Source organism: Venturia canescens, chromosome 5 (assembly GCF_019457755.1).
Source record: "Venturia canescens isolate UGA chromosome 5, ASM1945775v1, whole genome shotgun sequence".
Classification (NCBI taxonomy): domain Eukaryota; kingdom Metazoa; phylum Arthropoda; class Insecta; order Hymenoptera; family Ichneumonidae; genus Venturia; species Venturia canescens.
In genome coordinates, this window is record NC_057425.1 from 2,925,918 (window position 1) to 3,044,148 (window position 118,231).

At 45.1% G+C, this 118,231-nt stretch overlaps 1 protein-coding gene across 2 annotated transcripts; it reads right to left on the reverse strand.

Annotated features, from left to right (window-relative positions):
• Positions 1 to 8,080: 8,080 nt before the first annotated feature.
• Positions 8,081 to 102,974, reverse strand: LOC122411684 (uncharacterized). 2 transcript variants are annotated; one of them, XM_043420678.1, is made up of 5 exons: positions 102,869 to 102,968; positions 102,683 to 102,799; positions 77,442 to 77,535; positions 45,436 to 45,548; positions 8,081 to 8,802 (listed from the first exon to the last, which is right to left on the reverse strand). In XM_043420678.1, the coding sequence occupies exons 1-4, from the start codon at positions 102,935 to 102,937 to the stop codon at positions 45,532 to 45,534; spliced, it is 297 nt and encodes a 98-aa protein (XP_043276613.1). In that variant the 5' UTR covers positions 102,938 to 102,968; the 3' UTR covers positions 8,081 to 8,802; positions 45,436 to 45,531. The 2 variants fall into 2 exon arrangements, 1 of the variants encoding a protein (XP_043276613.1); XR_006261193.1 differs by lacking the exons at positions 8,081 to 8,802; positions 45,436 to 45,548; positions 77,442 to 77,535 and adding an exon at positions 102,189 to 102,553 and having other exon boundaries at positions 102,869 to 102,974.
• Between the last annotated feature and the right edge of the window lie 15,257 nt (positions 102,975 to 118,231).

Consider the following 118,231-nt stretch of genomic DNA (forward strand, 5'->3'; position numbering starts at 1 on the left):
AGGGTCTAAAGTTTGCCTGTTGACCGAGATCAAAGCGAAGGACCGTTCGTGCGGCTCCAGCCCTCGGTTACGAAATATCTCCACTTCTCGTGAATGCATGTCTAGCTGCCGTGCTGCGGCTCTTGTAGAGCCAGTTGCTGTTACCAGTCTCACTGATGTGTTGTGCTCACCATGGGCGAACCCTTCCTCTTTGCTGTCTAACGCAATAACGAAGACGTTTGTTAAACAGTAATGACATTCTTCCACGTCTTCGCGTTTACTCTATCGGAGGAGTGTGCCGCATTTCTTCGTCGCCTTTCGAATCGATTCCTGATGCCACCGTTTGATTTGTGTCATCGTTGTTACAACGCTGCGTTGGGTTTCTTTGTCAAATCTTCCTTCTCCTTGCCTACGAAACGGAAGTTTTTGCTCTCGTCGTTATTCCGAGTCTGATATCTTGACATTCACGCAACCTGTCACTCCTCTTTCGCCATTGCCACGCGGCGGAATCACTTCGCGAATGCCAGATGCCGTATCACGCATTTTCTCTACCACGCTGACTGCCGTGCCTCCCATCCCTGATTTTCCATGCGTGTATGCAACTGCATGAACGCGACGGAGAGAACAACATCTCAGGGTTTCCGCAAGCCGGCGAAGTGACGCACCTCCGCACTGGCATCGTAACAGGCAAAGGTGCTGGAGGTGAGAGGAACTACTGAGGAGACGAATGTCGGGCGTGTCGAGTCGTTGGTAGCAAAGTGGCTGTTCTTACACAAATAAAACAGCACTTAGTACGAGTACTTACCTCTCTCTGCGACAACACAGACAATGGGAATATGACATCTGTTCGTACTGAGGAAAAGACAGAGAGAGAGAGAGAGAGAGAAAGAAAGAGGCTCCTACGAGAAGAGGGAACTTGCGTTCCTTCTGCTGTTGCTGCTTCACTATCACTGTTCCTACCTCTTCGAATCCTGGCTTTACCCAAGAGAACCTAACGCGTCTTTTATCTTTCTCCATGGTTTGCTCTCAAACATCGTGACAAAGGTAACGCTATGTTAGAGAGATGCCGAGAACACTGTACGTATGCAAATTCCACCGAGTATGCCCTCGTTGTTTCTTGAAGAACGTGTGTGAACTAAAGGCGACGCCCGAGAGTAAGAGCACCAGCCCAGCTTCCGTTTCACGCACGACTCCCAACCGATGTATCTGTACCAACATATGTTCCAGAGTCGGGAACGAGATTCCAAGATTTTCGGAAGGATAAACAGCGGCCAAAGCATTACCCAAGCCGAATAAGTGCAGGCAAAGTGTCAATAAACAACGGCGTTATCGAGGCACTTGGAGTTCCTGATTCAGTATGAAATAAAAGTTTATTTGGACTCTGATTATGACAGTTAGTTTCCTAATCCCATCAAACAACCATCAACGAGAGACAAAAAACTGATTGGACATTGACAGCAATGAATAATAATTTCACAGAATAATTCATTCGAATATCTCCCGCTCGTTACAATCCGTAAAAGTTATTTTCAGCCGGATGAAGCTCCGAGTGAAAAAAATGGAGTTCTGACACGTGGAGAAAAAAAGATGGAAACGTCCAATCGAGCAGCGCGAACTTGTACTGCAAATTTAATGAAATCGAACCCACGTCGAAATAAAAGTTAGGAGAGCGCGGGTGAGAACGAAAAACGAGCGAAAAGAAAGATCCAAGGGAATGAGAGCTGAGAGAAGGATACTGGATGATCGCCGAGGGCGGACGTATCATCCCGGTGTTGTACACAAGTGCTCGGTCCACCTCTAATATACAAATACACATTTCTCCGTATACATACATTCAAACTACATACAAGTTCATCATATAGAATGCTCGGGAATATAGTAATACGTACGAGCGCGTAACGCGATATGAGATGCACGAGTTCGGACGTTTTGGCATCCTGACAAGCAGACAATCAACTCATCGAGGCGTGTGGATGCATTTTTATTATATATTATAGACTGCCCGATTCCCCTTCCTTCTTCCATATCGTACGTCACTCACTATGTCAGTCGCTAACGTACCGTCTCGAACGTATTTTACGTACCGGGTGATCAAAGTAAGAACGCTTATTTCGATACATTTCTCAATAACATCAGCACTTGATCCGAAAGTTACCCTGAATCTGATGCTGCGTGCCTTCGATGTTACTTTCGAAGTCCTCCAGAAGTCACTCACTCCTAATTCCACTTATAACCGGACTCTGATGCAGCACAGATTCACTGCAGCCAATTCTAACTCTGTGGAAGTTGATCATGAGACATACTCGCCCCTTTTGGCCTACTAGAATTTTTCAAAGGCAACCACGATCCCAACATCTTCTACAGGGTTCAAGAAATCTAACGCAATCCGATGAAACTATCAATGCCACGTCTCTTTTCAATATCGTATCAAGTCAATGAACATATAATGACGTACCAATGAACCCACCCGTTAGAAATTCTAAATAGAAGTATCGGCTGCATCTCCTTATATCAGCCGTACACATAATTACCATCAGATAGAGTCCGTTGTCCGTAGGGGAATCTGATTTTATCCTTGTTCATGTTCCAGTCCCGTCAAACTTTGCTATACGTACTATGTGGCGGTAGGACGGACCGCGAGCTCTTTCTCTCTCTCTCTCTCTCTCTCTATGTATATATGTATATGTAATAAAGTCCACGGGGCCTGCGGCGTGTGCGCTGCTGAGGCCCCTCGATTCCTCTCCGTCGGTCAACCAATCACGAGCCCTTGGCCGAGGTGATCTGCTCCGCCGACCGGATAAAACTTCAAAAAGGAAAAAGGACCACCGCAATAACGCTTAGAAGAGGCCACGCAGCGGGGATACATCTGTACACCGATGAGAGTCGAGCTCTTCGTGACGGAGCTCTCATCCCGTTTCGATGGCCGATCGGTAACAATTCGATTCACCGTGCAACGAAATTTCTCAATCTCCTGTCTTTATAATTTGTAATCTTCGATCTGTTTTAGATTTTGACGTATTCACTAATGTATTTTTATTTAATAAAAACAAACTTTCGATTCAAAAGTGACGCTTTATTTTCGATTTTTAATGTTAAAACCAACTGTTTGGAGTAATCTTGGATTCACGTCCGGCAAATTCGAGCGTTCGCACCATTCAAATGAAGTGAAACATAAAAAATTTGTCATCCAAAAATATTTGCATGAGAAAACAGGGGGAAGTTACGGAAATGGAAGCTACCCTTTGATCGACTTTGTAAATTATAATCTGCTATTTCATGAAAATCACACGTCAATATTTCAACCAAGCGACCTCAATCGTGGCACATTGTCGTTGACACATGGTTTAGGAAGAATTTCAAAACAGAAATTTGAATCCGAAGAACTCATAAATTTGTGTGCAGAGTTAATGATTGGAAGCCAAGGATGACAAAAACTTTTAAAAATAAAATTCAGTCACAGTTAAAATTGACCGAAGCGTGACTATCGAGTCGATACATCGACGAAAATTTTTCAACGGCCGAAGGGCGTTATGTATAACGATTTCATCGAATGTCGTCAGCACCTGCCGAAAAAGCAGATTCACAAAGAAGAGAGAGAGAAAAAACGCCACATATAATCGCACCTGCTTCCGCCAGTGTATAAGAAAATCCCCGGAGGCTCTCAGGACGTTTGCCATACCCCACAACAATGGCGAAGCAATTTTTTTCATTTTTAACCCCGACAGTTGGCGAATTTCGATTACAACAATAGCATTCTTATCTCCTGTAGCAAGCGCCGTGGCGAATCTTTAATTACTTTCGGAATCCTTGTACGACTCAAATGTGGCTACGAAATTTTTGGCAAGTCCGATTTCTCTCACCCTTCACTATCTCTCACATCTCATTCGAAGTATAATAACTTCCTTTCTCCAACGTGTCAGAAAACATGGTGTAACGTGTGACATATTTGCAGTTGTGAATAAAAGTGCTCACGTCTTAAAGATATTGATATTGAGAACTATTTTTTCTCCGTGATCGATGGAAAATATTTTGGCCCATCAGCCATGAAATTTCGAAAGGAAAAAAGAGTTCGTTCCCAAAACCCAATGCAATGATAGCACTGGTAATTACAGAGCTGCAATTTGGCCACCAGCGACCACTGATCGCTGCTTCACGTACAGTAAACGTCAAAACATTCGAATTCATAATGGATCTGCGCGTCGTTCGGCGTTTACTCCCACTCGCAGACACTAATTTTTTCATTCTTGTATGCGGTGGGTAGGAACACCTCTTATCGCCCAAGGTGCTTGCAGGCCTTAATGGACCTGCATTTTCAGGCTGACTTGCGCGTATAATTATCAAACCTGGAGGCTCTGCGTACAGTTTCAAAAGTTGAGTGATTTTTATTAATTGTTGCGATTCCGACTCCGCCATTTGGAGGATAAAAATAAAAAAGAATGAAGTTCCAGCTGTAAAGCATCATTCAAACTTACTTGGCGATTAATCATTGGCAAACGCACCCAGGGTATTTTGCTGGAAGTTAAAATCTCGAATAAAAAGTAGACTTCATCGAGTCCGCTTGACTAGTTTTTTGTCGAATTATTGTTCGTGGATTCGCTGTCACTTTGATGGGTGAGCGAATGCGCGTGACACGCAGGTACAGCCTGCTGACAAGCTGCTAGCACAACCACTCATCCAAAATGTCTTCACACGGTGCGTGATGCTCCTTCGCGTTATTCTCCCGAAAAGAACTTTTTGACACAACAAGAAAACGTCACGCATATGACCTTTTGTCACGAAATTTCGTCGCGATCTTCACATCACCAATGGATTTCTAGTTTTTTACTCCCACGCACATTTCACTCCCATTCCTCTACCTTTCGAACTCCGAACCCATCGAACCCGTTTTTTTACCTTCTTTGTACCTTCTTCCCGCACACAACCACCACGGGAGATAAGCATCTTACGAGATCACGAATCCAGCCTGGCGGACTGGAGGGGGATCAAGGAAAATTATGTCGAACCGTTCAAGTGGAAAAATCTTTTGTCAACGCTCGATACACTTGACCGGTTTTTGTAGGTCCGGTGCCACGATGGGTTTGCAGCTTGGTGTTTACAGTTTCGATACTTTTCATCACACTTTCAGATGTAAAAAATAATAAAAAAAAAAAATGAAAGTGTTGCTGGTACGCGATATGACCAGCTTCTAAAAGTGGGAAAAATTGCGCTACGAAATTAACTGTTTAAGAAAAAGAAAAAAACTCACTCGCAGTTTCTGGAGCTCCACATTTTGAAAGTTAGAGCGACTGCTTTGGCTTGGAGCAAGTTTTTTTCGAAATTTGAGTATCACTTAATGAAATGAATTTAAAAATTTGACATCGTTACGGCATTCTCAGGCAGGTTCAGTCGACCCATAATTTCGAGATAACTGGGATCCATCACAAAACGTTTTTCAATTCCACGAAGTTAATCACCTGTCAACTCTTGTGGCAAACGAGTTTCGATAAAAGGCGAGTCCCATTGTATCATTTCTCGTCCGCACCCACGGCCTGTTATTGGTCCCTTTGTGAATGGCTTATATTTATTCATTAACAATTACCGTACAGTTCGAGGTTCGAGATATCGAGACCGAGGGCTCCTGGTCTTTTTTCACGTCTTACTGCGCATACGAATTGATCGAAGATAACTAAACAAAAAGAGAGTGTTATGCACGATGGTTTCGTCGTTGGATCAACTGCCACCAGGTAAAAGTTCGTATGCGTAAGAATTCTTCGAACCATTATTACAAATCTTTAATCTTTCGGTCCTTCCTGTTATACGAAGAAAATAAAAGCACTTGAATTGGTCCATGCGCAAGATGATACAGCGAGTGTAAGAAGATTCGAAATCGTCCATTTGAATGGAATCCGTGAATAATCGAAAATCATTTCCCATTTAAATTTAAACTCGAAACAATTCGATTGAATCGCTAATCGAGCTGGACGATTCCGACTCCAGTTCACCGGAACCCTTTTAAAATTCTCCAAGAGAAGACCGACTCCATAACCATTTGTCAGGTTCAAAAAAAATTATGAAAAAACCAAAGATTCCACAAGCGGAATCACCGAATACGGAGTGATTCGAAAGGAGCATTTCTTTGGGGAGATCGGCAAGGTCGAGGGTTAAGAAGCCACCGTTGGGTTGAGTCCAAATACACGAAGACGATGTAGTTGAATCCCTCGGTAAGCCATCCGTGAAAGGACACACGAGATGACGGAAGGAGACCTCTATAAAAATAATCTCCCCGCAGAGTGCCGATCCCCGATAGATACTCCCCCGGGGTTCTCCGGTTTTCGTCTTCGACGTCCTCGTGCTCTTTGGATCTCGACTGTATATAAGAGTCTTTGCTCTCTCGCGCGCCGGGAGTCCATCCTCTATTCATCTTCGCTCTCTTTTTCTCCCTTTTGTTCTGGCGACTTTTTTCCTCAATCTAAGCATCCCGAGTGCAGAGATAGACGCAGCGAGATGTGTGCGCACGTGTGGATGCCGGTGCGGCATTGTGTCACTCGTGAGAAGTCCTCGCACGACAGTTGATACTTTGATATAGAAAACGTACGTATGTTATAGTATTCTGGCAGTGCGAACAGCGCCTAAGCGTTAACGTTTTACTCCATGAAGTGTATAACGTCTCGACGAGCTTGCCAACTGGGTCACTTATCTACTACACTCCATATTATATTGTAGTCTCTGCCATTATAGTAGCACCGACATGTATCTGATTCACAGTTAACTAAACTTTGAATTCCGTACCCAAAGTACGAAAATGACCCTTGTCGTATCGCTTAGGTTGCAATGCTGTGGTGTGATATCAGATACTGGAATATTGCTGGTAGATTCTCGCCTATTGAGACGCCCGATAATCGCGTGGCTTTGCGATCGAACAAGGTGAAATGGGAAAAGTTTAATGAGCGGTTGGGGCTCTGGTATCCTTCGAGTCGTTCTTTTGATTCAGATTCGGTTAAAAGACGTCGTCGTTTGCGTGGTGTAGTGTGGAGCTCATAACTTCCGTGTCACGTTCGTACGAACGTTTCCTCACACGAGCGTCGCCGGATAGATTGATCGATTATGGTGAATTAAGTGGCACACGAGACACAAGGCTTCATCGATATGGCGCCAAAGATGTTAAGTCTCTAGGGTCATTGATCGGGCGAGTGGGATTCTCGTCAAGATCGATCGATCAATAATCTTTCATTAACGTCTGACCGATTGAGTATGACGACGGCGACAATGATGAACTCCCCTCGAAATGAGAACTCGATCCGTCCATCTCGAGGGAGCAGGCATCTTCAGTGGTTATATTGTCATCCTGATACTCTTCGCTCTCGCGTATATAAGCTGGGTGTTTACGCGTACAAAGCGAAAAGGAAACTTCAAGATTGTGTTGGGATTCGAAGGAGGGAGGGGGAGAGAGAAAAAGAGGGGGAAGAGGCGCGATGCACGATTTCTTGCCGTGCCCGTAGTTCCAGTTTAACCGGTAACTCAGCAAGACCGTGCTGAGTAATCAAACAATTACCGTGGTGTTCTACGTTGTGGCATCGTACCATGCAGCCTCCAAATCCATGTGCACAGCTACACGTTCCCAGTAGGGTTGAGGGACTGTGTGTGGAAGAGAGACAAGGTGGAGGCGCCGGGGAGGGCACCGATGCTCCTAGCAGAATCAAGGATTCGAAGCTCCGACGAAGCGCTCAAGAGACCCAAGCGATTTCACCGAAATAACGCTTACCAGTCGATATTATCACCCGCAGTCTCAAGTTCGGAAGCTTGCCAGCCTCGACCAATCTCCCTACCAAACGCTACCTAATTGACTGTTAAATTATCACGGAACTCCCGGATAGAAGTTACTTTGTACGTTTCGCTTCTTCGCTCCTGAACTCCCACAGATTTCGTCGTTCCTTCTGTAGCCGCCTGCTACGGTTTCTTTCAAACGGCACACAATCAATTGGCACTTACGGGATTGGAAGAGAGGAAACGATGAAAATTTTTCCTGTATTTTTTCAAACTCAATCGAACCTAACTTTTAAGGTCTTTTCTTCTCAGTAATTAATCGCTACTCTTAATATATCAACTTATTATTCGAGTCGCATGATTTCTTAATGAAACAATATTTTCGTCGCGTTAACCGTTGAAGTGCCTCTTACCGGCGAGGCTCAGTCTTCCGCACCGATTGAGCTCCGCATCCCTTCGTTAGGGACGATAATTTTGTAGCTTTTATGAGGATACAAAGTAAAGTGTCTATCAACGGGACGCGGAGAATGCACGTAAAATAAATGAGCCGTATATTCGTATGCGTTGGTGCAAGCGTGCAAAAGCAGATTTGACCACCAGTTTGGGAAGTCGCCTGCATGCTCTCAGCCTCTTTTCAATTCTCTTTTTCTTCTTCATTCTCTCAAAGAAGCGTTGGCATACGAGAGTGTCCATGAAGGCATAGCAATGGCCGCTAATCCTGGGTCAGATACCGGCGATGCTTCAGTGACGACCTTTACGAGCCATAAAAGTACTAAAAGGGTGACAACGAAAGTATTCGCGCGAAATTGAAAAGCTGCACGATATGAATATTCATGTGCTTGGACCCACTCGTACTACATTTTCCTGTTGCTCATCTCTTTCTTACACACGCTCTTCGTTCACACTTTAATATCACATTTTATAGCTGAGGACGGCCCTTCTGATAGATGCGCTCGGATGAAAAGCTTCGTTGCAAAATACCACATGAATCGTTGTCGGTCCTCATTATCATCAGCATAGCTTCGATCGTAACCATCAACGTTTTCCTTCTCTCGGTCACCATCGAAAGCATTTCGATTCCTGAAAACGATATAACGTACTTTGTCAATTGATGATAATTCCAAAAGAAAATTTCACAAATTATGACTCATCATTGAGCATTGATAATTTCTCCTCGACGATACTTGCGCTCGATCATTATTTTTAGGTCACTGGAAACAGAAGTTTCGTTGGACATGAAATATTCGTATCGCAACTTTGTCAAGTCGCTGCTCTGTCTCCAGATCATTCCAATGGAAGTGAATTACTTGGAACGAATTATTTGAAGTGGGTGCGAGCATCGGTTGGCTTCTTGTCGATAAAATATGGAGGGAATAAAAATGAGCATTTATTGGAAGAGCGTGCTCGTTCAGTATCCGGGAACGATTTCAATATAATTATAAATTACAATCGAGAACTGCGGTTGCGCATCGGGAATGGACTCCAACGCAATTTACGACGGAGCCAGAGTCTTTAGTCTTCGAATTTAAGAGCATTCGAACGTGCTGTCTCCCGAACGTTCGCGATAATTATCATAAATTATTAATAACTACCTAAAAGGACATGGGAAAGCGAGAAAGATGGAGAGACAGAGAGAGAGAGAGAGCATCACGTTCCGAGATTTTCTACAAAGAAAGGGAAGGAAAAGAACTGAGCATCGAGGTCTTTTCTTCTTTCTTTTCACGTTTTTATGTGCCCGTTAGATTTTACGATCGAACCAAAAAATAGCCGAACGATTATGGGTATATACAGGGGGTCTCAAGTTTATATCTCACTTACGCTTCTTTTTTTCTTTCTCACTCGATATCTTCCTCCTGCAACGTTCGTACATTATTTACACCAGCAGAAGCGCAGCGATCGCATGTACGCTTCTTCTAGCCATCCGGTATAAAAGCAACAATTCAAGTTCCATCGTGGCAAAGTTGAAACAGACAAAACGAAGCTCGAGAGTAATAGAAATTGAAAAAGCGTGGGCGATTCCTCGGTCAAGTGAAATGCTATAAAAGGAAAATGGCGGAGCTTGTCACATTCATTCTCCAAGAATTTTTTTAATACCCTCGCCTTTTTCTTCTTCCCTGATCACATTACATTCTTCGCATCTGAAAGATATTGACACGAACCTCAGCGAGAATTTACATCGGGAATTGGACGAAAAACTCAAAAATCACGTCACAGCAAAGTGTCAGCTCCCCCACATTTTTCACTCCAGCCATTCAACGTCTCATCGACTTCCAAGCATTTTTTTAACTCCCACGAAAGATCCACGAGCTACGTGCTCCATTCGCTCGGTATATTCAATTAATCAAATAATTAATTCCTACCGCGTAGACGGCACAGCCCTGAAATGAGGAGAACAATAATTGTCAATCACAGAGCCAAACACGCGTCCCTCTCGACTCGAAGGATTTCGATTTCGATAGTTTCGCGTACGAATGTATCAAACGGTGATATACAGTCATAGAGTTGTTTGTATAGATATATACACGGAATATCCCTATAATAGCTACAATGCCAGGGGCGATACGTCGTCTCGTTGATGTCAAGGAATCTCGAAGCAATGCGGCTGTCGTTGTGCTGCCGGGCGTGAGTTTCTGTTCGACGAGAAAGCCGGGGAGGGAAGTTCTCGATTCTCTCATCGTTACGATTATCGAGAAAATGTCGAGAGACTATTCAGGCTGGAAGCGTCGGATTCTCAATCTGTGAAGGTTGCCGATGCTTCGCACGGGCGAGAGAGAAAATGATGGGATTTCGAAGCTGTTCAGTTCATACACATGTATATGTAGGTAAACATACTTCATCGCGGATGGATGCTGAGAGTTGTGCTGTCCTTGGAGGCGGTTCGACCTGGTTGTCAGTTAGACAGGATCGACTCTGAAAATGCGCACACCCATGGACCAATACTATTTGCCGCGTGTGCAAACGAATACATAATCTCGCCCACGTTCGCTACTTCGATCGACGAACGTTCCGCATACATTGAATTGCCTCGCGTCTTATATTTTGTATCAAGCAGATTCATTCCTAGCTGTCTGTCCCTTCTCGAAGCGTTTCAACCGAGTCCCAGCACAACTCGCACGTTGCCGCGGAGTGAAACGCAGCGGCGTTAATTATTACCACCCGCTGAGTAACGAGCACGGAGGGATAAATAAGAAAATCAACCTCGGCGTGTGGTAACTCTCCTCCTTGATCGTCGTCTCCATTTCCGAGCTAACGAAAATGACGTTTCTCCTCATCTTCATCATCCCCAAATATCCCAACATCTCTGTTTATTTTTCCCTCACAGTATTCGACAAATTGCTTGACGATCCTCCCCACAATCAGGCCTACATTTATGTACACTGTACAAATGATGTCTCGCGAGGCTGAGACCATGCCAATAGTCACTGAATCTTTCTTCGATCCTATTGAAACTGGCGAGTCTCAAAAGACATTCCCATCCACTTGCTTACCGACAGACCACGAAAAAGAGAAAGAAACCGCGAACGCTACACTTTCAACTCGACCCTGCGTTCATTTTTTTCCCTCGATCAATTTCAATGTGACGATAAAAACGAGCATCAACGACAAGAAAGAAGCGAAAGTCTCGTTTGCCCTCAATCAGTGATTTTCATTTCCTGAGAATTACTGAGCGCCTCAGAAAAGCGATATTTGATGCAACGAAACTCGCGTGACGTTTCGAAACATTTGCTTTCCACGTGAGCGTTAATTCTAATGGAAAAAATTAGTATTCGTATCGAAGGAAGAGAATTCCAGGGATAAAACAATATTTTACAACTGTTCGGGTGATTCGAGGGACCGACAATAGAAAAGTGTGCCGTGTACATGGACATTAACGTGTGTACACTCGGTATAGGACACGGAGAATATAAACGACGAGACCGCGATACCTCAACGAGGGACTAAGATGGCGCGCGCGGCTTGTGGCCCCGAAACCACGAGACCACGAAGTAAACTGGCCTGGACATATTATATAATACGCTTGTAGTACAACTATAGCAGCAGCCGCAAAGATTCGATCTACTTAGTTATTCATCTCTCGTGTTTATTCCGGCGAAACCCGTCCAAATACAGCACGTCGAAATGATGTTACGCGCTCTCGGTATCCCCCGCTCATCGCGTTCCTCTTTTTATCTCGCTCACTCTCAGTTTCTTTCTCACTTTTATAACTATTTCTCGTTCTACCATACCCCGAAACAATAAATGTCTTCGAACGCTCCGTGGACGGTGTGAAGTGGGAGACAAAAGATCGTATCGCCACCGTGATTGAGAGCGTCGCTTCGCCGCCTTTTTGGTAGCAAGAATTCGCCGCTCGCGTTCTCAGAAGTCACCGATTAATTGTCACATGCGAAGGTAATTGTCACCGACCGCTTTAAATTTTATAGAATTTTTATTACGGTGAAAGTAATAATGCGATTTTCACGTGGAACCGTTGAAGCTGAACTGTGACCTCGTTGCGGGCCCAAATATGGAGTACAATTATCGAAAGCCTTGCTAATATCTGACTATCGGTCCGCTGATCTGGAGCACGGAATGAGATCTTTTCGGGCTTTCGCTCCAAAGCAGGTCTCCGGGTCGTCGATTTGTCCACTGACGTCCAAGTGGACCAGCCGATCGTCCAAATTTTAACGAATTTTCTTGGAAATTCCTGAAATAAGGGAGAAAGTCGACTGGAGGCTTTTTGGAGCAAAACTCGCATAAATTTGCGAGCAGGAGATTTTTCGATTTGATAATCCGAATGAAATTGTGTATTCCCATCATTACAGAAATAGTAGAATGAAAAATATGAGTTTTGATTTCCGGTGGAGCTATCAAACTCCTTCGAGGCTACGTCAGTCTGCACTGCTCCATAGAGAGTTCAAAATTTATGCTTTACCTCAATTCGAATTCAATTTGCCCTCATGATTTCTCCAGCTTCGATGAATAAAACGAGCAACACGGTGACCGATAATACGAGTATCGAGCTCAAGATTTATTCCAACCAATAGCAGAGGATTGTGCAGGTAAAAGAGGCTTGCCAGGGTGCGTGGGACTACAAATCTTTGAATAATTCAGTGGGGCAGAAAGCCATTGGATCTCTTGAGGGTTTACCGTATTAAAATTCTCCGGGAGCGGATGATATCGGCGGGCAGAAAACACCAGGACGTTCGACGTGTTCGCGAGATATCGCGTAAGAAAGAAATTCCTGGGATGCAGGTGCGGAGGAACATTGAAAAATCGAAACTGCGAGATCGAGACTATCGGAAAAGCAAATACAGGGTCACGACGTGCTGTAAAGTAAACTCCTGATTCGAATACGCTGGTTAAATTCTCTCGACCAACCGGGCAAAGATGTTGCGAAAGCGCGCTCTCGTATCGTTTCGGGAAATGTTTGTCCGCGAGAATAGCATAACCTGCGAAACGAGAAATCGACGATTTGCATATTTATGGTGCAGCCGAGGCGGAGCCTTCGAGGCCGGAGATCGAGCAGGATAGATCCGCGGAGCTAGGGAAAACGTCGTGACGCTTGATCAGCTCCGGCAAACATTTTTAGCGTAAAAAATCTGACGAGCGTATTCCCCTCGCCGCTTTTAAATTCTGCAGACTACTGTTTTTCCTTTGTTACAAAATACCATTGGACTTTCTAGAAAAAAAAAAGGAATCGAAAGAAAAATTCGACGAAAGAACGAAATTGGACCAGATGCAAAGAAAGTAAAAAAAATTAATGACATTCATTTTGCAGTTCAATTGCAGAAAAAAAACCGTCAAATCCACACGTTTGGCTTCGAATACGAAGGAAGATTAAAAATCAACTTGGGTTTTTAGTCACAGCTTGCCCGTTCTAGCACCTTTCAAACTGTTAAAAGTCTTACAGGTAAAGAATGAGCTTTCAAGGCATCTCCACTCTTAGCCCCAACACGTAATACGGGCGGATCCCTCATCAGCATCATCCTCGAAACAGCTTCGAAAGTATGCTGTGTAAGTTGGTGCATAAGATGCTACTCATTTCGGCACAAGACAGCGCGATCGTTGTTGTGCTCTTCTTTGGGCATGACGAGCAAGTAGCGTTTCGGTATCGCGTGTCAGTAAGGTTCATGGCGGTTTTCTCTTGACGCTACTTAACAAACTTAGCGAGTGCACGACGCCAGCGAGCTATACGAGAACAGAGTGTCGAGTACACCGCGGAGAAGGAACCCTGCGATCTTCACCCCTGTGGCATCGGGAAACCGTGTGTCCCTTCTTCTCCAATGCCCTGCACCATCGCGACTCATACTCTGTGGCGAAGTATATACACCCGCATACAGGAAGACGAGTGCAAGAGCCACGTTGAAATTCTTAACGCTGTTAAGATATGTTAATTTTGTTTACCTATAAGCTATTAAAGGGGTTCTAACGTGCTTAGGAGCTAAACCAGTTTAGTTTTCACTGGATGTGTTCCACGATGCTGGATAAATCCTCTGCGCGGATACGACCAAGTGTGGGTGCTTTTGCGAGTCGTGGTAGAAAACAGAGTATCTAAAGGAACACGCGGTACGTTCAACGATCGCAAACAAGGAGGCTTGCCGTTGCGGAGAAGCCAAAAAGACTTTATAGTAACGGGCTCTATCATCATACACGAGGTTTTCTAGGTTAAAGTCAATAAAAACTTAATCTTTTCGCTCTTCAATTTTTCCGACGAACAACGTTTGTTGCATGGTCACGATATTCCTCGCACGAGTTGGCATTCTGTCTTGTGTCGCCCATTCTGACATGTGAAATCTAGGAAAAATTAGGGAAAGCATTTTTTTGTGAAAATTGTCATTGGTTTAGCGTCGGGGTAGTTCGCCACAATGATGAGTCGAAGCAAATCATAAATTCAGTGGCTTCCAACACTGTATAATTCACTGTAGAACAACCCTTCGTTTCCATTCTCCTCGAATTCTCGTGTCTGCCGTTGAGCATTGACTTTTTGTCGATCCTTCGCGTCTTTAGATTAGTAAAAAAAATGAAAGAACTTTATTCGAATAATTTTTCTCATACCCATACAATCTGGTGTCCAGTTAGATGATAAGCTCCGTCGCAAAGCCTGATTGCTTCGCTCATCGATTGTGCACAAAACTCACTGTACATTATAATCACATCCCCGTTCCTTTCCTCGAATCGAATATCTACACGACACGAGGAGAGGAAAGAACGATACGGTCTGAAAAGGGTTGGGAAATCGGTAGAGAAGGTCCCTGGCCCCAGCTTCCCGAAGGGAACACCCTCGTGTTGTGGAAGAGCTTCTCCTTCCAGGGCATCTTATCGCTGCGTCGAGTCTGCAAACACACTTGGAGCGAATGCACGTGAATGAGACGGCTTTGCTGCTGTTTGGTTGGGGGTTATCGAAATCCGCGAGGACTATATCGCCTCTTCGTCATCTTGTAATCTCTCATTCTCTCGTTTTCGTCCCCTTTCTCCAGCCCTCAGTCTTATGGCTCCTCACACTTGTTGTACACGCTTTTGACTCTCATCCCAGAGGACTCTGGCAACGAGGATAAAAAATTCTTTAAAAAAACGTCAATTCGTAAAGTGGAGACAACTTTAAGGCTGCCGATGCCTCACTCCCTTTTTCCAGTGCACTTTGCCATCGAATTAACTTTTTCAATAAAGTCTCCTTAAAAATAACACGACTCTGGATTCCTTCGCAACAATTCGATGCTTGCGCAAGTGAGAAGCTCATCGGGAGTCAACGACAGAAATTCGTTCCTAACAATAATTATAAGCAATGTAAAGCCGAGCCAGTGAATCCCACGATTCTCGAAGCCACATCTCCAAGAGTGCTCCTCTCTATCACCGATCTCCTCGTTGAGAACAATTTAAAGTGTTTGCCATCACTAATAACCCAGCGAGCAAACGCAGCATTATTAACAGGTTCGCAAACATCTCTTGTATTAGTGATCCTGACGATCAAGCCCATCCACTCAGCTCCATACCTATCTCCGTTCCCGCACCCCATACATACATAAATGCTACACAAGCATCATTGTATATCACGCATATCAGGGGGGCCAAACATACTCTTTGCAACCACGTGCGCGCAACGTTTACCTCTCGGCACCATCAGCCCCTGAGCCCATCTCTCCCACCGCCAATTCTATACAGATATTTGCCGTGTCTACAAGACTCCAAATTATCTCTGGCGATTTGTAGATTAAGGATTTTCACGTTGGAAGAGCTAACCGAAAATTCTGTGTGTTGGGATTGCGCGTTTTTTCTTTCGCGAATCATCATGTGGGGGGCTGAAGCACGAGTGATTTGCAGCTTCCACCGAACGCGAAGGATCGTATCAACTATCGTGAATCAGAGTACTGAAAAAAATCGATCCCGAAGCTGAGGAGCTCGAAAACCAAATATAAACATCAAAGAAATCAAAGCAACGAATAGACGCCAAAACGAACAAAATTTCGAGGTTATATTTAATGATCCCACGGATAGAGATCGATGATGTACGGTGTCGTAATTCAGAGCGTATAGATAAGCTCGGTATAGATAAGCGAGACATTTTTGCCAAATATTCGATAAGTTATGAAAATAATGAGAGGTAAATTCACCAAACGATGGGTACAATGTAAGAAAGTGTTTGAACTGCATTTAGGTTCTGGAAATTCATCGGCATGCGTACATCAGCCGTGTGTGGTAAATTCGTTAGTATATGAAGGCAAAGTCGCTATGAATAAATTCCTGGCTTTTCCGAAGTGGAGAAGAATACTAGAAGGAATGGTAATGGCGTGAAGAGACGGGAGAGAGGGAGAGAGCAAGAGAATGCACGGAACGGAATAGTAATGAGAAGTGCAAGAAGTCCAAGAGGTGATGAGGGAATTTGAGACAAAGTCGGCGAGTATAGAGCATACATATTTATGTCTATGTATTTTATACTTGAAATTATATACACACAGTTGGTATGTGTCTGAGCACTACACAAACCGAATATTTATATACCTGGGAAACATGACGATTGCACGTATGTCTAGCTATGTACTCGGGCACTGCTGCTGGCATCACAAGGAATATAATTTCAGGATTAATCGAGCGCGTTTGAAATATCAAGGCAAATGCGCCTCGTCTCTTTCTCTTTCCCAATTCCACTCTCGCCCTCTTTCCTCCTCTGTCGTTCGTGCCTCTGGTGTCGCGTGAAAAGCAAAATCGACGGTGTTTCTATAAATTTGCAAGACGAGAGACACCGTCTTCCTCTAGTTTCTGTCTTTGTCCCCATATCTGTGTCTACCAGCTCTCACATCACTTTCTCTCTTCGCGTTTCTCTCTCTCTCTTTCTCGTGCTTTTTTTCATATTCCTCCCTCCCTTTCTCTCATTTTCATCGCTGGTTCAAAACGGCCGAACGACACAGAGGATTGGCAACCTGACAAAGACCGGCAATGGCAATTTGTTCCGAGTCGAACGCATTACATTAATATTCTGGCAACGCTCGACCAAACATTCTCTTCTGGCTTTCGCGGTCTTCTTGATATTTTGTGCTTGTAGTACAGACGCGCGCGCCAGAGCGACTCTTCTCCTTCCCGACGATTCTCGCGATTTTCGAAGCATCCTTTTCTCTATTTATTCTTTAAATATGTATTATGCCTTCTTCTGTATGGGGCTATTCCCAGATTATTCATCTGCATGCTTGATCCCGTCTTCGCGTTCTTCATACCGTTGTCACCGTACGTCTTTGTCTCTGTAAATCTTTCCTGGAATGTGTCAATGCGAAGCCTCATAATAGATGAACGTCATGCTTGTGAAAGCATCAGCCGTTCTTCATGACGAAAATCGTGAAGTTTTTGAAGATCTCGAGCCAACTGCGTGTTCGATCGAATCCTCATAAAACACGATATTCCTTCGAATCGTTTTCGAGTCGTGTTTTATTGCTACAATTCAGACCTACGTGGCAGATAAATGGCGGAAAAAAATTCTCGTATTAGTACAGCAGGAGCCTTGGCTTTCTTGAGAATGAAAGAGAATCGCTGGCGATGAAATACTCAACGACAGTAAATGCTGAAGCACATTCACGGTTGGGTCGTTAACGCAGTCGCTTTCATGCTCACAACAAAGCATAAATATAACTGATTCCCCTAAGGTTTGCCCCTTTGTGTATCGTCTCAGAGGATATTGTAATGTATGTATGTATTTATAATAGTCGGATGTATAGCGAGAGCGAACGAGCCCGGTGATCCACTATCACGATATCAGCGTGGGAGGGCACCAAGAGTGCAGTTTTGTAGTCTGCGGCTGGTCCACGATTCGCTACGGCCGCCGACGAGCCGCGATATGTGCACAAAAACTTGAAAGACCAACGGATGAGACTAAATAAAATGTGCGTTTTAAATCTCACGTGTGTACTATGTGCGAGTTTGCTTTTTCAGAAAACTCTCCAACGACTTCCACCATCAGCGTCTACCCTCGAGTGTCATTTTCGTTTAAATGCATCTGCATAATAATGACAATAACAACTGCCAATGCTTCCAAAGATAACAACAATGGACTGGAGGAATGAATCGTCACTGTCAGTTAAAAAGTCGTTGATCCTCTCACTCGAAACGATCGAAAAATGAATAAATAGAAATTAATCTCGATAGTAAGAACAAACGATGAAAAAATAGCCCAAATTACGTATCACTCGAAAAAAAAAAAAAAAAAAAAAAACGTAAAAACTCCACGAATTCTCATCCAGAAATAAAGTTCCAGGGAAAGACAAATTCGGTGTACGTTTTGAATACGAAAGTTGAAATAAAAAATTCATGGATGACCCTCCGACGATACTATTTCGTGATTATTTCGTATAGTATTTCGGATGGGATGATGAGTCACGAGAAGAACCAGAGGTGAGAACGCTACAGTGGAAATAAGGTTGAAACACCAGTGAGAATTGAAGAGTGAAATGACACGCTTTTTCGTAGATTAAAATTGATAGAAAATCGTGTAGAGCATACGAAATTCTGTGGTTCTTGGGTCACGTATATATTCATTCGTCTTGTTTTTGGCGGATTCTCCTCGAGAGTCGATGCCAGAAATAATATTGGTCAGCAAAGACGATGTACCGTTGTGGGCCTTAGATCGTCGTGTGGCAAAGTAAAATCACGTTTGCCGTCTACGGGGGTGGCACGTATATACATGTATACACGCCGTGTACGTGCTATGCGACATCATCGGCTAACGAACTATATTCGTCCACCGACTCCGTCATCGTGTATGCCCTACGCGCTCTCTCTCTCTCTCTCTCTCTCTTTCTGTCTTTTCATCTGCATTTTCTCTCATCTCTCATCGCCCGAGTGTACTCTTCTCTTCGGCATTCCTCGCCTTTTAAATTTAGTCTTTCTTACCATATCATATACACCGAGCTATTGCAATATTAGCGACCAGCTCGAAGATCGCATTAAACTCGTGCATCGAAATCTCGTACTATTTCAGCGGGAGCTCGAATTCTCCTATTATCATTTGTCATGGGGGATCCAAAATCAGACACAAACGATGAATTCGCCGAGTTTCTTATTTCTACATCTAATTCTTTTGAATATTTCACCTTATTGTGTCAAGCTTCATTCATTTTTTCTATTTATTCTTGTTCTAATGAGACTATTCCACCGTCACCGGTCGAGGAATTTGCTTTAAATCTGTTCTTCGATCTCTGCTTGTCTTTGATAATTTTATTATAAATTGTCGTAATTTCTAACTCTTCAATTCAATTTACCGGTCTCGGTTCGTGTCATAAAAAATGAAGACATGCATGTTTTGTAGTATTCGATTATCGATCGAGACACCGTCCTATTTGGAATCTGTTAAAATATGCAAAAAAACAAAATAAACGTCTTAATCCAGAGTCTCCAAAGACGAAAATATTCCAAAACGAAGTTGCACTTGCCGCTTCGTCATGCACCGCGCGGCGTTTCTCTGGAACGTAACTTTTCACTTAACGGGAAAGCCCAAACGGAATTCCATACGAAAATCTTCGAGCAAACTTCAGCATCGACTCCTTATGCCAGCACCAAAATATAATTCAAGTTCGATGCACCGAAGGTAAAAAAATAATAATTATGCGGAAAGATGTAAATGAGCATGAAAATATGAAAAGATTTATTAATACCGAGAGGAGAGGAGTATCAAGTATTTGTTATCCCTGACGATCGAGCACGGGTCTGTTGGATACTCGAGACAAATGCGGCCCCCCGCGCCAGGGGGTGCAGAGAGGGGTGCTGTTGGTTGCATATACGGGGGTCGGTGATAAACAGTGTCGCTCATTCACAATGGGCAGCGAACAAGCATTAAAGCGGACTAATATGAAGTGTATTAATGCGAGCCGCATTGTCTAGCTCATGCGTACACGGCTACTGTCGTTGGAGTCCGGACTTTATCCCGCCGTGGGGGGCCCCCCACGCTCTCACTGCTGTGTGTGTTCCTGCATGTGTATGACCAGAGAGCACGCATTTTCCTCTTTGCTTTCTCATCCTACGCTCCGTACGCGCTCTGCCGATATTCTTCTCCATTTTTCAACATTAGTAACGTTTTTTTACATTTGTTCGTACAACGCATACGAGAGTAACATAAAATGCTTAAATTTATCACTGGCGGAGACATTAATGAGACTTTTGCTTACGTTCGAACAAGGCATTGTCAGGGTAAAAGCATGAGTCACTTGACTAGATATCGCCGAGCGAAGAACGCCGACAATTCGATTCCGAAAAGTTTCTCTAATTCGGTCAAATTCTCGAATCGATCACCGCATCGACTCGGATGAAATTCTTGCGAGAAGTTTCCTTCACGGAAAAACAGAGATCCGACGAAGGAAACGTTAAAACTCGAGAAAAATTGCGTAAGAAAAGCACCGACGCGGACGAGAAAAGAGAAAGAAAGGTCGCCGAGATTTATGCCGAAGGCTTTTGTGCTGCTCGAATTCGTGCAAAGTTTTGCGTTTTTTATTCTGCTCGTTCTTCCGCAACGATGATGCACCCTCTATTCATACTCATGTCGACGTACTAACGTATACGTTTTATTATATATTTGTGTACGCGAGAGCGAGAGCGAGCGAGCGAGCGCGGGAGGGAGGGAGAAAAAGCCCAATCGGCCAGGAACACAGAGCCTCGGCAAGCCACGGGAAAAGGATGTGGGCTCTAGTTCTGCCCACTGGTCTAAATTATGGGGTTTTCTGTCGAGCTCCGCGACGCATAATTGATTGCCCGTGTTATGTTAAACATCCCGTGGTCCTCCATATAGTCCAAGAGGACTCTCACCCACACGCGGATGTTTGGAGGGCGCAGAAGAGTTTCGAGGTGTAGGTGGAGGACTCCCACCTCTCTCTCCTCTCTTTTCCTCTGCGTTTCTCCGACTCCCTCTTCGCTCTCGACTCCCGGCTATACGTACTCGCAAAATTTATTTAGTATCTCGGACAGTGGAGAGCCCGGATTTTGAATAATTTCGTACGGGTACAACGCTCGCTGTAACACCCGCGACTGCTTCCGAGTTTCGGCCACTCGCGCGTACGTGAGTTTTCTCGAATTTACGCAGCGGCCAAGAGCCTGCGAAATATTCAATGGGAATAACATCGCTGCTTAGGTATACTCAGGATGAAAAATTACTTGAAAACATCGACATACCTCCCGACATTGGTACGGCTGCTGTTGAGACAAAACTTTCGAGGGGTTCCACGTGACAATGAGAATCGATCGAAATAATTCACTCAAAGTTGTTCCGAAACTCACTACCACAGCTGGACTCGTTCGAACACTCTTTCTCCAACAGATTCGTAAAACGAACTCCGAAAGAGGACGGATTGCAGAAAGTCCGAGCGAGCGGTTCAATGAAAATGAATAAAAATTTTAAATAAAAATGGCCCAACGAGAGGCAAATGAAAGGAGAGGCCGGCCGATCGGATAAGTTTCACGATACGCGGCGCGAGGTCCGCTGTGGGCTTTGCCAGTAGGAGAAAGGATAGGAGAGAGGAAAAAGACATATTAGAGACATCATAATGCCAGAGCGAAGCTGTGTTTCAATTTATAACAGGGATGATATCGCGCTCTTGAGCGTCTCGCTCTCGAGAAGTGGCATTGTGTTCTTCGTGCTCTTTTCGTATATGCACATCCGCGGCGTGCGGTATTCGTTTCTGACGTTGCACCGACTTCTCTATAGCGGTGGCAGACACTCCGACAGACGGCGCACGTATGCGCAGCGATCTCCGCAGCTACACCAGGAATCGACTGTTCCACAAGAGAGAAGCACCATCTAAAAGTATACACAAAGATATTTCGAGAGTTGCAGCGAGAGCAAAAGGTCTGAATGGCTATCGATTTCTATCGTTGAACCGTCCCGCTCGAGTCCTTATGCTTTTCAGAGTTCAAGATTTATATATATTCACGTGTTCCCGTGTACGAATGCTCTATACGCGTATAAAGACACGTGTATACCTTGCTGCATCCTGGGTGGGGTCCATCTCATCGTTGCTTCTCGGTGGCCCCACCGTTCAGGATATCCTTTTGATATCCTGTTAACTAATGCCCCCTATTCGTTACGATGCACGCCCTGAGATACATATAATTCTCGTGTAACGGATATATACATATCTCGTGGGCAGAGAGAATGGGAGGGATCCTGATAAGGGAAGCATTAAAAAATGAAGCAACAAAAAAACAATGAAAGCGCGAGCTGCTTTCCGCTGGGTTCTGACTCTTCTATCTGCAACGAAACTATAAATATTCTTATAGCAATCTTCTCGGATGGAGAAAACAACATTTTTTTTTGTACTCAAGCACTCAGTGGTGGGAAAAACTGAAGGAAAATATTGTCGATGAGTTTACCGGGACGAGGGAGCTCGAATTTCACTTCGTAAGTAGCATTTTGACGTTTATTCCTGCAAATTGTTATTTCGAAACGAATTTCAAGCATCAAGTTTTATTGCCAAGAGTTTTTCGTTCAAGTGTAATGCGCATCTCGGCTTTTTCGCGGAGTAATGCGCGTCATGCGAAGAATGCGTAATTACTCTCCAGAAGCTGAACGCGACATAGCGCGGCTGAGAAGAGTCCGCGTGTGGATCCGTGTTGTACGAGCGGCCTCAGGTTCGTGCGTGAGCACCGCACGAGCTCAAAAAGCCGGCGGGGTGGGGGGACGAGCCAAAGCGTGGTCATCTCGCGATTCTCGTTTTTTCTTTTCGTATGTGACTCCGCAAAGTCTCGGCCACAGAGATCGCGGCCGTTTTACCTTGACTCGAGTTTGTTCTTCGCTCGTCGCCGGAGAGATAGTGGAGAGACGAGAGCGCGTGCTGTATCCACTATGTCACATGGTTATGATGTTCCGCTGCTGCTGTTACTGCTGCTGCTGCTGCTGCTGGTTCTCGGCAATCGCGGGATCTTTCTCGTCAAAGGAGTCATCACCGACGAGGAAAAGAAAGAGACGTATAACGCACACACAAATATATATGTGGATAGGCTCGTTTCCATGTGTATAGAAAATACACGATGACCCTAACCTCCGAGAGCCATGAATGACGACGACGACTCTGAGAATATAATTCTCTGATGCTACTATACTCATCCCGCGAAATCCCAGCGGTAAAGGGGTTAAGAAGGCTTCGGCCGGGGTGGAGGAGCGGACGAGCGGAGGCGGGAGGGCGAGGGACATCAAGGATATTCTCACGAAAGGTATATATTTGCTGGCTGTGCCCCTGCTCCTTCGTGCACGGGGCAAATTTAATTCGAGTTCCCACGGATCGCGATCTAAAGTGCTCAAGAAAAAGGAAGAGTGAGGGAGAGAGCAAGTGCTACGGGGAAGGGAGAAAGAGGAGTGGAGATAGATAAGGGAAAAGAGGAGAGATCGGAGTTTCGAGGAAATCGACTTTCCGACATCGTCCAAACTTCGAATATCGTGTCATCGTCAAATGTTTTATTGCCGCAATGCACTTGCTCGCTGCTTCTACTCTCGTGCGATGCGGGCCGAAAGGGTAAAGATGAAATACGAAGAATTAAGCTGTTCGTTTGAAGGAGTGAACGAGCGGCATTTCTGGAGTCGATCAGGGCTGGAAACTTCAAAGGGATCGTACCAAAGCCACATTTGGACAGGCCTGGACAAACATATACCACCGAGAAAGAGCGAAGTGAAAAATATAAATATAAAAAGGCAAAATAAGACATAAATCGAGGGCCGAGTTCTCACGCATGAGCGACGAATATTTGCGCTATTCGCAGTATAATTTCACGGGGATAATATAAAATGAAATTAGCCGAAAGATTCGTATCTCGCGTGAAGAACGAACGACGTAACACGTCGATGACGTCTCTTAGTCTACGATATCGCGGAACGAGAGGTCGCAATATCTTTTTTTTCGACGAAAAAAATAGTCATCAGGTGTACATCAAAGAAAGGAAAAAAGATCGTGACAGCCAGGTCGGATTACGAATAAATAAACACACGTTCGTAACTCTCGGTCTAGCACAAGCACAGTCTCTGCGCGTGTGAGCTTCTGGCTCCTTGCGATTATGTGCTCGTTGAACTCGCTCGCGCGCTAACAAGCCCCATTGCCACTTTATTATCGCGAGGTAGGATCGCTCAGGGATAGTAACAAATCACCTGAAACTGGTTATCCGCTTGCGGGACCCCGGCCTGTGTCATACCTGATCTTTCTGATGTTCATGCATCTACGAACCCTCGCACTGACTCACCGATCCTATATTTTGAACTCGTATAAATTACTGACCGTACTTTGCCGATATTTCAGCGTAGAGCTCATCCGGTGATAAGAAACTTTGAAAAAACAATCGAAAAACTCATTATAAATAAATCAAGAAAGTCGAGAAAGTGAAAAATGCAAAGTTCACTTCGACGTTTACGCCTCGAGAAGCGTGCGAATGGAGAAAGCGGAAATTTCGACAATTTCTTTCGGATTTTAATTGCTCCGGAATCGTTTCTGAATAATTTCCAATCTTCTTCATCTTTGTCGACCACGGAAGAGAAAAATCTTTGCTGTAACATCGGAAGAGCAGGCCTGCATGGAAATCCCGGTCGTCGAGGATCACTAAATCTTTCGTTTATGACAAGAACAGATGTCTACAAAGCTTTGTTCGGGGCTCTAGTTTGCGCGGGGGCGCCATATAAGCCGAAGCGCTTCGTTGCGGACTTTTGAAGCGCGCGGGCTCTCTGTACTCGCGCGGTATTCCGATGCGCATCGAGAGTTCTCTGGTCTCGAGTGCAGCATGTTGTGGCTCTCGAAAAAAAAGTTATTCATGTGTATTTATTCTCGAATACATACACGCCGACGAGCCTCTCCCTCTCCCTGATGCACTCGCGAGAGCTCCTCGTCGTACATGCAACAGGAAAAGTGCAGCGAGACTCACCCGACGAATCCCTCGCTCTCTTCTTCTCCCTCGCTGCTAATATCCGTACGGTACCTCCGTATAATAATAGCACATATCTAAATACGATATAATACGATATCCGAAGATGGCCAAGACATTGAACATTGTACTACAGAAATATATCTGGGCAGGATATTCCTGGGAGGATAAACAGTCGAGTCCTCTCCCAATACACGAACCGGTGTCAAGGTATTTTCTAGTTCCATGTAGACAATCTTAGCACATGGAGACACGGGACATTTCGAGTCGAATCGTACGATTTGTTCACAGGGAGAATCGGAATCACTTAAAATAGGAGAGTGCAGAAAAAGTGGCTTGATGCAGGTGCAAAAAAGTGGTTGGTTCAAAAAAATTTTGTGTTGCATCACCAAGTTGTGGCGAATAAAAAAAGTTGTGATTTTCCAAGGGCCTGCTGGTCACGAAGAAAATGATTTTGAGAATAAAAACAATTTTAGCGTTTCAAGTTTTACGAAAGATTGTCTCAAACTCCAAGATCCAAGTGAAGATCGAGGTCCAAGACAAAAGTAACTCATTGACTTGGCTCTGCTGTACATTTGACGTGAAAGCGGAGAGAGTCGCGTTTGATGTTTATTCCATTGGCGAGGAATGCCAGGTATTTATATTTACTATTCAGTTGAGAATTATTATAAGAACAAACGTACACGATAAAACTCTGATCCAACCTTCCTCGAAGCCCCTCGTTTGTATATTAAGAAAATGCCGCGAGACGATAGTATATCTGTATCAATTGTATGCATAATACGAATCGCTGCAGACACTGGTCGCATTCTGCTGCGGTAGCAAAATCAGCATCAGCAATAGTCGAGTTATGTGTCAGGTTTAGCTGTAGTACATTATGCCTATGGTAGATCCGAGGGATATAAAGCTTCTGTGTGTGTATGTACAGAGTAATTCTTCGGTATTGTTTCGCTTGATATATTGTGTACACATTATCAATAAATTTGTACACACAAGCCCAAACGAAACGTATGTTTCTCTGAGTGAATAAAAAAGATTGGCTTACGCAGTGTTTTCTACAGATATTTATCTCGATCGTATAATTCAGTGGTCAGCGCTTCCGCAGCATCCTCTTAAGGACGATCCATAATGACTGTCTTTGAAACGCCAGCTTTTTGTCCGTAACTGACGCTCAAATTCCCAATTATTTGTAAAACATACATAATGACAGACAAACTTTAATTGATCGAAGCGACCAGCTTCAATCTGAAGTTTCGAATAATCCTTCCGACCCAAATGAAAGTGCCCTAAAATTTTCGACCAAAGTACGATGATTTCAAAACCAGAAAATTCGGCTTCATCGACGAAATTTCTCAACATCGATCCAATTACTCGAAATAATTATTGATCCGAATAAAAATTGAAAAACATAATAAACTTATGAGAATAATAAGTTGGTATAAAATTCACTCGTTTGCGGAGACTAACGTGCAAGCTCATCTCATTGTATCAACGCTCATTGTCAGTGGTAGAGTCGAATATTGAACCGAGTGCGGGTTCGAGAACAAGAGGTAGGATATATATGGCGTAACCCCCATTAAACTCCGATACCTTTTATGCTATCTTCATTTAAATACGATTATGGATAACGTGACAAAGAGATGAGAAAAGGAAAGAGAGAAAGGGGAGAAGGGGATAGAAAGGGAGAGGGGTGGGGGGGGGGGAATAAAGAAAAGTGAGACGAAGCATTCACGTGTACCTATATCGATTTTATATTCAAATAGCACCGCCGGGTCTTTTGTTCTACCGGGACAATTTTTCGAATGGCGAATAATCGCTGGTGCTCTTCGTAAAGTTTAAGCCCTTCGTTCGTACTGCATTTACAAAGTCCCGTCGCGTTACAATGCTGCCTCATATATCTGCAATATTATATTCACGATGAGATTTAATATTCCTCGTGAGTTAAAGCAGTCATCTCGAAAAGCTACTTAAAAATTATACCTATCAAAACACTTTTAGTAAAAAACGTTTTTCGACTAGGATAAAAAAACTGGTGAATAGGCCGAATGATTATTGGAACTGGAAATTTTCGTGGCACCGTTTGACCGAAGCTCGCTCTGTTCATCGACTGAAATTTCCAGTAAGAATTCACAAGAAATTGATCGTCAATCGTTTTAGAATATAAAAAAAAAAAATGATAATTTTCATTTTTTTCAACAAAAACCTTACGTTCCCAGAACCGTCGATCAATCACGTCGGATCTCAGCGTGCAACCGTTCGTACGAGCCTACAAAAAACTGAAAACTATTCTGGAAGGAAAAATCTCCATCGAGCAATCTATAGATCGATAAGAAGCCGAGAATCGATGCAATAAATAACGAAATTCATGGGCAGGTATCTCGCCCCGAATATCTATCGATAGATGTGAATAATTCGCGAGATTTCATCGATTCGATATTCATACGCTTTATACAGGGTCTGCATACATGTAGATCGAGAATATGGTAGCTTTTGTTCGTGTACGACAATGGCCTCGTTCCTGTGCACGCTCCTGCGAGGACTCCTTATACGCTAGCGACAAGAAATATGTTTTATTTTTTCTTTCTTTACTTTTTCCATACACCATCGTTCGGATCCCCTTTTTAGATGCGTGCTGGTGCGCATCTTCCGACGGGGTGAACCGCGAGCGGACGATATAGAAGGAAAAATATGCGAGATCGATTCAGCAATTGTCGAAGATTAGATAACCCATCTGGGATGCGTAAGGGGCCCTCGCGAACGCTCGCACGAGGATATACAGTGAAAGAAAAAAAAACCAAGGAAAAAACGTAAGAGAAGAAGCACTAACGTCGTATGCGCTGCACACCGAATGCATCGGGTCCTCCATTGCAATGCAGTGAGTAAGATACGCGATCGGTGACATTTCTATACCAAATATATCGCACAAAGAGAACCGCCCGGCGCTCTGTCATATTAAATATTATTTATGAGCTCGAGCCCGTATGAAAATACACCGCGCTGTATTCCTCCGGCTCCAATATTATCACATGCTAAATAATCCAACGTGTGTACACGCATTTTTACAAACTCGCACAGCTCGCCCCGTAAGTCGCGCCCACACTGCGGATGATTGATCTTCAAATACCGAAACGAAAAACCCTCAACGACGAGGCTTTTCCACCGATCCACGCGGCTATCGGATGATAATAGATTCCTCAAAGCCAGTCTGCTTCCTTGACTAGATTCTGAGGCAAGAAGAACTGCGGCTCGGAGCAATCGATGAGGTCAAACAGGAAACTTCAGGCTGACCGAACAGTTGTTAATCAAATCAAAAATCAAGTCCTTTGGAACTTGCTTTTCTGCTTTGTTGGATTTTATTGCACTTCGATACACACGTAAACTCACTGAATTCGCACTTTTGTGCCAAATGAGGGGGTGATCCAATGCGAGTCCACAACTCGAGCTCCCCCAATCAGAAAGCAATATCGATGCCCATTGTCTCCCGGTGCCTATAAATATCGTAAATATTCGATGAAGAATATTCTTCCTCTGGTTTATCACATAAGCATGCGTGTGCATGTTGGACAAATCCGATTCTTTGCAGTAGACAATATTTTGTCGAGTGAGCAAAAGGTCCAAAGAGCCCATCGGCCTGCTCCCCCCTCGCCGCTGTTCCTCCGGAGTCTCATTCTTTGCTCCTTCGATTACGTTTTTTTCTTCATACATTATACATGCGAATTATTGTTCCGGCCCATTTGGCATCGAGATGCAGCGAGTTATTTATTACGAGTCGATGGTTTTCTCGTCTCAATATTGTTGAATATTCACTTGTCCTCGTAATTGATTACGACAGATAAGGAAAACATTTGTGTTTAAAGACTTTTCAATTATTCAGGTCTTTTAATGAAAATTTGTACCGAAAGTTGTCTATCAAAATGAAGTCTCTTGGTTGAGTAATGCTTCCTTTTTGGAATTCATGTGAGTGAAAAAACTGACGACAGGATCGTGAAGATGGAATATCAATGGTAAATCGAAAAGTTCACGTCAAAATGGAGAACCCAAAACGTGAGTTATTGAATAAAAATTGTAAGAGTATTTAGGGAACGACAAAGAGGCCAAGTTCTGAGTAAGAGCGAAATTGGAAATGATTTTTTGTACGACACCCTTAATATAAACGCGAGGTACCAGAAATATAATTTGCCAGCGTGTATATATAAGCTTGTGGCAACGTCACGCGTCATATAGTCGACAATTGCAGCGTGGAAAGATTTATTGAAGTTCGGGCAAGCAGGTTATGTTTATTTCGATGTGGGTTCTCTCCCGCTTGGTGGATGGAAAAGGCCGCAAGAGTGGCGCATTCAAACGATAAATGAATAGGACGCAGTGTTGGCCGTGTGATTGATGAACTATCCGATGCTGACTAGCTCGATAAATTTCTCTATATGACTTTATACTTAACGGGATGACGATGACCTCTCCATTATTTTTCCAAAGAGACAAAAACACGAAACGTAATTAACAGCTTCTCAGGGACCTCGATGTCTTCGAGGGAATAACAATTTCGCTCACGTCGAAAATATTGGGGCAATACTCCCAAGCGGAGTTTCCACTGGAAGTAGAAGATCGCACATGCTCCGCCATCTCTCGGAGAATCCGGCAAACTTCCAACCAACTCCCATGTCTCCGTATTCCCCTTGCAGTTTCTAATCAAATTGTTTTTTCAGTCAATCTCAGGCATTATCACGACTTTCCTTTCCGTTCTGAAAAGTTTTTCAAACTAATGAACTTTTTCATTCTTCTCGATTGCTCTGAAGCGATAAAAAATGTGGAAATTGCTTGACTTCCCTCTAGAATTGCTCAAAACGAATGATTACAGTTTTCGATGGGAGCGAATATTCTTGAAAATCATTAGATATAATCTTTTATTACGTGTTTGCGTTTACACACGAAAGTAAAGGGAAAACAGCAAAATAAGATTCGTGAAAAACTGTCGGGAGAATTCTAAGCGATTGGCTGTAAAAAATGTTGTGGTTTTATCGCAGAGGAGCAAAGTTTTCCCTGTTTTCGTTTATTTAGCGAGCCACCGTGTGCGTTGCAGCCGAGCAGATCTTATCGAAAACTATTTGCCGATATTCGCACAGACAGGGTGGTTTCTTTCCTGGAGGGTTGCGAAGCTGAACGAACGACAAGAGAGGAGCGGGGAAGAAAAAGGATTTTCCACATGGACGAGAGAGCAGGAAAGCTCTTCTCGCAGCGAGACGCTCCGCCGTCGCTTCGTCCTATCTCATCGATATTAGCATAGAAGAGCAATTTGCAAAATCGTTGAGATCCGAGCAAGTGCACGTTCGGGTCCAATAAAGGAGTATCGCCGATGGAATGACGCGGACACTAAATGACGCGAGTGTAAATCTTCTCGATACTCTCGCTCTCTTTTCCGACATTTTCCCACTCCTTGAATTCCGATACAACGTTATCTCATTTGATGGCGAAGATAGAGCCGCGGAACCAACGAATTGACAGACGCATTGACATTATCGCACGCTCGTAACGATGTCAAGCTCATCCCCAAGCCGAAATTTCATGGACGCAGTTCGGACACGGGCGAATACCTTCGTCCGTATAATCCAAAAGCCAAAATAAGAGAGACAGATATTTTGGCTGAAATATACTTTGAATTTACGAATGGCGTTTAGCATGCAAACAAAAGGGCGCAATCCGCGCCACTTTGCACCTTCAATGGACTCGGATAATGGCTTTTTGTTTCCGAGCTTTTGACGTAAGCTCGATAAACTATAAAAGCAGAGAGGCAGAGCGGAGCGAAGGACAGGAATATTCAGAACGGACAAATATATAGAGAAATAAAGGAAAGAAAAAATGAGGAGTGCGAGCAGGCGGAGGAGAAGTAGCCGCATCGTGAGGTATTAAGTGGAGGATTTAAAGAGGATTGTCGATCCATTCGTGAGCTATGCCGCACTCAGTGAATGCGAGATAAAACCGTACGCTCAAGTTTACCTTTCCTGTATCCAAAAAACATCGTGCGCAGCAGACAGATGGAGTTAAAAAAAGAAGGAAATGTTGTTGAACGAGTGAGCTACAGGAATAAGTAGAAGTACGATCGTTTCATAGTTTTCTCTCTTCTCTCTGCAGATTTTAATTATTTACTCAGAGGAGATCAATGATTGGCAAATTATCAGTTTTACTGACCTGGCTTCCTGCCTCAGAGATCGAGTTCAGCATCACTTTGACAATCCAGCAGAGCGGATCAATTCATTTTCCTGTTTTTTTCTTGTAGACGAAAAGTATTACATTAAAAATGAATCGATACGAGGGATTCATTCGCTCTGGTATAAAATTCAAACGAAATGTTGCTTCTCTTCTAATTACACCGAACTTGATCCGCAGACTTTAACACCCGGTGAAGCATTCTCGGCCAACGAGGGGGTCTGACTCTCCGAGCTTCTAATAGAGCGTCTGGGCAAACAGACGCAGGGTTTACATTCATAAGGTAAAATATCGGCTTTTTTACTACGCTCTCGACTGTAACGCATGGAAATCCAAAGTAAACGTTCTTGCTTCGATAATTATGGAGATTTTCTTCCATATTGCCTTCTTTTTTTCAAATACGTTTCGTACGCTCATTAAATCGGATCATCGTACTTTTTTGAAGAAAATCGGTTTTGATCGTCTCTGTCGTTGTTTTTTCTAATGATCGAGTTTCTTCTTCTTTTTGTCGAAAACGGTGGCTCGCTCATCGCGAAGTGTTCACTAAAAAAAAAAAATAGCAAATGGCTAATCTATTTGTTTGCGTCAATCTGTGCAAGCAGAAGAAGCGTTCGGGGCCTTTGTGCGCGAAAAGTATATTAGTAAGTGTCGCCATTAGAAGATGTATGGCTCGGGATATGAGGCCTGGCAATAAGTATTTTGCGAAGGAAATAAATGTAACTTGGCGAGTCGAAGGGGGACGCGTAGCGTGAAATTCAACGAAGAAAAAAGATCGAGCGAAGAATACGAAAAGTCTTTAATCTCCCGGTCTATAAACCGTCGGCGTGATTCTCCAGAAGCGAATACCCGTCATCCCTATCGGTGCGGGTGTGTGAGACGGAGAACGAGCGCGATGGAGGAATCGAGGAAGGAGCAGGAAAGAGGAGGAGGGAATACAGAGAGGATTTCGCGGAGAGTTCGGCAGTAGAGGAATTGCCATACACTCGCTGCATTTCGAAGGCACATATCGAAGCCAGTAAGAAAATCGGCTTACCGGACGAAAAAATATACTGATATTTATGAGGGTCGCGACATCGGGGCTAATCTTCGGGAGATAATAATTTATCGAGCAATGCGCGCAGTTATTTCGCGCTTCTATACCAAAACTCGCATGAGACGAAAATAAGGGAAAGAGTATTTTGACTGAGCTCCATATTCCGACCGCACTAAAAGACTCCTTTTATTTTTATTCCTCTTTCTCTCGTCTCCTCTTATATCCCTACTCCCTAATTTCCAATCCGCACCCATCTTTAACTCGCGTATTCCCATTAGATTCGAAGGTGTTCACTTTGAAAAGTCGTTTTTTGTGCTGGTGCTTGTCATCATCGAGCGGGGAATCCGAGCAGAAATTTTGTGGTAATAAGTGCAAAAAATGTGGACTGATCTTCGTTGATCCGTGGATAAATTAATTGGCAGTTCACGAATCGGAACTTTCCTTGTGGCTGCGATTCTCCAAAAACGTGATTGTCATTCTTGCATCGTCGAATATCAAATCCGAATGATGTGAATTTTAAAAAATGCGATGAAAAATAAATGTGGACGGTGGTACCTGCTCACCGTGAGTTTTTCCCTCGAGCACTTCGTCTCGTTATGAGGAATCCCCCGGGGACCGGTTTCAGGTTTCTACGATCAAAATATTTTGGCGACTTTGCATACGTTTATCGTAGCACGCGGTGTCTCTCATACGTGTGCAACTACTATTCGCTCTCCGCATTCTCATCTCACTTCTCACCCTGGTTTATACGGGGGTGAAGTGTAACGAGAACTCTGTGCGCGTAAAGTTCCCCATGAGAACTCGTGTACACAGACAGGCCAAGTCTCACTCTTGGTCTCTAGCCACGACGAGTATAACGTGAGATACACACTGCACATTGAAGAATACACGTGGGACAGACGGAACGAAAGAGAGAGATACTGAGAAAGAGAGAGAGAGAGAGAGGAAAAAGAGAGAAGGAGAACAGTGGTAAGAACGCGGGGTGTGTACTGGATCGAGAAACGCGAACCGAATAATAATGCGATCTGAACATCCCGGTGATACATCGGTCGACGTCTTTCTACCAGTTATTTACGACATTTCCTTAATCCAAAGCTCGAAGCTCCGATGCAACCTCTCGCTTTCTCTGTATTACGTTTAGTGCCGGAGAAGTATCTCAAATCCGCCATATATGAAATTGCTTTTCGCGATCGAAATAATTATAGAAAAATATCACGAATGAGAATAAATCAGACGAATTCGTAATGAGCAAAAGTCCCGGGTGGATTCATTTTGATTGATTGGATGGAAAAATTGGCGGGAATTTGAGTGTGGCACACGGTTTCCGGACCAAAGATTGGAGAGGCAGCGTCGGTACGAGGTCGAAAAACAGAAATGACTTTCAGTGAATGTCCGGCACTTCGGGTTCTCTCAAAATGTTGTTTCCTAAAAAATAATGGAAGGGAGGCTCTCTCGGCGATATCGAGCAATTCACCGTGAATTCCTTAAAAGGACTCGGTTTTCTCAAACTTTTCGAGCGTCGGATCACGCTTGTGATATTTTTTGCAAATCTTTCTCTATTTATCACGAGAAAGCCGTGGGTGGCTCCAATTCCTCTTTTCGCTGCGTCCAAAAACGTGCCGGAACCAGGAGCACGCGAAACATCTTTTCTCCACGATCCTACATCGCCCGGCTCACAACCTGTTTTTCATATTCCCCGTCACTATTTTCGTCGCACGAGACACTAGAGATTTGCCGAATTGAAGGCACGTACGTGCACTATTTTCTCGAGAACAGCCTATACTTTCGTGATTACTATTTTAACCATGAGAACACGGCGAAAAATAGTTGTGCATCAAATTACAATAAATAAAGCCTCGCTTCGAGTCAGAATCCCACTTTTCAAAGTATTACTAGTCAAACCTTCATTTCCAAACTTTGAAGTTCATGTTGATAAAAAAAAAGTTTCGGAATAAAAATTCCACGAAATCGAGCCGCTGACGCAACCACCAATTTGATCTCACGCACCTTGTCATTGGCTCGTCCATTCTCTTCAATATTCATACGTTTATTTCGTTCAATTTCTCATTATTATTCCCTTTTCCACGGAGGTCTCATCGCTTTGTTCTTCAACCGACTGGTCGTTTCTGAGCTAAGCCTACACCGAGGTATAACACGTCGTTTAGTTGGCCGTGTATCGAGCTCGTGAAGCTACGTGTGCACGAGTTACATATAGAAATACAGTGGGGAAACTGAATTTGTAACACTCGAAGGATCGCGTGTCTCGGAAGATAGCGGGGTCGTTTGTAAAATGTAAAATTCGTAATGCATCGCCGCAAAAGTGGAATACACTGCTACACGTGGAAAGGAGAGGGAGGAGATGCGAGACGGAGGGGGACAAGAAAAGTATAAAAAGAGGTGTGCATGGGGGTAACCGAAGAGGGTAGAGGCGGTTATAGCGAGCGAGGATGGATGAGTGGGGTGGAAAACGAAGGTAGCTCAGGGGTGCATAAGGAGACCGAAAAGCAGCAGCAAACAGAGCACCGAGCCGGAGGAGGAGGTGAAGCAAAAGAAGGAGAAATATAAGAATAAGAAGTTGGGGGCAGAACCGTGTACGTTTATGTGTCTCATTTATCAGCACAGATATTATTATGGCTATGAGAGCGTGGCCGAGGCACTCGTGTTTCGTACCGTAGTCGCTAGGAGCTTTACATACGGTACGAACCATTTGTACCACATACAGCGAATGCAATATAATATAAGAACGTAATAATGCGAGAATAGCCATGTACAGCCTCGTCCAAAACTTCATGTTATTAATGGGTGGATTCGAGAAAGTTTTTGGTCAAATGTACTGATCGGTTGCTTTCATGGATTTTTCGATGGCTCTGTTTACGAGCAAACATTGGAGAGCTCCATTCCAGATCGTTGAATTTGTGATTGAATGTTAATTTTCGATCTTCGAGGTTATTTCGTTTTGTAATTTGAAGGAGCGTGATGAGCCGATTTTTTTTAAATTTCTCAACGATGCAACAGTTGGAATGGGTCTTGATCACGATCTTTTCTGTATCACGATGTATATGTAACAGGATTTACAAAAAGGAGGGAAGAGGTTGAGTGTACGTTTACTCGAACACGGTGCAGTAAGAGGTCGTGTCGTCGAGCGTTTTCTCGCTGTACAAATCAACGGAATACGAGCATAAAGAATGATCGGCTGTCGAAGAATTTGCATCGAGCCATTAAACAAACGCTCGCTGGAAAGCTCGTGAAAAATAAAGTGCGGGAAAGGGGATACCGAGATGACCGTGACTTTGGAACGAACGAGAACGATTAAGAAACGTGTATTGAAAGGGAGCGAATGTTTCGTATCCAATAATTCGGAAGTGTCGCGAATTGCGTTAAACGACTGCAAGACTCGAGGAGACAATTTTCCTCGTTCAGTTATTGATGCCTCCAAGAATAACTCTATCCCAACATACATTCTCCCCGAAGTATGCCAATAAAATGTAGAGAAGAAAAAACGACATTTAATACCCTTCCATTTGGTGATCTCGGTGAACTTGGGCATAGTGGAACGAAACTCGCCCTTGTTATTCCTTGGGAAGGACACGCGCCAGAGCTCCGCAGCACGGGGAGGAAGAGGCTATGAAGAGAGAAAAAAGGCCGGTATCAGGCGGCAAGCTATGTAAGCTTTGCTCGCCCATTCCGTATTGTCCCCACGCGACCACGAACTCTCGGGTTGCCGCGATTGTCCTGTCGCTTCTTCCCCATCTTTATCTGGCTCTCTCTCTCTCTCTCTTTCTCCTTTTATTGTATGCTACTGTCTCTCGGTCCCATCCGGAAAAGCCTTTCAATAAAACGTACGCGAGTGGACATTTGATAGCGACGAGAGAAAGGAAGAGAAAGAGAGAGAGAGAGAGAAGAGCGCGGTCAAGCCACGCAACGTTCCACCATCTTTTTCTCCGGGGTATATTTTCTCGAGGAAAAACGTATCCATGGCTTTTTCCGTCTCCATCCCCGGGCCATCCTTTTCCCATATCCTCAAGGAAAAACGAGAGCGTGGACACGAAACCCGGCCGCTATTTATGTCCATGTGGACTCGTCTCCCTCTGATACGCGAGTGTATACACACAAGCAAAAAAATCTATCCAGCGTTTGACCGCGTATACATACAGGCTCTAATAGACAAAGATAAAAAGCTACGGAGACGGAAAGAAACGAACTGCTCGCAAAAAAGGGTAGTCCCAGCTGGGTTGTGAAACGTTAATACATTTACAACTCGCGAGGACCGCGCTCATCATGACGGGGCTTTCCTCGGCAGTGACTTTCTTCAATTCTCCTCCAAAGCCTTTGGAATTTACCTCGGTTCCGTCTCCCACGAGGTTACGTACCACGGCAGCGATTGGATAAAACAAAATAATCCGACATTCGAATCGACTCGAAGCAGACTCCGTTTCCCCTTTCTCACTTTCCCACGTAGCCGAATCTTTAACGTTTCCCAACATTTTTCCTCCCGATCAATCATCGCAACAGCACCGTGTGTTGCTTCCACGTCCAAAGCAGATTACTCATCGCACATTCCCGCTCAACTTGTGATGCGAGATTTTTCTTTTTCCTCAAGGAGAGCACAAGTTTTACGATCTCCACGTACATAACTCGATCAGAAACGAGAACGTTTTTACCTCACAGCGAAAGTGTATGAGGTGAATATCGCTGGGTTATCCAATCCTATATCAGACTGCTCCCCGGAACATCTACGAGGTTGAATCTGCCGCACTGGCGCTCTCTCGCACTCCCGCTTTTCCTATATCCCGTATCACGTCTCTCACAAATATATATGCGAATATCCCACGTATGCTATATACATATAAGTAGAAGAAAGATGGCTCGGGTCGTCCGTCCCCAGCGGCTAACCCCCTGATATATCGTTTACGTGTCTCGGCGTGCATACGTCGTTTGGGACACATGCCGCCCACCACCTCCCTCCATCCTCGCCTTCTCTGCCTCCTTAACCAGCCCTTTCTACCTGCATCTATATACCTATGTGATCACGGGAGTTTGCCTCTTCGGTACGGGTGCGACTGCCCACCGATCTCGACGAGCAGCCCCCTCGCCTTTTTTCCTCAGTTCCTGCGCTCTACGCCGAGCCTCGACGCTCGAGATCTCGTCAAAGACCTCGCGGAGATCCTGGCTGCAGTTTTTTCCGCATTCCCAGAATGACGGAGCCAGCAGAAAATCGCCATGTTCTGGATCCCTTTTGCTCGCAATTTGTCGTCTTCCAACTTTCGTCGACTTCGACTTCGATCGACTTCGAGTTTCATAGCTTTTGTCCAGGTAGGAAGACAGACGGGGTGGAAGCCTCCTCGGGGGTCCGAGCCAATTCGTTGCGTCGTAAATGTATCAGCGATTTCCAGGGACGGACTTTCGCTGTTGGTTTTTGATTCTTGGGCGCAGCTCAAGACGAATCTTGAAAGATTATTCGGCTATCGCGGTTGGATGCTCTCAAAAGTTTATTTTCTTTTAGGTAGAAATATCGAAACGTGCACTCCGCTTCGATACGTAGAAGTATATCGAAGTACGCGCCATAGTTGGCAAGATTGTTGAGCACTCGAAGCGCAAATGGCACAGGCATCTCTCCGGGTCTCTTTTGCTCTCGGTATATGTACGAGTCGCTCAGTGCGATCGCAGTCTCTCCACACAGGGCTAAGCCATAATCTGAAATATATTGGTGCCCGGTGTTTGTCCACATCTCGTTGACCGGCATTATAAATCGGCGAAGCGTAGGCATTCGTTCGAGAACATTAGTCAAAGAGTCGAGCTAACATCGTGTGGACGATAATGCGTCTGATATCGCGGCTTCGCGCTCTCAGCCGTCCTTCCTCCGAGTGTACGTTCGCGTATACGTGCGAACTCGTTGCGGAGTATTCCTGTGTGTGAGAAGAACACAGGAATCCATGGAAGTAATCACGAGGATTGGCGCCCCTGCTATTAGCAGTTTTCAAATGACTCAAAAAATTTCGATAATTTTCGCTGATTTTGAATGTTCCATGATCTCTCGACACTTATCAGTAATGAACTATCGCGCCTTCATCGAAAAGCCTCGCCCACGAGATTCTCTGAAAAATAAGCCTACTAATGATGCAAATGACGGAGAGCGTGACACCATGAAAAATAGGCCCCTCGTCCCAAGGCGAAGGGAACACGACAAAGTTCTGCGAGAAAGTGCATTATGGCTGTACGCGCGAGAGTGTCGGAAAGTTAAGCATCAAAGAGAGGAGAGGGTTACCAATAGGATACAGATAGTCGGAACGAGTATGGGGCCCTGTCGTCCATGCTTACACCATCCCCGACCTTTTACACCTTCCTTTCCTTTTCCACGCGGTTGCTCAACGCTGTGGCGTCTCTTTCTCCACTCCCTTCCCCTTCTGCCTCATGGTATATAGTAATGCACTTATAAATCAGGTTCAGCCGAGGACCACCATAAAGCATTGCTATGTTTCGATGTCCGTAGGCATTCCTGGGCGGGTTTCGCGAGTCGTTTGATTCACGCTCGTTCGCTTTCGCTCAGGCACCTCTTTCAAGGCTTCCTTTTCTTCTTCTCCTTCTTCTTCTTCTTCTTCTTCTTGGCTACATCGTAGCTCAGGCATACTGTACACCAGGTTACAAGGTGTTCCTATGTCACGTGTATGAGTCCCTGGGCGTCTGTGTGAATATCCGAGTCCGATATATAGGTTTATGTGGATTTGTATCTATAGGTATTGCGACCGGGCGTGAGAGAACTTGTCGCCGACGATAATAGTTTATTTGTCGAGCCGCCCGGTGTGCGGCGCTCCGTCCAACAGAGTGAGAACGAAAGCGCCGAGATATGTTCCGGTTTTCTCTCGTAGCCCGTTTCTCGCACCGTGAGGATTGTTTATTATGCGAATTGAACGAGCCGAAGGCGATAAAGATCCCGTCTTTTCTTCTTCCTTTCAGCCCCTCCGCCCTTAACTCGCTCTGGCACTCTTCCACACACGTTCTTTCCCCGATTCCTTCGTCCTTGCATCCGCATATATACATTCACTCGTCTCTTTATCCATGTGCGTGTGCATCCGCGTGAAAAATTTGCCAGTCGTATCGTCGCCACAGGATGTGCCAGAGTGATCGATTATTTCTTCAGCTCATACTTTTTTTCTATATAGATTTATTCAAGATTCCATCGAAGTGGTAGAAAAATTGACAGATTTCTATCGCTGCGATCCTTTCGATTGATGACGACTGTGCCGCGCTCTCCTGCAGATGATTGGCGACGGGAGCAACGATAAGCAGGCTTTGCACTGAAAAAGTTTAGATTTTTCATTCGATGAAATTAAATTTTATTGAAAATCGAAATTGTGATTTTTTCGTTGTTCTATTGGCAATTGGAAGAAACTAATGCACATTTGGCTGGTTCATGTCGAGCTTGACCCTCGCGCTGGTTAGAACGTTTCGTTATTAAAGTCTCAAGTGTTTCTTTCGTCTCTTTTGGACCGGCTTGATCATTCGCATTGTTTTATTTACGCGGTTACTCGCATGGCGACGTCCGAGCCGGTATCTTAATTTCTGACCCTTCGATGACAAACGCCTCGTCCACTGGAACGATTTTTTCTCGCACTGGGTACACGAGTCCGAGCGTAGCCGTGTTCGGAGGCGAAGAGTTAACCTGGAGCGGAGAAACGACACTGTCCGACTTATTCCCGCGTGGTTAAAAGTAACGAGCAACCCTCGGAACGTTTGTTCGGAGCGCGCGAAACCACGTGCTCGTCGATTAATCGCGCTTTGTTTGATTAAGCGCGAGAAACTCGCCTCGTGTTTCTCTCTCTGCTGGCAGTTTGTTTGCAGTTATTGCTCAATATGTACGTTTCACGGGGAGATGCCGAAATGCAGAAACGAGACTCGAGCAGTGCAGTAAACCTCGATGTTTCCACGCGCGAGTGTACCACAGCTGATTGAATATGCGCTTAAAATCATTACGATTTTATCGATTCTCATTAAATACTAAAATTCAAACATATTTTACCTGCTATCGGATCATTGACTAATTAACGTACGAGGGGAAAGCCAATTACCGGAAAGGCCTTGACTCCGCGTGCTTTCTGCACGAGCTGTGAAACGATTTGTCAAGCGAGCCTCCTTTTGCACCTACGGATACATAATTAATGCGAGGCTAATGAGTAATGACGTCGATAGCGTTGTCGACCGGTTCTTTGCGCACGCACACGCGCTCCTGCATCCGTCAAAAATGTGTGTGGCTTCGGATACTCCGGTGAGAGGCTCGCATTCTTCGGAAAACCAAACTCCCCCTATATTGGCTCGCATTTGTCAACACTCCGACTCGATGACAGTCACAAGACACTTTATCGGTACATAAGTAATAGGTTACAATATATTCCGGCATCGCGGCTTATCGGCTCCATTAAAGGCTACATATCCGCCGTTCCTGTAACACACTTTGGATTTCTTTCTTTCCTTTTTTTTATCTCTCCCACTAACCGATACCCGGAACTTTAATCCTGCAGAGGAGGAACACGAACGAGATGATGGAGCAGTTGCATTAATGGGAATTTATAAAATTAGAATTGCAAATCGCGATCGCGTCATTTTTAATCTGACAAATATGTTGAAAAAGTGAATTTTCAATGGCAGAAATCAACGAAAATTCTATAATCAGGGAAAATTGAAAAAAGTTTTGGCAGTTATCGAGATTCAATATTGTGAAAACGAAACAGAGGATTTTGACTAGATCGATGACGGTAGAAAGAGTTTTAATGGGACGTGCACCGGAAATGGGAGAAGAGGAAGAAGGAGAAATGTTGGAAGAAATATTGCTCGTACGGGGATAAATCATAGGAGCGAGCGAGCCGCGAACGTCGTATTAATTGATATTTACTATCGGTTCGCGGTCTAATTACAACTAATAGAGGACTTTTTGTCGGCGTGGTTTTGTGCCGTTGCTCCGGAGTCGCGGATGAGTATTGTGGTCGAAGCAAAGTAGTGTTTTGCGTGCGTAGTCAAATGTTTTGTACTGACAAACGCGGCGGTATCTTTTGCGGTGCCGGACACACAGGCTCGTACTTGCTGCTGGGAAATGACGTTAACCGCGTCCCTACAATACTCATTATTAATTTTATTTGCTTCAATGCACTTGCGGCCGAAGCGTGTATAATCTCCAACGTTGCAGACAGATTTGTCACTCCGTAGCATCGAGTACGCAGTTTCCTGGGTATGGATAAAGAAAATATCGGTCGATTCGGCAGTGTGCTCGGCTTGAAGAGCCAACCGCGAGAATTCCGTCGATGGCGAATCCATCGATTCATGCGATCTGACAAATAGAGCCTCACCTCGCACTCTCGTGTTCCCTTCGAAGGAGGCTTTATTGCCCTTCTATTAGTTTACTTTTATCTCGCATTTCGTCGCTCGTCTGCCCACTCGAAAGCGCGATAACTCGGCGCCGTGTTGCTGCGACTCAATCCCGCAACTTCTTTCGTATAAATCTTGTAAGCTGCATAAATCAACGTGTGTGCGCGACTGAGCTCAAGCAGCGTGATACACCGATGGAGAGGAATCTTCCGATACACGTACACGAGGAGGGCGCTCGAGGAAGGGGAGCACCGAGACGAGGAACCCTTCGATTCTCCGGGACTTCAGCCGAGCAACTCTGCACCAAACAAACTGCAAAAATAAGACACACGAGTCCCACTTATGGGGTCCCCTCGCGTTAGCTCGTCTTGTACTTTTTTCCTACCTCCCTCTCTCTCCCTCTTGTTGGTGCTTGGCGCGAAAAACCCTTCGGCAATGTGTCACGCACCGCGTGCTTCGCCAAGTCTCCGAACGACATCCTTGTCGTTCTCACTCTCCAACTTCTTATCGACCAAAGTACCATGCAGCAGTCAACATTCGACAAGTTTGCTTTTCATTTCCTCAGGAGACCAGGTTGTTCCAGAGGAGAATCAAAAACATCTAGGAACATCTATGGAACTTTTAAGGTTCGGCGAATTTGAAAATTTGACGGTAAACAACTCTGCTGCAAAACTACGGCAAAGTTTTCTCAGCTGCGGCAAAATGGATCGAATATTCGGGTGCCCGTTGTCACGAACTGCGAGAAACATGCAGTTGCTCTAAAAGTTGCGACGTCTACCAAGAAACGAAGACTCGATAACAAAAGTGATTTCATTAACGAAAATGATAAATCTGCCAAAGTCTCGACACGTTTGGCCACAACTGCGCGCAGTTCCAATAATACTGCGCGTCACGAGCGTCGTCATCATTTATTTACGATGATCCGTGGGTCTTATAAAGATTGAATGAAAAATAAATGAATGATATAAAGCTCAGAAGAGATTTCTCGTAATATGTCAAAGCACAGTGGCTCGTGGAATGATGCACGATATAAGCCTCCTCTTTTGCTTCTAATCCCCGTAGATCTCTCGCGAGCAGGAGCAGATGAACGAGATTCGATCGAGGACACTTAGAGGAGGAAGCATAAGGAAGAGGTGATAGATGCGAGTTCGAACGATACCGCGATCGTGAGAGGGAAAGAAAAAATCAAGTATTTGTGTGGCGAGAGCTGCGTGTGTCCGTTTCATACGAGCAGAAACACTCATGGGCTAAAATAGTGGAAGAAGAAGGGTCCTTGGCGGAGTCTATCGTTCTCTTTATTTCTTCCTTCGTGTTTTTCTCGCGAGAAGAGAGGACTTTTCTGTATAGAGTAGCGTCGCTTTTCTCGTTCTCTCCTCGATGTTATTTACGACTTCTGATTTATCGGATGAAAGGAAAAGGCAGCTTAGCCTGGCCGCTCAATCCCAAAGTGCGAGTACACAGGGACGACGATACAACGGGGATCGAGAGAGAATCTCCTCTCCCAAAAACGAGACTCGACGATCCCCTTCCCCTCTGTCTCTTTTCTCGTTCTCTCATGCTCTTTCGTCGAACCACCCTCTATTTGGAAAAACGAACTCAACTCATAGATCCTCCTATAACGCAAAGCACGTATTATTTTTTCCCCCCCGAGTTTCGACACCACATCGGAGCTGTATTGCTTCCGGTTTTTCCAGAAATTTCACTCCCTGCGAGTGATCCATTTGAAGTGAAAAAATATTTTTGTTAAAAGCGAAAATGTTGAATTTGATGATCGTCGCGGCGTCGTGGAGCAAAAGTGTATCGAGATCAACTAAATTTACTGGTTTTTAAAATTTTTTTTATTTTTTTTTTTTTTTTATTTCGAGACCTTTCAATCAAGAAAATTCAGCCAAAGGTCAGACCTCGCTCATTTATTTCTCGTGCACAATCCTTGCCCAAGGGCGAAGAAGCCTCGATGCGAACCGCGAGCTCTTTTATAGGGCTACGAAAAAGTGCACACTCCTCGATAACGCTGCCTTTGACGGCACGTCGTTCTCGGAGCGTTAAAATTATTTTGTAACCGCAGGTAGTGATATATGATCGAAAATTGAAGGAAAAAAGGAGGCAAGAAAGACACGGAGGACGAGGAAGCGAGCGAGACACAGTATGAAGTATGATGTTGGCCGTGAACGAATGGAAGAAAAAGACGAATCGTGAAAAAAAGGACCTTCGGTACGCTCGTAAAGCTTTCTGTTTGTGGTTGCCGCACACGCTTCGACTTCTATCCAGCCCTTAACCGCGGAGTCTCGAGGGCTGACGCGCCTCGAGCCCTTTTCATTCACATCGCGCACGACACCGTCGCTGTATATTTATTTTGCAACTCTTCCTCGCTAATGTACTCCGCGAAATCGCCTCCGGTGTACATTTGCTTTTGCGCCTCAAAGAACGAGAGACTTACTCGCGGAAGAACACCCTCCGATGCTCGATGGACAAACTTGATTCTTGAATCGCTTAACGTTACGTTTGACGTTTTTAACAGGAAGTACGAACAGGCTCCGGCAAACGGTATTCAACATTGAAATCAACCGCGAGAACACTCTTCCGGGGCTTTTACAGCTCCTTGCGGTGTTCCCGGAACGCATTGTTTGATTTAAAATCATGTTTTCATGACTGAGAAACTACTTTGTTGTCATGATTCCTGTTATCTTATTGGAGTTACGTAACAAATTTGGTTCTTCATTAATTATTTCGAAATTTTCAATTGAAAATTGATTTGCGAAAACTTTTTGCTTTACTTTTTTGTCTGTGAATGTAAGAAAAGGGCAGAAAAAAGTGGCGGAGAAATGGAAAAATAATGGGCTAAACCATGTGGAATACTCAAGTTGATTTTAATGAAAATAATATCGCAGAAATGAGGGAGTTTCTCTGGGCTCGTTATCGGTCTCGACGTTTTGTCACGTATGGTCTTACTTGATTTTATAATGAAAATGTAGGCGACCCCATCGCGCCGTCCTATCGTACATCCTCGCCGGAAAGCTATGAAGAAGTGAAAGGGGCAAAGAAGGCTAACACGAGGGGCTGGAAAATTCCACGGAGAAATTCTAATTCAATTGACCTTCTCGCATAATCGCGGAAACTAGATAATAATTATCGTGAATCTTGGAGCACGCTCAAGAGTACGAAAGATCACGAACCGGAGGATTCTGATATCGTTCCTAACCCCAAATTCGGGGTAGAAAAGCGTTTCGACTCCTCTCTCTCTCTCTCTCTCTCTTTCACCCTTTTTCCGCGTACTCCAAATTTATTTATTTCTAAGGGTTCAAATTGCTTAAGTCTTGCCGTACATGCTTGAAAATAATTGCCGGCACGTAGCAGCGTAATGTAAATGATAAGAGAAATGATTCTTAGTGGATTACGAATGAAAGATCGTGGAGTTAAACGATGAAAAGACGTCAGCAAGTTAAATGGAATCAATTTTCCGCATATTTTTACTCGAAAAAACTAATCCAAGTTCCAACATTTCCCAATATTTTACATTTCAGTAACCGAAACGTGCAAAAAACATCGTCTCACTCACCAACTATAACTAAACAAACAAACAAAAAATATGAAGTAATTCATTGATAGAACTATGTAGTTACATAAACCAAATCGAATTTACCAGTCCTTTTTTTCACTGTATAAACACAAGCGGTATGAATTACCAGACAAGCATGTTTTACGTAACAGCGATGAAAGGAAAAGAAAACACTCGGTAGCTTTGAAGCCAAGGAAAGATAGAGACGAGGCATACTCACAGCTAGCGCTAACGTTTTTCCATACCGGGTGTCCCAATTCTGTTCATCCAATCCGTAGGCCCCACAACTATTGGCCATAAAAAAGTGTTCCTATTTTCAAGATCCGGAGAGCACTGTAATCAAACGACGAATATTTATGTGACCGAGTTGAATTACAAAAATAAGTTTTCACAGTCGAGTATTGGAAAATGACGAAAGATTCATCGTAAAGAAAAATATCTGAGAATTCTCATCACACTGTCAATCGAAAATGAAAAAAAAAAATTGTTCTTCACATAAAAACATCGTTTTTGTTGTTTTTCGTTTCTTTATCGTCGACAGTAACCGTGCACAAAAATATAAATCGTGCCACCCTGTAGGCGTACGTGTATAAGACAAGAATAGGGTGAGTAGCAAGGGCGATTGTACAGCTAGCAGTTACGAGTGGTGCGTTCAATTAACGGTGACCGCGCGGTCGACTTCTCTTCTTCTCTGCGTCTTCTGTATGGTCGGTATAGCGAGGCGCCGGGTACAATACAGCGCTTGTTGGCCAGCGGCAACGTACGAGGGTGATATGCTGAGGGGGATGGTAGTTAATGCTACAGGCATACCTACTTACTACCTAGGCAGTTTCTTTTTACTGCCGAACCACGAAACACACGAGGATTCAGCTCCGGGCAGCAGTTTCCCGCTAATTGGTATCGAACTATTATTCCCCATCATTAACGTTACCGATATAAAACAAGAGCGTTTCAACCCAATCTCGAAAAGAAGCTGGACGATACAGAAATACCGCAATTCCATCAGCATGATTTTTCTCGATTCTCGCTGAAACTGCTACCCTCAAAAATTCTAACGTCGGTCGACGAAAACCCACGGGGTCATTGATCGGCGAGGGAGATCAAGTTTATTGGGTCTTCTCGAACAATTTTATCTTCCGGAAGCAACATTCGCCAGGGATTCATCGAGAGAAATAAAAACGATGGCCCACGGCGCAGGAAACGGTGCTACCAGCGACGAGAACTGATTCACACCGATCTCGAAGTGGATGAATAAAGTCAGGGGTCCGTTCTACTCTATCATGTGTTGCCTGATACTTTAGAGCGTACATATATCACTATACATCATAGAGAAACGTGTATTCGGAGAGTTTGGCTGTGGAAAGAATAAGAGGATGCTCGTGCACGAGCCCCGAGAATATACGGGAGAAAAATGCGAAAATTATTGATATTGCTCGGGTCACATATCATTGTCTCGAGATATAGACGTCGCTCCACCCTCGTGCACCTCCTTTTCTCTCGGTCTCCGGCTCTCACTCCGTTACTCTCTCGCGGTCGCGATATCGTTGCTCTTTCTTTCGCACTTCGACCTCGCGCCCCCATCGCCCACGGAATAAGGCACCTCGGGCATCGGCTCCGACCCGAATACACGTATGAACGGTTTACATACACGCACACACGTACGTGCGAAAAAATGTATACACGCTCGCACATAGCGACGCGAAGAAGGGCTCACGGGTGCCGACGGGCCTGATATATTCTCGCAATATTTTTCGATCATCGCGTGCCGCGGAGATTTATACGGTAGGAGGAAGGAAGCGCAGTTCACGAGAAGAAGTAGAAGAATACGAGGAAGATGAAAGCCGTTCCGGGGGCCAAACCGCACCACCTGATCGCGAGTTCCTCTCCGTACATACATTTCTCGAATGCTACACTTTCTCAATATCACTTCATACTTTTTCTCCCACTGTTTCGGGGTGCTTCCGAAAAATAGGGTTCTTCAGGCCCCCCAAATGTACTGCTGCCCTCGTCCAGTCCGATTACTCAAAACACCTGGAAATTTCCGAAAGCATCGATTCAGTGAGGAAGTTCCAATCTTTGTGGAAGATTTACAAAGTCCCTTGTCCAGGCTCCTCATACTAAAAAGTACATCGCGAAGCTCATTTGAAACGAGCTGATCCAAAAAAATGGGTGTTCTAACCTCATTGGACGATGATAAACAGCCGAAAGCTTAAAAATCATGAATTCCAGTAATATTATTGCACGTGTGGAGAGATTCGAATTCTTAATATTGTTGTATCGACGCGTTTATAAGCTCTGCATCGACTGGTCGACAATCGGGACAGGCTGGCACAGCGATAACGAATCCAGGGGCTGTACCATATACGTATCCCTGCTCAAGCTAATTGCCCGTTGGGGAGAAAAGATTGTGCGTTGAATCGTGGACGAAACTGACCAGCGGCAATAGAGAATGACCATGCGATGTTGGCGGAGCACGTGTATAGTTGGGTTCGTGTGCTATTCCCACGCGACGATTAGTTCGAGATATTTGTACGAGATCCATCGAACGAGAACTACTACAGAAGCCCGGAGGGTAACTGCCAATGAAACAACCACCCCCCGTCGTTTCACTATTCCCTCGATTTATTTACTATAGCTATGGACATTATGGCGTATAGCTTTTGGTACCGGCCTTTACGGATGTTCCTATCCATTCCACACACTAACATCGTTCGATTAACCGTATGCTCTCGTACGATATACTTTGGGCTCGTTTCATTTGATCGTTACCCAGCAACTCCCCGACTCGATGTCATTCAAAAGCTCTTTCCGAGGCTCCTCGATTTCTTCTCCGCAATCATTTTTTCCATCCTCGTATCGACATGAGGAAACTTTCGGAGTGAGGGTGCTGCGCTGAAACAATTTTGGCTGAGCTCGTTACGAAGATGAAACAATTTTCATTTCGAATTAGCCATTCAATAGAAAACGATAAAACACACTTTTTTATGAGATTGGAAGGAAAAATTAAATGTGCAGTTATCATCGAATGTTTGGAATGAACCTGCGACGGGAATCGACCGCTGAAAACTTTTGGAAATAGTAAAACTCGTGAAACTGTAAAGCAATTTTTTGGTCTTTGTCAATTTAGTTTTATCTCCGCACGGTTCTCTGTTGTTCGATAACTCGAGCCAGCACACTTTTATGGCACTTTTAAATCGACGTTGTTTCCTTCAAAATTGCGTTTTAAATTGGCCGGTGTACTTCCCTTTTTACCTTTAGGAAGGATGCCACTTTTAGGTTTTTTGTTCTTTCATCTTATCGAGGAATGAAACGGTTTGGGGAAGTTGTCATCTTCACCGAACGAGGATACTTAAAGAACCCTCTCCAAGCATCGAAGCAATAGCAATAGCGAAGAGCCCAAGATCCTTCCGATGCGGAGAGACGAAGACGGTGATACCGATACAGCTGAGATGTCAGTTAAACTGTTTGGAAACTTGCTAGCTATCCAATTAAGCGGAGATCCTGTACAGCGGAGATCTCGTAGGGTCAGCACTCACATCGTTCTCTATATTGCCACTGACCACATATTTAACACTACATAAATCCTAACAGCCTCTATCCCGTTCGACGTTAATCCAATTATTTACTGTTTCGTTGCTCCATTTTCTATCCAACGTGGATATTGCTCAGTATAAGTTGACAATGCTTTGATATTCTAAGAAATTGCTCCATTATTTCAGCCGGAAGAAGGACGAGAAGTAAGGAGAGGTAAGTTCCCCAGGGCCATAAATATTTTTGATACCTTCGTGATAGAAAAAGATAAAGAAAATCGATCTAATCAGAATCCAGAAACGGAAAAATCGACCCTCCCAACAGCACGAAATTTCGTGATTCAATCTCTCGTTCCACCATCGAAAGACTACCGTAAGCATAATTATTATTGAAGCCACACTTCTACGAGGATCGAAAAAATCAATCAATTTTAATGAGTGTCAAGCGAAACCCCGGTCACACAGTGTCCCATTTTTCTCTTGATGTTTCAATAAAAATGGGGCACTCTCGAGTTCGCATGAACGAGTGTTTCAAAAATCGCTAGAACGGAACGGGCTTGATTTTCGTTGACGATTAATGTAGCGCATGGCTGAATGAATGGTAGGCGGACAGAGTTAAAACGCACGAATTGGAGCGTCGAGGTGAATATTCGGAGCAGGAAAACGAATCTTCCGCGTGACGCTCCATCCTCGCGTTATCCTTCGACCACAATTTCATTCAGTCGAGAGCTGCATCCATATACACCAGGTGTTTATACGCAATATATAGCGCGAGCATGTAGCCGGACACAGGTGTATTGATGTAGCTACGAGCGCGCACTCACACCCGGATGAAACGCAATATGCTGACGCCCTCGTCGTCCCGCAGTGCACGTCGATGCGTTGGCTAATGTACAGCCATCGATAAATGCCATCGCGTCCCACCAAACTCATAAACCAACATTTACATTTAATTGGCCGGCCGTGTCGCTGACTAATGGACACCCATTCGACTTTGTCCGATCGTCATCCAAAACGTTTCGTCGGTATATTTCGACTCCGAAACCTCCTCTGGCTCTCCACACTCTCCCTCCCTCTGCCTCTTCGCCTCTCCACTCTCCTCCCAGCTTCAAAGATATTCACGTTTGAATAATATTCAACGATGATCAATCCACTTTTGTGCATTATCGTGTTGCTACGAATTCCACCATCAGAGACAGAAAAAAGAGAGATGAAGATAGAAAGGGAATTTTCAAAACGTCTGATAATGATAAAATCGAATGAAATTCAAAGAAATCATTTCTCATTTATTAAGTGAGAGTCTCTGACTTATGAAATTGATGAATTTTTATTACTTTACGAAAATAGTTTTAATCAAATTGACAATTTAGTTTATTTTTTCAAAAGAACATTGAATAACAGAAAAACATAAATCATTGCATGAAATAAACAAGTCTTGGAAACGCTAATATGAACTCGGAAATCTTTGCTTTTTCCCAATTCCAGTGAGGCAATGCTCAATTCGTTATCTTTCGAATGTCCGAATTACGAAAATATTATACTTGTTTATACACATTAAGGGGATAATATCGTTGTGCGATTTCTCGTTCCTTTCATCGCCAGTATCCATGATATTTTATAACAAACGATATACGGTGTTATTTCCTGGTACAGTGGTCCCCAAATTCCTAATAACGGAGAATATGTCATAAAACGTGACCGCCTATGTTCTAAAACGCTTCGGGTAAACCAGATACGAGCTCGCTACAGCAGCGCACGAGTTGGCGCTTTAGGACAACAACTCTAATTGATTTTACGGATACGTTAATTCCATTATTGCTCTCACGTATAGTGACGTTGAAATATGACAAAGTATCGCGTGTGCGTTGCACCGCAGCAGCATGGCTCTTCGTTTGCTCCTATCGCCCCTTATCCTCCGATTATTTCGACTTTTAATTTATGGCTCTCGCTCGAGCCCTCCTGAACCTTTGATGTTGATTCTTCGAGAGTTGTTTTTGCTCTCTTGATCAATTAGAGTATCAGGTGGCCACGATGTGAATCGACTATAACGTTGGATCATTCCGCTGTGAGTTATTTTTATTCTATGTCAGAAATTACCATTCTAAACTTTTTCTCGTCGAATTTTATATTCGAATATACTCCTCTTGGAATAATAAATTTATCGGAGACCTTCCACTTTATTGCTGGAAGACGGAATGTGAAGTTTTTCATTGAGGCCGCTCCTTGACAATCATGAAATTAATAAAAGTCGTACGATTCAAATGCAACGAAATTTTATTCGAACGACTGCAGCTCAGCACTCTTCGTCACTCAGGATTCATCATTAAGAGGACAGTTTTTCGAATTTCGTGAAATTCGTTGAAACGAAATTCGCTTTTTGGATGAATATTCATAACAGTGCTTTGAAAAGTTTTCCTAAAGGGTAGAGTTACTGGAATTTCAGTTTGGCGTTTGGTGGTAAAAATGATTTTAGAAGATTTTAGTGATAGTTACTATCACTTTTGATGTAAGTCACTTTCTGGAGCGATCTACACTGCCTAAATAATTCGATAATTATGAAGAGCAGTAGTGAGAAACGTTAAGGGTGCTAACAGGATTAAGACTCATGAGCGACTGTCGCTCTGTAGATTACAACGAAAACGACGACGACGAGAACGAGGACGACGAAGACGACGACGGTGATATTAATGTTCACAAATGCATATCAGGTTGTTGATTGATTCCAAAGTTCTCTCGCCAACGAGCGCAAGAAACTCGTGTCTGGAGGACTCCGCTCGTTTTGACTGTCAATCTTATTCTCACATTTCTATTTAAGCAAAACTCCCCTCGTGGCAATATTTCATGCTCCAAATATACGTATACAGGGAGCGCAGCATCCCTGAGCCAGTTCTCTTCCATATTTGAGATTTAATGCAATTGCACGACGAATCAAAAGTTTCAACTATTCCTCCAAAATATCTAACAACGAACCGTCAAATATTCCATTTCGCTTATGATTTTCACAATCAGTAATAAAATTACAATCGATCAAGTTTTACCGACTCGAAAATATCAGAGTTTTTATTCCCCCAGCCAATTTATAGTGTCGTGTATTTCACTCAAAAATAGCTTCGCATCGATTTCCATATCTCCAAAAGCGTGCACAACAGCGAAAAAAATAGCAGCGAAAGATTTCAAGCTCGTCGTATGGCTCAGCAGAAACACTGCACGCACAGTGCGCTCCTCGCTAGCGTCCGGTTAATTGACGCTTCTCGTTTCTCTCATAACCACTAATGTAGATGGGAGAGAGACCACTACGCACCATGTCGTATGTCCATAGATATAAATTAAATATATCCCGTGTCGCGCTAACGAACGCTCATTATAATTAATTAACTTTGCGAAGGATCATTGTCGCAGGCTTCCGTGAAAAGTTGAAAACCGCGTTGATGTGATAAAACGACAGCGAACGAACGAGAGCCCCTCTACGACAAAATATTTTCGCTCCGTCGCAAATCTCTTTTTTTATAAAAATACACACTCGGACTGTGTACATGCATAAAGGTGTACATAGAAAAAAACTTCCTGTACATGGGCTTGTACAATTCGTACAATGCATTTTATCGTCGCGTTTCTCGTGTTACGTCTTTTTATCTCACGCACGCTCTTGTCCTATGTTCTGTTTCTCCGCGCCGTCGTCGCTCTGCGCGAATACGATCTTCTCGCCTGGCCTCCTGAACGGTCTGTCATCGTCCTCTTACTTTCCTCGTTATGAAACTAAAAATCTAACGTCAATCTTCACGACGGAGTGTGTGGCTCTAAGGAAAAATATCGAATGCGAATGCTTTCCATCATCAATTCCGGGACTAATTTTTGGCAAATTCGATAAATAAACGAGCTCAAACGAAAGCCACGTCGTGACGTAACAATTCTTGGACCGCGGGATAAGAATTGCTCGCAGATAAAAAAAACTGCGAGCGCTCTAGTTCGGCAACAGTTTGCTTGGGAGAAGAATGGAGTCCGGTATAAACTGTGGAGGATCGCCCGCGGAGAATAAAACGCGGACTCGATTGATATAAAAGAGTCCACGGTGGTTTGGAGGCGCTTTCGGTTTTGCCCGAAAAAAGCCGCTAAATCACTCGTACGTAGTCGAGCACCACGCGAATTGCAGTATCCACTGTACGAACATATATGTATGGATCGCTCGTACTACGAGGGAGTACGGTACGGGCGCGAGCGCGCACAAGATTTGTGCTCTTGTAAGCCGAGAGAGAGCCCCCGCGGTCTCGATGTATCGCGAACGATTGGGCGGGATAAAAGGGATACGGGACCAAAATCCCTCGGACATTCAATACATCTCTTCCCGTCGAGGGACTTGTGCTACATTTATGCGTGTATAGATCACTGTACAGACTCGCTGAAACCACCGCAGTTTCCTCTGCTTCCATGATGCTCCATCGTTTCGCGCTAATGCTTTTTCCAAAGGGTGTCGAATAAAACTTTCTATTGCGACAAGAAACAGTCTTTTTGACGTCGGACCAAGTTCGATCGGATTTCAAACCGATCCAAATCGAAATTGCTGTTCGTTAGCAAAAATGTAAGGATCAAAAATCAGTGAATTTGATTGAAAAAAATGTTTAAACAGAGCTTAAAGAATTAGATGAAAAAGATTAGTCGAAAAAACGACTTTCGATAAAATATTCTTATGAATCGTGTAATTAGTAATTCGCTGCACAAACGATGGTCGTTGAAATGACATTAAAATAATCGAATCCTGAATTTGATATTTCTTGCTGCTGGCGTTTTGTCTTGGCGCAGATTTGCACCGTAGTCAGGAGCTGCGTAATTATTTACACGTGAAATCCTTCGCTCAGTCGAATCGAGAAAATCGAAGGACATTTGTGAGTCCCTTGCACACGTGTCTCGTGCTTAACTCGTGGAAGGGAAGTCTTGTACGGTTTATTTACCAACTCATTGGAAGGGGTTTCCCTGGGAACACTTAAATCGAATCGGTACGACGCGATTCTCATCCCCCCCGGACGTCTTCCTCGTCGTTTGACGAATTTATTGGCCGCTTGTAAATCGAGCAGTGGTTTCTCCAACGACGAAGAAAGCTGAGGGAGGGCAGACGGAGTTGAGGGACAAGCAACCAGAGACTGAGGAATACATCGAAACTTGGAGACTACAGAGGAAGAGATTCGACTGTATGGGAAAGTAAAGGCGAGACGACTGAAGATTTGCTTTTCCGATTGAACTTTACCGCAACCCCGGAAGAAAGTGAGAGAGAGAGAGAGAGAGAGAGAGACAGTAGAAGAAAAAAGGAGAAGGAGGGAGATTGCACAGATAGAAGAGACTGAGCGAACAGGAGGGAAGAGGGCGTAGGAGGCAAACGACTTTCGACGCCCGAACGATCAAAGAACGAGAGAGGACTTGGTAATCGCCAAAAGGATGCTCCCTTATGGATTTCTTATCCGAATTTAATTTGTGGTTATCGAGGCGCGTGATTCACGAAGACCGCGGAATCTGAATTCCCAAAGAACCAGAATCATACTCGAGTATTAAATTGGCGCATTATCCTCTCCTTTCGATCTTTGCTATCCCGTACAAACTTCACCATCATTTGCAGCGTCTCTACCTTAATTATCGGCTCCCAAGCAAACCAATTGTTTTGCATAGCATTTTCTTGAGTATTGAGAAACAGAAGCTTCCTGCTGTGGCCAACATCGGTCGCTGCAACGGAAAATAAATGAATTCAAAACGGGAGAAAAATATGCAGATTTTTCGAAATATTGATTTCACTAAGCAATAGTGTGACAAAAAGTTTTTGCTATTTTGCTCCAATAGAATAGCAATTTCGTCGACGAGCTTTCTCAGTAGTTTTCAATATCAAAAAATCCATTAAGATGATTTTTTCTACGACGAATGTAAGTGGAATCAAATGCTTCGCGAGAGGTTTGAAGTTGAATTTATCGATTTACTTCCCGAGCCCGTGTCATGACGTTCTTCAGCCGATTTCGTGGGTGGATTTCGTACCTGGAGGTTTCCAAGACACAGAAAAGTTAAACTGGAAGAAATAATACGAGTGAAATCTATTCGCACAGTTTCATGGAGCGAAGCAGTGCTCACGAATGCATTTTGAGATATCTCTGCTAGGATGGCTTTTATGCCCTGTTAATCCGACAGATACGCACAGTTCGACGTTTCCCGAATTTATATACGCATCTCTGTGTGTGTCCATTTATATGGAGAAAAGAGAGAAGGTGGACGAGCGAATAGGGAATGAACGAAAGCTCTGTCTAACTCGAGCTCTCGCGTTCCTCTCGCCATGAAAGGAACTCGTACAGAATCCGGGAAACCCCATACGCGAAGGTCTCTCATCCACCCCCTTTCAGTATCATCCAAGCCCCTTTTATCGCTCTCTCTTTCTCTACCTCAACGAAACGAGAGCGAACTAACGACTAATTGGAATTCGTCCGTAGCGGTCGAAGCAAGCCTTTCTATAATTGAGACGCAGTCTGACCGTCGACGAAAAAAAGGCCTCGAGTCTCTTCCGTCCCCTCATCCATACGTCGTGGAGCATGAGAAACATTTTTTTTTTTTTTTTTTTTTTTTTCATTTTACAGCCTTCATCCCCTTCTCTGTGTATCTTTCTCGGATTCTCTTCCCTCTGGAATCGCGAAGGGCGCGACTTTCATGTAGCCAGAATATCCAAAAGCTCTGCCGGCGTCTTTCATTTTTCAAAATACTTCGTGTTGCTTCCAGCTCCAAAGTCTCTTAACGCGAATCTTCTGGACACCCAATTACAATGAAGGAATCATTGGATAACGAAATCGTCGGTCGACAATCGTGTGAGTAAGTTCTAGAAAAACTTTCAAGATTCCCAGACACTGAAATTTTGTTATCGACGTATAACCGGTGAGAGGAAGGTAGGAAGAGAAATAACGGGTGAAAAAGCATGTCTCAAATTATTGTTTTTGTACGTGGAATAATTTCTCTTCAAGTTTTTATAGCATACAAAATTTCGTGCTTCGTTGCTGATCGGTAGAGTCGTGGATAACGCTCCCGCAAAAAACCTTTATTCTTTTTCCACTGCTTGCGTTCATATACGTAGATGTAATTAGACATTCATGTGTATACTATTATCTCTGAATGCGGCACCACTTTCTTTCTTCTTCCTCAATCCTTTTACAGCAAATGTAGAAAAGGAATAAGAGACGAAGGGAGTAAGAGGGAGGGAGGAGCCAGCGTAATTGTAAAATTAATTAAGAGACCGAGAAAATAATTAATTTTTCTGATAATTCTTGCAGGGTCCAGCCTGGCCTTTCTCTTGTATTATTTTGCCAAGTATGTAGTTGTCGTTGTCGCGGCTGGTGGCGCTGCTGTAGTGAGCCACCGCACAACCCCCGGAGGGTCGAAATAATTTCATAAGGGGTGCTACCGCGCTGCTTGAGAACTGGTTGTGCGTTCGTACTCTCTTTCCTTCTCTCTTTCTTTGTCTTTCTCCACATTTCCGAGCAACTATATCTGCGGAAATACATCTACATGCATCTTTTTGCACTTCACGGATACGCCCGGTGTATGTGCTTCTAAATATATGCTTACGACATACACGCTACGGCCTTTAACCACGTCCGACCGCAACAAAGACCAATAACCATCCCCTTCATCCCTTTTCATTCCTCTTTCCTTCATCTGCTCTTCTACGCCTCCTTGCTATATTAGCAAAGCTTTATATATGCATAAACCTAGGCACACACGAAGGATTGGCTCAATAGAGGTCACGTGACGTACGATCCTTATCCGTTTTATCAATATAATCAAATTTCTGTTGGATGTCCGCGGGTTTCAATCAGCCGAGAAATTCTGTCAGTTATTAATTTTGCATTCTGCCAACTGCTCAATCGCTCGATGACAATGCATTTAGGAAAAAACGATTGAGAATAGTTTTGGGGTCGGTGGGATCTGAGAATTTCACGTTTCAAGAGTCCCTGGTGCGAGATTCGAGATTATCGAGACGACTGCAGAAAACGAGGAGCGAGAGAAGACGATTAATTAAGCAGGCATTCGATTCAACCTCTCTTAAAAATTGAGCAACTTCGAACAATAACTGTTGAAGAATCCTTCAGTAATTCAAGTGCTCTTGCAAAAGGTTTTCCACGAGGTACGGCTGTGTGTACACTTTCGCATGTGGTTTGGTCAACACAGAATGGAAGGGCTGTGGAGCATAAAGGATCTCGAGAAATTAATTTTCTTGGTTTCCGGTACTCCGAGTGAGTTTTCCCTTTCCGGAAAACCGCCCCTTATATGTACAGGTGGTACACGCGTGTATGAATTTTATTATCGAACTGGCTTCTTCTCTACTATTCTCGAGAATAAACCTCTCAAATTTGATTATCACAATGCAACAGTTCAATTCCTGCCATTCTCCGCTCTTCGTTTGTTTCTCCACATCTTTGGCTTTCTAATTTCCCATTTAGTTTCAAATCCACATTCTTGTTACTCTTGCACTGGCTCCTGAATTGTGTTAATTTATTTCTATACCGTAAATCCGTTTGGACGAATATTGTTTGCAAGTAAATTCCTGGAAATGACCATTCTCAGCGTTGCTGCGTAAGTGTAAAATAATTTGAATAAAACCAATCTTTGGCGAAGAATCTTTCGATGCTGTTTACGTCATTGAAGGGATCATGATATTGAGGAATCGAAGATATCGTCAAATTCTTATCGTTGAAAAATAAGCGACAAAATGAAGAGAATTCAGCAGCAGGAAATGAGGCGCGAGGATGAGAAAAAAGTGACAAGGGCGTTGAGGATAACGCGCATCGTGCATTCCACACATCGTTCTTTGACGTCGTTGTACCTCGAAAGCGATTCTGCGCGAGTGGATTCGAAGAACACACGTTTGTCGTGCGAAGCTTGTTCGCAGAGATGTTCGCGGAGTCTCGATGCGCACACACAGAGAAAAAGAGGGTGGGAAGGGAAAGAGAACGAGCAAAGGAGTAAATGTTGGAGGCGCACACTTTCCGATTAGCAGGAAAGAGGGAGTTGCATAAAAACGTGTGAGAGTGTCAGAGTTTGAGGAAGAAGAGGATGTGAAATGGAGATTCGAGCCGGCACCCTCGCTCTTTGCAGAGGAAACACTTCACACACAGAGTCAAGCATGGGAGGGTATGGACGAAGATCGAATGCTGGGGAAGACCGGGGATGGAAGAGTCTCCACGAGCTGGCCTTTTGATTGACTGTTTGAACGATTTTTACTTCGGAAATGTCGAGGGGATTCGCTCGAACCAGCCGGCTAAACCAGCTGACATTGATTATCGCTTATTGAATTTGCACGACGCTTCTTCGTATCTCGTGGCCCAGCAGGAGCCTCAACGTGTCTCTCAAAAGCTTGATCACATCTTTCAAATACTAGCACACACGTATATATATCAATACACATGTACCCCGAGAGCTTAACGTGAAAAGTTTATTTTCTTTATCATATATAGTATGCATGCGAAACATTGGAGGGAGCATCGGGTTTGCTCGAATCTAGAATTGAGGATGCTCTTAAGAGGGCTAATCCAATCACTCCGTACGTCTTTGTCCTTTTTATATCTCTATCTCTCATGCTCGTTTCAGCCAGTCGTGCTCGTGACTTTTTTTTATCCGTTATCAGTTCTTTCAGAGGGAAAGGTAACTCGAAAAAGCAAACCCTGTTCAACGTAGCCAACGTACGGGGATAGCCTGATCACTGTGATAATTGGCAGACGTTCACCCTGCTCTCTTCTTTTTTACTCTCCTTCGGTCCGTTCTCAAACCCCCAACGAAGCAGCACACATCGTCGCATCGTCCTTTCATTCAACGTTACAGTTATATCCACTCCTTTTGCTTCATCCCCCAACCCCTCGCTCTCCTATACCTGCTGATATTCTGAATGTTGACTTCGACCTTTCGATGTGATACACGCTGGTACTTCAGCCTCCGTTACCAATCTCCGTGTCTAGCTTTTTTTCCTTTCCTCCCTTTTACGAGAAAAACAGTTCGGCCATGGCAACTGAGAACTTTTGCTCACTGCATGCCTCCACAGGTACATACATACGTTTGTGAATTCGGAACTGTGGCATTACGTCCCAATCCCGATTTTGCTATCTCGAGGGCTGCTCTTTTCTCCCGCCCCACACTCGCCCTTCGTACAGGTGAGTCTCTATTTAAAACTCTGTAAAAATCGAGAAAACTGACCCGCGCCAGTCGACTCACGGTTTTCACTCGTTGCCAAAACTCTACGTGCATTATCATCGAACAACAGACACGGCCGATGAATCATGCAGCGAAAAAGTTTTCTTACCCTCAAATTCAATGCGTTGAGATAAAGTTTGCACAGACTCGCTCAGGCTTCGAATGAGCTCGTGGCACGTTTGACGATTCGTTGTAACCTCGAGTCGACTCGAATTGGTTTCATGAAAAAAACAACTCGGCTGCCAACCTTACGATAAACTTGCGAACGTAATTGATAATGATGCCTCGATCACGACGATAACAAAGTTATGATTGCGGTGTCCCAGAAACGGTCATGTCGATGATCGTCACAATGGAAGAGGCATTTCCGCCCGCGTTCTGGATGATCATCTAACAAAAGTTTCCTGAGGATTCGAAATTCAAACGCCATGGCTAGCTTGCAAACGCTTTTATTTGGTTGTGGATTACAAAGTGCGACTTTTATTCGTCCGGGAATAATAATGTACTCGGAGTACGGAGCTCGATACAATGGGAGGAGCATTGTACTCGATCTCGCAGTACGTTTTACAGTCTTTTTATCGTATCTACACGATACTCAGTCAAATTTTTATTGAAGTGATCCACCGTAACGTAAGTATCTGTTCCGTGTCGGGGGAGCGTGGTGAATATGAGTTGAAATATGTTGCTGATCTCTGGCGTCGAAGATTTGATGGTCCGGTGTAGTGCGACATGAAAACGTCGGGGGGTTTCCGGATCGTCGTAGAACAATTTTTCCTCTGCGATTCACTCGTGGATGCCCCTAGACTTTTAGGCTCTCCGTTCGAAGCTTCTTCCTCCTGCTGTTCCATCCCTTTGGCACTGAAACAACGAGGAGAAATCCCGGAAGACCGATCCAGAGATACACACATGACTTGTCATGAGTCTCACTCACCTCTGCTCTTGAACCCTCAGAGAAGTATGGAGAGACTTTGTTCTAAAAGATGTAGCATGACCGAAGGTGAGAATATGTACATGGAAAAAGCTCAAATAGCCGGAGCAAGGAATATGAAAGGATCGAAGAAGATTCCAAGATGCAAAGGTCGAGACGTTGGCACTTGTCTTCCTGCGACGATATCCCATAAACGTGATTTAGGTTTATAGACTTCGACTCGACATCAAGATTGGATAGTCAACATACGCCGTGTCTCTGGGCAGAGACAAGGCGATGTCAGGGGACAAATGTAAGGAGCGTTGGAGACGGGTAAAGGGTGAGAAAATGTCGCACGAGAATGTTGGCGCATCACTGGTTCCCCTTCGAGATCCGTCGAGGCCAGTCGCGATAAACTTCTTCATTCATTTTTTAGAAGCATTGAAATCCATGAAACGGTACCAGAGACAGTATCAGCAAAAATTGTGGACGTTCGAGCAAGGATTTGGGAGTGAAGCTTTGAATTTACACCTACTTCAAAGCCTGCGAGAAAGCAGCCAATTTTGAGGGTATTCCGATGTCGAATTCGCAGAAACGACAGAGATTGAAATAAGCGAACGGAGCCGCCCTACAGGAATAACATTATGTAGCATTTCGCAGACTCAACAATATAAAAGCAACTTTTATCGATTATACAACGGTTAACGAGGTGCTGTGAAGGGGCTATTACAGTTCTTCGTATTCCATACGAAGAACTTTAATAGCCCTCACAACGATAAGCAGAGGTGGGAAAAATGAAAAGAGTGGAGAAAATAATGCATGGCTCGGCGAACAGAGCTGTTGGTCCCAACCCTCGTTCACTCTTTCGGCCCCCAACAATTTCTCGTCGTCAACCCTTGATTTTTAGTGTTCCCACTGCGCAAGACCAGTAAAACCATACAGAAGAAGCAAGCGAAAGCGAGAGTTCAGATTTATTCCCCTGGTGCCTCGAGAGACTGTATTTTCTCTCTCCTCCTCCTCCTCCTCATCCTCATCCTCATCCTTCTCTCCATATCCTTCCTTTCTCCCTCTCCTGGCCGAGCTTTATTGACCCTTTATACATCTATTTGTTATGCCGCGGCCCTTTGTGCGAGCTTACGTGGTAGACGTTTCTATACAGCCGCGCACTTGCCCTTCCTCTTCCCTATACATCCCCAGACTATATTTGACCAGTATTATAAAAATCAACCGACCGATTTCCTACGTGAAATATTACCCCTGAGCGCCCCTGAATATTTTATCACTGTCCACCGTATACGAATTCGTTGCTTTCTCCTCGATCTGGTGCTGCCCTTACCGCTACTCTCACCCGCTCGCTCATCGTTCCCTTTTCTTTATTTATTTCCCGTTTCAACCTTTTTCACTCGTCCCATTCCCTGAAAACTCTTGCCTTATTTTTCCATGCACCCCGATATAAAGAATGTCATTTTTCGCTAATATAGACGATCCATCAATCTTCTCACGACTCGAAGCCGTTCAACTCCTGGAATTTCTTGATCCTTCGTATCGAGCAAGTATCGCTTAATAAGATCTGATGAAGCACAAGAAAGCTCTGCCCCCACGTTCCTGTACACTTTAACTCCGAACAGAAGGACATCAAAGTACACTCGCTCTGACGTATTAGTAATTTAGTTGTTCCAGCAATGATAATCTAGGATGGGGAACTGCACAGAGAAGCTAATTGTCTATCTGCTGTATACACACGTACTTAGTATATTCTGTTTCTCGTACGTGTACTCTGCGTTCTCCTAGGGCCATATACGAATGTCTCAATGGGCTCTTGTATGCAACCCGTATGCGGAGAGCGTCCTTCTCTCTCGGTCGACACATTGTATTATAACGTCGTATATGGCCAGTCGCTGAAGCGACTGACGTACGGTCAGATTCGGACTGGTCCTCTCGTATAATGGCGCAGGGAAGGCCGCTCGCGACGTCGACCCTAGAACTAAGAGGAGCAGAACACACGCGCTCGCTTGCATTCCTAATAATGAAGACAGCGATAAATCAACGGGGAGAATATGCCCGCGGATGTACGCCGAATATCCTATGCATAATATCGCATCATTATCTGGCTCCGTGTCGCTACCTAACCTACCTCCTATTATTACCTTGCTCTGTTTACTTGCATTGTCGAGAGTATCGCATTGCAGCGCTCCCTGTATTCGCATATCGTGCACGTATATCAGCAAGGTTTCACTAAGCGCAACATCTGAGACCTTACTTTATGGCAAGGTCAGTTGTCAACATTTGAATCATATTGGCCGTGATTTAGTTTACCGAGTGCGCTTAATCTCACTGGCCAATGAGCAGGGATTTTGAGGAATGGAAGCAATCATTGGACCGCAAACCCAAATAATTTCGTTACTTGGACGAGAATTATTTCACCTTTTCCATCAGTATCAAAAGCGAACCGGGTTTCGTGTCGGATCAGTGACAAAGAGCGTTTTCACGATGATTGGTGCACTCGATATCGGCAGGCTACCGCCGGAACATTTGTTCTACGTAGTGGCTCGTGACGGTGACCATCGATCGACGAGAGTGACGTGCGCCACCGGGATTCGTTAGCTCCCTCCCACCCGTACAGACGTACATTCGTTCAAACGTACGCCTGTTTCTACCGATACGAGGAAAGCACATGCAGGCCTAGCCATGACCCCTCGCGTTGCCGAACCCAATGATGATCCGTCATCCAGAACCTGCAACCACCCAAAGCAAATCGATGCCCTTGCAACCCTCGCAGGCCGCTTGTAAAACTCGTGCGTTTCTTCCGTAACACACGATCGAATATCACGAATCTTTTTCAGACACGAAACCATATTTCCTTGATTTCGGCCAAGATACCAGCTTCGACCGATCCGAACGTTTGCTTGTGCTACTCGCACATATCGCTCTCCCTACGTTTTAATTGGAGCTCGGTATCGCATCGTGAAAAAAAGATCTCGCACGTCACAATTTCTTGAATTACAGGCCAATCTACCGAAACGAAATGGTCCTCTGGATTTCAAATAAAATCCATGAACTCCGGTGAGCGCAGGAGGATGAGTTTCAGGATGTGGCTAGCAAGGGAATTTCTTCATCGATACCGCAATGTCCGGTGAGTACCATAATACAGGAGGAGGTTCCCCAAACGAGGAAGCAACAACTGAAACGAGAGAATCGTTGTCAAGAATACAGCGCACAATGATACTGAACATGTCCGCTGAAAAGTAAACTGCAGCTATCAAACCAACGTTTTTTCTTCGCCTATCCGCCGGACACCCGAGCAGAAGACAACAGGAGGATATCGGAGTAGCGATCCTCACAGTTTTGCGCGGCTGTAGGAACCCGAGGCTTCCGCGGTAAAGCGTGTCAAGTGGATATCGGTTACTACCATACACACTCGCTCGAAAGGCGATAGACGGTCTAGCCCTCGCTCAATTCCGTCATGGAGGATTGTTTTACCTCTGATCGTCGCGTATTATTCTGGCTCACCGCAGAACGGAAGAAAAGGTTTGTCGCTACTCCAACCGATGCGGTCTTTTGTCCCCTTCGAGTCACAAATACACTGTACCGGGCTCGTGTTTCTTTCACTGTTGATATTGTTGAAGCTATGTATCGTGATGCATAGAAATTGAATGCAGCAGTTTTGTGGCTGTTAGGAGCTGTTACGAGCAATCTTGATGTTCATCCAGTGATGAAGTGACCGAATAACTTGCTTCAAAGAAACTTTTCATGAGGCCGGAGGCAACGAAGAATACGGTGATTCGATTCCAACTGCCGTCAATAATCAAATTCCACTATTTTTTCCAATTATTTTCCGAGCCAAATTGAATCGGCGTGAGCAGTCTTCCCTTTTGTTTCCTCGAGCTTTCCAATTCTAAATAATATATCACGAGGCCTATAAATCCTCAATCCTGAGGTTGTATATTGTGTGCAGCAGTTGGGTGGTATAAATCTCGCGTTGCGAATCGATTATTAAGCACTCTCGGGGTGTCTCGCAGGTGGCCTTGTCATCGTCGAACTCTCGATCCAATAACTTTGACCGGGGAGAGTTTCAGGCGGTGTATACAGGACTCGACCACACTAAGGGTCGTCCGTCACGATCTCCCACGTGCCTGTTCCCTGTGTACTGTAATACACGGTTAAACTCCGGAGGATCCCTGTTGACGGGGTGCGAGCTTGTAACTGTGTTGAGAGAGGAAGAGGAAGAGCTGACGAAGTTTGGTAGCTGAAGAGAGACGGAGGGTGGAGGGCGAGAAAGCTCGGGGCGTCGGTTCTGCTACGAGAATATCGTTATCATCGATGCGATCAATCCCACTCAATTAGCCTGATCATTGATTATTACCACGTCGGATACCAGCACTCTCCCCCGAATAGCTACACCTCTGTGCTAGAAGACGCAACATCAGTGCTATACGCAGACTCGCTTAATACGCTTCTATGATCTGTAACGGCCGATGGACTGAGAAATAATATAACTGCAGTAAAGCGTTCAGTTCAAAATGTCAATTTCAATAGCCGAGTCACCAGGCAGTTTTTCAAAATGTGCTGTTCACCAAAGTACGAAGAATGATTGGTTTGCAAAACCACTTTTTTCTATACTCTCATCAGTATTTCATTTTGCTTATTAATGTTTAGTCGTAACAACCGGGATACAAGACTGACGTACCCTGAGCCCACTAAATCGGGTACGCGGATCACCGATTTGTGTATCGTTCATCGAGCTTTGCTTGTTCTCAGTTCATCCTCATCCAGTGTACAGCAAATTCGCTGGGTGTAGCTTAAGCTATCGAGTGGTGTGCGCGTATTTTCGAATCCCTCATCGCCCTTTTCGTTTTAAACCACTTCGTTCAACAGCTCGTAAATCCGATAGAAACTGGGTAATGATTTCAGTCGTTAGTCATAAGTGAAATTCCGTCCAAAGAGTAAATGGAATGGGGGTGGAAAGAAGGCAATCGCTACGGACCACTCGCTCGGTGTAACTTTATTTATTGGATATTTTGCACTCTTATAAACTCTCGCAACATACGAGGTCAATGTTGCATTGCAATGCTTTCTATATCACGTAAGTTTGAATTAGCTCAAAACATTAAATGTTTAAATATGAATTCTTGACAGCTCTTTGTCTTAAGATACTTAAAAGCTGAATATTGATCAATGAAGTGATAATGAAGAAATCCTACAACGAAGTAGAGAAACGGGATATCATTTGACAGACTTATCGCTGCTCATGTGTAATCGACGTATTTCCATGTGATATGCCTGAAAACGAAGAGGGAAGGTTTGATGACGTGTGCATGCGGTATGTGGAGGGGTCGAACGGTGGATATGGAGGGCTAGGAAGCGAGGTATAGAATGAGAAGGGAAGAGAGGCGCGATGTATTAATTACCAGTATTGATGTCCATTTGCAGTGAATTGATGTGTGGTCAGTGTTGCATCACGCGCAGGGGTCGACTGGGCGAAACCGAGTGCGTATACACCGTCCCGGAATCCTCCCTTTCCCTCGCTCAATTTCGTGTAACCCTCAGTAGTCTCGGTGTTCGAGAGGGATGAGCTGAACAGGCCGCGATATACGAAGAGAATGGGGGGAGCGGTCGTGGGTGTTTGCAGTATGCTCGATGTGTGTGCGGTGAATGCGCGATTCGTGCTGAGCCAGAGAGTCGATGTCTCTCTGGTTTGTTGGCTCTCTTGCTCTGTAGACCTCATACTTCGTCAATGCTACGGACCACAGTATAGGCCCCACCTGCTTCTCTCGTTCACGTCGATCACACGTATCGTGATATCGAGCACATGCACACCGGAATTCACAGAGTGTGACACTTGCATACGCGCCCCAGCTTTATGTGTTACAAATCGAGTCGATACCCAACAGTTTCAATGTGACTATGTTCCACGTCACTGGAATCGTCATTACTACCAGATACACGTGGCGTGTCGATAGGAATCATGTGAAAATGTCACGACGCAAGTGGAACAAGCATGAAGTATGTTCCGGAGATTCGGCTTGATGAGCAGTCGAGTGAAAAATCTTGATTGTCTTATTGCAGGTAGAATATCTCCTGTGACAATGTAGTCTTAGGAATAGAAACTCTCGTGGCATTAGTTGCTGGTACGGCCGACAACACAATATAGAATTGGCCCTTAAGATTTATTACTAGCGTGGCATGGTCCCCGGTCTTTAGCCGCTTATTAGCATGCGGTATATCACAGTCAAAGTGAGAGAGAGAGAGAGAGAGAGACGGGGAGAGATGCTAAGAGAGAGAAAGAGGCCGAGTAAGAGGACGGGGATGAGAAACTGCGGAGGAGAGAGTAGAAACGTACGAGGTCCGCTCGCTCGCGCGCCCAACAATAATTAGATAGATACGAGACATGGACGGAACAGAGCAAACGGGAGGTACGAGAACGATGTATACGTAACAGATAGTCGCGACGGTGCTGGACGTCGTTGGTGGTTCCCTCCTACCGACACAGAGTTCGCTTTCTCACCCTAGCATCACTTGCTACACAGGAGTGCTGAGCATGTCGAGAGATAGAGAAGGAACGGCGAGGTCTGTTACTTGCTGGATGCAACGGCGGTAGCAACACCAACCAGCCGCCGTACCGAACCTTGCGTCGTATGCAAATGATGACGTCACACAATACCACCCTCGCGAATACAAGGAGCGGGTGCACAGACGACGTATCCGCATAGATAGCCCTCCAACATCCTCGTCGTTATGCTGACCACCAGAAGCAAACCCTTTTCAGTATATATGTATTTATCAAAGCGCGAATCCACCGAATCTGGGGGCACGACCCCGGAGATGAATCTGAGTATTGCGAGTACTACGTAACCCGAAGATCCTCTGTTCAGGAATTCTTGATAACCATTCCGACGTACGGGGAGACGAAAGACCGTGATGGTTCTGGGCTTCGTGACTTTTTTTTAGCAGCCTGCCATCTCACGTAGTTGGAAATAAACATCATTCGAATGAGAGATGCCGCTGCAAACTCGCATCAGACTCGCATCGAGATCGCTCTAGAAAGACTCTCCCATCAAATCTGTAAATAGCAATCCACGATGCCGACCCCGTTCATGCCCAGATTTGAAGGCCGTGCAATGCAGCAAGCAGGAACACGGCTCAACGTCCTCCTTCCCTCCCGCAGTAACAATCCTCGCTGCTACGTGCCCGTTACGAAAGACCGAGAAAAGAGCCTGGGTTGTCCGAAGCGTAGGTTAGCCGTTGGCGAATCTCTCACAGTGCAGAGCCATCATACGATATACGCATTTCGGCTCGTCAAACGTCCGAGCCAAATATAATGAAGGACGGCATTCCTACCCGCGTTTCTCTAATATACTGTACGCCGCACAGGATATATTCTGGACCCTAAACGCTGGTAGGCCTGTCTCTCGTGTATTAGATTCAGCATTACGAAAATCTGTACAGGCAGACTTGGTAAATGCATGTATGGGTGCGCCGGCTTGAACGCTAGAATGGTAAATCAGAGACAGGTGAACAGCGATGCATAACTGCACACCAGTAGGAGAGTGAGGTGGAGATCTTACCGCAATGACATGCGGTCGAATCTCTCGTATTCCGACGAAATGACGGATCCTGCCAGTGACATTCGATATCACGTTGGCGGTGGATGAAACCGTATATACAGTCTGCGCCCCCGTGTGAGAGGGTGTATTTAACTACACATGTGATGTGACGTTTGCTAACCGATGCATTATTGATCGGAAGTAATCATCCAGCATTGCCATTATCATTAGTAATTGGTCATGACGCTAATCGTCGATTGTTAGACCGGGCCTTGTACGTGGCTTCATTTGCTCGAAGGTAATAGTTTTCGAATGTATTATCGATACGAAACAGATGTCATCAATCGGTTGGCGTTAATGATTCTACTGATTGCCGACGTCTCGAAGAGCCGAGTTGCTCCGAAACGTCTTGACGTGATTCCAGCGTCGTATATCTCATTAGACGCATCAGAAATGAATTCGTGCAAGTAACAAGCTTCTTTTTAGTATTCTGAATCGAGTGTAGCGATTCAACTGACTTGGGATCATATGGCACTCCGTGATTGGACAATTGAATCATCAATTGATTTGATTGATTGTATCTGAGGACGTTGACGGTTGCACATGTTGAATAGACAGTGAGAGTATCGCTGTGCAGCCCAGCGGCGATGGCCGTGTTGAGCCTCTCCTTTCAGCCGAGGTTCTCTCTCCGTCTCTCTTTCCCTAGAAGCGTTCCTCCTCCGTCGCGGTATGTCTGTCGGATTCGTACCTAACCACCCATCCGCACACTGTCGCCGCACGTGCATCGGCCCAACCGGCACATCGAAGCCAATAGAATCGCGGATGCTTTGCTCACTGTGAACGGATACAAATGCTCGCATGCACGTACACGCTGATACCGAGGCTGACGCAAATGGATTCTCGGACGAGATTCGGGAGTGCAGTATCGAGCATACATGCGAGTGTGCCGGTCACTCCTATGCTTGTTCTCTACAATTCCGTCGTAGATAGGAGGGTGAGGAAGATGCACAAGGGTTCGGGGAGGTTCAGCGACGGAAGGAGAGAAGCTGAACAATCCGGGATCGGAGCGAGAGCGATGGCGATTCTCTCTCCTGTGAGTAGGCACACGTGTATGCCCACCGACTGTCATTTGTCATAGTGGCTAATTTGCCACGTTCTGAGATACGGTGACGCCTCTGACGCGGTCGTTATTAAGATGCGAATTAGTAACAATTTGCGCCGGATTTAGTCTGCTCTTGATCTGTTTATGGCCCAACCGGATTAGGCTTCCCGCCAGGTACGTGTACCAAGGCTGCGTTCTACCTCTGCCATACCCCCATAGCCCTACCGCCTATTTCTCCTCCACCTTCGCGTGTAACCTATGGCGGTTATTCCTCTGGTATATGCGTACGTATGGGTTCTACGCTCGGCTTCACGAGCGTTAATCAATATTACCGCGAGACGGAGGAAACGCTACGGCATTCCATATATAGGTCTGTCGTATCGAACAATTGCACGGACCTCGGCCGTCTGATATGCCTGATACCTCGGATCATCCGTCTCATTCCTCACTCCGACTATATTTCCGTTGTCCTGTCAACTCGAGTCTGCGTCCAACCGATGCGTGGATCATCCTCAGATGCTTCATCGGGCATATCTTACAATCATGGAATGCACGGACCTTGAAGTGGATGCTCGAAACTTTTTCCAGAATATGAAACAAAAAGACTGGCAATTTTCCGGGTTCTGAGTGCCAAAGTAGAAATAAAGTAGCAAGATCATTGTTGAACGTTCTGTTTCCACAAGCTGACTGCGACGATTCTTGCTCGTCAATGCTTGTTTAGTACAATCGTGAAGTTATGGACAATGAGAAAAGGGGTGAATGCTTTATATCGCGGCTGGGCTCGCTTTGGAAACTTTGCTCTGCGGTTGTCGAGACCGCGCCAGAGGCATCAGTACTGGTAGGTTTGCAAAGAGGGTGTTAGTATATACTTCACGAAGGATGCCGGACCTGGTCCGAGGCTCGTGCGGGAGGGGTCGCAGAGGACAGCCTTCTCCTGCGCGCCGCTTGTCTTTTACCCGATTCCCCTATTCCGCTCGGAGTCGCATACCATTCTTCACAGTCCCCGCGCCCTGCTCGTGCCCTCATGCAAAGATTGGCCACACACCAGCGGTATTTACCCGGCGACACCGACTCGAATGAAAGAAAGAGAGAGACAAAGAGAAATGGAGAAAGCACCGGACGGGAAAGCGCTCGACGGCGCGAAGGGCCTTGAGCGTTGTAGAGTGTTTCGACGAGGATGGAAGAAGGCAGTTGGAGAAACGGGTTGGAAGCAGCTAGAAGGGTCGTAGGTCGTGAACGATGCTGTATGAAGAAGCATATACAGGGATACCAAGTCGGCGAGAGAAACTGGCCCTCTCTTGCGCTCTCCCTCTCCTTCCGTCTATCTGCCAGGAACCACTTGCTCAGCGCGACGTGTGATGGAAAAGGAACGGTGACGACCGAGCACAAGGAAGAGGAAGACAGGCGCTCGCTGCCGGAAGCGTGTGCTTCTGCACTGATGTTCGAGTTCGCGTTTCTCTCATTGCTTCATTCGGTCTTGCTCTCTTACTACGTGTACCCCACAGCGGCCCTCGCATCACAAACAATACACCACGAGGCGCCAGCATCAAAACCCCTTTGGTCATGTACAAGAAAGCAGCACACGTCCGTAGAGTGGACTCTCCTCGATCTCATTGTCTAACGCTGAATGGGGCTTTTGCAAGATTTATTTCGTATATTTCACTTGTCCTTTCAAAGGGACGATAGCGCAAACGGCTCCCGACGAGAACAGGGAGAGGGAGGAAGACTGGGGGAGATCCTCCGAGGAGGAAGGAACGCAGAAAAAGTAAACGCTTTTTCTACATCGAAATGTAGCCGTAAACTCACTCGTTACTTGACTCGATACGAAGAGTTCGGAGGGACATGACGAAATGCGCCGAGGCCCGTTACAAGCAATTTTTTCTCTTTTTTCTCCCCGGACAACCTCACAGGCTACTTTAACGAGCTTGCGTCTCTTGACCCTCGTACCCTTTTGCCCACCGTCTGCTCTCAGCCAAGGCTCTCGTTTTCGAGAGTAATGGTTTTGCCATCGGGTCCTATCTCCCTTTGCAACGCTGCGTCTTGTATCCGTTCTCAAAATCACTCGACAAAACTGCGTTACTTTAATTGTTTTAATATTCAAGTTTCCCTTCTGGAAATCGTGACTACTTTGATACTTCGCTCTTCTTCCTTTTGATACCGGCGTTGAAAAATCCATCGTCGTCCATCCGCGTAAACTTCGTTTCCCAGTTCAGTTTCGTTGTTTTTTCTCCAGATGCGATGACTCGGAGGGGTGAAGACACGCGGATGTAAATTTTATTATTAGCCGGACAACGCTGGAAGGAAAAAAGGAGTCGGCTCTCCTGGTTCGCTTACAAGAAATGGTAGGGAGTTGTTTAAATATTTATAGTGTGCTCGAGGACATCAGGACTGAAACAAGGATAAAATGAAAAAAAAACGGAGTCAGAAAATTAATGGGAATTTACGCTGTGTATGGACGATGGTGCGTACGAGTGTCCTGGGGAGTCTTTTCACGAGGGTGCGAATGGGCGGGATGTAGCGGGTCGACTCATCACCAAACGAAAAGGTTCTTCCGTGGTGTTAGCCACGTAGAAACGCAAACTTCCTGTGAGCTTCTCCAATCAAGCGTTGGCCTTTTCGCGCGTGCAGAAAAAACTTCAAGTTCGAAGCGAGGAATTCTAAGCCGAGGTCATGCTTGTTCGAAACCCTTCCAGCATCGTTGTTCTTTTTTGTTGACACTTTTAATTCGACAAATGCAATGAGTAAGTCGAGAATTGAAACGCACTAGGGAGAATCGTAATAAAGAATATTTGATGAGATTGTAAAAAAAAAAGCAATCTTTTCCTAGAAGATGCGAGCATACAGCAGATGCTTCTTTTCCCTATGATGGAGTAGCAAATGCGGCTCACTACAATATCATTTTACAGTGCCCAGCTTCACCCGCCAACCATACTAATTCTTCACTCGCCTGGAACAATAATAAAGGCAGCAAAAAAAAATAACGAAGATGAAGAATCGAGGGAGAGAAGAAAACCTTATCCACCGACTATGAATCACAAATTAAAAATAATTATTTTTTAAACTGGATTCTTAATAAAGATTGCCAAGGGTCTGGGGTGGTTGCACACCCGGTAAAATTGTAGGCCATTATCCACCCGACGCAGATCGTTGTCAATGAAATATCGGCGTTTCTTTTCGTATACACGAAGAGAGTGTGTGACTGCCGTTTATAATTCTCTCCCTCCCCGTTTCGGTGTGCTTACGCACGGAATTCCCCTCCGTCTTTTTTCCTTTTTACAAGCAGCATTACCTACTTCGCTACTCTGTTCTCTCCGTGTCTTTCAACCCTTTTTTCCGCAAAGTTCTTTTCACTCCTGGAACCCCCACGTCTCGCGAACACCCGCGTTCTCGTCCTCATCCCCGCTGGGGATAAACCCTTTTATAGACCTTGTTAATCGCACTGGATTCGAGCCTCTCTCCCACTCGTCGAGCGTTGAAAAGTCTTCTTAATGGAGCCAACTCTTTCGCTCGCTCTCTTTCTCTTTTGTTTCCGCGGTAGATGAGCTTTCGCTTTCGATTTCTATCACTTTCTAAGAGTCCTCTCAATGTATCAGAAATCGAGAAAGGCTCGGCAGTTCCCCCCCCAGTACCGAGTGTTTCGCTTTCGTTCCAAAGCAAAGAAGAGAAATCAAATGGGGGGAGCGAGGGCAACTGTGCAAAGTCTTCGTTTACACAGAAGAGTTAACGGTATTATTTGCAAGTCTTTTCCTACCTTGCAAATCAGATACTTTTTCAAACAATAAATTGAATGACGATCTGACTTTACAGAAATGTGAAACATCATTAAAACTCAGAACCACGATACTCCCAACTTGGCCTCACATAGTCATCAGTACACGAAGAGTATCAATATGTTTTCAAAACGATTTTGTAGAAATTCTGATGTTGGTTTTATTCAAGATTCATTTTATACGGTCTCAGACAAAATTCACCACCGTTTGACGATGACATATGACATACGAGGGAGCAAGGAAGAAAAACGGACGATCGAACAGGAAAAAAACTATTTTCTCGCCTCCTTTCTCTCTCCCATTCTTTTTACTTTTTTACGATTGTACCATCGCTGTGTGGTTCTGTTTCAGAGAAAAAACGACAAGAAAGGATTAATAATTCAAGGTTGTCCCGCTTCGTTCTCAATGGCTTTTTCCCTCCCCGAAATCCACCCACGATTCACAGGGCGATGTTTTTTTTGCTTCTTTCTCTGATATTTCTTTCTCGCGCGCGCTCTCTCTCTCTCTCTCTCTCTCTCGGTTCCCGATCTATATACACCGTTTCCGTGGCATTAGACTTCTTATTTATGGACTTTCATTAAGATAAAGGAACGACTTGGAGTTGAGGCCGTGAGAGATGAGGAAGGGGGACATTTGAAGGGGTTGCGGCGTCGTCAAACACCGTAGAATTATTTTCACGTGCCCGCGGGAATAGTAGTAGTGGAATTCTTCTCTCTCCCTCTCCCTCGCTGGCTCCTGCTCAACCCTTCATCGCTCCCAACGCAAATGTGTAGATCCTCACGGTCCTAGGCACAACTGTGTTCGCTTCGGAGGGTGATTTCTACGAGAGTAAAAACGTCGAATAAATTTCGATACAGATCTTCTTTCGACCGTCTCCCCATTTTTCCCTCCCTCCCCTCCCTTTCGCTATCTCTTTTTCTTTCGCTTGAAATTCCAACGCAACACTCATCTGGCCGTGCCAAAACGACGGCAGCCCTTTTGTTTATCCTCGCAGTTGTTAAGGGGTTCGCGTGGCCCCTCGAAGCTCAGGAAACCAATGACTCTCGAGATGTAATCGATGCTGAATAGATAGAGGGTTTGATATTCCGTTCTTTCTCTCCGCCATCGCCGTTATGGCTCATCGAGATATAATTAACAGTTATACGAATCCCGATATAAACGATGCCGAGGCAAAAACGGAAAATTATTTTTGTCCGTGATCCTCACTGTGGAAGAACCGCAAATATTGACATTCGGCTTGACAGCACGATTCATTCGACACAAAATTCACCAAAAATTAATCTCCTCGACCCGCGCTACCGTTGGAACATCGTTCAATGCATCCCAGCGATCACAACTCGCTTGCTCCTCGTAACTTTTCTCATGAAATAGAAAACCAACTTTAATACACTTTATTAGGGGAGGTAAAACGTAGAGTGAAACTTTGGACAAGTGTCACAATTACTCGAGCGATTTGGAATATACACGATCCTCTTGGCGATACGATTCTACATTTATATCAGTTGGTCAGGAGGTTGTCAAACGTAGTCATGAAACTTTTGCCAGCGGACAATCCTTTTATGCGAGACCGCTGCGAACTTTGAGGAGTATATTCTACTGGGTCTGTACTTGACCGAGAAAGCGAGGCTCGTTTCGCAAGAGTATCATCGTAATAGAACGGTATATGGGTATAACGCGATAGCATACTAAAGTGTATAATGGGGTATCTGTAGGTGGAGAAATAGAAATTGAATGCGAACACATGTGGAAAGTGCAAAGGGGTTGACTCGAAGAAGTCTCAACAGCGGGCTGAGTGTTGCGATACTCAACGAACGAGGGACAAGCCAGTGATGCAGGGGCTGCTCGGTGTTGTGGCCCGTCAACCGTATCTTTGAGTGAACACTGGTCAGCATTGCTCCAGCCCACGAAAAGCGGGAGAGTAACCAACATCAACGACGCCATTCTCTCCTCCTCACACGTCCCTACAAAATAGAGAAATAGGCGAAGGGGCTTCATTCTCTGACCGTTTCTGTTCCCTCGCACTCTTCTCGCCTTACTCCCTTTGCTCTGCTTATACGGAACCGAGTGTTGCTCGCTGTACAAGAGACCATTGTCCCTTGAACTTTCGCACAACTTTCAAAGCAAAGTTCCACCTTTTTTCTGCGCACTCCTACGTGCCATGGCACTGGATTCTCTTACTACGCGAATCACGTGAAACCGCGGGCGTAACTTTGTGCGGTGGGCAAAGGGGAATAAAGAATCCCAAATGTCCACGAATCTCCATCGCGTTAGCGCATGGAATCGATCGCTTCGATAGAATTCAATTCGATTAACGTAAACCAATTTTCCTATGTCCATTTCGCTGTTTTTTTTTAATACTCGACGACTCGAGAATTGAAAAAAAGGGAACCTGAAATCTCTTTTTCACGCACGATTCGGCGACAGCCAGTATTTCATGACAACACCAAACTGCGAGTGTCAGCACTTATAATTTTTATCATTTTCTAATATTGAGAGAGATTTTATTAGTCAAAAGAAATAAAAACATTCTTCCGATACTGTAATATCTGTGAGTGCAAGAAACGAGTACGGGAGAGCTCGAGAAAGCGACATTGCTTGTCAGAACCGAGCTGGAACGACCGGGAAAAGTTTTGTCAGCTCTCCCACTCTGAAGTTTAGTTACGGCGGCGGCCACGGCGGGGCAGCATCGAACGGAGCAATTCTGCAACGCACATTACGTGTCTACGCTCAAACTGTGATCATAAAATCAATGGAAAAATTTCATTAATGAATATACGACGAGTAGGTCACGTCTTCCTCAATATTATTTCGTTCGATGCTATAAATATTCTAAAAGTAAATGAGTTCACGGACGAGAGCAGTTTCCCTCGAAAACTCGAATAAAATGAAACAAAAATAAAATTCCGCGTCTCGTTTCAGTGTCATTTTCTTCTCGAAAAAAATGTCAATTCGAAAGATTCGTTTACAATTTTGTCTCCAAACCCATTGAATGAAGGAGCGCAGCGCGAAGTGAGTGGTCAAGCTAACAGTAGCGATAACAATAACATTGTAAAAACGGTATTTCAATATATATGATTTGTGTGCCGAAGCGAGATGTGATGAAGAACGGGTGAGGAAACAACTGTAAGTCATTTGGGTGTAATCGATGCGCGAGGAGTACAAGGATACTGGAGGGTCGAAGCCACAAACCCTCAATGTGAGTTTAAGGTCTTGGCCGGTAGAGACTGAGAGTTAGGTGAAAGAGAAAGGGAGCGAAGCGAGGCGGAGACGAAGGACGAGAAGGTGGCGAGCCTGGACGATGGTGGACGACAGTTTAGGGGTGTAAGACGGTCTGACCCCGGGTCACGACCTCCCATTTATACTCTATTACCACTACATTAGTCTCCACTAGCCGTATGCTTGCGAGGGATTTATGGATGCCAAGTCGCAGGAGCCGGAGTCGTTAAACCAAAACTAGCGTTGTAATACAGAAATGACGATATACAGAGACAAAGTACTTTGTCAATCGGTTGAGGATCTCCGTTTATTTTCTAACGCACGAACAACAAGGAGAAACCTTCGTACTGGTTGCGTTCGATTTACTATCTCCGCTCTTACTTTCCCCATTAAAGTACTTTGGACTTGATTATCGTTGAGGTTCGAACAAGCTTGGGATTAACTTTGGGATTAAAAACACGTCAATAATAATCTACGACCCCGGCACTAAATAATCCGAATTTTCGGTACACTTGTTCTTTCTCGGTTTTCGCGGAGTCACTCGTAATTTTTAATCATCGTTATCAGTGCTTGGTCCACCGGTGACATGAGATATTTCCTTACAGAGTGGCTTCTCGGGTTGAGCACGCTGCTCCGGCTCACTCCGGAATCACACACCGATGTAAATTACAACGGGAACCACAGCGAAGCTCTCGGAAGCCTTTATCTTCTTTATCTCCGAGCATTTTAGCGGTTATTTTTTCCGGTCTCTCATTCCACGACGGCGGCCGCGGCGGCGACGACGACGACGACCACCACCACGACGATGATGCAGAAGCGGCATTTTCCCTCTCACCCTCTCGCTCTGTCTTCCTCCTCCCCCCGGCAAAATATTCCCTCTTTTTTCACGGCTTCTGCCCTTGCCCAGCCTCCGGGCAACGCAGAAACGAAATTAGCTACTTTAAACGAGAAAATTTTTAATTATTCCTTATCGAAAAGTAATCTCCCCACCGCTACTACCGTTCCCACCAGAAAGACTCCCTGCGGTCCAGATACTCGTCCTCCCTCTCGCTTCTCGTGTCGGGGTCAGCTCGAGGATGCAATATATCTCGCCATTTTTTCATACCCTCAAGCTCTAGCTGCTATACATCGAGGGATTTTCTGTGTAAGCCACCGTTACACGTACTTAGAAAGTATCATTAGCTGTTTCACGAGAGATAAATATGTCGGAGGAGGATGGTATTCGTGGTTTTTTTCATTCGAGCATCGAAATTCCGTGTGTCCTATATGAACGAATACATTGCTGAATGATCGTTTCGCTGCTGGTTCTTGACAAACTTGTACAATTTTTACTCCCTCGAAGAATTATCAATAAAAAGAAAAACTCAATTTGGAGCGGCCATCACTGTGCGGAGCCTTGTTATTTCATCTCGCTGCCTTAACCTCAACGCCACCAAATTTACGAGACAAACTGTCGTAAAAAGGAAATATACCTGTCAATGGGAGAGAGGCCAAGGGCCAATGAACCTAAAGCAAATAAAGAATTCATCAATTAATTCCGTTTAAACATCGTTCAATCATTCATGAGGACTTCGAAGATTTCTTTCTTGATTGGCTGCCGGTAATAAATTCTCGAGGGGGTGTCGTAATACCAGGAGTACTTTCACTCCCTGCGCGTATTCGTGAGTGCGCCATGTACACATCGACGCGGTCTTGCTCCGAGTGAATATAACTTGGATGTCGAAGCATGTGCGCGCTCGGCTCATCCGGATGCTTAAAATATTCTCCAACAACCGGAATATTAAAACTCTCGGTGGTTTACGGTAACAAAAAAGCGTCGATTAGATAAATAATTCAAGGTATTCGGTGCTTTTCTTGTTTCTGCTCGCACCTCCCCCCACTCCCTTCTTTCTTATTCTTACTTCTTCATCCTTGAGCTTATTAGTTCGGTGGGGCGATAAAAAAACGTATTACTTACCCTCGTTCGACGTCCCCTTATTGTCCCAAAAGCCTCCATCGACGAGAGAAGTGCTTCCAGGTTGCTTGCTCTTCTGGTCAAACTCGCAATGAACCTGAAACAGTATCAGTTTCATAAAAAAAAAAAAAAAAAAACAAGGTTACAAGACAACAGAACACTGAAAAAGTTTGGCTCGAAAAGCATTAGCTGAGGAACGGTCCATGTCAGTTTCGATGAAGATTATTTTGAGATTACAGTTCGAAGAATAAGGGACAATTCTAGTTGCCAAGGATCGTTAATCCGAGAAAGCTCGATTTTTCTGTAACAATTATTCGCAGTTATCCGTGTCATTAAATCATTTTCACGAGGGGCTAATGTTTCGTTTTTTTCGTGTGCTCGAACGATAAAAAGAGCATACTTGGAAAAGCGTAAAAGGAGCTGAAAATAAAATGCCAAAAGCATTTGGGGGGGCGTAGTAAGGGCGCGAGATACTACGAGGAAGAAAGAGCCTGTGGGAGAGAGAATGAGACGCGTAACTCGCGAAGCGATCCATAGTCATTTAGAAGTTTTAATAACATTACGATATATACGAAGGAGGAATATCCGGTACTATGCTTCGTTGCCGGAGGAACAAAAAAATGTAAAGAAAATCGACAGTATAACGTTGGTAAGCGAGCAGCACATCTCCCTGTGCTCTTCCACTCGTTTTCTCCCCTCCTCCCACTTTTTTACTCCCGTCTGCTGTTTTATCCTTCCTCTCTCGCCTTTGTCTCTCTCGCTCATCCTCTTCTCGTCGACATCGTTGTCGATTCGATGGAAGAGAGAAGCTCCTGGGAACCAGGCCCGCATGAACCGGGAACGCCGCGCACGACGATCACCATCATTGCCCCGAGTGTATAAACGAGCACACGCAGCACCAGAAGCAGCAGCAGCAGCACACGAAGACGAGAAAGAAGACGAAGACGCAGAAGAAAAAGAAAGTTTATAAAATATTTAAAAGTACGGAAAACGTCTCCTATCGCCCGGGGCGATAAATTTCCACTTACATTTTATTTTCCTTTCGTTTCCTTCGTCCCATGCACCTCGAGTTGCTTTTTCTCACTATGCGGAGAGAGGGTGCGAGAAAGGAAAAGAGAGACCGAGAGAATCCGTCCTTACGGAGATGCAAAAAAATAGGGGACAGCGCGCGCGATCACTGAGCAAGAACGAGTGCAAGAAAAAGAAGATGAGATAAGATATAAGATAAAAAACGAGTACATGTGGATGTAGAGAACTACGTGGAAAGAGTTGAGAGTGAAGACGTATAAGCTCATCTGCGCGAGCTTTCGAGAGCCAGCGGGTGAATCGCTCTCGAGCCGCATCTCTTTCCACTGAAAGAGATACGGCACGTAGGAATTACGTCTTTCCTCGACAATTTTATGTATGTATAGCATCAGAAGCTTTTTATACATATCTCATAACGTATCTGTACGTGTGTCCAACATTTATACGTTCAAGTTTTCAGACTTTCTTTCTCCTTTGCTTTTCTACGAGCTGGCACTTTCAGTTCTACGGTGCAAGGATGACAGTGTACAAAATTGAACGAAAAAAAAAACCTCAATTCCCAAAGCAATTCGACCTCATCGACGAGTCATAAATAAATTTGTCGTGACGAATTCGTAAAAAAGTCAAATCGTATCTCGGCTGCTTTCGATATAGAACTGAATGCATAAAATACGAGAATTTTTTATTGAATTTCCCGTTGTTACAACTAACTTAAGTTCGATTCAATCAATAAGAACTCTGCGTACACAAGCTTAAAAATATAAGCGAGTGCTGGGAGCAGAGGAAATTTTGGAGCAGCTCAGAGGTTAATCGTGCCACCCGGGTCTGATCTGTATCGATCCTTCCCTACTGCGCGATGGGAATCGGCTTAATAGGAGTAATGCTCTGTTGGAATATGTAGAGCGATGGGGTTGCCGAGTTCGATTTCTGCAGCTCGGGCTCGATGCATTAATTCACATAAACAGAGTCTTCGTCGAATGGTTTGCGGTGGAAGCCAATTCCACGAGGATAATGCGATTCCCGCAGTTCCTTAATGGAACGCATCGATTCCCATCGTGTGGAAAATAAGGAGATGGCTGGAAAAAGGAAAAGTCGAAGGCGCGAGTGTGTGGGGGACGTAAGAACGAGTTTGGTGGCGCGCACACAGACGAAGCTCGTACGAAGATATGTATAAAGTTGTAGTTTAGAAGAAAAGGTGGTAAGAGAGCGAAGGACCACATGAGCGAGAGTGGAATATGTGTGTAGGTATATTTTCCGGTCGACGATGCGAGACCTATTTAACGGGCGCGAGTCCGGTAATGGGATTCGAACTCGGGACCCTTGGGGGCCATCTGCGATGTTTTTTTTCCTCTTACATCCTGGCCCACGTTGTTTTTTCCTCTTCCTCCACTCCGCAGGAATATAACAGCATCTTGGAAGCACAACGCACTTATGCCTCGGCGCCAGTCTCATCACCTTCCTCTCGAGCAGTTTTTGTGGTCGTTCTTTTATTTATTTCGCTTGGGAAATGATCGAGATCCATAGGTAGGAAGAGCTTCGGGCATCGGGCTCTCCAAGCTCGAGCGCTTCCGGTCGCAATCTCTCCGAGCCTCATCCCGTCAACGCGATATTGAATTTTTGCGAAAGTCAAAGTAGGTCCCTGCAAATTACGGCCACGGATTAAAAGAGGCGACGTAAAAACGCTTCCACCGGGCGAGAGCGTATTTCTAACGTGCTAAGGGTATTTAGAGGGTCCATCAAGCTTTTGCCGGACACGCAGAGATTAAGTATGGGTAAAGCGGTGGTTTTTGAGAGGACACTTAATGCTCGAAGCGACCTGGTACCGTATTAAGACACAAAGCGTTCACCGGCCCGCTCTGTGTTCGACGTTCGAGCTTATTTAATGCACACACAAATGCACACACATGCGAGGAGCTAATATGCCGTATAGACTCCGAAGAGTAGCCGCACGATCCTGAGGCTCGAGGGATGCTTTTCGCCCTGTCGGTTGGCTTGCGGTTCGCTTAGCGGGGACTGGCCCGTTTTCTCGAGGCAATATATTCGAAAGCCTCTCGGAGTCCGGTCACTGCGTGCCCTCACTTTCGACCTTGGTAAAACATAAATTCTGAATCGAGGTTAACACGGAAAAAGACGGAGCGCTATCTGTAAACGATTCGTTTTAATTAAAACCTCGGGAAGCACAGAAAATGGTCACGCACTTTTGTATTCGTTCGAAGAAGAAAAATGCTCTGCCGGCCGGAAGTGCACTTCATAACAATGAGAAATCGGATCCATCATTCTCACCCGCTTACAGTAGAGACTCACCGCGTGACAATTCTAATTTCTGTGTACGTGACAGTGCATTGGATTATTATGATGGAAGATTTAGTGTTCGGTGCGAATGGAAATTGGATAATAATTGGAAACGCCGAAAGTTTATTTCCTGCTTTTCCAGCCCTCCACTGGACATTACACCTTAACTAGAAAACAATTGTATATCTGGCATATATTTGTACAAGAATATACATACATGGAGCAGCTAGGCAAAGCTTTTGCCGTGGTCTCCGCGGAGAGTTCGATAATGGGAATGCAAGAGGTGCTGCTACCACTGGTGAATGCGCACTCGGGCAAGAGCTCGTCCATGTGTAAGTGTGTGACTCGGGTGGCCTCTGCTCCATTATCGAAATAGCAATTAGAATAAATCAAAAGTCCGCCTTCTGCAATTGGCGCACCGATTCCCTCGTAGAGACTTATCGTCCGATTTACGTTCGTTACCAGCATCATACTCGTTCTTCTCCCTCTTGTCCCTGGTGCGGTTCCTCTTTCCAACGCGAATATCCACCTCTCCTCTCGCTCATCCAGAGCAGTCAGCAGTATCCTCCCGCTCCGCCCGCCTCCGAAGCCTGCAAGCTTCGAAGCTCGCTTTTGGCCTCACACCACTCGCGCCATTACGTGTGACGTGCGCATTAATAACGGGAGCGAAGCTTGCGCGCGCGATTATAAAACGCGAGAAAAACGCTCCGCCGAACGAACCCGGGGCCTCTCGCTCTTCGTCCTTCTCATCCGGTAAGATAGTACTTGACCTTTTTTTCATCGCGTGACAGTGAATTTCGAATGGGAGAAGGGGGGCACAAGCTCCGAGGGATCGTTTGGCAGTTGCCGAGGATTCGCACCCGCCATTGTGAGCTCTCCTAGATCGCTAACGGGGCGGACGACGACTTCGAGAGGGTGGAAAACGCTCGACTCGATACCTCCGGGCCGTCTTGTCTTATCCAATATACTTCTGAGTGCTTACACCATCATACATTTCACGAGCAAACAATCATAAAACAATTTCGGATCTTTACTTTCTGCTTCCCACCAACGTCACTTTTGTTCTTCTCAACTCATGAGCCAAGCTCTGAGAAACCAAAAGCTAGCACAACTCGATCGACCACTTTTTTCCAACAGTTGCTATCCGTTCAACGCTAATTACTCCAAAAGTGGAGTGTCATCTTCCGAACGTGGCGTTTATCGAACGAGTTTTGCTGCGTCACCTCCAACCAAGGTCATCGTCGTTCGAACAACAGCAAAGAGAAAGTCTCGCGTTGAATTGCGACTGAGCTGTCAATGAGTCGGATCGCTGGGCGCTCGGACCGCAAAAAGTATTCGTTTTACGGTCTCATATCCGCGTCAGGAAGCCAGTTTAGCCCGGGTCGATAGGTTTATATGCTCAATCCACGAGGGACCTTGCGACGGGGAAGAATGGTCACCGCGGACTAGCCAAACACTAGTTACGAAGCATCGGAAGGCGAAAGTGAGAGTGGCACAGGATGTCCGAGTGGGGGTCCTTTCGGTCGATCCGTAAGATGTTTTCGTGTTGACGAAGAGAGAGAGAGAGAGAAGGAAAGTCGAGGGCTGCTTGATCTCCTCTATCCAATTACCCCAACCTTTAGAGCTCCCGATGGGAACTTTCGTCGACAATGCTCTAGTGCTCTCGAGCATCGTCCAGCTTGACCCACTACCCCTGGCTATCCCTGTCCAGTTCCCTCGTCGTTGAAGACTCAGAAACATAGCCCGAGGGTGCTCAACGCATAATACACGCGTCCGACAAGCAGATTAGATAAACCTTCGCTCAGGGCAAGACAAGCCGCAAAGTAGCAAATTACCGGATACACGATTTCTTAACTCCGTAGAAGCATGCTCAGCTTCACCGAACTGCAATATGTAACAATTTTTCCCTTTTCGTGACGCGCGACACTTGGGCCCGCGTAATACTCGACTTTCACTCAACGTCATCCTCAATTCTACTCCACTCGGTACACCCATTATTGGAATCATCTTCTCGTCGAGCAAGGATCACGTGACTCCGGAGATCCCGAACTCCGGACAGGAACGATCCAACATTCTGGGAATATTTATTGAGCCTGGCTTGATCCAGGTTGAAGATTCTTTGCTGCTTCGGCTCTATACGTGATCTTTTGGCCTGCCCACGGTGGTGGGCAGGCCTGCTTCACGGTGGCTCTGTGTTAAATCACCCTAAAATCGAAAATTCTACAAAAATTATTATTAAACGAATGTATCGACAGTTCCGGTGTGTTTGTAAACTTCGTTTTTCCATTATAAACGCATCGGTGAAGAAAAACAAATATTCAAATAACTGCTGGCATGAGAAGCGTGGAGTCTGTGAGAACAAGAAAGAGAAAATGAGAGTGATAAGTGGGTTGAACATCGAGAACCCCTGGATTGTACGCCAGTGGCCGGCCGCAAGAATTCGCTCGATTGGTGAGAGATCCTGGGGGTGCTGGTTTATCAATCCACTCCCTTTCAGGATAAGACCACCGGACCGAGCGGACGCGCGACTACCCGAGAGCCGGGAGAATGGTTCAGATAGTAGCGAGGGGCTGCCAAAGAGGTACTTGGTCTTAGGAGCGCGAGGAAGAGAGGGAAGAAGACGGGGAAAGCAGGTTGAAGAGAAAGCCACACCGCGCTGTGGCCAAGCTCAAAACTCCAGGCAACCCCTTCTTCGGTCAGCAAGCCAACAACTCGCCTATAGTCTTACCAACCCTCTGCCTTAACTCGTGGTTTTCCCAGTGTGAGAAGGAGGCCGAAAGGTCCACCTCGTTCGCCACCAATGAGTTGAGTATAAACGTCGGTTAATAGACGAAATTCTCTGTCAGCCCGGTCCCGACGATTTCCAAATCATTCTACGCTCAAGCATTAAGGAGGTGAACATTTTCTCTCGAAAACAACGTCGCAGGATGCGCTTATGTTATTGGCAACCGATGAAAGCGTTCGATTGAAAAAGCTTCGACAAGATATGTTAAGGAGAACCAGGAAATATCAAGTACAATGTCAAAATTGACGATTCGAAAGAATTCGTAAAAACCAGAGAGCAAAGAAGGTAATAAATGATGTTCTGTAGTAGGATTACATGGGGTGAGAGTTGAAGGATTGCGGAAGAAACAGAATCGAATAATCGAATGGGCTGATTTTGAGGTGAACAAAATGGGTATCCAAGAATAACGAGTAGTCGGTTATGAACGAGAGTGGGGTGCTACAGTCAGATATTTATACGAATGGCGTGAATTCACCCTTCGGGAACAGGCGGAGAGCCGAGATCCCGAGGTGGGAGGGGGTCTTTCAGTTATTTCTTTTTCTATATTATTCGCGATGAATAACGAGAACACTCAGTCATTCCTTCCAATTTAAGTGTAACGAGCCACACCGATACGTTTCTTCTTATTCTTTTCTCTCTGCTTTCACAACCCCCGACCCCCTCCTCACTCGCGGGCTTCTTGTTCCGTTACGAAAAGCAAAGCGCTCGGCTGCACTGACTCGTCTATGTATACGCATGTACCCTTCAGAAATTTTTCTCATCCCTTGTTCTCTCCGTGTATATGTATGTACCCCTTCCCCCTTCGCGCTCTCTTTATCTCTCATTGAAGAGAGATCTTTATCTCTCTTTCTGGCAGGCACAGGGCCACCCAGTAATCCTGCACAATCCAGACATTTTTCACCATTACTCGAGCACACGAACCGTTGCGGCGGCGATGGCGGGCAAATAATTAATTTCTCACGGAGCTAACGAGCGCCGTTTTTACAGGCCCGCACCATCGCTAAACCACACAGGCAACGGTGCATATCGGTATTGCCTCGGTCGGCCTCTTCTCTCTCTCTCTCTCTCTTCCTCTCCCTTTCTCTTAGCCTCTCTATGTAGACCGATACGGGAGATGACATCAGAAATATATAAAAGTTGCGCGAGTCGTTCCGGTTTGCTGAAACAAGAGACAACAGCGAGGGAAGCCTGCTCAAGAACACACGGAATTTTGAATGATGACGAAGGAAAAAGATCGTTGGCGGTATCGCTGGCCGGATTTGTCGTCAAGGAACGGAGCGAAATGCGGGCACATAGAAAATATTTCCATTACTCCTGCACGGTATTTCATCGTATTGAGAATCGAAAAAACGAACTGCGAGTGAATCAAAGTTTTTCGGTTTTGATAATCGTCGTCGTCATCTTGGGCTTCATAAAATCTTAGAACGCAAGAGATTAGAGGCACCGTGAATAAAGGAACGAATTCATCAATGCTGCGAACAGGCCCTCGGACAATCAATGCTCAAGGGGTCTGAGAACCGGTTCCGGAAAATAATTCGAGTGCCATAAGTCGTGGGAGCAGACGGAAGTCGCGGGAATGCGCACAAGGGCTGAGATGCTGGAAAGGAAAAGGGGGCGGTGAGAGCCGAGGAGACTTCAGCCGGTCACTTGGATTTGTGTGGTGTGAACGCAGCCAGAACCAGTAAATCCACCCTTTCGTGGTCTCTTAGCGAACTCGGGTCATAGATCGTCCGAACTATCGTGCAACAATCCCCACCCCCCTTTCTGCTCCTCGCCCCACCCTCTCCACAAGCTTTTCCGTCCTTGGTATTACCCGAGAGACGAACGTAGACGCGCTACAGAAGGTTCCTGTAGTTTCTACTGCCCTTTCCCGCGCCCCCTCCTCGTCTCCATTCGTCTAACATCAGATCGCCCCTCGCAAAGTCTTCTGGTAATCGGACCAGCACACCGATCGTTTCTCTCGCCTCGACGTGAGACCAGACCGTCGCCACCGAGAGGTCCAACTATGCTGATGACTTTGAAACGGTCACGCGCGCACTCGTTCAACGTGCCGTGTCTCGGAATCCTCAGTGAAATACGAGAATGCTTCGGTCGGCTCTTGCACGAATTCCAAATTACGAGTCGTTTGTTCCTTGCAGAAAAACGGATAGGCGAAAAGTATTGAACCTCCGGGTTTTTATATGTTCAGAAAAATGCTTCGACTACACGAGAAACCGAGTAACATTTCACTCAATTTTTCGCGCTATATATTTTTATGAATATTTCTCCACTAAACGTCGTTTTTAGAGAATTTTAAGCTTCGATTCCGATAAATCGTGGTTAATCTCACATCGAATAAAACTTTATTGACGCAATCGTCTGTATGTGCTATTAAAAAGCGTAAGAAGACTCGCTGGCATCGGGGAGGGAGCATCGAGGTATCAACAATTCCACTGGTGCGTTACACGCGAATACACAACTTCGGTCTAAGGCCACAAAGTCAGTAAATTCCCCGTAGGTAAATGCTCATAACTCCTGAGACGAACCCAATTCGAAGTATGCTCGGTGATGCGCTATTTTATATTATATAGACGATTCCGTAGGGGTCGTAAAAAGCGTGCGACATAAAATCGTCATCTATGGCTGACGGGCGTTCTTTTCGGGAATAAAAGCCCGCGAATAGTATAAAACATAATCGTTTGTCTCGATCCCTCGGTGTATGTGCTTCTCTTTTGCATATAGTAAGCGCACGTTATGAATATGTTTGATGCAGAATGTTGGGAACACGTCGCTGTCGCATCGCATCAAGACGCAGTTTCGCTGATGTTATCTATAGGAAGTTCTAGAATCGTTAATCTTTCTCACGAAAATCCATCGGTTGCGGAAGTTTTAAGAAAAAAGTCCTCGGAGGCATTCCTGTTCGACGTGCTCTTAATGAGGCATCAATGAATCGACGATGGCCAATCCGACACTGTTACAAGGGAGTGGCTTCCCTCCCCGTTGCCGACCTTCCTTCCTGCAGCATTGATCGTCATTAATGAATGAATATCTCCCAAGCGGTGTCTCACATAAAAAAAATGACTGATAACTTTTCTCCGCAGAACATGCGACGAGTTCCTCACTCTATAAACTTGGAAGCTAATCTTCCGGACACTCTGTATGCATGAATATGTATTCTCGCACGGCCTTGCCTGAGCGTTGTTACCCCACGTCACGTTCGGAAGATATCTGTCGACGGTGAAATTAGCATAACTTAAAATGCAATACGGGCATAAAAGTGCGTACTTCCGGCAGTAAAATCATAAGCGTCATTTTGACGAGACGAAGAGACTGAACGTACGGGCCAAGAATTCAGGCTACAGTCGTTCCGCCAACAAAATATGCGGGAAGAAACGTTGAAACGAGGGCGTTTATTTTTTGAATCCTAGATTCCGGATACTCGGGATCATGATTGTGATTTTTAAATGGAACCCAAGCAGATTTTCCAGTTCTGTGCTCAATTGGGAAGATGCGAGAATAGCGCAGCTCGGGGATAGAATGAACCGGATCCCAAAGTCGATATAAAGCCCCGGGTACGATTATGATTACGAGAGAAAAAGTACGGAAGTAGCATTACCGATTTCAGCGACTGAGGTTTTTTCTTCGGGTAACGCATCAGTGGTTGGAAGAACGAGATTGCAGAGGAAAAGGGGAGAAGGTTGGAGATATTTAATGGTGCGTGGCGATATTAAAATGGCATAAAAATGAGCTGTAATTTGTATCTGGGTTCAAAAGTTACCCCGGACCATCAGTCCCAACCCTCGAATGCTCCGGCGCAACCCCCTCTGCATCGCAGCCCACTTCACCGTCACCGATGTCGCGTATTATTATTGTTATTAATATCAAAGGTCGAGCTTGCTCTTAATACCCTGAGAGATTGCTGTATTTCCGTGTCAACACAGACTTACACCCTCTCCTTTGCTCAAGCTCGTTTTAGCCCTCTTGCGGCCGTTACAATACCCGCGCCGTATACTTCCAAGACCCTCCTCCCATTCCCACTCTCTCTCTCTCTCTCTTTCTCTCGGAAAAAAGAAATTTTTCTTCAAACGAGATGCCATCGTAATATTTTATAAATTTACGTATACAAGAGTTCGAAGCTGCAATAAGCAGCACCCCATTTTTTCACCCCCTGCCGCCTCTCGTGCCTTCTCAATTCTCCCTGATTTCTCAACCCCCCCCCCCCACCCCCGCCCCTCTCCCAACCCCCACAAAAGGTGCTCCATTAAAATCACTGAGGGCTGACATATTTTTACATCTTTCGCATATTTAATTAATATGAACTATGTTGGAATGAGCCATTACAAAGCTCTTTACTGCAGTGCCACTAGCTTGAGCTTAAATTTAGGGTTTGTTTATCGTGGCCAAAGTGTTCGACCCAAAACTACCTTGTTTCGTATCACAAACGACTTTAATAACGACGAAAACATCGTGAACCGAAATTGCAATGAAAAAATTCCGTTTCATCTTAATACGATGTTTCAAAGCTGATTTTTCAGTTCAGAAGATTGCAAATTATCAGAATGTGCAGTTCGAAGGATTCCATCGCATTATTCACTTCGTAGTGGATCATTAATGCTATTTTCTATCTTCTCAAAAACGCGACATTAACTTTCTCGTTACAGATCATTGTGTATAGTTGTTCCTGGCGTTTTGTGCTTGGGATAAGTTACTCGGCAGGAAACTGCACTTTCGCCTGAAAGGAGATCCGGCTAAAAATATCGTTCGAATGCCCCGGTGTCGGTACGAGGGTGTAAATTGTGTGTGGAACTACACTACTTCGGCATCATTTATAACACGTGACAATACAAGCTCGAGAGAGCAGAAACGAACGCTTTAAAAAAGCACACATGCATATTTTATATCCGTGTGCAGCAGTAATGTTTATGGGCGCGATGCGTGGAGCTTCCACTCTCCCTTCAACGTTTTTACGATATACAATTCAAAGTATTTTGCGTCCGAAGATGAGCTCGTTTCTCAACGTTATCGTAGGCTTAATCTAGAAAAGAAAAATCCGGAATCGTCTATCGGGGTGAAAAAAAGGCTTTTATTGCCTACGACCGCAGCCCTCATTTCTACTCTCCCTAAAAGAGATCACAATTTCTGGTATTCTTAGCTCAAAACTCGAAACTCGTGGAAGATCATTTGAAACGTCAGCGCATCATCGATATGCAGGAACATAAACTTTTGAAAGAGGCTGGAGGAGGGTTCGTCCGCCATCCGAATCTCCGCATCGGTTTGTTTATAGCGCGGTGACGTTAGGATAGAGAACGCGAAGGAAGAGAGGGTTCCCTCTGTGGATTGGCTTTCATTAATCCACCCAACCCTATCTACTCGTACCCTCTTGGCGCCTTGACTCGGAAATATCCCAACACCCCTTATATATAAATAAATATACACACGTAAGTGTCTGTATATATGTATAATAAATCGTGATGTATACGCAATGCCGCGAAGCCGAGTATCCACTGTGCGCCCCGCAGATTCTCTTGGCAAAAGGGCCGAGTGCTAGAGTTACGTGTAGAGAAAACACACAGTAGTAGTTTAGCACGATGTGCTGCTGCTATACACATACAAGGTGAGTGGCAAACCTGCAGCTGAATATTTCAGAACCTACCGAGGCATTAAAGCCACCCTTCTTACGCTATGCCTATTAACCACCCCTTCTTAACCTCCCTATGCCGTTACATTAGCCGCGGTGCAGAACTCGCTAACCTGCATGCCGCGATCACAGCACCTCATTATATAAGATCTATGTATTTATGGGCGGTAAGCAATCGTTCGGGAGTCACCGAAAGAAAAACAATAGATAGAAAAAAAGTTGGGTGGATATCAACGAAAAGTGTTCCCAGAACTCTCAATTCGTTGTTCAATTCAGGCCATTTATTCGCGAGTGCCATCTCCGAAGATTTCAGTGTTGGTATCTCAGGTAGATGAAGACCGGCGCCAGGTTTCGGTTAATTTCGCAACGTCCAAAAAAACTCTCGCTGTGCTCATCGCGGACGTAAGTTTCCTCAAAGTCCGAAAACCGAGTGATGAGTTGTGTCAATGAACGATCAGCTTTCATGAGAATATGAAAATTCAGCGTGGATTCGTGAAGAAAAATAAGAACATCGTTTATGGCCCACGAGCGAAGTTGAGAAGGGAAGAAGCGCGCCAATATATCGAAGGGTAGAAAGCGAGCGGAAGAGGGCATCAGGTAAAACGCGTCTCCCTTCCGTACATGTCTGACGTTGACTTCACCCACATATTAATATACGTGAGCACACGCAAACAGACGCATCTTAATGCGTATGTATATATGAATATGAAAGAGAAGGTCGTTTGGTAAGACTCACCCTTTCCCCTAGCACACCACCCCCTCTCTTTCGGCTGATGTCGATCGTAGTTATATAAATTAACGATCCGACGGATGGCAAGGATAGAAGACAAGAAGGGGATGAACGAGAGCGGCAAAAGGTACGTATTGAGCTGGATGGCTGTACGAGAGAAGCGAAGAGAAAGAGACGGAGAGTAGTGGAAGGGCCCTGAGAAATATCATCGAATAATGAATATTCATGCTGATGAGTCGCGGGACCAGCAGAGATGGAAGCAGCCAGGATGAGTATACAGCAGTAACGCTCTCGCTTATTTATCTATGTGTGTGTGTGTGTGCGTATATACATATATAAATATGATAGGATCGGCAAGAGGAAAGCAAGAGGCAAGCTCTGTAAGCACACGAAGTAGCAAAGGGAATGGAAGGGAGTGGGTGGAGGTCGCAGGCCCGTCGGGCTGTAAAGTTGCCCCATGGAGAACCCCATCGGCCGCCATATTTTGTACGATGTATTTCGACCCCTTGCTCACTCTCTCTTGCCTCGTCTCCCTCAACCCCCTTCTCACCGCCCACTTTCACCCCAGCTCATCCACTGCCATTTCATTCTCGACTCACGAACATACCCTACACTTGTACATACACTTTTACGTACACATTAATGTACGAATACACATAGAAATATATGAAAATCCACCCAACAGTACTTGAATCTCGTGGCGAAGAGACTTTCGAGAGATACACGGATTCTTCATCGATCGCAACGAGACCCAGTGTGCGCTCCAAACAGGGAAAGCTAACAAACGAATAACTCGAATGCTTCCTTATTCGATCGAGCCTCTGTTTTCGCTCCTGCTTCTAAGAAGCTGATCTCGATTTCTCCGCAACTTCGAATCTGGACCTTAGATCGATTGAAAATGAAACGGAACTCAAAATATGCAGCGCGTCCTGTGAAGGAGCTGCACCGACTTGCGAGGTTCGGAGCTTTTTTAAATCCAATTTGAAATTTGAGTGTATTGAAATTTTTCCTATCCCCCGAAATAACTCGGTCGCACTGCCTTTGTTTTTTTCCTTTCACATCAAAGAGGATTGAACCGTCGCTGCATATACCTGTACCATTTTCTTCGTATACTTGTGCTTTTGTGTCTTTACGCTGTACGTATAGAGCGCTCGCGCGATAAAACTCGTATACAAAACTCAAGATTTTATAGGCTAATATCGCGTTGCGGCGTGCTCAACGCTATTGGGCTTTTCGTATACGGACAAGAGGGAGATGCAATTTTTTTCTCTTTCCCTAGCTTGACTCTGCTGGTGGTGGTGTTGCTGCTCTTCTTTTTTCCTTTCCTCGTCGTGGACCGTGATTTTATATAGAAGAATGTTTTATGTATGTATGCGAAGTTTTCCCTGGCGAGAGCAACGTTCTCACAGTCTCAATTCCCAGCACATAAAAGGGTTTTAGATTTTATTTCCTTGCAAAGCGCGCCGCCAAGGCTTCGATGTCTTTTACCATATGTATATATACACACATCCATACGCATCGAGTGCTCGCCGGTAAAACGCTTCGGAATTGTCCCAGACTTCCGGCTCCTCCTTTTTATTCCTCAAATTTCGTTGTTTCTCAAAATCTAAATTTTAAACTTGCCGACGCTCGTTTTCCTTCCCTCCTGCTTCCCTCAGCGAGCAACTACTTTTCAAATCTATAAAATACAATAGCTAATTCAGCTTTATTTCTTTCTTAACTTTTCTCTCAAAGTTATGAGAAACCCTCCAACTTCGAGCATCAGCTTTCTCATTGGCATCGTCCCTCTTATCCGAAACCAAAATTTCTCGCAACTCCGTGAAACAAAAAAATGTTAAAAAATCATCGAATGAAGCAACTTGCAACTTTATATAGCAAAGCTGCTGCAAAATTTGTGCAAAATATGAAAACTAGGAAGAGAGTGTCAGGAATGTTAAGCTTGGGGATGTACTTGGAGGCGTTTCCGACGAAGATAAGAGAAATAGGAAAAGAGAAAGCGATAAAGAGAAAGAGAGATGGCTTCGCAGGAGTCAGAGGTGATGCGAGAGGGTGGAAATGAAAGACGAGAGGGTTGCTGTAATGTATTCCGAGGCGAGCCATTGCCGATACTAATAAACATATTAATCGTTTGATTATTCCAAGAAGGCATTATAGATACGGCTGTTTTATGCCTTACACCTCAGCTCCTCTTCATCCGTTTCTATAGCTTTTCCCCCCGCCTCTACTAATATACATCAGGATATACATCCGGTAGAATATCTCCCGAAGTCAGGATCATGCTTGTCCCTCCCTTGCAACAGATAATTTAAGCACTTCGTTGGCAAACTGCTTATTCCGCAGACTTAATTACAGTGAGCGAAAATCATACATTTACTGCTTTTCTCAGTGTTCGCCCAAAAAATTCACAATAAGAAATTCGGTTTACCGTCCACGAGTAGTCAAAAGTAAAACAATCGGAGTGATTTATTTTCCTGGCAAAAAGCGAATCGATTGCTGGTTCTCAACTCCGAAATCATCGCTCCGAAAAATCGTGGCACAGAGTGGGGTCAGCCAAGAATAAATGATAAGAGAACAAATAAGTGAGTACACTCGGGGAATGAGAAAAAGGATAATTTACAATCGCAGGTAAATTTTTCACGACGAAATTTCTCCTTCGGCAAAAAAAGAAAGTTTATACGCAAGAGAGAACGAGGTGTTTTAATTATCATTAACAAGCCCGGGGACGGTATATAACTCAGAATTACTCGTTTATACGTGATAATACGTAGGTGGAAACGCTCCAACGTGCTACGTTCGTAAATTCGTGCGTATGTGTATAATGTACCCACGTGATCGGTATGTATACGTATACGTAAACACGCTTGAGAGTGATATTCGCATACGTGGATTTCTCGACTGCTGTGCACGAATAAATGCCACGTGTATAAGTTTTCATACGTACACGGAGTATTCGACGCCAAAATGCTCCGAAAATCTTGATTTTTCTTCGAGATCTTCATCCAAATACCAAACCCCTCTATAAACTTACATTTTTCTAGTGCAGGCTTGTTCGCGAAGAATTACAAGATCGAGATCGAATGAGCCAAGTTCCTACTGTTGAGAATAACTTGCATGGAACCGCAAACCCCAATTCGGAGGGACTCGAAATTATTTATCTGCAATTCACATGCCATTTTCCATCAATTTAATTTTCCTTGGGAATAAAAAATGGCAATTTTTGGTTTTATGAGCTCCGAGATTTTGCAGTGCGACACTTGACAATTTTTCTTTTCCTCGGCTCGCTCCCTCGCCCGATGAGTTCTGCTTGCCAGCAGAGCATTCCACCGAAATTTCATCAATTTCCGTACGTCGGATCTGCAGTGAATTTCAATGCTCGATTTTCTCCACACTCAAAGTAGCAGAAAATGAAATTCTCTTGGACCGGGGTTGTCGAGCGAACGTGGAAATTCCTGTAGATGAATTTGCACTCGAGAATACGGAGGGAGGGATGGACCGAGAGGGAAAACGGACAGAGCGTGTAGGAGAGATCTGTCCGAGCTGACTTTGTAGCAAATGAGACGCGGACGACGCGAGTATCGGAGCTATGACGGTCAAGAGAGGATACTCCGCGTGTATATACAAATACACAAAACGACAGAGATGCATATGAATACATAGGAAGGCGGTACCCATTTGGCATAAGGGGGTGAATCCAGCTCGTCGCATTCGCGACAACGTTGAATTCCCACCTTACCAATCCTATTATTAACAATTAGCTCTAAACTACTCTTTGCATATGAAATCATGCCCACTTCGCGCGACTCTCTCGCTCTCGTAACGCTGAAATGGAAATATACATACTGCATGGAGCATCCACCGGAAAGCTGAATGCACAGACATTGGTTGTACGAGCGGTTCATGAAAATATTGCCTTGGACTCGGGATGGCTCCCGGTGTGCCCATCGACCGGGACGCGCAGCTTGTTCGGAGAATCCTCTCTCACCAGGATCTAATTCCGATGGGCTCATTTCAGTTGTTCAAGAAAAACATCAATTTTTACCGTCCACTAGGTCGGTGGAAGTTTTTCCAAAAAATGATGTTTATCCTGCTGAATTAAACATGAAACGGAGCCAGTTTGATTGACAACGCTCTCGTCAGAGTCTCGAGTGAATGTTTGACGAAGACTGTGAGAGGTCAAATTCCTAAAGAGAATGTCTAGGCAAAGGTTGAAGGAAGCTGGTGAGGCTGAAGAAAATGAAGGGTGTATAATGCAATGCCGGTAGAATATGTTACAAATTAAGCGGGAGAAGCCCGAGAGTGCTCTCCGGCGTCGTTGTCGCTTTCTCCTGCTCCCTCTCCCCGCAGCCATCCTCGCTTTTATTAGAATTATCTTTGTCACTTTTGCCAAGTTTATATTTGCTTCATTGCAGGGTGGAAGAACGAGACGAGTGCGAAGAGCGAGTGTCTTAGAGCCGTTGAGTGAGCAGCAGAAACAAGCACGATCCCATTCCTTAACGGAAGTGATGCTGAATCCTTACGGCAATGAATACACCCTCTGGACTCCCTTCGAGGGCCGTTAGATGGGGTTGCTTTAACGTCTTCGCGAGATCGTGTATACCAACTGTATGGTAATTACTTTCATGTTTGTATGTTCGTCATTCGACGCTATCAAAATCATCCTCTCGCGTGAATATAAACGAAAATCTTTGGCTACATCATCACTTCGATATCCCATGCACACTCGTTTCGTTCGGAGAAGATTTCTACGGAAATCAATCGTCAAGAACTTCAGAAGTCTGATTTAAAAAAAAAAAAAAAGAAAAAACCAAAATAATAAACTCGCAAGACAAGATAAAGTGAGGAAAGTATTTTTTAATGGATGGAATGAAGCTTCCGGATGGTGGAAAAACTTGAAGGCTGAGCGAAAACATGGCTCGTAGCCTAAGAAAGCCAATGCTTGGAAATTTGTCGCTTGGCCCAAATTCGCACTGTTCCCAGCCAATAGCAGTGGAGTGTTAGTACAAATATTATATTACGAGAGAAAGTCGGAGAAGGAAGGAGGGAGGGAGAGAAACAGAACATTCGCGCGAAACATCCGCCACTCGCGCTTATTATCTTTACGACTGTGGAAGATGGAATTAAACCGGAGGTATACCCGAAATGTAATAATATTCATTACTATGCTAATGTCACGCGCGGCATCAGCTACGACGCTGTGGCTCAACGCTTTTCGCAAGCTACATCCTTTTTCTTCCTTTACCTTTTGACTTGCACACGCGCTCCTCCTCTCTTTCCACAATTTCACAGTTATGGCGAAAAGTTAGCTCGTATTTTTGTTATCTGGGCCAACCCCAGAGACTGTACTTACATCGAGGGGCTCCAACGTCGATTCCTCTCTTTCTTTCTCGCGTCTTTGTACATTATTATTTTCCTTATTATTGCTTCTATCCTTATAATCACAATGGCCATCCTTATGATCGTCGAAATCAACGTTCTTTTGATAATCATTCCTCGAGAAATGTTCCCAGCAAAACGCTGATTATTCAAAATTCGTGGAATTTTCAACTCGCAAAAGAATTTCGAATGTTTATTTCGTCTTCACTCGAGCCCTCCTTTCGATAGATCGAGATCCTCATCTCTAATATCTGTGAAGCATCATACGTGCGTGCAGTCATAACAAGAAGGGCAGTAATTCAACTCTGCTTGGAGTCGCTTCGTCTTGGAGCTTCCTGCGAGCATTCTTGTTCCCACGTACTGATAGGTAGAGCTATATGAGTTATCCGCAGTGAACAAGCCCCTCGAAAACCAAGGGAACATCATCCCCCATGTGTGTACATGTCGTCTTTAGCACTCTTCACCGTCGTGCTTCTCTCGTCGCTGTCTTATCGCGAAACTCACCCTTTCGCAGTGTTTTCTCTCTCTCTCTCTCTCTCTCGCCTCAAAATCTCCGACCCCATCGTTCACCGCTGGTTTATTTAGACGCCGCTGCGTTGATCCCTTGATTAAATACTTTTACTCCATTTCTACGCTATTCTGTAGTCACACTTCCCTACAACTTTTGCAAACCTTCTCGCTCGCTCCGCTCCGACTCTCATCTCCTTCAGCAAGTTTCTTGTACACAGTCGAGTTCGACATCACATACTTTTTATGTCTCATTCAACTTCTTACGATCTTACATATAAATTTGAGTAACGATGTATACCCTCGTGGAATTTCTAGTCGAGTTCTCGTGGATTCTCATCACTTTTTCACATTTCTAAAGCTCATTTTTGTTTGCTTCACGAATAAATTGCTTCGTGGTACTCGAATGGGGATATCCCAGCTCCGAATCACGTGGATGATCAACTTTCATTCGGAGATTTTACAAACTCAGACTCCGCGTTTAGTACTCAAGTTGAATTCGCTTGCAAGGATCGTTTCTCTGTATCTTACTAACGAGCTTCGCGCAAGATTCAATCAAGACGCGCCCATCCTTCGAAAATCTATGCGCCAAGGAGATCAGACTTCACGGTGAAGTGCCGTTCGAAGCAGGGTGCGGATGGGTTAGTTTTGTTCTGTCGCAGCTTAACACGCGTCAAACAATCCGTGTTTAATTAATTCAACGCACAGCCGCAATATCATGAGAAGAGCACATCCCTTTTCCACCGGCGGTGTTGGCGCGAAAGACTCGCTCGGGATTTCACAAACTGCGGGACATGAAAGGAGGAGCGTAGTATATTTTCGTGTCCATGATGAAATATCCTCAACTTCATTTCTTCACGCGTATATATACGTGTACGTGCGAATCCAGTGGGTCTAACTTTTCGGCATAAAACTCAAATTTGTCTCTCACCAGTTGCCTGCAGAAGCTAGAAAACTGTTGAACCTCAAGAAATACCTGAATAAACGAGAACACCAAAAACAAACAATTCTCCAGAAAAATCCATGCTGTGGCATCGGTAGGGACTGCGATCGCAAAAATTTCACCATCGGGAGCAAAGAAATTGGTTGAGGTTCAAAAGATGCAAAAAAATTCAGTTTTGAGCACGATCAAAGATGAATTTCGACTCAGCGACGAGTCTCTTGCGCCAATTTCAGTGCCAAAAATTCATACAAAATCGGTGATCAACGAACGAAGCCGGCTTGCTCAAAAGTTTATTTACTTCTCTCCCTTTCTTTCTTTTTCCTAGTGTCATAAGAACTGAGAGAAGAAAAATAGGGATGAAAATTTGCGAGCAAGTTCGTCTCTCTCCCTCGTTCACCCGACTCTACCTTATTACAATTAGCTTCCTTATATATCTAATTAGCAAGATTCTTGCTGCTCTTGTGAACTCGTGGTTAGAGAGAAGCGGAGCTTGAGGGAGGAGAGGGAGTGTTACACTGTGAAAGACGGCAGTTGACATCGGAGCTTTCTCCGTGCTCTTCTGTCTAATATAACTCTCGTGCTCTCTGCACTGCTCTGCTTTTGTCTCAACACGCGAACATTCACGGGTAAAAGAGAGTCTGAGAGTTTCTCATGACTCCGGATGAAATATACTAACGCTGATACTCTCTCCGAGCTCTCGTTTACATCCGCGAAGTTGCGATGTCGGAATGAAAATTCTGGTCGATTAAAAAAGGCCATTTTTGTTGCTGCGTTCCTGACGGAAGGTTCTGGAAAAAGCGGCAAAGATTTTTTTTTCATTCGAGACAAGAGTATCATCGAAATTCTCATAAGGATCACTTCATTCGATCGCAACTACGCGAGAAGAGAATAAAATTAATCGGAAGTGAATGAAAATGTGTTTTCCGCTTATTTATAAGTCGGATAATCCAGCCGCACTGCCTTAACGTGCAATATCAAAATGCTAAAACCCTTTTATCCAGACGCCACACCGATATCGCCATCAACGATGCGATGCCAGAACCGCAACCCTCAAACAGCATCCTTTCGCGACTACGTCCTGACTTTATCTCAGTACCGTTATTCTCCAAGGATCTCTCGCCCTCTGGAAAAGACCCTCGCCTTCGTAAAAAGGGTTAACTTTCTCGAGCACGATTAATAGCGACCAATGTCCGTTAATAATTAATTCCTTTATTTATCTCATTCTTCCTCGCCCCTGCGCTCCATCCCGAGCTTTTATGCCCTTTACTCTCATAAAACTGTGTACACTTTTACACCATTTTCCAGTATCATTTTGTCCGTGCTTTTATCAATGATAAATTTCCTTGTCGCACGATTGTGGAAAATGGTTGTTGATTTCTTTGATCTTTCCGTTCCAACGAATCGTCCGTCTCTCGGTCTCAGCAAATACCTCGAATTATTATCAGTTATGAAGAACCAACCAAAAGCTCATAGAGCTTCGAATGAATTTCACGTGAATTCTCTTCTTGACTTTTGCCATCGATATTACGGAACTGAACTGTCCAATCGCATCGGATTATTTGATTGGCTCACATCAACGATGTGACGAATCGAATTCTCTGCACTCAAACTTCGTAATATCAATTGGGACTTGGGACCGGTCATGTCAAATCACATGGATGAAGCAAGGACAAAGATGATCTCAATACGAAAATATGTTTTATCGAATAGAAAGCCTGACGCTCGTGTGACGAGTTGGAATTCCTGTGAATCCCGAGAGAAAAAGAAAAGAGAAGGAAGAAGAGAGGCGGAGAGAAAACTCACCCACATAGCTCGAGGCTCTGTGCATTTTTAATTTGACTAAAATAATTATACTTTGAAGAACGAGCGGCGAGGCAAGAGAGGGAACCGTATATAAAGAGAGACAGAGAGAGATGGCAAAATTAGTAGACAGAGATAGAAAGAGAACGCTTTGACACGTAGCAAAGGCGAGACGACGCGGGCATGCTCGAGGAAAAAAAGGAATCGCTCGACCCGTTCGCATATCGCGCCTGTGCCCCCTCCATTCCACACAAAATATAATCTTGTACACTACCTCCAGCGTTCACAGTTTCTTTTTACCCTTTTTATGCCTTGACCTCTCCAGTTTTAGTTAGCTTCCAAAGAAATGTAACGAATCATTGCTATTTTTTCTCTTATTACATTCTCTCAACGACGAATGGAGATCATTAGTCAGGTAAACTGATCCTAATAATAATAAATAATTACCAGGGTAAACTGCAATGACGATAAAACCAGGACGAGCATCTCAAAAACTCTCTCAATTCGACTAGTCACGCAGCAAAGAGTCATCGAATGGAGTTTGTGCATACAATTTTTCTGAAGAAACTCGTTAACCACTTCATTTCACCTGCAGACTGATACTTCTGGCAAATCCAGCTCACTTTTACCCGAATATTTCCTTTATGGAAACGATGTCAATGAGTTTTATTCGAAATTTCGAACAGATATAATAAATTGAGTTTATTCAGGAACGTTTTATTTCCAAAGAGAAAAATTTTGTTGGATGGTTACCTCCATCATGGTCATTAATGGGAGAAAAAATGCTGCAACAGTTTGGTTTTAGGTCCTGACGACGTATTCTCCCATTTGTATTCAGACCCCAAACCCCGAGTAAACGAAAGCGAAATTTTACAAAAATAATGATCAAATACGAGTTGTCGGTGCGCATTTTGAAAAATTAGAACTTGAAAAAAATGCGCGGTGTCCGGAACCTCAATCGATCGAGTAAGAGCAGAGTGGAAAGGTGAGTGAAAGAGAATATTTCTCGAGAGATATTTCTCGTCGAGTATTTTCCGGGTGGGACATACAATGTATGTATGTTGCGAAATGCGTTGGTACAGTGGTTGGATAAGGAAAGAATGATAAAACATTAGTTATTGGTGTACATATCTCTGTCTCTTTTCGTTCAATGCTGTTTCGAAGCTCTTCACTGGATGATGGAACATTGGTGAAGGGCTGCCAATGTCTATGCAGCCCGTGGCTTTTTTACACGAATACATTCATACGATTTTCGTGTATTTTTACTTACATGCATAAATACTTTTGTATATACGTATACAGAGGGATGCTTCGGATGCGGGAGTGTGCGTGAGCTTCAACGCGTTCACCCGTTACGTGTGCTCCCGGTACTCCCGAGCTTAATTAAGATATGTATTTATTTTAATTCCTCTCGGACCGTAGAGATGGTCCGAGGCTGGACCGTATACCGGGGCTGCTGGGCCCGGCTGCCTCTGAGGATAACCCGATTTGCTTACAGCCGCCAGCCTGCATACATCTCTCCTCCTCTCTTTTTCTTTCACTTTATCTCCCATAGTCGTATGCGTCGTCGTCGTCGTCGCCGACGACGTCGCAGAGGGAACAGGAGAGAGAAAGAGAGAGAGAGAGAGAGAGAGACCGAAGGCTCATCCCCCTTCTCGTTCCCAGAGCATAGAGATCTGCATAGAGAGATTTTCAATTCAAGTAAGGAACGTCCTCGCCCGTGTGCGTGAATGCTCGAGGTGCACCTCCCATGCATATTATAAAAAGGGGAGAGAAAAACAGTAAAAAAATGCAAGGAGAGATAAAAGGGACGCGGAAATACGAGGCGAGGAAAAGGCGCGCGTACGGGGCCGGGCGGCTTTTCTGTGTCCGAGTGAAGTCCGATTTCTCGTCTCTCGGACAAATTGCTCCAAAATATACCGTTTCCCATATAATTTTAACGCTTTTTTCAAAAGAATCTTCAGTTGTGATCACCGCCCGGTGATCACGGATTACGAAATAATTATCTTTAACACTCATCGCGTGTTGATGTTATTTTGTGAATTTACATGTGAAAAAGTACTCGAAATTGAAGTTTCATTTTTGACATTCGTCAGGATCAAGAGATTCTCGAGAGGCTCTTTGACTGATGGGAGAATTGAAGTGGAACAAGTACGGATGAAGTGTGCATCCCATCACGCAGCTTGTTTCCCTTCGGAATGAGCAAGTCGCGCGATTTTTCTTGAGGTAGAAAATGTTCGCACGTTTATTCTGTCGAGAACTATTTTTGCTGTGAGAAGCCAAGCGAACGCGAAGATTCAAGTGGTTTTTTCACTGGACCATTCGTGTGCAGAGAAATGTTTGGAAGACGGAAATTCTTCTGTTTATATATTAGGCGTTCCGATCTACAGATATACCGGCTCCTCAGGGCACAGTCCGATTTCTATGTCTATATACGAAGCGAACTGAGTATACTTACGAATACATTTATATGTACAAGCTTTTTTCAATGGTCCTTGAATATATTTGACAAGAGAAAGTAGGATGAGCTCAAGCTTTTCCGTGGCCTCTGTACCTGATAATGCGCACGGAGGCCACGAGAGAAAAGGGAGAGAAAGCGAAACGCACTGCTGGCGTGTCAGAAAATGCTTCTTCTTCTTTTTCTTCTTCTTCCTCCTCTTTTACTTCTTCTTGCTCCTACATCGGTGCTCATTTTGTACTTATCATAGTCGCGAGAATGATGTTTGGGAAAAAGCACTTGTTCACATAGTACACGCGCTTGAATGAAAGAGCTGGGAAAGGTGATGGTATCTTCGAGGAATGAGAAAGGCTGGTGCTGTAATACAGCGAGTAGGAGATATTCACTTGTGCTTTTGTTTCGAATCTCTTCATCCCAGCCACTCGTCGCACGTCCGACCGCCTTTTTCATCCTCTCTTTCTCCCCCTGCCCCCCTCCCTTCCTTGAACACTTTTCCGGTTTATATGCCACCAACAGAATCGCGCAGCGCCAGCCCTCAAGCTCTGAATCGTACTTTGTGCAGTATGGCAAAGTTCATACGAGGTAAACCATAGCCTCGAGTTCCACGAAGGGGTTACATACCGAAGCTCACAGCGAATACCACCGTTTTCAGATACAAAACGGAAGAGATGGTGAAGGAGAGAGAGAGAGAGGGACGAAGGAAAAGAGTGAGTGCACGGAGCAACTAGCGTATAAAATAAATCATGAAAAGACGCGAGAAAGCCACGAGTTCTTCACTCTTCGCGAAAGAATTTAATTATACTCGAGAGACACGCGGAAAAGGCGCGGATTTACCTATGAAAGGGTGAAAGGAAAAAGAAGAAGAAAAATACGGCAAAAGATATAGAAAGAGTAGAAAAACGGAAAAGTAAAAATGAGTGTGCTGTAGACGTGTATGGATGAGGGAACGATGCACGAGCCTCCAAAGTGAAGGAATTCATTGGGGAGGGATGAGCCTCGTCTCGATTGGAGTGCGGCGCGGTAAGGGAACCGGAATTAATGCCAAAAAGCTCGTATATCTCTTCTTTTTTTCTCCCCATGTGCTTGTACAGCGTAAGTCGCTTCCTTTTTCGCTGCTGTCTTGATTCACCTGCCCTCGAAAGAAGAGATCCTATTCAAAGTAGACTCTTCACCGCTCTCATGAGCATTTAAGGGATTATCGGATCAATACTAATTTTATTATGCTTATACAGTAATTTTTATTCCCCACAAATATTACAACTGATACTAAAACTAAGAAAATATTTCAATGAATCTGAAACTTAAATTCAACTTATACATTTGCTACGTTTTCGAATGACAACTTTCGATCCTCAGCACCTGATTTTCTACTTGCAGTTTCCGGTGCTTCGTTCAACAAAATGGTCCATGTAAAAGTAAAAAATCTTGGACAAGCTAGATGATTAAGTTTCTGACTTTGTTCTATTAACTGAACTATAAGACGAGGCGATGTGTCCTCAGGCATCTCAAGCGCTGCGGTGACGACGTAGCCAAACCTCTCGCCTTACGAGATAGCATCGAGTGTTGCTTTCATAAATGAAAATGCTGGGTTTCACAAATATATAAAATGCCATGAGAATTCAAGTAAAAAGTTGACGCGGAGAGATCAGGGATGATTCGGATTTTGATAAACTTGATCGAAGATTTTATCTTGTTGAGTTAAACAGGACTCACCCCTTTAATCCTCACGATGTTCTTTTTGGCCCTCCTCGTGACGACTCTCCACGCTCGTCCTTCGTTCACTCTTTCTCTTTCCGTTCTGCCCGCAGAAGCCTTGCTCTTCGTGCTGGCCTATAAATTAATAAAGTATTCTAAACTTTATTACAAGTTTAATGATAATAATTATTAAATATTATGCACCTGGCTCATAGTGTCAACACGCTGAACCGTTTCAGTCCACGACGCGCAGGCTCTCCGGTCGACGTGCATGCCCGTTGCACAGTACAGAGAATGGAGCTTCGTTGTGACTTTTCTAGCACGGCGTGCACGCAGAGCAGAGGAAGCGGCGAAGAAAAGGAGGCAAAGCACAAGGACGACTCGGCCAACTCTCCTATTCACCGAGCTAACTTCTCTCTCTCTCCTTTTCTGTCTTGCTAACGCCGCGGGGAGGACGGCGGAGCGGTCATGTCTCCGAAGAAATTAAAATATGGTCGGTCGTACGTTCTCATTGCGGCATAACCGTGACGCGACTGACGAAACGGCTTTATCTCGCAGGATCCCGAGAACTCAACAGATTCTTTCTTCCTCAGTCTTTTTCGTTCGCGTTCTTATCGCGCCCTATCGTTCCACCCCTTCTCATTTCTTCCCCACGCTTAATCTACCTCCCGCTATCTTTTCCCCCTTTTTCTTTAATTAAAACCTATCGCCGCTGCAAAACTCGTACTCTTGGACCACTTTTTTCGCTTCTGAATCCTCGATCCCTCTGTACTTTTGGCAATACATTGCAATTTATCATTAATTAAAACGTGCTCTGGAGCCCCATTCATTTCGCCACGAATCAGATTGAATATTCGTGCGCACCGGATTTTGTTGGGCCCTGATTTCATACCGTCCTTCAGCAATCCGAACAGGCTCTTTGCAAAGCTTTTTTTAAGCTCAGGTGACTGGAGGTAGCCCTGTGCAGACGAAAGCGCGAATCTCGCAACAGCGTCGAGCATTTGACTGACGTCCAGTTTCTCCAGTTGGTATCGTCGTGCTCGAGGACGACGAAAAACACAAAAGAGGATGCCTGCAAGCTTGGGGTGGACTTCTCGATTGTGGCGTGTGGGTGACGTCGTCGTCGGCATCGTGATCGTAAAGGACGAGAGACGGAGGGCAAGACAACTGTAAAGCCAGCCGGTGGTTCGCTCTCCTCGGTTAATACGCGGCGGGTTGATAATTAAAAAATTAACTTTGTACTTAGATGGTGTTGCTCGCGGTACGAAGCTACTTTGGTGGTCTCTACACTCACGCGTGCTGCCTTTGAGGCAATGACGGAGGAAGAGGGAGAGGTGCAGTTAACGGAAAGTTGAAGTGAAAATTCGTGTTTTTGAGGTCGGCCAAAGCTGCGTTGTACAATGGCAGAGTCACATGAACGAGTGAGGGGAAAGTGTTGGAAGTAGCAGTGACTGAGCCAGCACCCAAACGGCAAAGCACAAAGCTGATGAGTCGGGAAAAGGTCTAAAGTACTGTCTCCCTCTTTCGCATCTTTCTCGCCCGCTCACTCGCGGAGCTTTTTCAAATGTACATGCATGCATGTAAGTACATTTGCGCGCATACCCATTCGAAACGGGATGACGAGACTAGGCGGCACTCCGGGCTACCGGTAACTCGCTTCTAACCAAGGACGAGTAGACTTCATACATCTCGTATACTCCTCACGCCTCTCCGCATGTATCCTCGTATGAAGGTAATGCCCGCCGTTCACCCTCGGGAGCTCAGCAAAGTCGAGCCAATGGGATTTTCAACGCAGCTCATTCGCTTTGCGTTTACCTACGGCATACGCGTATCGTGCCATTAAGAATTATACTTATAAGGATTGCTGACGCGCCATGTATGAAACCGTATGAAAATGCGTTTATCGCATCAAGATAAAGCGACTGCTTTGCTAGCGATATAATAATCGTCTCGATGTTGGCCGGCATCAACGATTTGTTGCTCACACGTCGAGGTGCTGGTGAAGCCCGAAATTAGTGTCAACTGAGTAGCAACGTGAGAATAGAAGTCGCAGTGACGTGGACAGCGATGATCGACTGTTCGCAACATCGACTGTGATCCGTCAAATATTTTCTGACAATTGCATCGATCACGAGAGACAAAAGTTGCAAAAGCAAGTCGACTTGCTCTCGACGAGCCGGGAGACCGACGAATGGAGAAAGCGTCATCGGATCCAAGGAGCATGAAAAATGATGACGCGGCACCAAGGAGAAAACTAGAAATAACGCGTCTCTCGTATAATCGCTACGAATGAGATTACGAGATTACGCGTGCACGGTTTCAACGTAACGTATAAAATGCATTCGCGAGAGGTGCAACGAGCAGAAACCTCCGTAAGAAGAAGTTCCTGCGGGTCGTTGATTATATCCTTTCACTTCCGCGCCCTCGTGTGTAATGCGTCCTGCATAGTTGTACGAAGACGAGAGAGGAGAGCTTTTAATAGTACTTTGGGTTTTCTCGCTGTGCGATACAAGCGCGAAATAAGATATGACACAGTTGCATCTCCAACGAGAGGGGTAGGACGAATGCGAAATAGTGTTGAGTCGAAATATGGCCCCAACGACAGGGTATTACATGGGAGGAGAACGGGAGGGAAATGAGGTAGAGCGAAAGAGGGAAAAAAGTGAGTGTGTACCGAAGAGCAGCAGTAGAACTCCTTAACTTTTGGATCCCGAAGAGGAAGGTGTCGCTGCGAAGCATACCGAGAGAGAGAGAGACGGAGAGGCGTAAAGAGAAAAAGAAAAAAGCTGAGACAGAGTACTGGTGCGAGCAACTTGTGATATTTGTTTAAATTAGAGGCTGTAGAAGGTCGTAGCGGATCTTGGGCGCGAGGTCTTTTCTCCCGCACGTTTTCGTGCACATCGTCGTCATCGTCGTCCTCGCAGTCGTCGTCGTAGTTCTCCATACTTCTGGAGGTTGCTTTCGCGCCACGAGGTCGGAGCCGCTCTTTCATAATGTTGTTTCATGTTCACAGCAGCGTGGCTCCGGACACGCGTTCGTACAGCAGCAAAAGGAACACCGAGGCATCTCCCTCGACGCATCCGCGCGGCGGCCCGCATTTATACATTTATACACTCGACTGTCTCTATGATACCTGCGTTATAATGTCACCTTGCACAAATATATACGCGCAGTCACCGGGCGTACACGCTCGGATAATGTATATTATAAACTCACACGTTGTAAGCACATTGGGACACACGAGTGTATGATGTACGCGGAAGAAAAGAGAGCAGCGCGCGGAGTGGTCCACGGATACGAGCATTAGTACCAAGTATAAACGTTTGGAATGTGTGCATATACGGGGCATTATATAAACTGTATAGTGGCACGATGACGAGGATGAGTTAGGGGTGGTTGTAGGGGGAGCACCAAAGTCACTGGCAGAAGAGCAACGGCGAGCTTGTGCGCCGCGAGAGAGAAAGAGAGCGAGAGCCTCTTTCCTATCCACATCCTCCAGCGACCCATCTCCGAGAGCATCCCTCTTTCTTTCTTCCTTTATCGCGGTCTCTCTCCCTCGCGCCCTTTCCCGTGTCCCTCAGCCCCTAGCCCCGACAACCCTCTTACGTGACACTGACGTGGCTTCTACACTCCGCTTCTGTTTTTGCAACGTGTTAAGCTCGAGCGAAAAGGAATATAATGCTGAATGTAAAAGCATTTAGCATTTAGACACTCCGGTGCCTGGAAAGGATTACAGAAGCGTACGCGGGCACAGCGATTATATGTACACGTTTCAACTCGCAGTGTCGTTGCATACGAACAGGAGGGAGTTACTTCTGTTTTCTGGTTCCTGACTCGCGACCCCCCGAGCATCACCAGCCCGTGTTATACCCGTGGAAATGACAAATTCTACGCGTTTTTCAAAACTCTCAGGGCGAACTCTCACATCCTGACAGTCTTTTGCGGACAAACCAGTTATCGCTTACCGGCTGTTTGTCACATTGAAACCTTCCTCTGATGTGCCCACGTTACATTTAACTCCAATGCCTTCCTCGTACACGTGTTACCGTACGCGCTGCCAGAAACCTACATTAATATATTCATTATTCGAGTACGCGTTTATTCAAACGGGGACAATATAAAAACGAGGTACAAACGATCCGAGTACGTTGCCAAGCGCAAATACGCTCATCTTACTCTCTTCTTCCATTTGTCCTGAAAAACCCTCCCACGGATGCTGATTATTTCAACTGATTATGAAAAAGATCTCTCGACGAAAACCACACTCGAGGCAACAAACCAAAGTCATACGTTCCAGACCCCTGAAGAAGCCTGACTGAGATGAGCAAGATCTCGTCGAGGGTGGGTTTTTGTTGATGGACGAGCCTCGCTCATCTGCTAAAAACCAGTGCAAGTGGTTAATCCCGAATCATCGAATGCTCTCGGTAATCAACTGCGTTCTCGTCGAATCGGTTGATTTTCCAATCTTTTACCAAATATTCATCGCCCAGTTAATCTGACTCACTCAGTCGAGTTGTGACTAAATTCTTCAAAAGAAATAAAACTTTTCTCCTCCACGAGTTCTACACAGCTCGATGCTCAAAGACGGACACTTACCACGCTAGTTTTCACGAAGCCAAACCCTCGTCATCTTATTTTCATAGCGAGGAGCCCAAAGTCATAGATTTCAGTTACACGCAAGATCCTAATCTCTGAACTTACAAGAAATCGTACTCCCTTGACTATCGATATCCGTCGTCAGGAGATAAATAAGGGGTAAGCTCGAGTGTGCTCGTGCAAGAGTCAGTGATGGCTTAGAGAGTCTCATCTCTGGGCAAAGTTTCCACAAGGACGATAGCCTGTCGTAGAACCAGAGAGAGTCAGACCGGGGTGGGGGGAGTGTTTTCTGACGTTAGTTTGCGTATAATAAGGTGTCGTCTTATCTAATAGGGTCGGAGAAGCAGGAGCGAAGCGAACGCCACCCGCGAGAGCTCCTGGAAGAGTGTATCGCCATGTATAATGGTAATTACGCGTTATTAACAAGCCTCGGAGGAGACGGGGAATACGGGGGCTGATGGTTGCCTCTTGTCTAATTAACTGAGTTTACCGCGACACCTGCCCCCGTATCGTGGCATCTTCAAACCTCCCTCACCCTCTCTATGCCTCTCTCTTTTCTTGATCCTTCGCTCCGCGCGACTACCATCACTAGACACATTGCCAAGTCGCACCATCCAAACCGGTAACTCAAGATTTACGCCGCGAAGAAACGGCCGCTCTTCGCAGCCCCTTCCCCTGTCCCAGTCGCGTTACTTCTCTTCTACGGATGCCTCGGGGTTGCTGTGTCTTCACCGGGTGGCGAATATACCTTTCCATCCTCTCTTTCTCTTCGCGTTTATACTCCATCTTTCCTCCTGCTCGTACTTGCCAGCTCCGATCTCCCAGCCGCCTGAGCTCTTCTCGGCTCCAGGCTTACCGCCCGTCACCTCCGTTTTCACCACCAGCTCCCAGGATCCTCGGAACCCGAGGAGGGAATCCGAGACCCGCAGCCAGCACGCGTCCGTCTCCCAGATGCGAGGTGCAGGCGCGTGTGATAGCGACCACCCGTTCTCGGTATCAATTTCTGATAAAAGTACTCGCAGCTCATAACTCCGCGTCAAACGAAGCATCGCGAATTTTTCAGCGCAGCATCCACCGCATCCATCGATCACCAGCCGCGATCGATCTGCAGGTTTTCTAATTACAAACTCCGTAAATGTAAGTATGAAATATGGCCGAAGCGACGAGGGCGAGCAGATTCGTCATGACCCTCAACCAGGCCCGCTCCGTCGTCCCCCGGTCCTATACGACTCCGTCCCGATTCATCCGTCCTCTTCTTTCGTACAATGCATCTTCGACGATAGTCGATAAATCAGAGACGGACACGCCGATGCGATGTGCCGTTTCTCAACGGGAGAATCGAGCCGTTCGCCCACGATCGGGCGTCCTCCTCTTCGCCAAGGGATCCGACGACTGTACGAACCTCGAGAAAGTTAGATGCTCCGCCACCGCGCGCTCGTCCCTCGAGTACGGAGAGCCGCTCTCTCAATCCCCACAGCACAAGCCCCAAGACCATCGGCCCCTCTGGTCACCCATGGCGAAGTTACCCCGACTCATTAAATACCGTGCCCTTATTGAGAGGGGCCGTGTCGAAGAGACTACTAAAAACCCTGTTTATGTATAGCCATGTACACCCGTATATTTCCCAGCAGTCTGTATGCAGATATGTATTTTAAAACATCAATATTACCTATACATCGACGCTTCGTTAGTCACCCTTGACGTTGTTTGTAACGGGCTCCTCGCCTCTGATATATACCCACACCGATGCTTTTTTGCGCGTCGATGTATCGCGAGTCTCCTTCCCAGTTGGGAGTGTGTATCGCGCGGTGGTGTGTGTGTGTGTGTGTGTGTGTGTACGCGCTATATCATGTTACTTTTCATCGAACAATGGCCTCTAGTTGGGAAGCAACCCTAACGCGCTGCACCCACCCTTTTATGAATAACAGAAACATTACGTACGATCAATCGATCTCTTCGAAGCAGTCTTTTTTGCTGCATGCGTACCTCTATAGACGCTAAAATTCAACGACGAACCCCGCGTCGCTTCGTACAGCCATTCGAGTCACGCCGAAGAACGTTGGAGCCTTCGTCGTCGATTAAATTGGAAATAATGACGAGCCTCGACGGCGCTATCGCTTCGCTTCAACTCGAGCCTCGCGGATCGAGCGAGTTATCGACCGGAATTGTCCTCAATCGACCGGCAGAGATGCTGCTCTGTGCAATTAATTGGAACCTCTTTTACATATCTCCGTACCACTGACGTGTCGTGCCTTATCTTGCGGAAGGAAAATTCCCGGGTCCAGAAACGCTCGATCTCGTCGGGGAACTCGGATTAAAACGGCCAAGTTGACAGATTTTTAGGCTCGATTTTGACCACTGAATTGAGCACGTATATAAACAGACTGGAAAATGGCGGGAAACCCGCGTTTCTCATATTTCATATCGCAACGATACAGTTACGACGAAATCTGATCGGGACGGACGGGCACAACCCTCTCGCGAAAATAAGCGTAGTTTCGGCTCCCCTCGCACTCCAGTTCCTCGGAATACTCGACTATTCATACGGCGCATGCATGTTCTCGCGGTTGGAAAGAAACTTTTTCACTCTCGAGCGGTATCGGCGGAGCCGCCGCGCATAAAACTCCGAAGCTCGTGAGATCGAATATTTCGAACAATGAAATGGTAAAAAAGCACGAGAACGCGTTCGTACGCCAAGTGTACGGAGAGCTGGAAGGGCTCGTTCCCGGGCAAATATACGAATTTATTTCCCGTCGTTTTTTCTTCGTACGTTTGTATTTGGTAAATTGATTTTACACCCCATCCAACTCGCACGTTTATATACATACGAGCGCCGCGCGAGCACGTTTTTTCCCTCACATTCGGAGGCATTCCGATGTTCTTTATTAAATTTGCATGCCCATTACGTAGCGCGTTTGGCTCCTTTGTGTGACGCAATAGTTCGCGTATCAGATTTGGCAAAAGCTAGATACTCGTGCCGATGGAAACTTGCACATTGTATTTGCGGTTAATACACCGGGCCGCGCGCATTTATGCAGAATTCGAAGATCGAGTTTCGCAAGGATCCCTCGACTCGCGGGGCCCCGGATGTTGCAGAGGTTCAAGCCGTTCTGAGCTCGGGCTTGTATATATGCGTTCGTGAATCGAGATTGTTCGGTGGTTGGTCCTCGCGAACGCCTAAATGGGCGAAAACCGATCCCTAAGCCCCCTCCAGCTCGCTTTTCCGTGCAATTGCCTCCTAATTATCGCCGTCAACTAATAACTCGCGTTAATTTCAGACGATTTAGTGCGCGGGACGCGTGCGCTTTGTCTACTGAGGTTACATAGTCCAAATGGAAATCGGTAGTCGGCGTGTATACAATCTACGAAACTAATACCTACCGATACACCCTGGCATCGGAGGGACGAAGGAAGCGCGCGCGCGTCCATGTGCCACGTTCGTGTCGAGCTTCCTTATACACACACACACACACACACACTCATATTATCATATATCCGAGGTCGATAGAAAGAGGGCTGGAGAAATGAGAATGCATGTACAGGGCCATGTACACCGAACCGCCAAAGTTTAAATTGAATTGGTTGGCATGGCGTTCCTACGCGCAGCAAAGCAGCTAGTTCTGAATACGATGTATATGTCTATTGTGCTGTTCGCCAGATACGAGTATCCACCGTTCTGAATATATGTCGCACCCCAGCATCCGAAGACCATCGACTGGAGAATTGTACTCCGCTTATAGAACTAGTCACACTACGGAGATACGGCACAACCGGCGGCAATGAGCGTAGGAACGTGTACGGATCCTAAACTCTCTCTCTGTTTCGTTCTCTTCTCACTTCTTCTTCTTCTGTACTTTATCCTGCTCCTTAGCCCCACGATACTGGCGCTTCGTACTTCTGTTTCATATTTGACATCAGTGGGATTAAGAAACTTTGTAACACGATCGAGCTATACCAGAAATTTCGAGGACGGAGGTCAATGACCGTCATTGAAGTACTCGTGTCAAAAATTCTTACAACGATATTAAATAATCGAACGAACGCATCCCTGTCAAGGGCTCTCAAGCATTGCTTTCTGTGCTTCGTTATCTACAAGTTGTCGGTCGAATTCCGTCGGGTACGATGTTCCATGAATAAGTAAGCGGAATCGGAAAAGTTTCAGGGAATAACTTTGGAACTTGTCACTTGGCGGATGCAGTATTTGGACAGAGATATCGATGACTCGAGCACACGCTTAGTGTTGTAAATAAATTATTCATCAGGTTTTTTCTGCTCACGTACCAGGCAATCAAGCTCCTCGCAAGAGAGCTTTTTATCGAGTGTAATCGAATGAAGTTTTAGCAGCCAACAGCTGTAAACGACCCTCCGCAAGTAACGACAACTCGTGGGCCGGTTAAGAACATCCTCGAACCTCTGTGTAGGAGCGAATTGAGCGAGAAGCGGACAAGTGTCGAGCCAAGGTATCGGGGAATGTTTCTTGTTCGAAAGGGGATTTTCTCTGTAGCGCTGTCTCATCGGGAACGGATAGTGCGTTGGTCAGGTCGTTAGCAAGTTGTAGAGATCGCGAATGCCTTCCAGCAAATGAGGAGCAGCGCGCCGACTCTGGTCTGATTAACCAACTCGTCGCTGGAGGGACGCGAAGCTGGACAAGAACCCCGGTGCACCGGAATCCCTGGCAGATCGATCCTCGTGAAAATCCGTAAAAGTCAAGAAGGTGGAGAGAAGGTGAGAAGCGAGCGTGGATCGAATCCTTTGGAACTACAAGCTGCACGGATGCATGATCCCAACGTGGCTTCGAGGAAGGCAATTTAACAGTTTGCTGGAAAATTTGAACTCGACTGTTCCCAATGAATCTATGACCTTTCAATGATAAATGATTCTTCATAACCGGGTGACTGCTTCGTACCGTTTCTTCGTTATTCCTCTCCGTAATGCGATTACGTGCTTGATGGAAAATTATTATTAAAATGGATAGGAAAGGCGAGCGCGAGTACGTGACGCAAAGGGAAAGCCACCGTGGAACATTGTAGATATGCTGAACGAAAGCGAGGATGAGTCCGTTCGTCACAGAAGAAAGAAACACCCCTGTAACGTCGAGTTCCACATACTCACGGACGCATACTCATACGGATAACGGAGCGCCGTAGTCCAGGACAGGGTTGCCTGGCAACACAAACGGGTGGTCGCCAATGAGAGAAAAAGAGATGGAGGGATCGAGAGAAAAGAGAGAGAGAGAAAGAGCGCGAGAGAACTACTCCGCAAATATATATTATACGCGTTCGCTATCGAAGGGTGGTGAGGAACGTTTCTCATCTAAATGAAACACTGGACGTGCAAGCATGGAGGAGGCGGATAACCCTTTTGCTCAGCTCTCGTCGCCGCCGGTCTCTCGTCCTCTGAGGCAAATTTCTCGTTTTTGTTTTTTTTTTTTCGTCTTTTTCCTTCCTTTTTTCCCGCTGCTTTCCTTTCTCTTTTAATTTTTTATTTTTTACTCTTCCTCATCCGCTTTCTCTGCCTACCCTTCGAATGCAATTACCGTGCGTACCGACTACACAAAGAATGTAGCCAACTCATACGTGCCTCCTTCCCTGTGTCGCGTTGTTACGCTCTCCTCCGTCGGCTTTTCATTGTTCCGCCTTTTCTCTCGGTCCCCATCTGAAAAGTTTTTTCTCCTCTTCTTCCATTTGTTGCTTGTTTCGTTTTATTAGTTTCTTTTTTATCTCCCGCCCGTTCTCTCTCTTTTCCTTTCCTTTTATTTCTATTTATTACGATCCGAAGAAGATATCCGCGTACATAACTGCGGCACACTCGAACAATGAGATAGAAATTATAGTCCGCATTCATTTACGTTACAGGAACGATTATGAATCCTCTGCGCACCGTAAACAAGCCCAATGAGCAACAGAAGAGCTCCGTGCCATTCCTCCCTTATCGAGAACTGCACTTAACGAATTATGCAAGTCCAGTATAACCGACAAAAATATGACTAAATTGGAAAAAAAAATCCAGCTAATTGGAGGGAAAAACTTTTTCAATAATTTCCATTTTTCACCAATCATCGCGGTAGGTTTTTCAAATTTACTTTCACTTCGAGACCTTTGATTTTTGCCCGAATTCATTGGCATTCTGTTTTTCCAGCTCCACACACGTTTCCAAACAAACCCAAGTCGCTGCGTCACCGGCTCAAGATCAGGGCAATTTGGTCCTTTCTTATCTCATCCAGTTTTTTTTCATATGCTGATACCGGAATTGAAGCAGGGAAGGACAGGGCGGGGAGGAAACAAAACGAGGCGTTTATGTTCGTCTCGTACGAAATACATGAAGAATCGGGCGGGGCGGCCTCGCAGGGGCGAGACACGTGTGGTTCCCCATAAGTTTAGTAGCCGAGAAACTGGGATGATGCGGTAGTTCGCTCGGATGCGCCTTCCACAAAAGCGTTCAACCACACCACAGCCCTTAGAGCCGACAAAAAAGAATGGCAGGGGGAACGGGGGGTAGTAAACAAGCGATATAACCAACGTCCTATCCAATATTGAGATTGCTGTATTCTGGAATATGCTAATACGATAATACATACGAATGTCCCCATAAACTATAGAATTTTCATAAAGAATATGCAAATAGTCTGATATCGAGTGTGCTGTGTTACAGGCCTTTCTCGGGAGATGGCGTTCGCTTCGGCCACCAGTGGAGAAAGATAAAGAACAGTGGCAACCGAGGGGATGCTAGTTTCACGAGTGTTGTTACACCCCTTCGCGAATTTCCTTGTTATTCTTCATTTTTTCACTTTTTTTCATTCGAACGAAGGAAAAAAGAGATTGATAGATTGCTTTAGAAGTATGAATGCGCACGAAAACGCCTCAGCATTTATCTCTTCATTGACTGATGGAACAAACACACTGGCGTCAACGCGAATTGGCTTTTCTCTTTTTCGGAATTGCAATGAGAGCTTTTTTTAGTTATCAATTATTTTCCATCTGCTTATAACGAATTGCGTTTGTTCAGATACCGAGTCATACGCGGAGGGAAGCTTTTAAAAAAATTGATGAAATCCCACGAAACTTGCTTCGCAGAATAACTTGAAATGCAAGCGTAAAACGAATCGGATTTCGAGCGAAGATTTTACGTTGAAAATCTCGAAAACAGATGTACGGAGGGAGGAGTCCACTGGATATCAATAAAAATCAGTGTTTCGGGAGGCCGAGCTCCCCGGGGTTATGGCCATACGTTGTATCATAGGTCGGCAGCTTTTGCCAGGGCATTCCAAGCTTATTAAGAGAGACGGACGATCGACGCGGGCTCTGAATTGACCATGAAACCCCTATCCGGAGTTCCATGCTTCTTGGAAGCGAGAATAAGGAAGAAAAAACATGAAGCAGCTATCAAGCACCCTGCGATATGGGTATAAAAGCGAAAAAAAATCCTTCGGTAATAGAATAACCGGCCTCGGAACGCTCGTAAATGTATTCCCAGGACCGATAGCCATTTTTCTCGGTCAAGGGACGAATTGGCTAAACCGCACGCGTTTACCCGAAGACAGATAGTGGAAAATAACTTTGTGAGGTATAGGGGTTGTCGGAGAAAGAGAGAAAAGCAGAGAAAGTGTGTATCCGTTCGAGGTGTCAGTGTGCGTCTATGTTCGTAGGGAACTACCGCGAAGCTCACAACCCAACGACTACCCTCTGCTCGCTCTTTTTATTTCGTATTATTCCTTTTTCTCTCATTTTTGCCCTTCTGATCGGTAAACTCGAAAGCTTGCAAGCAAGATACACAGGATAGCATCGACTGCAGCGTTCCCCTAGCGTCCCTGGGGAATCACACCTTTCCTTTTTTATTTTCGCCCTCTCCGTTCGTTCGTTCGTGAAATAAAAACGCGTTTTCGAACAGCCCACTGAACATACAAATACTTTGTTACGAGCTCTGTGGTAGCACACGAATCATTTGGCGTTTCAATCGGTTCTGCAAACGACTTGTCGTCTCTGCGGACTCAGCAGTGACTTTAATAACCGGACAAACAAAACCTGCTAGATATCTTTCCATTATCGTGCATGAATAAGTGCGCTTCTCCTCTTTCTCCGCCCCCATCTCTATCTCTCTGAATATGATCTAGAAAATGATCAATAATCCTTTCGTGGTTTGCAGGTTTTTCTCTGTATTGTTTACTCACTGTCATCTTGCGATATTTATTCATTTTTGCGTCTTTTTTACGTACCTGCTTTTGCGTTTTTTACCAGCGCTCTCTAGCGTTTTTCTAGCATTACTGCACTGCGTTTTGTTATGTTTATTTTATATAACTTTCACATATTCTGTTTTGTTTTCTTGTTACTTCTCTAAAGTTTATTCATCACATCTTTAGCCTAAGTTTATTTGTATTCTTAGTTGGCCTATTTTGCTTTGTTATTCTTTTTGCCCGATGGTTTACCGTGGCATAATAAATTTCTCATTCGTTCATTCATTCTCTGAATATGGAAAATATCCGAACACAAAGCATTTGTCAGTATCGTTTCTCTTATAACTTGATTTTGCGGAAAACCCAGCGGTGGCACTTTGGTCCTTCCAGTCCTGAAGGACTCGAAGGCCACTCGTTGCACGAAGGCATTTGTTCGTAACGATATATAATACATACGAGTATGGAGAGCGAAGACAGAGACAGAGGCTGCTCGAGGAACGATATATTCTCGAAGATTGTTTTCTCTCGTCAGGTAGCCACATACGTCACGTTGCAATCCCTCGAGAAGCGTCGGCTCTCCGGTCGGCATAGATCACATCGAAACAACTCGCGCGATGGTGCAGCTCCGAACGGTGAGGCCAACGGGGATTGACCGTGCAGATTCTTTTATACTGGAACCTCGATGGTGTGCGAGCTCTATAACATCTGCGGCGAATCAACTTCCGTCATTGCCCGCCATCCGAAACCTAATGCCGGACATTTCTCTCCGGTCTCTCCTCAACGGATATTCCTCTGTTCTCTCATCTCTTTCGTGTATCTCTGGAAAAGCTTTTCACGTGTATGGCCCTTGGCAAGCGGCATCTCTTGAGACACCGGACCACTTGGACGGATCCAGCGACCTTGAGGCAAGAGGGAATCGTTGGCATGTTCCAGGTCCCTCGTGACTTTGAAATTGCCAATGAAAGGAATGAACGATATTGATGAAGGGTAGCGGCAGCAGCGATCATCATCCATTGCGTCATCTCGCAGCCACTTGTTCTAACCGAATTCCTTCTTTCTCGGGAAACGACGATGTTATTTCCACGCTTGCGCGCTGCTTTTCGCTCACTGCCAATACTGCTTGATCGATGCCGATGGAAACCCGCAGAAATCACCGGAACCGTCTCTCGGATTTACCAGGCCGATCTTATAATTGATAAAGTGAATTCGTGCTATAAATTCGATAAATAAAATAAGGGGCTCGTGGTCGATATTTTGTCAGGAAGCCTTTACAAATGCCTTTAAATAACACGAAGTGCGGACAGAATGAGAATGGTGATAAAACGAGAGAATAACACGACCGCACGGGCCATGGATACTGCATCGTTTGTTTTCTCATTTTTCTTTCGCTTTGGGCATATTGCTCCTTCCTTTTTTTGTTTTGTTTCGTGTTCCCTTTTTTCTTTTTTTTTTTTTTCTTTATTTCTTCCCTTTTTGTATACACCGGCAAATGGAACGTGCGATAATTTATCGGTGGTATCAGTGAAACTGCGGAACGGATCCATATTCCAATTAAAGTTCATCCTCCCGGAACGTGGACGCGATGTGCATGAGATATTATCCATCTCTGTTTATCGTCCTCTCTTTTTCTATATGTCTTTCCCTTTCTCTCCGGCCACCATCGTGCTCTCTGATTCTCTCTCCTTCTCTCTCTTCTCCTACATTTTCTATCGTTCTCTGCACGTTCTGGTCCTGTATTTCTGCGCATACTTCGCTGCCAAGCTCACACAGCACGTTGCTCATTCCACCGAGCAACAGCAGCAGCAGCAGCAGCAGCAGCAGCACTCGGCTTTTTTTTGCGCTTTGCTTTCCAGTCCATTTCGCGCTGTAAACTCGAACTTTATAGCTTGTGCCGAGAGTATAGCACACTGTACGACGTGAAACGTGCGGCTAGGGGATGAAGTGCTAGAGCGGTGAACGAGTGAGAACGGAACAGGCTACAGTCCTACTGGAGTTCATACATACGAAGCGCATCCCGATCCTCCTACGAAGATATATACCCCATCCAGACCATATTATTGCTGTCCCGTCGACTCGCCCCTCGCCCTTACATTTTTTCTCCGATGTTGAACGTTTAGCACCAGCCATGGGTGGCCTTCGAATCGACCTGGTCACACAATTTTTTCAGTCAATGCGGCTTGCTTTATTGCATGCCTCTCTTCCTGGGCGATCACAACCGGGAAACGATGTTTCTGATGAAGGACGCCTCGGAATTTTGAGTCTCACAAAATGTTGATTGAGCCTCGAAGTAGATAATCTACAATTCTGGCATTATGGGAAAAAAAAAACATGAGAATTGTTTCTGTCCAAAGGAACTCGGAACCTTCGTTCTTCTCATCCAAACTCGAAGCTCTGGGTACTCGGGCCGTTGAAGCACACAACGACGCACTTAGAGTACGTGGCCTAATATCAAAAACAAATTTCCCTTTTAAGCGGAGCTCAGCCGTTCTAGGCGCGATACGAAGCCGCTTTTCTCTCTCTCTCTCTCTCTTTCTCTTTTCTGCCACCCGCTCACCCGGTCCATACAAAAATGAGGCATTACTTCGTTCATCTTGTACGAGTTTCACTAATGGCGTCGTTATTTTAAAATACCGCGATCATATTTTTTCCAAGAAGAGGTTTCGAAGCGCCCTGCTTCTCGAGCCGAGTCTCGCGTGGCAGCCGCGGCGATGGCTCCCTCCCTCCAACTCTCTCACGCTCTCTTTGCTCTCTCACTATATCTGTTTCACCGAGGGTATTATACTTTTACCAGCAAGAATATG

Bases quoted from the DNA above. Each gene is read 5' to 3' on its own strand.
- LOC122411684 (XM_043420678.1), bottom strand. From the start codon at position 102,937: ATGCACGTCGACCGGAGAGCCTGCGCGTCGTGGACTGAAACGGTTCAG. The intron at 102,800-102,868 runs GTGCATAATATT...ATTAATTTATAG, and splicing joins GTGTTGACACTATGAGCCAG to GCCAGCACGAAGAGCAAGGC. The intron at 77,536-102,682 runs GTGAGTCCTGTT...ATACTGTTTCAG, and splicing joins ACATCGTGAGGATTAAAGGG to GTTCATTGCGAGTTTGACCA.